This window comes from Euleptes europaea, chromosome 12, assembly GCF_029931775.1.
Source record: "Euleptes europaea isolate rEulEur1 chromosome 12, rEulEur1.hap1, whole genome shotgun sequence".
In the NCBI taxonomy this organism is placed as follows: Eukaryota; Metazoa; Chordata; class Lepidosauria; order Squamata; family Sphaerodactylidae; genus Euleptes; species Euleptes europaea.
This window is the reverse complement of record NC_079323.1, coordinates 32,920,409-33,034,619: the sequence shown is the minus strand read 5'-3', so window position 1 is coordinate 33,034,619 and position 114,211 is coordinate 32,920,409. Positions and strand designations below refer to the sequence as shown.

General features: G+C 43.5%; 2 protein-coding genes across 2 annotated transcripts; one reads left to right on the top strand and one right to left on the bottom strand.

The window, feature by feature from the left end:
• Positions 1–6,873: 6,873 nt before the first annotated feature.
• Positions 6,874–74,978, bottom strand: ST3GAL6 (ST3 beta-galactoside alpha-2,3-sialyltransferase 6). Its single transcript, XM_056858263.1, has 10 exons — positions 74,935–74,978; positions 35,491–35,590; positions 29,148–29,225; positions 26,721–26,824; positions 24,325–24,388; positions 19,331–19,426; positions 15,368–15,557; positions 12,116–12,253; positions 8,660–8,812; positions 6,874–6,985 (listed from the first exon to the last, which is right to left on the bottom strand). Exons 2-10 carry the CDS (start codon positions 35,577–35,579, stop codon positions 6,899–6,901), a joined length of 999 nt encoding a protein of 332 aa, XP_056714241.1. The 5' UTR covers positions 35,580–35,590; positions 74,935–74,978; the 3' UTR covers positions 6,874–6,898.
• Positions 74,979–97,349: 22,371 nt separating this feature from the next.
• Positions 97,350–111,563, top strand: CPOX (coproporphyrinogen oxidase). Its single transcript, XM_056858262.1, has 7 exons — positions 97,350–97,779; positions 101,536–101,679; positions 103,203–103,313; positions 104,614–104,755; positions 106,530–106,748; positions 109,972–110,076; positions 111,437–111,563. Exons 1-7 carry the CDS (start codon positions 97,350–97,352, stop codon positions 111,522–111,524), a joined length of 1,239 nt encoding a protein of 412 aa, XP_056714240.1. The 3' UTR covers positions 111,525–111,563.
• The last annotated feature ends 2,648 nt before the right edge of the window (positions 111,564–114,211 follow it).

Genomic DNA, 114,211 nt, shown 5'->3' with positions numbered 1-114,211 from the left:
AGATTCTTACAATCACAGAATTACAGTCCGAGTCTTAAAACATTTTTAAAACATTTAAAAAAAGAATTACAGCTGGGACACATCTGTCAATTGCGCTGTTCTAAGGTGACAAATTTTCATTGCTGCTAAACAAAATTTCGCAACCTGAAGAGTGGTTGAAGGATTACCCCCTTGTAGGAGCATCTCAGACCTTTCACCTGCCCTGTCAGGTCTCAATCTCGATAAGAGGGGCTCAATAAACTTCGAACAGGGTAATGTATAGAAATTGCAGTTCAGGTGGGCATGCTCAGCAGTTTCTAAGTCCCCTGATTTGCAGGGGCAGAATCTCTCTTCCCAGGGTGTCTTTTTATATTTCCCCTCAAGCAAAGCAGATGGTAAGGACCCTTTAAGGTATTAAACAATTTTACTTGTTACATTGCAAAATTTAAAGCTAATAGATTTATCAGCTTTTCAGCCGGCCTGATCCTGTGCCTTTAAGAGCAGTCTGTCACACTGATATTTAGCAAGTGAAGTATACACAATCACTTTCTATTCATGCCAAAAAAGAGTTTGCCAGCAAAGATCTGTGTATTTGCATCAGATTGCTGTGTATTTGCAATCTGTGTATTTCCATCAGATTGCTGTTAAAGGCATAGAAGCAAGGCCAGAAAAAAACAAAGGCAACCCCTGAATGGGGATAGGGAGATTTCAGCTAGGGACTTGCTCATTTTCAATATAGCTATTTTCTTCAGAGAGCCGGCCTGGCGTAGTGGCTAAGCGTGGCAGACTCTAATCTGGAGTACCAGGCTCAGTTCCCCAGTTCTACACACGAAGCCTGCTGGGTGACTTTGGGCCAGGCACAGTTCTCTCAGAACTCTCTCAGCCCACACGGAGCTCGGCAATGACAAACCGCCTCTGTTAGCCTCTTGCCTTGAAAGCCCCACAGGGCTGCCATAAGTCAATTGTGACTTGGCGGCACTTTCCACCACCATCATTTGTGTACGTGTGTAAAGTACCGTCAATTCACAGCCGACTTATGGCAACCCTTTATGGGGTTTTCAAGGCAAGAGACTAACAGAGATGGTTTGCCGTTGCCTTCCTCTGTACAGCGACCCTGGACTTCCTTGCTGGTCTCCCATCCAAATACTAACCAGGGCTGGCCCTGCTTAGCTTCCAATATCTGATGAGGTCAGGCTATACCATAATGCCTGCCCTCCTCACCACCGTTTAGCTTCAGCTTGTTAAGGGGCAGCCATTTAAGCCATCATATTCATTAGAACAATTTATAATTTCAAATATGTTTCAACACTGTTGTAACACCTCTATCACTTTCCTTACCAAGCCATCCTTGATCTTACTCCTATTTGGAATACATATTGTCATCATGAAGATAGAAATCCCCCCAGCAGCCTGGAGGCACCAGGACTTGGCAAGCATTTATAATGCTTGCACAGAATTCCCCAGATCGTAAACTGCATCTTTTGCATTAATGGTTGCTGTTTTCAGAGTATGATGTGTAAGGTTTCCAGGTCCCTCTTCACCACCGGTGGGAGGTTTTTGAGGCAGCACCTGAGGAGGGTGGGGTTTGGGGAGGGAAGGGACTTCAATGCCATAGAGTCCAATTGCCAAAGCAGCCATTCTCTCCAGGTGAACTGATCTCTATCCGCTGGAGATCAGTTGTAATATCAGATCTCCAGCTAGTACCTGGAGGTTGGGAACCCAAATGACGTCACAGGTGTTGATTTTTAGATTACTAATGGTACCAGGCCTGGAGACCCTGGGTCAGGAGGACGGCAGAGCACAAGAGACCCTGGTTGGAGCTCAAGAGCAGAGTAGAGAAGCTTCGGGGCCTATGAAGAGTCACATCAGAGGGGGAGGAACAATTTGGAAATCCCTCTTCACCCTGAAATTTTCCCCTTCAGGATTATTTCTAACAAATCTGTGGGGGCATAAACGTCCCTGCTTTTGTCCCCGGAGGTCTCAGTGAGGATTGGAGACCCTGGGTCAGGAGGACTTCAGAGCACAAGAGACCCTGGTTGGAGCTCAAGAGGAGAGGAGAGAAGCTTGGGGGCCTACGAAGAGTACCTGGAGGTTGGCAACCCAAATGACGTGACAGATGTTGATTTTTAAAGATTACGAATGCTACCAGTTGATACAAGCAAACTAATAATAATGAAATTGCAGGCTGAAATGCAAATTTGGCTCATAGACAAATAATGCATAACATTTCCTTTTAGCTCTCATGTAATCGAGATCCTAAAATTTTGTACTATTATTGACTGGCTTTGGCTGGTAGGTTTAATTCTATAGTTTGGCTTTAAAAAAAAAACAGAAATGCATTTGCTCTTAGCTTTTTGGTTACTTTGGGATGAGTACTCCATGTGCTGGCCCTGCTTCTGTGTGACGCTAAGCAGCCTGTCTCAATTTCTAATGAACCACGAAGCTAGTAATGTGCCTGGAGAGCTGGCAGCTGAGTGGAGCAGAAAGTGACCCAGCCTCTGGCATTCCTTCTAAACACAAACTTCTTCTGCACTGTCCTCAGCCTTTTCAGTAGCCCACGTGGTGCTAGAGAGACACTTGACCAACTATGATTGTTTTGTTTTCACTGGCGGGCTGCCACTTTCTCTTCTTCCAAGGATAAAGGTGCACTCGATTATAGCACCACCTACTCTGTTCCAATCTACTCCTAAAACTTTTTCTTTTTTGGTCAAGCAACATTGTTGTACCCATCTGGAGATTGTCTTATATGATGCAGAATGACAAGTGGTGTCAATTAAGATCATCATTTCTTTGATAGTGTAACCAGCATTACATGGAGCATCTAAGCTACACAACTGCATGTCATGATGTTATAAGGATGGCACCAAACACACCATTTTTACGTGTTTATTATAGAAAAAATAAGTCTCTAAATTCATAACTTTAAACAAATAATGGGCTCTCAAATTTGGGCCATAGACATCGAACAAAAAAATTGAAGCGCCACAGTTATTTACATTTATTATACATACATTTCCCCCATAAATTTACAGAAAGGGTACACAAACATATAGCATGTTAAATGTCCAGAAAATCAAGATAGCTTTTGGGGACAGAAAATACAAGGTAATAATCACATTATTTCCCCCTCTCTCTAGATTTGGGCTAATGCATTTTAACTGCCGACCATGCTTGCTTGACGTGCACCAATTCAATATTAGCTCAGACCCCAAATCTGAAAACAATCAAAACTGAAAATATGAAAAACAGGGTTTTTTCACATATTCCAGGATTCTCCTAAATTATCAAACCAATTTTGAAAACATACTTCCAAAAAAAATGGCACAGTTCAATCCATCCCTTAAAGACCAAACTTAAAACCGGTGAAGTCCAATGTTACTTATTCAGTTGACTTGAGTGATGGGTGGATTAAAAATAAAACGAGTTTTGGTGCAATACCTCCTTCTTTGCGCCAGGGGCTGGTGCTGCAGCTCACCATGAATCCTAGAAAGCACTGTACTGAAATAGTGCTCAAGATGGGGACTGAAGAAAACTTTCTGAAATGTTTCTGCATCTGGAGGAATGAAAAAACCCAGCAGTGTCATACTAGATATTTCTCCTGAGATTACTTACATAATTGTACTGAAATAGAAAAGCAGAATTCAAGAGAGTGGCTCGGAATACGAAACGGTAACTTTGATGTACACGACAACCGACAGATAAGACTTGAACTGTACATCCAGGCAGTCATCTATGAATAGACATGTCAACAAACTGTCTAAAATCAGTGCTGTGTTTTAATGTAAAGACGTAAATTTGGCTTATAAGCATAGTTATGCGTGTGTGCAAAGTAGGTATGAAACATTGTCACTTTTTATAGATGGGAATGGATATGCTGGTTGTATATCGATCGAGTTTTTTGATAAAATGTGGGTCATTTTCCTTCAGATTTCTCTTTTCTGCCTTCTGCCTTTCTAGCTTTCTCCTGACTGGCAGGGGTATACAAAAAAAAGCAGACCCTCTAGGAAATCGATATAACAAACATGAAAACAAAAAGGATTCTAAACAAAAAAATATATGAAAAAATATACTCTTAACAATCTTCATACAATCACACAGATCAATGTACAACAACCATAATAGTTATATATATTAAATTACAAAAACCGTAAGAATTAAATACACACCAATATACAACAACTGGAATTATACCAAAAGAGGCTGAATGAGTTAGAAGAGAAAAATCTATGGCACAATTTGGATTCCCCACCCCCTTCTTCCTCAGGATTTATGAGGTACTTTTAAGGCGATGCAGCTTTCTGATCTTTACTACTGGTGTACTATTGTTGCATAAATACCTGGGTTCTTCATCAGTGAATCAATGAGATGGTCATCTGAATATAAAGCTACAAAGTCTGATAAAGAATTCAAAACAAGCTTTGAGACCAGGACATTTGTGATATATGGTTCTCGTATATAGATATGTCTTCCTTATTTTTTGTAAATTGATATATATGTATTATTATGGTTGTGTATTGTTCTGTGTAATTATCTGAAGATTGTCCTTTTTAGCCATTACTTTTGTGTGTGTGTGTGTGCGCGCTCCTACCCTGTGTGCCTCCTGAGAGGTACAATCACCATTTTGCATGAACAGGGCAACCCACGTTAAGAATTCCTTATTCACCTAGCTATTCTGTATATGACCCTGTACAGATTGTTTATTTACTGATTTATCCCTGAAAAACAGATACAGGGCAAAGCAGTGATAGGGATGCCACCTTTTTATGGCCCTGCATCTGTGCAGCAATTGACACGCAGAAGGTGAAAACTTGCCCGTAACATTATCTCCAAGACTCAAGTTTTCACCTGTTAAATTTTGGCATATATTCTGGCTGTCACCTCGATTTCTGCATAATACTATCACGTGTGCTTAACCAATTAACTACTTGTATTTGCATATTTCTAGAGCTGTATCCTCTCAACTCCTCTCAACTAATGACAACAATATTCCAACAATGCAAAGAGCCTGCCTCTTGACGCACGGGGCTTTTCTGCCACTTGAAGAGTCTCTAGCATTGGTGGAAGGCTCCTTGGCCCAGAGAGACATGTTGCTCATAGTAGAGTGGAATGTTAGGATGCAACCTCTAATATTTAGACAGCCCTGGAAAATATATTGCAATTATGCTGATCATATTTTATGTTAATTTCCATACAGCTGATAAGCATTGATGAGGATGACCTTCTGTAATACAAATATACACTGTGATACTGAATTAGGTCTGTTGGTCCTTGAACAGCTCTGAAGATTGAAGCCTGGCAAATCCTCCATGCTGTGGTGGCAGTTCTTTGGTTGCCTGGCCTAAGACACCAATCAGATGGGACTCAGAGCAACAAAGAGAGTAGCTTGTACAGCACTGAGGAGGAGCAGGCCAAATTTTCCCCTGCTTTGAAGCTGTTAATGTCTATTTATTAGATTTTATTTATTAGGTGGAGGGTCCACCTGGGGAAACCTCACAGTACAGATTTTATTAATTTTAGATCCTGATTAAAATTTTGAATCAGATCTTGGGTATGGAACTACGAAGACAGATCACACCAATGGTTCAACATCTCAGCATTCCCTGATACTAACTTCAGCCTTGTGCCTAGATATTATTACATCATAGAACTGGGGTGGGGCGCTATCTCTCCACAACCAAAAGCATATCAGATGATAACAGATTATTATAGGTTCTCACAGTGTTATTAACTATCGGCTGCTTGCAATGGACATCCTAGGTACTGCAACCATTGAGAACTAGATGCACTGGGGCCTCCAGCTTATGCTTTCAGCAACCATTGCAGCCTCTTGGAAATATCTGCATTAGCACACTTGTGCAGAAACACAAGGTCAACACTAGGGCCAGTTACTTTCTTTTGACCTAACCTAGCTCAAAGGGATGTTGTGAGGATAAAATGGAGAAGGAGAGAACCATATACACCCCCCTGAGCTCCCTGGAGTAAGGGGAGTAAGCTGTATAAAAGTGAACTACCTAATGATAGCTGACCGGAACAAAAATGGAAAGAAATGTAACAGTTTTAGAGCCATTAGAAAGCGTTCGCAGACCATGATATCCCAATAACTGAATTGCTTTATCTGCCATTTTGTTAATTTAAAGGATATTTGTTTCTGTAATATGAACTTTTAATGATAAAAGATTCAGATTATCAGCATCTGGCCATCAATGTTATTTACATGAGCTTTAGAGCAAGCAACAGAGTTGCTAGCACATATACTTATATCTACTTTTTCTCCCCAATGGGACCCAAGGCAGTTTACTACATCTTTTTCCCTCTTCCATTTTATCCTCATGTCTGGGTATCACTCACAAATCACCCTGTGAGGTAGGTGAGGTTCAAAGAGGCGGACTAGTTCAAGGTCACCTGTGAGCTTCCATGGCAGAGTGGGAATTTGAATCTGGGTCTCCCAGATGATAGCCTGACCACTTCTTCACCCTGGCTCTCTTGACCCATGAGTGCACTGGCTTCTTGGAAAAGTCGCTGCATTTAGCTTTCTTCTAAACAACATGTGGTATCCTGTCTTACAAGACTCACTTCAGTCAGAGACCCCACAAGCTTTACTTTCTCTAACTCTTCTCTTTTCTATCAGTTCTCAGATCCAAACAGTGGGACGGAAAGTTCCCAAAGGCCTGGGTTGCTAACTAATGATCAGATGAGAAACAGTCAGAAAAATAAACTAGCTCCTGAACAGTCTGTTTTCTTAATTCCCATGTATCAGTTAACTGTGCTGGTTCTTGCCATTCAAATGTCAAGGCAGGGACATTCTGCTACAGTTGTCACATCTGGGAGACATGCATAGCATGGCTTCCACATGCTTCTTCTTAAATATCCAAATGGGAAAAAATCAATATTGGCAAAAACAGCGCTTGTGCTTCCATTTTTATTCTTCTGTTAAGTTGATCACAATGTGGTGGTCCATGAGTTCCTTCAAAAGTCGTTGTTCGGCAGCAATATCATGGTACCCATTCTGTGTGAAATAAAAACCATACAAACTTTAGTGATCAAGGAAAAGAGCAAACTGGGGAGGGGTCCCCTAATGCTGGGAGATCCAGAGAAAATTAGCTTTCCCCCCCCAAGCCCACTGTATTCATTAATTAAACTCTTGAAAGCATCAACTTATAACCCTCAGGCTACTTCACAGCATTTTATGGATCCATTCTCCACAAAATGGCCTGCCACAGTGTTTCTGGGATCAACAGAAGGCAATTGAGGACAGTCTATTTTATTAATGGTATATCTGTGGCCTATGCTGCAGAAGCAGTACCAGATAGGGGTAACCTGTCATAATGATTTGTGCAGAGGTTTCTGTAACTAGAAATACAAGCAAATCTGCAGTAGGGTCACGTATGTGACTTGTTCCTCAGTTAACCCTCCAGGTGCAAACTATATTTTGTGCTCTGACAACTAAGTTGGGTGAATGTTCATAATCATTATGCGGGGAATGGTTCAGCAAGTCTGTAAGGTATGCTTGCCTGTATGTAACAGGAGTATTTGTCAGTGTATTTGTCAGCGTGAATTGCCTCTACCATGAACTCAGAACTCGGTGCCTCTGAGCCTCTAAGTCTCAGTCTCTGCATGGCAATTTGAGAAGAGGAATACTGACCTACCTTACAGGGTTATTGTAAAGATTACAAGACGACAATGAACATGAAGTGCTTTGAACACTCCAAAACACTATATAAATGCTTACTGTTATTAAATGTTCCCAAATGACAAAAAGGGGAGCCCAGCTGCAGAGGGTCACCGTTCATACTTTTCTCAAACGGTGCCAGCAGTGTCTATGTTTGCCAGCTGTGCTGAAATAGAGGATATCTTAGTACTGAGAAAACTGCAAAATCTCTGTCTGAGATACTGTGCATTGAAATCTATTTCACAGTGGCAATACATGTCACATGTACACTTCATAGTTTTAGGTGTACAATTTAAAACATCTCTTAAAGGTAAAGGTCCCCTGTGCATGCACCGGGTCATTCCTGACCCATGGGGTGACGTCACATCCTGACGTTTCCAAGGCAGACTTTTGTTTTATGGGGTGGTTTGCCAGTGCCTTCCCCAGTCATCTTCCCTTTACCCCCAGCAAGCTGGGTACTCATTTCACCGACCTCTGAAGGATGGAAGGCTGAGTGAACCTTGAGCCGGCTACCTGAAACCGACTTATGTCGGGATCGAACTCAGGTCGTGAGCAGAGCTTTTGACTGCAGTACTGCAGCTTACCACTCTGCGCCACGGTTAGTTATACTATAATTAATAAAACTGCCTGAAAAGGGAGCAATTTGTTGAAAGTAAAAAGAAAGTAAAAAGAATGTGGCTTAAGTGAGAAGTGATGTAAGATTCCCACATCAGGAACATACCTTCCACCTAGGTTGATTTCTCCCCCTTCTCCCCAATTGTCTAGAAAAAAAAAAAACTTTCGACCTAGCCATTGGGTTGAATCCAATGGAATATTTCCACTAACTTAACGTTTGTTGATTATTCCTTCGGGCTGCAAACCTCTAAACCCCCCCATGCTATCCCTATCCCTCAGGAGCAGTATTGGGGGGGGGGGCATTTAAAACTTCAACAGGAGGTGGAAATCCTTTTCATCAGTGGAGATTTTCTGCAGGAGCCAAGCCATCGCCCAGAAAAGAAAGCAGCACACTACCTGAATCATCAGCGACATGGTGTCATTGCCATAATAGTGTAAGGAGCTGTTTCGGTCACTGAAGTTGTATTTGAAGCCTGCCAGGTGGACTTCATTGCATATATGTAATGCAAAAGTAATAGCAATCAACCCTGTTGTGGGATGCTTTGGTTTCTGAAAACAAACACAAAAGTACAAACCTTATTTAAAAAATGGATTTGTATATACTCCAAAACAGCTAAAATTATTTATCTTATGCAAAGTGTGTCAAGCTGTACTTCTTATATCAAACTATGTATATTTTTTTAAAAGCCCAAACTTGGCTACATAAACACTAAATGCAGAGTTTTAATGCACTTGAAACTCCAAGTGAACTACCCCAGGTGAAAGAAAGGACCACACAGTCACTCTGTTACCAGTTTTACACTTAACAGGACAGTCTACACACAGACCACTACATTCATCTTTAGAGTAATTCCCACATGGTGGATTGGAAACCTCATTGGTAAAAAACTGAATTCTTGGTTTGGGGAAATAATTATTCCAAACAAAAGTGGAAAAATATCGAAAGGTACCTTCCAGATAAAATGTGCAAGGCAGAGGTGGGTCAAACACTGAGAATGTTCCAGCTGTGCCTTAAGAGCACTTATTTTATTTATTTATCTATTGGACTTAAATATGGTGACGGGGGTAAGAATAATATATGCAGCAAAATGGAAAGCAGATAAATGCCCAAGTCTAACTGAACGGAAGAATAAATTAGTTGAGTATGCTGTCATGGCAAAACTATCATCTTGCATACATAATAGACCAATATCGGAATTTCAGAAAAAATGGAATGCTTATTACACATATATGGCTGGAAGCTTAGGCGATAATTAAAGTAAAATGGAAAAGAACTAATGGAGGTGTATTATAAGAAAATTTATGTTAAGTAAATGTAGAGGAAAATAATATTAAGATATATTTTAAAGGTAATATAATGTAACTTACATTTCTAATAATTCACTTCTATACAAATGCATTTATTGGCATCACTTCTATACTATGTTACAAGTTCTATATAAAGATGTTAAACTCATTATTTGTATGTTGCAACACCAATAAAATTATTAAATGTTAAAAAAACATGCAAAATAAACTGCTGGGGTAGAGATATCAACAAGGTCAAATTCAAATATGTGATACTCCATCCCACTGTAGGTCTTGGCAGAGATTTCCAGGGATGTCAGCCATTTTTTTTTTAATAGTAACAGCTGTGATGCATCCCATTTTAAAATTAAAGTTTTGGAAAAGGAGGGGAGGCACTGCAATCAGCCACCCCATCTCCTCACAGCACTGAAGGAAGCGATTTGACTGATTTCCACGTCTAAAACTGCTAGATGGAGGCCTGACAAAAACAAGCCGGTTTTGAACTATCAAATGCTACTGCAAATGCACATGAAACGGTGGAGTTAAAATGTCACATTCCCAGAATTCTTTTAACGCACATAAACTATGGGTGGTCTGTGGAATGCTTTTGCTTATACAGTTCCATGTAGGCAAACACTACCAGTTCCTTCACACAACCAGTTTCTGTCTTGCCTTCAAAAGGCAAGATTTCCAGAAGTGATTAGCAGTTATGGGTTCTCTCAAAGGGTCCTTTTAAAGAAACTACCGGCTTCATACTTTCCTCTTCGCCTTTCACCACAGCTGCCAAAACTGAAGAATACAAGCTTCCTAATCACACCTAAAAATTAAAGACCCTTGTTTAAGAGAGCCAAAGCTGGAGAGACCCAAAACATTAGTTTCCACCCCCCGCCCCAGCCAAGCACAACAGCAACACTTACTGTTTGAATTTTTTCTGAAAGCTTAAATAAGCAGTTCACTTACAGCAAACATACAGGACTCCTTCCTCAACAGCCCTCAGTCCTTTTCTAGGAATTCGGTTGAGCCCAGGTGAGGCAAATTGCCCAATAGCAGCCACTCTTCCCACTTCCAGTTCACCTGGAGAAAATGGCCGCTTTGGCAATTGGACTCTATGGCATTGAAGTCCCCTCCCCAAACCTCGCCCTCCTCAGGCTCCACCCAACAAACCTCCCGCTGGTGGTGAAGAGGGACCTGGCAACCCTACACATTTGTGAAATCTGCTCCCCAGGGAAGGCTGCCATTAGATGAATGCTTAATATCTTCCTGTTTGATGGTGTGTGTGTTTGTGGGGGGGAAACAGTTCTAGCAGTGGTGTGCATCTACACAACATCTGTTGGGACTGCTGGTGGGACTTTTATGAGGGTTGCAAGCTCTAATAAGTATATCAGCTAATCTAAACCAGCAGAAAGGAAGTTAAGGGCACAAGTGAAGAAAATGGCAGACAACAAACGCATCACTGACATTCCACAAACACAATCTTTTTGTGTGTGCTTTTTAAAAGGTCCTATTCATTCTGGCATGTTCCTGTGATAGGGAATTTAAAACAAAATATTCAAAAGGGCCTTTCCAGCTAAAAATTAGCAACTACATGCAATTGAACAAACAAAAGTCATATCATGCTCCCTTCAGTAATTCAGAAAGGTATCTGTGCCAAGGTTGCTTGAAAGGAGAACATGATAGTTAATCCTTCCATGAAAAGGCAATCGATTAATGAATTACAATTGGGGGTGTGGGGGGGGGAGGTAGTTGTTAATTTCTTGCGTTGGGCAGGGGGTTGGACTAGATGACCCTGGTGGCCCCAACTCTATGATTCTATAATTATTGCTGCACTCATGCTCACTGTTATTTGCTTCAGGTGTTTATACTTCTATTTTAATTCATTGCTCACTTCTCTGTGTGTTCTGCTTGATGAAATTTTAAAATAAATTTTAAAAACAAGTTAACTAAACTTAATTGCTCGAAAGCTAAGCAAACCACTGAAAGATCTTTTGTTAGTGAAAAATACTCAAAGGTACTTCCTTGGGTGAACAACTATCTTAGACACATTGTAGTGTTTTTCTTTAGCTTTAGCAGTTGATTTTTGGAGAGCCTTCTCAACAAACACAAACTGTTATGGTGGACAACAGCTTCAAAATGTGAGTGTGGCAGCATAAATTAGAGGTTCAAAGGGCTAGATAACAATCTGTGGTTTTAAAAACAGGGACTGGAGAAGTTCTTTGTAGCATCAACCCAATCTTTTAAAATGAGGACAGTCTCTGCAAAATTGTTAGAACAGCTAACTCATATTTGTACCATTCTCCTAATAGAATGTGCATTTGTCGATTCTTAAGTTCGAGAGGCTGGTGCCTCTCTTAGAAATGTCAAGCATCGTACACATAGCTAAACAACAGGAAGAATAAAGTCATTGTTTTATCCTGGGCCCTTTCCCTTAAATCAGCCTTTCACTTTAATAGGTAACCGGCCACAATTTTCAGCGGGGTAAATCAGTAAGAGGCACGTCAGGGTATGTCACTTGTGAATGATTGTCAGAGGAGTTACTTGGTAGGAGAACTGTAAAAGAATACTTACTTCCAGTTTGGCAAACTTTGTGGGCAAATGAAGCCATTCGTGGGCTGTTCGTCTGGTAATGGCTGGATCAAGTATTCTGATCTGGTTTGATTTATAGATCATTCTCATTGCCGGTTTCTTCCAAAAGCCATTCGTTCTCTGTTGAACACACAGATTTCCATTAAAATTATGAAGCTGCAACATCTTGGGAAGCCACTCTAAGTCATGTAGCTGGGAGGTAAAGTGTTTCTCCCCCTCTCTTTGGTGGTTTTCAAACATGCCAAATAATGCACTTTCCATCCACTTTCAATGCGCGTTACAGCTGGATTTTACTGTGTGAAATGGCAAAATCCACTTGCAAATTATCCTTAAAGTGCATTGGGAGTGGATTGAAAGTGCATTATTCAGCATGTGTGAAAATGCCCTTTGTGTGTATGCACACATACACACATACTCAACAAACTACCTACCTCCTGGAGGAGACATTGCAAAGGAAAGAAATTGCTCCACCTCAAGGTACTTATTCTATTCCCTTCTTTCATTGGGAACAGCACAGCAACAAGACAAAGAACTGAAACATATTCGGATGCTTTTCCAAAAGGGAAATTAATTCAATCTTTGGATGTGAAAATAACAAAGCTTTTTCATGGTCATGTCATAGGAAAGCACTAGAACAAAGATGTCCAGAAAGACAAGGCAACATTACAGAAAGAGTCGAAAGCACCTCAGAACTGCTTAGAAACATAAAAAGTCCCATTTTATATTCACATACCTAGGGGAAAGCTCCTTAAATGTAAACAGAAATGCCCCTGAGTCAACCAAAGAAATATTTTATTACTGTGACACAATTATAGTGATCTAGCACATGTGAGGTAACTTCATCACCTATTTATCTGGGGAGGGGGATTATACTTATACTAAAAGAAGCAAGCTGACCTGTCAGGCCCTTCTGCAAGCATGTGGATGGAAAACACGTTCCTGTTTGCATTTGGTTCAAAGCAGGAAGAAACCAACTTGAGCTTCAGCAATTTACTGATCACCCTATTCAGCTTGATGAAACGCTGATGCGTGCAACCCTACTTCCTCTTTTGAACTGGGCGCAAAAATGCCAAGTGGGCTGGGCAGGAGCATCATGTCCCCCAGGGCCTCAATGTCAGCTGTTGGGATGTGGCTGGCTGAGAGCGTCAGAGTGAGGGCCGTACTCTGCTGTAGTATTTCATCCTCCAGCTCCTGTTGTTGCATCCCAGTACCGGGATCAAGACAGGCAATGTCAGCAGCAGGACCAGTTTCCCACCCAAACAAAACATGGAGGGTGACTTGGTGACCATTGAGGTGACCCTTTTCTCCTCTCCATCTGATCTTCCAACAGGGGGGCCCTGATTGCTTTCCCCCAGTCTCATGGCGGCCCTGTGTGCAGATAATGAGCGCCTACTTGTTTTAATCACAGAAACTACTGGTTTTAAATTAGGATTGAATGTTTCTGTATTTCACTGTTGTTTTATAATGTTTTATTTGTTGTTATCCATTCTGAGCCCAGCTTCAACCGGGGTAGAGGGTGGGATACAAGTCCAAAGATAAAATAAACAAATATAGTCAGCTTTATGGCCCCTATGCTATTCATTTTCCCAGACTGAAGTGGTGGGCTGGGGGCAAAGGGAGATTTCCATATTCAAATCAGGACTGCATGGCCACTTGCAGTCTGCTCTGTGCATCAGAGATAAGCATTTTGATGCCTATCAGCTTTCAGTGGGTAAAAGAGAGCGTGTGGGGGACAAGCGCTCCAAGAATTCAAGATAACATTTCACTGCAAGCAGCATCTGAGGTTCAAAACAATGTGACCAGGGATATGGAAGAACATCTCATGACTGCAAGCGCATGCACCAATGCAGAAAGGAGCCAGACCTAGAAGAGCATAGCGTCATTTGAGATGACGGGCATATACTGAATGATTATCTGGACAAAGATTTTGCTCCAAAGCCATGTGTACATGTAAGTTCTGTTCTTGCAGCAATGTCCAAGGGAGACAGCAAAGATCAGGGTACTGCAGAGGCTTTGATGGATCAAACCACCTATTCCACTATCTCCTTGCTTTCAGGGCCATTTTGCCTCCAAGTGTGGCACCCACAATTTCTACTTTCTCCAAATATGATCTTCCAGGCTCTGCTATAAAATCATGCAGAATGTGTGTGTGAAAAGGATACAAGTACATATGATCTCTCTTGATAGACATACACATATTCACATGCAAAAGTGCTTTCGTGAATACTGCCTTCCCTTCCCTTATCCCTTGCACCACCAAAACAAATCATTCTCACTGCCTATCAGACATTGTAACCAGGGTGGCAGCGAGAAGCACTAGTACAGGACAGTTCTGGCATGCCAAAGAGGGGCAAGATGGGAAAATAGATGATGAAACTACTTATAGCCCCTCAGAGTTATAAACTATTATAAACTGTAGTTGTATACCAAGAAAGAGACGAGGTCTCCTGTCCAAATGAAAAGGACCTGGGGAAACAGTATCTCATGTCAATCCGAAAAATATTGGATGAAGATATAGTTTAGGATATTTTCCTTACACGCTGTACTTAAAATAAAAACTCCATGCCAAGAAATCTGAATGGCTTCTATAACTAGGCAAATGGGCGTATATTTGGTTGTTCGGTACCATTTACTCGATTGCTAGTCATAAGGAAAGACAGCTTGCATAGTGTAATACTATGCTAAATTATATCCTCCTTTGCTTTCATTCATAAGAACCACTCCGCCACAGCTCATGGTCTCTACCAATGCATATGACTCGTGCACACCTGAAGATTAGGTCTACACAACATTGGCCTTTTATGTAGGGATGTTTCCCCATGGTCACCCCCCCCCCACCCCCACTAACTGCTTCAGGGCTTCCTTTTGATTATGCATGCTTTCTCCGCCCATCGGAGGTCACCTCGCTCTCTCCACACATTTTGCCTGCATTTTCCAGATTCTGGCTAAAACAGTATCCAGAAAACACTGGCAAAACACGTGGGGAGTGCGAGGTGACCTCTGACAGGCAGAAAAAGCATGCATAATAAAAAGGAAGCCCCGAAGCAGTCAGCAGGGGTGACCACGGGGAAACGTCCCTATATAAAAGGCCCTTGTTGGAAATGCTAACAGACCTACCAGTCAGTTCCCATCTCATTTGTTACATTTCACACCCCTAATTCCTGCCAAGAAGTTGGTGTATGGTACTGTACATGACCAGGGTAAGCAAAAGCAAGACAAATGAAATTGACTCACAATTAAACGCTGGCCACTTAATAGGTCCCCAAGCCATTTTAAGTCGTGAGGCTTGAAGACAACCAGAACTGCAGTTGTGTTAGGATCATAGTGAACTGGATCTGAAAAAACAGACTCGGGATAAAAAAGCCTGAATGTTGTCCTCCTTCCAACATCTTCCTCATAGCCGATAACAGGGCCATTATTCATTCTGTCGGAACAAATATATATATTTTAAAAGATCGTTATATAATGATCCCATTTTGCTGCAATATAACTTGGTTTAACAAACAACAATGCATGCCTCTATAGTGAATTGTAGTCATAACACTAACAAGCCAGGTTAGAATTTGCTCTTCTACTGCTGACTTAAGTAATGTTTACCTAGTTAACAAAACTCAAGTAACGTGCTTTAATTTTGATTCCATCCTCTGCTTTATTAAAAGCAGTGCTTCACATACAAGGGACTTCTGAAGAGATTATTCAGAAGAACATATCCTACTTTGGTACTGTTCATACATGCTTTAAGTATAGGAGAACATTCTCTACAAGAATGTGTTCTGCAAAAATCACATGAACAGATCCCCAAGTTCTCGTTTCCCTTCTCAAAGACAAAGCAATCATTAATTTTACAGTACAATAAAAGACACTCGCAAAAAGTGAAGGGAGCTTTCAATTGGATACCATCACTTAAAATAAACAGGCCCAAAATAAGGATGTGCACATCGTTCTCTTCCTACTTTACCTCCTTACCTTCTCTCAACAAGAACAGAACAGGGATTAAAGCACTGCAAGGCTTGTTGAATGGAAGTCACTGCTTGGGTAATCATGACAAACATGATACACAGCTGCACACATAGAATAAATTAAATGAAGGGCAGCCAAGTACTGAGGAACTTTACTGTGGTCTGACATGTGACTGGAATGAGGGTGGTGGAAGAAGAGCGCATCCATGAGGGCTAATACAGCTCTGTGAAACCCCCACGAAATCTTGCCATGACCCCCTGAAGAAGGCTCAGGTTTTGACTTATTGCGGGTTGAGCTGAAAACAAAAAGAATCAGCTTGATCGCATGACCTCAGAGAGGCTTGGAATCGAGAGAAGGGGGAAGGAGGAGCCGAAGAAAACATGCCTCCCCTACAGCTGGTGTCCTACTTGTAATAAAAGTAGGAGAGAGTTCATGTGAAGGGTCAGAGAGGAATGCTGCCAATATCAGAAACAAACTGTTTCCTGCAGGAAATGGCTAGTTAAAACTCTGCAAAAATACAATTATAGCATCTATGGTATGCCACCCTGATCAGGGATAAAGGGTACAGAAGTCTGGAGGACCAAAGTCACTTAGCTTCCTCTCCCTCAGCAGTCATCTCAGATGCCTTTGTAACAAGAATTCTTATCCCCTGAGGGCGGGGGGGGGGTTTGTGTGAGTTCTCTAGCTTTCCTCCTTTTCTTCTTTGTAATTTAATTTAAGTTTCTCCCTGCTTTTTTCCTTTTGTTAAAGCCTTGTTCCCTTTCCTCTGGAACGATGGTAGCATTCCCAGACTATTTCATCAAAAATTACAGGACCTGAAACAGAGAGGTGGTGTTGTTTGGAACTCGGTGTAATTTAGAGGGGTTTGCAGTTTTTGACTAGGTAGGCTGGAGGGTAGAATGCTGCAGGGACAAAGCTAAATCTTTGCCACTGTCCACATAATCATGTTAGAGAGCCAGTGTGGTGTAGTGGTTAAGAGCGGCGGACTCTAATCTGGAGAAACAGGTTCAATTCCCCACTCTTCCACATGAAGCCTGCTGGGTGACCCTGGGCCAGCCACAGTTCTTTCAGAACTCTCTCAGCCCACGCTGAGGGAGGCAATGGCAAACCACCTGTGAATGTCTCTTGCCTTTAAAACCCCGCAGGGTTGCTATAAGTCAGCTGTGGCTTGATGGCGCACACACACACACACACACACACATTCCTATGTTTTTATAAAGGTAAAGGTCCCCTGAGCAAGCACCGAGTCATTCCTGACCCATGGGGTGACGTCACATCCCGACATTTACTAGGCAGACTTTGTTTACAGGGTGGTTTGCCAGTGCCTTCCCCAATCATCTTCCCTTTACCCCCAGCAAGCTGGGGATTCATTTTACCGACCTCGGAAGCATGGAAGGCTGAGTCAACCTTGAGCCGGCTACCTGAAACCAACTTCCGTTGGGATCGAACTCAAGTTGTGAGCAGAGCTTGGACTGCAGTACTGCAGCTTACCATTCTTTACTACGGGGCTCTTATGGTTTTATAGCTGTCCCTTATTTGCTTAGCCACTTAATTCATGTACTTTCTATATTGTGATTTAATAAACCAGGATAATCTGTTTCATTTACACTTGTGAGCCTGTGTTTTCTTACTAGTTAAGCCTTACTCACTGGGGTGATAAAGGTCCTAGGGCAGAAAGCACAGGGAAATGAAGCATACTGTTTTCCACTGGGGGTTTATGTATGTCCCCAGGGCAGGGCAAAACAGATGTACAAGTTTACTTTTCCAGCGAAGCATGAAAAACACAAGTCAGTTGACTTGTATTTTCTTCCCAATTGCTGCCATGTGCAAAACAGCTGTTTCAAACAGTTTCCCTTTCCCTCAAGTTCTTCCAGATACTCTGAGGAGAAGCTATGTAATCCATAGTTTATTCCGGCACTACCTCCTGCACCCCATGTTCTACCTTGCCTACCTTCCACTGTTAAGTTGTAGTCACCATATGCTGTGGTCAGGTTCAACCCCGAGCGTTTGCTGTGGTTGGGAGCCCAGCTCTGAGCTCCCTCCATAATTTTTGCCCCAGTTCTCACACCAATGATATTGCCTCCTTACACATTGCCTGTGCTATTCTGCTCTTCCCACCTCCCCAAAGTGTACAAGTAGCCCCTATTTTGCCTGTGAGCTTCCTCCTCCTTCCACAGACACTTACTCATAAGATGCTGCAGCAGTGGGGGATATCTTGCACATGGCTGCTGGTCACCTCCTACCCCCCATCATTTCCAAACACTATTCGAGTAATTGTGCATGTAAAGAGACATCAGCCTTTTCGGCCCTGGCGCTGGCCTGGTGGAATGCTCTGTCTGGTAACATCAGGGCCCTGCGGGACCTTAAAGAGTTCTGCAGGGCCTGCAAGACGGAGCTTTTCTGCCAGGCCTACATCCTCTGCTGGCCTCCCTATCCCCGCCCCCCACATTCTATGTTACTCTCATTATTGTGGGGGGCAACCTACTACTTATTCTGGGCACTATGTGCCAAATTAAGCGCCATCTGGCGTTTTTAAGGGTTTTTAAATAGGGTTTTATTGTTTAATTTTAGAATTGCTACTTTTATTGTTAATATTACATGTTTGATCTTGAGCCTGATCTTGGCCGGGGAGGGCGGGTTACAAATGGAACAAATAATAAAAAATAATAATAAATAAATATGATTTCACTGAAAGATAAGCTGGTCACTCTTTTTTAATGTCAGAACCCAGGACATCTCCCCAGTAGACAGCCAATCTCACCTGGTGTGTGTGTGTGCCGTCAAGTCGCAACTCACTTATGGTGACCCCCATAGGGTTTTCAAGGCAAGAGAAGTTCAGAGGTAGTTTGCCATTGCCTGCCTCTATGTGGGCCAAGAGAGTTCTGAAAGAACTGTGACTGGCCCAAGGTCACCTCAACTACAGGAACTTTTAATGCAATAAGGATGACTTGTAGTAATTGAGTGGCAAAGAAACAATGGATAGCAAATTTCTAGATTTATCTATATATTCATCTCAACCAAATTATATTAAAATAGAAGCATATTTTAAGAACTGGTGTAGCGTAACCATTGCAGGACCTGTCTCCATTCAACTCTGCAGAGCCATGAGCTTGCTTGCCTTTGGCAAATCGCTTTCTGTCAGCCTCAGCCTCTTATCAACAACAGAACGGTAATGATGCTAGCCTACATTAGTTGTTCCACTTACCAAATTTTACTATAAAATGAGAAACTTTTTACCTGATTACTACATCATAGGAGTCAATGGTCTCTCCTAGACTCTTGTTTCGAAGGACACCTCCATTGCCAACAACAACACATTTTTTGCAAAGGGAGCTGCTGAAACAAGGAGATCAGAATTTATTGATGCTTTGAGTGTGGGAGTATATCAACTTGGGGGGGGAAATAAAATCCACTAACAGCATTGCTAGCATGAATATATGAAGCAGACAGGTCAACAAGACAAGCGATGGAAGAGGTGAAATTTTACAGATGGCGACAATAACCAGCCTGTTGCTGGAGATAAGACTGCTAGATACAGACTGTGTTTTTAAGGAATTAAGTTCCCTTGTCAAGGGTTCATTTGGGAGCCAGTTTACACATTACACAAAGCCCTACTGCAGATATTCGATTTCCAAATTGCAATTTCTTAATCTGAATTTTAAGCTTCCAAGAAAGTGTTGAGCCAAAAATCTCTACATGCCTTGCAATTGGAGCCTTATTGTGAGTAGAGTTTTAAAAAAAAACTGTTCTATAATTGGTTTTGAACTATGTTTCACTTTGGGGGCTGGGGACACACAGTTAAGAACTGAGTTATGAACTAACCCTGTGGCCCCTTCATCCTTTAAAGGTAAGGTAAAGGTCCCCTGTGCAAGCACCAGGTCATTCCTGACCCATGGGGTGACATCACATCCCGACGTTTTCTAGGCAGACTTTGTTTACGGGGTGGCTTGCCAGTGCCTTCCCCAGTCATCTTCCTTTTACCCCCAGCAAGCTGGGTACTCATTTGACTGACCTCAGACGGATGGAGGGCTGAGTCAACCTTGAGCCGGCTACCTGAAACCAACTTCCATTGGGATCGAACTCAGGTCGTGAGCAGAGCTTGGGACTTCAGTACTGCAGCTTACCACTCTGCGCCACCAGGCTTCATCCTTTGGGTACTCCAAAATATGCAAGTATTTGTATATTGTGTCCCTCCCAGGCAACAGAGTGAATTTTAGCTAGCCCAGACAGAATGTTTGATCCTTGTAGGGGTCTTTTTGTCAGTCATCTTCTACTCCTGTCTGGATGGGTAGTGGCTGTTGCTCTTAAATAAATATTACGTCCTCTGGATGATAATATAGAGTGGTTTAGATACCTCTTCCTGTATACAACTAGTGATAATATCCACTTCCCCATGCAATGCTGCAGTTCCATATCAGCGGGGAGCAAGTATAAACATCACAACCACAAACTGTAACTCTTTTGTGTTAAATTTTGATTGCTATTTGATGCGATTTTAACATTTGTTGTTAATTGCTTTGGAAATCTTAGCTGAAATATTATTAAATGTTTTAATAAACAGAACAAAACAGAACTGTTTGTGGACAAGCACTGATGTACAGGGAACAAGCAAACCAAGTCAGTCAATTAATCTAGTCCATTTAACGGTTTACCCTAGGAGCCACGAGGTAGGTAGTTTGCCCTAAAGAGCATGTGACCATAGTAGAGCACCTGCTTTGCATGATGAAGGTCCCAGGTTTAAGACTACAGAATGACCAAGAGTCTGACTTAGTATGGATCATAGAATCACAAAGTTGGACGGGGCCATACAGGCCATCTAGTCCAACCCCCTGCTTAATGCAGGATCAGCCTAGAGCATCCCTGACAAGTGCTTTCCAGCCTCTGCTTAAAGACTGCCAGTGAGGGGAAGCTAACCACTTCCCTAGGTAGCTGATTCCACTGTTGAACTCTTACTGTAAAAAAGTTTTTTCCCTAATATCCAGCTGGTACCTTTCCACCTGCTATTTAAACCCATTCTTGTGAGTCCTACCCTCTGCTGCCAACAGGAACAGCTCCCTGCCCTCCTCTAAGTGACGGCCCTTCAGATACTTAAAGAGAGAGATCATGTTCTCCCTCAACCTCCTCTTCTCCAGACTAAACATTCCCAACTCCCTCAGCCTTTCCTCACAGTGCTTGGTTTCCAGGCCCCTGATCATCTTCATGTGTTGTTATGTAGAAGCTAAGCAACTAAACAAAGGTAGAAGCTAGGCTTTTAAAATGCAAGATTTGCACTTGGAAACATGATACCTATCAAGTAACGCATATTCTTTTTTTGAATCCAAGTGTGACCTAGGTGTTAATCTGGTTTTGTCAACTTGCCAAACTTTGAAGAGTCCGTCAGCTGGTTTATTCCAGGTTCAGCCATGATTAACAAAATGGACCCTATATTGTCAAAGACTTTCACGGTCAGAGTTCATTGGTTCTTGTGGGTTATCCAGGCTGTGTAACCGTGGTCTTAGTATTTTCTTTCCTGACGTTTCGCCAGCAGCTGTGGCAGGCATCTTCAGAGGAGTAACACTGAAGGACAGTGTCTCTCAGTGTCAAGTGTGTAGGAAGAGTAATATATAGTCAGAAAGGGGTTGGGTTGAGCTGAATCATTGTCCTGCAAATTACCTTGCAGGACAATGATTCAGCTCAACCCAACCCCTTTCTGACTATATATTACTCTTCCTACACACTTGACACTGAGAGACACTGTCCTTCAGTGTTACTCCTCTGAAGATGCCTGCCACAGCTGCTGGCGAAACATCAGGAAAGAAAATACCAAGACCATGGTTACACAGCCCGGATAACCCACAAGAACCAAAATTGACCCTGTTCAGTGGGGGAAAGTCTGCCTCTGTACCTTCTCAATGCTGCTGCAAAAGCAGCAGAGCCAGGGAGTCTGGATGAAAACATGAATGAGGAGGTTGGGGGCAAGGCTGTGCGTAGCAAAGCCTGAGCTCAGTGATGTGGAGGGCCCTTGATTAAGTGAAAAATACTGGGCACATTGTCCCCTGGGGTGAAAGGGAAAACAGACATGTGGAAAAGTTGTCCCCATGCTTCTGTTCATAGTCTCAGAAAGTACAACAGGTATAGTATAGGCATCGGGGTCTGGCTTCTTCAAGGCAAACAGACTATAAAGTAAATAAATGTCCTTGTTCCACTGGAACAGATCCTGGGGCCAATTCTCTGACAAGTACCTATGGAAACTGCTTCTGAATTTATACATTTTATAGTTGGTAGGCTGGTAGATGGGTAGCTTAAGAGGGCACAGTGCTAGAAACAGAACTGAACATATTTTCCTATTATACCCCCACCACCCTTTGGATGGGACTTTTCCCATTTTTGTAATTCTGTTCTGTATTAAATGCCTTATGTATGTTATCTTTAATATGTTTTCTCTTATACTTATGTTCAAAGAACACCTCCTAATTTCCTTGTGCAGATTAAGCCTTTATTCCCTTGAGATATTGACTAACTAGTCCTGATTCTATCCAAGGCCTAACCATTCCCCTACATGTTCTTAACCTTCCCCAGCCCCTGCAGTGAAGATCTCTTCCTCTGGTCCTCCTACCATGTATGCTGAGGTTCATTACATTCCTCCCACAACCTAGCAGCTCCCCAAAGGCACCTACTGGTGAGATGAGCCATGACCCTGAGGTTCTTTTAGTTCTTCAGATATTTTTAGTTCTTCAGGTATTTGGTATGCCCAGAATGATTCAGAGCCTACCATTCTTTTCAGAAAGAGACAAATGTACAATGTGCAGTATGCACAGACGATTTCTCTGTAAACCTCACCTGGTGTTTCACTTGGCAATATACAAGATGTAACATGCATATTTGTGGTTGAAGCACAAAGTCCACATGTATTGTGGAGAAACAAATATTGTTTGTCTGGGTAGCACTGCCAGTTGCAAAAAGCAAGACAAGCAGACAGCAGCAACTGCTATATGGCAGCTTCTCAAAGACAAATAGTAATGGTTGGGACACAACATGTAACCTTTCTGGGCCACAACCTACACACAAAGACACAACCTTATTCATATCCTTTCTCAATGCTGTGTTGGCTTTTGCAGTGCTCAACCCCTGGCACTTATTGGCTTTTGCAGTGCTCAACCCCTTCGCCTTACTCCAGAGCATTTTGTTCTGCTTTGCTCTGCCAGTAGAATCTGGATATATATTTTCCTCTGAAGCTAGAATTTTAACACAGGTTAACTTTGCCTATATTAGAGATTGAGCCATTTTTCACAGTGAAGTAGTACTTGTAGATGTGTAGACAGCTGTGACATTCAGCTTCTGTGTTCAAAGCCTGCAAGTCAAGAATAGCCTGACAAGTTTTGTTTAAAAAAAATCAATAGGGTCAATTTTTTTCTGCATAAAACTTAACTAGTGAAGTCAGCATCAATTTGCATGTGGAATTCAGCTTGACTCTATGTTGAGAAATTCTGTATCATAAACATGGCATTTTATCAGTGCACTGATCCCAGCTAAAACAGTGGAAGTTGCACCACCCCAAAGATGTTACATACCAATTTGTCCTGGGACGGGCTCCAGCCCTGGCCTCCAGGCCTGAGAGTCCCCACCCCACTCACCGACTCTGCAAAGAGGGACACCCACAGGAGCAAAGTCAGGGCTGGAAGAGAAAGCAGGTGAACCGAGACACCTTCTTTCTTTCCTCCAGGAGCCTCCTGGGCCAAGGGAAGAGCCTCTGAGCCTGGCACCACGGCTGCAGTGCGCGTTGAGCTCCTGGGCCCAAAAGCAGCCCAATCACCACCAGCTACAGAGCCCCACCCCGCCAAATAACTGGTCGTTGGGAGAGTGCGGGCAGAGCCAGGAGAAATCAGGCTGGTGTACAGGTGGTGGCAGGAGGCAGGAGCCTCCCAACCTTTATAGACTTCCGGGGGAGGGTTAAGGGGTGGGGTTGGGGAAGGGCCTCTCTGGCCTGGAGGAGATATAAGGCCAGAGAGGAGCACCAGCCAGGGAGAAAGGCAGCAGGCTAGCTGTGTGGGTCTGTGGACCAAAGGCAACCTGGCTGCATCCGAGGGAGAAGGAAGCTCAAATTCTCCCTCGGACTGGTCTGAGGTGGAGGAAGCTCCCTCGGCCCGGACCCTCCCCAGGGCAGAGACCACTCCAGCAGCAGCAGCAGCAGCACGGGGCGGCTTGACACAATGCATAGAGTGAATATGGATAAATAAGACAAACCACCTCACCCTTCATCTTCACCAAACAGCTCACAGTTCTGCAGTCTTGAAAGAGCCAGTTGAAAATACCTTTCTGTAATATAAATTTTAAAAACTTATAAAAATATCTTTAAATCAGCCCTTTACTGCAAAAAAAAAGTCAACAAAACTTCCTTGACTACAATTATTTGAGTAAAGAGGTTAAAAGGAACTCAGAATCCAGTGTTCGGATTTCTCTTCCTTTTTCATAGCTAACAGGAAAGTCTGCCTGAGGTCACTACTACACTGCACAGAAACAGACCTTGCCAATTCGCTGCATTCCCGGGAGAAAAGAGGGAGAAAGCACCCATGCATTAATGGCCCAAGCCTCATGAGGAAAGGCTGAGGGAGTTGGGAATGTTTAGTCTGGAGGAGGTTGAGGGGGGACATGATGCTCTCTTTAAGTATCAGAAGGGCTGTCACTTGCTGCAAGACTACTTTCTTTTGCTGGACCCTCCTCTTTTTTAAGTTACCAGCTTTTCCTGCAAATTTAGGTGTGCCCTCATCCTGAGTAGCCCAATCTTTCAGGTCAGGGTTGCCCACTTCCAGGTGCTGGCTGGAGATCTCCTGGAATTACAATGGATCTCCAGGACACAGAGATCAGTTCACCTGGAGAAAACGGTCGCTTTGGAAGGTGGACTCTATGACAATATACTCCATTGAAGTCCTTCTCCTCTCCCAACCCACCCTCCTCAGGTCCACCCCCCAAATCTCCAACCCTATTTCAGATGTTTTCTTAATAGTGGCACCTCAGCTCTGCAATGTCCTCCATCCTTGAGGCTTGGCTGGCACTTATCTTCTTCTCTCCTTTATGTTTCAGATCCCAAACATTCCTTTTTACCTAGGCTTTTAAATGAAGAGTTCCATCTTTTAAAAGCTGTTTTTATGATTTACTTCTTCTCTGCAGACTGTTTTCTAAATGCCATTTTAAGCAGAAGGATGTCATTTTTTTGCCTCTGGCTTTTTATGGCTTGCGTTTATGTTGCTGTTTCATTGTTTTATTTTACTGTCTTACTTTGTGAGCTGTCTCAAACAAGCCTCTGGAGAAGCAACATAAATTTTCCAAATAAATTAGCAAATCCATATGGTGGGCCCACCCATAGGAATTAAAATAAGACTAGTGGGAACCAGCAAGGACTTGCAGCGTGAATTTCCTTCTCCCCATTTCCTCTGAAGAAGTGAGCTGTGACTCATGAAAGCTTATACCCTGCCAGAAATTTTGTTAGTCTTTAAGGATGCGACAGGACTCTTGATCTTCTCTATTTCCTTTTCCTCTTCTTTGAAAGTACCCATAGCCTCTCCCCATTTCCTGCCTCCTCTCCTTCCCATCTACCAGCCAACCTATCTATATATCTTCTCCCCATCTTCAGGGTTCTGCCCTACCCTACCCCTTGCACCCTTTACTCAGGGGAAACTGGGCCAAACATTGCTTCCCTCACTGCCTACCATCTCCCTCACATGGGGCTGGCATCAGTGTCAACCTCACCTCACATGAGCTGAACCAGAAGCCACCATCTCCCCCGTCTTGCCCCTCATGTGGGGCTTTGGCACACCAGGCTCTGTCTTCCTTGCCTTGCCTCAGGCTGGCTGAGTGCTGCCTCTCTTAACTTGCCTGGGTTGGGCTTGACCCCTCATTCAGAGGGCTTAGTGGCCCAGGTTGGGGGGGAGGGGGAGGCCACTGGCAGACTGGGAGGTGCCCAGGTGCTCTTAATGTTCATTTGGACCTGCCTGTGGGGATTCAAGGTCCTAGTCTGAAATTCTAACCCCAACACCACAATGGCTTTTGTGGGGTGGCTGCTGCTGAATAGTAGTAAGTAGCCTGACCTAGAGTCATGCAAGTCGTGTGGTATCGGTAGACCCTGCTGGTCTTGACCCTGATAAAACCTCCCTCAAAGATCAAAGCAGTCCTGGAAAGGGCCCCCGTCCCCTCCCCCTGCATTTTACTGACAGAAATGAATCCTGTTGTGGTTGATAAGAAATGGATGCCAACAGCCACTGATGGCATCCATTTCTTATAGCTGCAGGCAGCCCTTTCATCATTTGGGGTCCCCCCAAAAAAAAACATTTTTAAAAAATATTTCAGGTTTTCCTGCAAACTGGGAGTATTTTTCAGGTTTGTAGAAAGATCTGTCTTGTCCATTCACAGGTGCAATATCCAGATTTCTGTCCTCAGATGTGGCTGACGTGGCTATTAGAACATAGGCAAAGCCACTTTCAAATACCACATGTCAAGTGCAGAAATCAGATTCTGTATCCTTTAATTCACCTCCTAAACGTTTGCTTATTTTTGTACCGCACTCATCTCTTAACACTTTTAAAAACTCTGCACACCTTAATAGAAATGAAACATAACTTCATATATAAAGCTGCACATAACCATTACTAACCTGCTCTCTTTATTCCGTAAGGTAGTTCAATCTTGTGACCTCCATGGGACTCTGACACTTTCCAAAAGTTTTTGGCACACAGGAATGGATACAGTTTATTTACACTTACAAGAGAAAGAGGAAAACAAAGTTAGGAAAACAAAGTTAGTCACTATTTTCTTACCAAGCATCTATATGACATATGCAGACAGGTATATCAGTTGGTTAACTATCACAGGGCTTGAATAGTTATCAGCACGCACTGGTTTCACTATACAGAAAGTGAAAAACAGGAACAGCCCATAAGGAATAACAAAGCTGAAACTAGCAGTGCTGGACTGGGCTAATTCACAACAGGAACCTGTCCAAGGTGTCTAAGGATCTAGAGTATAAGTTGCCAAAACTTAGTCCAATAAAAAACAAACAAAGTATTGAATAATTGGAATCTGTAAGGAATTTTCAACATATAAGCTTGTTTCTCTCCACACTGACCGTAACACCTTTGTCTTACTTGGCTTGAAAATCCTCTTTTTGAAAATCCTCTTTTTGCTTTTGCCTTCAAAGAAGGGAATGTTCACAGAAAGATAAAAGTTGTGTAATGGATTTAAACTAAGAGAAAAACAATTCCATCTAAACATTAGGAAGAACTTTCTGATGGTGAGGGCAGTTCGATGGTGGAATGCCTCGGGGGTGTGGGTGAGGGTCCCCATCTTTGGAGGTCTTTAAGCAGAGGATGGATGGCCATCTTTTGGGATTGCTTTGATTGTGGGATCCTGCATGGCAGGGGGTTGGACTGGATGGCCCTTGTGGTCTCTTCCAACCTTGTGTGATTTTGTTATTTTTTGTTTGTTGTATCAAGAGAAACTCAGGCTTAATTTAAACATGATACTAACAGCTGCTAAGCCTCCCTTGGCCCCTTTGCATGAGATCAATCGCATCTAAATTAAGGACCTGCCCATACTCAATTTGCACAGCAGGGATCTGAGGCCCTTGTGGGTAATTGTACTGGTATGCTAAGTAAGCATCTTCAGCTGCCATTCAAAGATCACAGCGCCATTTAAATGAGATGCTGAGGTCATGCAGAGTTGCATGGTGAAGCTCTATGTCTCATCAGTGTCATGTTTAAATTGGGCCCTGGGATTTTCGGATCTGAGGTAGATTACTATATAAGAATAATGCACTCTAAAATGTTCAAGCAATGTTAGGCTAAAGGAAATATGTACTGAGCTTAAGATAGAGGGGCAGATAAAGTTAGGTTGGGAAGGAGATAGGGTTGCCACCTCCAGGTTAGGAAATTCCTAGAGATTGGAGGGATGGAGCTTGGGGAGAGTGGGGTTTGAGGAGGGGAGGGACCTCAGAAGGGCATAATGCCCTAGTCTCCACCCTCCAAAGAAGCCATTTCCTCCAGGGGAACAAGGGTTGCCAAACTGCAGGTGGGGGCAGGAATTAAAACTGCTCTCCAGATGACAGAGATCACTTCCCCTGGAGAAAATGGCTGCTTTGTGGGGTGGCGTTATACCCTGCAGTGGTTGCTCCCTCCCAAGTCATGCCTTGAAAATGGATAGGGAGGCTCTTTCACAGATGCCCTGCCAGCATGCGGCAAGAAGATGCAGAACCTAGCTGTGGAACTCCCTGCTCAAGGAGATTCCCTTGTCTTCCTCCTTGACGAAGTTGTCAGGCTTTTTTATTTAAATTGGTGGAATTTTAATCTGGGGAATACAGGAGTTGTAGGTTAAGAGCCAGCGCAGTGTAGTAGTTAAAGTGTCAGACTAGGATCTGGGAAGCCCAGGTTCGAATCCTCACTGTGCCATGGAAACATGCTGGGTGACCTTGAGCCAGTCGCACACTCTCAACCCTGGCAAATATCTGGTAGGAGACCTCCAAGGAATTCCAGGGCCGTGACGCAGAGGCACACAATGGCAAACTACCTCCGAATGTCTCTTGCCTTGAAAACCCTACAGGGTCGCCTTAGGTCAAGCTGTGGTGTCACGGCAAAAAACAAAAATCCAAAGATACCTTGGGTGAGCAGAAGGCACTCCCACTTGCCCAAGGGTGGGGTCTGCTATCTACCACTCAAGCTGCAGCTGGCACACGGGCCCCCTGGCCCTCAGGAACAGCACTCGGGGTAAGGGTTGGGGAGCTGCAGTAAAGACATATTCTGCAGGTGGAGCTCTTTATCATTTTATGTTTAATTCCGTACTGTTGGCCACTCACACAGCCCAACTATTGGGTAGCAGAGACATTTAATAAATCAATTATTTTAAACAATCAGATACAATTCTTTAACACCCATACATCAGAGCAACCGTTATAGTAAGATGGGTACAGTAAATAATAGGGAACCATTTCAGCAGCTTTCATTAATTTATTTTACAAAATTTACAGCCCACCAAGGTAGATAACAAATTAAAACATACGACATTGGCATCCTTCCGCTTTCCTACTTACTTTAGTAAGGTTGAAACATTGGATTTGAAAGCACAAGTTATTAGTTCTTCCTTTCTTTCTTCCTCTATATGGGGTGACCTAAGGAAAAAAGATAAAGAACAAGAAGAACATATTTACAAAATTAGACAGGACTCCGTGAATTTCAGAAGTTAGTAAAACCTTCCATAAAACTATGGATTTGGCATTCAGTTACCACATGTACACTTTCAATAGACAGATTCTTTCACTAGATATCTGTTTACCGTGTGTGTGTGTGTGTGTGTGTGTGCGTGTGTGTGTGTGTGTAAAGTGCCTTCAAGTCGCAGCCAACTTATGGCGACCCCTTTTGGGGTTTTCATGGCCAAAAGACTAACAGAGGTGGTTTGCCAGTGCCTTCCTCTGCACAGCAACCCTGGACTTCCTTGGTGGTCTCCCATCCAAATACTAACCAGGGCTGATCCTGCTTAGCTTCTGAGATCAGACGAGATCAGGCTAGCCTGGGCCATCCAGCTCAGGGCCTGTTTACCATATAGAACAAATAATATTCGTTTCACTCATATACCATATATATACAGGAAAAATCTAGTACTACAGGGAAAATGTAGTACTATATAATGTTTTATTATGACATACATTACAGTAATTAGATTTTTTAAGAAATACCAAACATATAAAATTGAAAAGAGATTTGCTAATCCTTTTCTTCCCATGGTCAAAACAAAACAGGACACCAGTGGCACTTTAACAAAATGCATTCCAGCATGAGCTCATTTCATGAGTTAAGAGTTGAGTTCATCAGATGCATAAACGTTTAGAATGCATTTATACCAAACAACAGAAAAGTGCTGTGAGGAAAGATATTACAAAGAGACGCCAGTTTAAAACAAGATCCAGTTGAAAGAGTTATCCGTCCTTTCCCAACAGCTGGCAGATAGGCAAAGAAGGATAAACATAAAATCTGATCTAGGAAAGTTCAGGGTATAACATGATAAGCAGGTACAATCAGTAAGTTGTGGATGTATGGCTGAACTAATTAACGCCTGTAAAGGATGGACTATGCAAGATGTCAACCTCTATCGTGAGTGACATATATGAAGCCCTCGTTAAGACCTGGGGAGCAGACACTATCGAACCTGGAGAACTGTTGGTCTCTAAGATGTCACTGGGCCCTCGCTTTATTCTGCTAGTAAAGATCAACACAGCTACCCATCGGGATAGTTTTAGCTGGGTAGCTGCATTAGGATGTAGTAGTAGAACAAAATTCGAGCCCCAATAGCACCTTAAAGACCAACGGAATTTTACAGCTCACTTCCCTTTGACTCACAAAAGCTTACACCCTGGAAAATGTTGTTGGTCTCTAAGGTGCCACTGGACTTGAATTTTGTTCTACCCATCTGGAACTCCTACCGTGGGCAAGCACACACCCCTACCGAAATGTAAAATTGCCTATTTATTTTGTGTTGGATGCAAAAGCCCTCTTCCACGTATGGCAGTGTACTTCTGTTTGCACAAGAGGGAGAGGTGTTGGGGGGGGGAGATACCCCAACTCCCCTGACTTACTTTTCAGAAAGTGTAAGCAACTGCTGCAAGAAGGGGGTGGTGGGAAAGACCAGTTTCATGAGCAGAGAGGAACTTTAAATTTCCATAAGAGTTGTATGCTTCCTTTTTGCATTAACTTTTAATTATTTCTTTTATATTCCCTGTTGAGAAATGTCTCTTTTACGTATTCACAAAATTATCCCCAGCCTTTTTACCCCGATCAGGGCCACAAGATGGCTAACAGAGTAATAAAAACTTTTTAAAAACCATTAAAGCCAAACAAAAACACATAGTTTAAACACTTAAAACAAAGCTAAAATACACATTTTTTTAAAAAAAGGTAAAGGTCCCCTGTGCAAGCACCGAGCCATTCCTGACCCATGGGGTGATGTCACATCCTGACATTTACTAGGCAGACTTTGTTTATGGGGTGGTTTGCCAGTGCCTTCCCCAGTCATCTTCCCTTTACCCCCAGCAAGCTGGGTACTCATTTCACCGACCTCGGAAGGATGGAAGGCTGAGTCAACCTTAAGCCAGCTACCTGCAACCGACTTCCGTTGGGATCGAACTCAGGTTGTGAGCAGAGCTTGGACTGCAGTAATGCAGCTTACCACTCTGCGCCACGGGGGTCCTCACAAAAAATGCACATACAGTACAATAAAATGCACAAACATAAAAACAACAATTAAAACAAAGGGCAGGAAGGTGGGATGATTTCGGGAACACCAGACAAAACAAAGAAATCTTCACCTGCTAGCAGAAGATGGCAATAAAAAGGAACAGGCAAAACTCTCTGGGGACAGAATTCCAGAGTTTTGGTCCCACAGATGAGAAGGCCTTCTCCTGGGTTGTTATCCACCTAATCATATTTCTATTTTTCTATTAGTATTTTACTGCTAGGATTATATCATCTGTTTTATTGACTGATGTCTGTAAACTGCCTCCATTTAAAAAAGATGGCATATAAATAAACAAAAATAAAACAAATAATTATCTGATATGTATAATAAATATCCAGAACAAGTTCAGAACAGCTCAACCTATTTCAGGTTTGATGTTCCTCTACATATGCCTCCTATCTACTTCAAAGCCCTCTATTATTCTGTGTTAAAACAGAAACTGTTTTTGAATACTCAGCCAATTTTCAATCTTAAACTTAAGAAATATCTCTAAAAGAAAAGGGTTTGCCTTATCAACAACAGGTTAGGCATTTCATTTGCTTTTCTAAATGGCTTTCTTCATTGTATTCATTCCTAAATACCGGTACCCCTTTCAATTATTGGATGAACAACAATATAGCTCTCTCCCTTTCTTTCTATTTACTGCCCTATGGTCAGGAGGCCGAGAAAACCCAAAGGGCTTATGTGGTTCCACCACTCCCACATCTTGCATTCAAATTCCAGCCCTCATATACACATACTGGAGCTAACCTGTGGTTTTGCTTACCACTGTTAGCTCAAACTAAATTTAGAAAGTCCTTTCTAACCACAACTGAAAACTTGACATTAACCATGATGAAGACAAAAATACCACATAACTGTAAAGAATTCAGCTGCACAATTATAAGCTCAAAAAATAGCAAGGACAAATTTGCACATGAGAAGGGAGGGGGAAAGGGGGGAGGAACACCTTGACCTGGATCCAACATGGCCTGAAAGTATATGTGCCTGGCCTCTGGATCTGTATCAAAATGGGAGAACACTTGCATGCTGCTTTAAGTCAGTGAAATGAATAATCAATTCAGTGGCATCAGGTCTGAACCAGCTTTAATGATTCTTAAACAGTGATCAGAAAGACTGCGATGAAAAAACTTGAGTCAATCTTGTACAACTCTGGTCAGAGTAGCTAATAAACAAGAAGACAAGATAATTAGGAATATGTGTGTGTTAAGTGCTGTCAAGTTGCTTCTGACTCATGGCGACCCTATGAATCAATGTCCTCCAAAACATCCTATCTTTAACAGCCTTGCTCAGGTCTTGCAAATTGAGGGCTGTGGCTTTCTTTATAAAGTCAATCTATCTCTTGTTGGGTCTTCCTCTTTTCCTGCTGCCTTCAACTTTTCCTAACATGATTGTCTTTTCCAGTGACTCTGCTCATAATGCAACTGAAGTACAATAGCCTCAGTTTAGTCATTTTAGCTTCTAGGGTCAGTTCAGGCTTGATTTGATCTATAACTCACTGATTGATTTTTTTGTGGGGGGGGGCAGTCCATGGTATCCGTAACACTCTCCTCCAACATCACATTTCAAAGGAATCTACTTTTTTCCTATCATCTTTCATTGTCCAGAATTAAAACAATTAAGAATAAAGACAAGAATATAGTCAGCCGAAATCACACACACACACACACACAATTCAGGGTAGGGTAAGATGCTCTCTCTTCCTCAGAGCAGAAGGAACCTTCACAGTAAGTTCAATGTTCCTTTCTCACTCCAAGGGGAAGGGCATCTCAGCGAGGGTGAACAAGAGCAGTTGCTCCCATCTTGGGTGGGAGTGGCTGACATATTTAGTTTGAATGACTAGTAGGAAGACCTATCTGCCAAGGTAAGAGTATTTTAGCTCAGAAGTCTTTCATAGGGCTTTGCATTCAGGAAGTGAAGTCTTGCAAAGTGTTGTGGTTTCAAAAAAAAAAAACCCAAAAAAAATCCCACCCAAACAAAAACACTATGCCTCACTGCCACAAAGCTATGAACTGCTGCTGCTAAATTATTTTTAAAAATGGACCATGTATTCTCAGGACAGCCTGAGTGACAAAAATATAAAATGTATAGGGGCAAGAAAGACAAAGAACCCTGGAGGAAATTTTACTTATGCAAGCACATTCCTGTATGAGATACATTTAGCTTAATGAGAGCAAACGCTGGGAAAACTCTTTGCTGGATCACAACCATAATCCGCGCTTTGTTAAAAGCTTACTGAAATTGCGTGGTTATGAGCTCTCATCAAAAGCTGAATGATTCATGAGAACGCCCTAGATGTCGTCCTGCATCCAAGTAAGGGTGACGCAAGGCATGCCTTCTTTAATATATCCTTAAAACACAGAATTTAAACAAAATGAATCTGTGGCCAAAAACGCATGGTCTCTTAACCCACTTTATTCCCCGTTTCAGCCAGGATCAAATTTACCCAGGCTGGGGGGGAAACTGTACGCATTATCTTGAAAAGCAGGGACGAAACTGTGCCAATCAATCCATGTAAACAGAAAATGCAGGAGACATAAAGTTCCTGTTTAGTTTGGCACACACCCCACGCCCCCGGTGATTGGTCATTTCAAATTGACCAATGAGGGCCTTCCCTGCCCCGGGAAACGACCAATCACCGGGGGCAGGGGTGTTGCAAGCTAAACAGGAACTGTGCATGTCTCCCGAATTTCTGTTTACATGGATGGATTTGCACACAGTTTCATCCCTGCTTTTCAAGGTAATGCGTACAGTTTTCCCCCAGCCTGCGTCAATTTGATCCTGGCTGAAACAGGGAATAAAGTGGGTTACGGGACCATGTGTTTTTGGCCTGTGTGCATATGTGAGAATGTATACATAGATAACAGATTGTTGTATGTCAAAACACTGTAAAATCATCTCCCAGCGTAGATAAGTAAATGAAAAACTTTCCAAATCACCCTTTAAGATAGCTATAACAACAGAGAAGATCAAACAAATCACAGCCAAAGGTCAAGAACAAGGGGAATAAAGCAGAACTGACAGTAGAGAAAAATTAGTCATGCTCACATTGTAAATAGCTGCATTTGTAACTACCGCTGCCTACTCAGTATACAATAAGAAATCTTTTTTAGAAAACCCACAGACTTCATTCTATGGGCTTTATTGAACTACTGTACCTGCCAGCGAATAACTGAAAGCACTGGCAGCAGAACTTTACAGAATGTATTAGTTTGATCAACTCCCTGACTTAGATCTAATGTCCTCATTCAACTGTTCATACCATGAAAACCATCCAGCTAAAACAGGGATGACACTACAAAACCAGAAAAAGAGCCCATAAACGGAATGTGGGACAGATTCCTTTAAAAAAATGTGGACAGGGCAAAGGTTATAGATTAAACCGCACCAACTACCCAGAGGAAAAACCCTGCCTGTTCTGTAAAATCATGATTGCATTCAGGCAACGGGGCTAGACTATAAGTACCAGCCATGGTTTCAGCCTGTAGCCAAGATCCCCACTCAGCGAAGTGGCAGTGGCTTCTTCCGGCGCTAAGGCCACACACTTCCAGCCACTGCTGTCTCCACCCAGCAAATGCAACCCAGTATGTTTCAGCTGGAAGCATGAGGCGCTGGAAGGAGCCGCTGCTTCGCTGACTGTGGGGAAACCGCCTACATGCTGCAGGCTGATGTAAGGCTGAGGGCTGAAACCACGGCTGGTGCTGGGGGGGAGGGGAGGAGGGCGCGGGGGCAGGGGGAGTGGGAGAGAGGCATGGGTCCAGGGGTGAGGTGGGGGAAAGGAGCTGCCATTGCCACTGCTGCTGCTGTCGGGGGGGGTAGAGGATATGGGGGGAGGATCTGCTGCTGCCCCTCATTCATTTGTTTATCTTTGACCCGTCCCCATGAGTTCAATTTTTTTAACGCGACATTCAATGACGTGGGATAGGACAGGGACAAACAAATGTGAAGGCAGCCATGCGTTAATGGCCAAAGTCTCCTCTTAAAATGACTGCAGAAGAAAGCATAAGGTTTTGTTTGACAGTATGTGAACAAAAGTGCTTCCCAGCTTCAAAATACAATATACAATTGGAAGCATATTTCATACAGACATATTTCTAGGAAAACTCTGCAGTGACAATATATAGTTAACAAGATGCTGAAATTACCAGTCGCCGTTTGCCCTCCAAAGATTGCAGTGCAGTATAACATACATCACACCAGCAGCCAGGATAATCACTAGTAAGAGCCGTCTCATGGCTGACAGGCCTGAAACACAAGTTTAAAATGAAACACTGATTTAGTTATCTCTATACGCTTCATTTGGATACACGCATAGTGAAAACGATCCAGAGAATTTGTCGTTTATTGAGTTGCCACGGTCTTTTCTGGACCTTCAAGATACAAACAAGTTGCCTCAATTCCTTTTGGCTTTTTTTTTTTTTACAGCTAAAGGTGATTACCATTCATATAATATGGCTTGCTTTCTATTTGTTTGTTGCTTTTATGGTTTGTTTTACTACTGGTATTGTATTTGTGAGGCACGTCGAGCAGGTCTTTAGAGGAGCTGCATGTGAACATTCAGTATAAATTTTTCTAAATAAATATGAAGTAAATTGTGACTGGACAATAGGGGGGTTTTAAAGTCAAAAACAAGTGCTTCCATAAAAAGGCCATTGTAGCAAAATAAATTTTTAACGAGGCGGCATTCAGATGTAATGATAAATCATGGCGCGTCACAATTTCTGAACCACAGCCTATGACTTCCTGCCTATAAATCAAGATTCATAACCAGATTGGTTCAGAACCCTGATCTGTAAGCAGTTTGCAGCTGAGATGCAACCAAACAAAAGTGGTTTGTTGCAAACTAGGATGCCTTTATTTTTCAAGTTGCACATGCGGGGAGGAAGTAGAAGGAAGAAGGAGCAAACCCAAGATATCCAAAGCCTGATCCCAAAACAACCAATTGCCACTCTATGCTGCATCTCCAGGCAACCTGTCTTTCTTGCTATGAACCTGGACAAATCCTTAATCTTTTATGACTGTTTCACTTAGGGTTGCCAACTCAGGGTAGGAGATTGGTGGAGATTTGGCAATGAAGCCTGTGGAAAGCAGATTGGGAGGGGGGCTCAGCTGGTATAGTGCCATGGAGTCCAGCCTCCAAAGCAGCCATTTTCTTCAAGGAAACTGATCTCTGTAGTCAGGAGGTCAGTTGAAATTCTGGGAGAGCTCCAGGCCCTACCTGGAGGTTGGCAACCCTTGCATGACTAGCCTGGCTACATACATCAAGTATTGGAATAAAATAGCCCAAATACAAGGGCCTAGAACTTTAGAGAACCTGCTTCTCAATTTACTATCTGGCTCAATTTTCAATGGCCCATCCCCATCCAGGTTGTATTTTCTTTGCTAAAACACACATTTCCCTGGCTTTTCCTGTGGCTTTGTTAAAACACTACTCAGCACATTCTCTCTTAGGGTGTTGTCTATTTTCTGTGCCACGTACCCGCTTCAGCTGAAAGGGTTGGAACTTCATAACAAATATGGAATATAGATTTATTGGGCAGGGGGAACGCTAGCAAACAAGCTAAAATCAATTTAAATGCCAGAGAACAAAGACAATGCAAAAACCCAGCATTTCCTTTCTCAGAGGATAAAACGGCAGTCAACTCCTGCTTCTCCACTGTGACACTGAGATGTAAAAAGGACCAGAGATCTCTTGAGCCAGTTTAATACAGCACTCATTAGTTCAACACAAATGATTGGATAAAATTATGTCTTAAAAGCCTTTCCCAAATAGTAATTACATATGACTAAGCTGGATTACTGTCCCTTTCTGCACATTTCTCACAGTTGTTCAGTCAACGTACACTCTTAAATCCATTCCAAATTATGCAAAAAGTTAAAACCATTTTAGAAAGATACTCAGGCACTGAAGACGAAGAATACCTAGCATTTTGTAGCGCTGTTGAGGGTTCAGAGCTCTTCATCTTCCTTGTGTCAGTAACTGAAGAAACGAACAGGAAGCCCTGCAAAACCACATGGTTTCTGTAACTACAATAGGAGGGGCTATCAATTTGATAGGACATCGACTTGGACAGAGTCAAGACTCTTCAAGCTAGAAAGTACTATTCATTCTTGGCAAAGACCTAGGAGGATATTAATTATATTCTAATCTATAGACATCTTCTAGCAAGCTAGTTTCTTCCTGTTCCTCCCTTGCTGCCGGTCACTTTTTACTAAACAAGAACTCTGTGCCAGCTTACTGTGACATAAGCTTCCACTGGCTAGAGCTCATTTCATCAGATGCAACTCAAGTTAGCTGCCCACTATGCAGGGTTGCCCACCTCCAAGTATTAGCTGGAGATCTCCTGCTATTACAACTGATCTCCAGCCGATAGAGATCAGTTCACCTGGAGAAAATGGCCACTTTGGCCATTGGACTCTATGGCATTGAAGTCCCTCCCCTCCCCAAACCCTGCCCTCCTCAGGCTCCACCCCAAAAATCTCCAGGTATTTCTCAACCTGGAGCTGGCAACCCTAGCACTATGACAACACCATACATGATGAATGGCCCTAGTACAGGGGCCTTTTCAAGTCTAAGTAGGTTACCAGGTCCAAGTCTAAGTACGGTTATCGGTCGGAGATTTTTGGGGCGGAGCCTGAGGAGGGCAGGGCTTGGGGAGGGGAGGGACTTCAATGCCATAGACTCCAATTGCCAAAGCAGCCATGTTCTCCAGCTGAACTGATCTCTATCGGCTGGAGATCAGTTGTAATAGCAGGAGATCTTCTGCTATTACCTGGAGGTTGGTAACCCTAAGTCTAAGGCATATTTGCACTGCTGAGGCTTTTCATGACTTGCTGAAAAGAGAATTTAAACTGTAGCTCCACACACCACTTAATACAATTTCCTTTGTTTCTATTCAATCCCTCTTCAAAGGACCTCAAATACATTGTATCACCTTCCAATTTTAGCCCACATCTACCCTGTGAAATAACATTTGAGACAGTGCTGGCTAGGGTTGCCAACCTCCAGGTGGGGCCTGTTGATCTCCCACCATTGCAACGGATCTCCAGACAATAGAGATCATTTCCCCCTGGGGGAAATGGCTGCTTTGGAGGGTGGACTCTGTGGCACTATACCCTGCAGAGGTCCCTCCCATTCTCAAACCCCATCCTTCCCAGGCTCCACCCTCAAAATCTCCAGATATTTCCCAACCCAGAGCAGGCAACACTATGGCTGGCCCAAGTTCACCCAGTGGATTCATGGTTCAGTGGGGATTTCAGCCTGGGTCTCCATGGTTTGAATCCACCACCCTAACCATTACTACACAGTGGTTTTCAAATGCAGCCATTGTGATGTGTAGTGGTGACACTGATGCACTAGGATATGGGGAAACTAGGTTTAAATTCCCATACAACCATGGAAGCTTCCTGGGTAAACCCGGGCAAGTCACACACACTCAGATTAATCTATCCCACATGGTTGTTGTGAGGATACAATGGAGGAGAGGAGATGACATAATCTGCCCCGGGCCCCCAATGGAAAGAAGGGTGGGGTACACTACAAATGAAGTCATGAATAAAATATATAATGCTGTATTCCCTCTATTCCCTATAACCATAATTCAACAATACCGGCCAACATGACCAAGATTTTGATTCAGATGTCAGAGACCCACAATGGTATACTGGTTGAAGGGTCAGACAAGGATCTAGGACTCAGCTTTGAATTCCCACTCTCCCATGGAAGTTTGCTGGGTGACCTTAGGCCTCACACACACACTCAGCCTAATATTGGCCTCTTCCTGCAGTTCTTTCGAATACACACAGCCTCTTTTTCTGATCAAACAATGCCTTATTGTTCTCTTGTGCCAAGGAAAGCTCATTCTACGACATACACATTGTTCCATGATGTTACTTCTTTTTAGTAGCATTATAAGCTATTTGTTTTCTTAGGCGGGTAGGACACTTGACAACAGTGATCTATAAAAACAATGTTAAATTATTTATGACCACAGCAAGTTTTGTTTTTACTTCCTCAGCATTTAAAATGCAGATCCTAGAAAAGACAGCAGGAGATTTGAGAGGGGTTAAAAAAGGAGTTTCAGGTATTGGAATGCCATCTATATGACACTAAGAGACAACTTAATAAAACCTTTAATTCCGAATTCCTTCTCAAACAACAGGAAAACACTCCAAAAACTACTAGCTGATCAGGACCCAGAAATTACAGAAAGTGTGGCGAAATTCCTGATGACAGCAATCAACCAATGGGAACTTAGCCAGAAAGAAGATCTCAACATTACAAGAATAAACTGTATCCAAACTAGCTTTTAACATTCAAATTTTTAATTTCAGCTTTTGTATATTTTTTTAAACATGTTATGCCAATAAAGGTATTTGTATTTTATTTGAGTTTCAGGTAGATGACCCAAGGGGACCTTCTCGCTCATTCTATGAAAAATGGCAGTGCACCAATTCAACAGACAAATAACACTGCCATGCAAGTGAGTTCTACAGGTGATTCTAAACCTATTGTGATACCTGAAATGGCAGGTCCTCACATCCCCATCATGTGTGAAGTTCTGGCTAACAATTTAGGGGGAGGGGTAAGTTACATAATTTTGACGAATTACTATTATTATATCTGAGGAGAAGATCAGAAATGGCACAAACAGGTTTGAGGCCAACTGGGAATTTCTATTTATTTTTTAAGATACCTTTTTTACTAGAGAACCCCAATTCATTAGAAGGCAAAATTCTTGTGCTAAGTGTGTGTGTGTGGGGGGGGGGGGATCGCCATGGAAACAACCTGTGCATAAAAGGCCTTTCTCTTTCTCTCTCTCTCTTTCTCTTTTCCTTCCTTCCTTCCTTCGTGCCATACTTATCAGGCTCTTAAAAAATATACAGCCATAATTTTTCAGTGTATCTGCAGAGACAGCAAGTGGATAGAAATCCGTGCTTTGGAGTTTTACTGCTTATGCTATTTGCACAATCCACTGCATGCCTTGAACCAAGAGGAAAGGTGGGATATAAATGTTTAAATAAATAATTTTGCCATTATACTGATGATAAACAAGTAGCATTGATAGCTGTTACTTGACTAAACGTGCAATCCTAAACAAAGTTATACCCTTCTATGTCAGTGGAATGCTAAGGTATAATTCTTCGTAGGATCACACTATTACACCCTTCTAGCCCTTTTTTCTTCAACAGACATAGACGAGCATAACCCTGTTTAGGATTGCATTTTTAGGACATTTAGTTTGACCCATCATTTCATCCCTATGACAGGGGAAACATCACTGGCTAAATCTCTGCCTGCTCTGCTAGATATTCTGCCAGAAAAGAACATGTAGCCCCAGTGGCTTCTGCACTGAGTGGGAAGCCTGTTTCCACCACTTCTCCTTTTGTTGGTGACCACTGTTCTTGGCTCTGGGGACAGGTGTGATACACAACTGTGTAGGCACCCTAGGAAAGCAAGGTGGTCACAGTGGGATCCAAGTTCTTGCAACATTTGGGTGGGAGAGGATTGCCAAACGTGAAATGTTGTGGTGCATCCACATTTACAAGTACTCTGTGCAGTTCTGGCCCTCTCGGCTTCAAAAAGGGATACTGTACAGCTATGCAAGATTATGAGACGTTATTATATGGGTACAGCAAGCCACACAAAGCAATACAGTGACCAGGTGTTAAGAGCTTTTCTGTTACGCAAAAAGGCTTGAAGTGTTGAAGCTTTCCAGTTTATAAAACAGTACTAGGGGGATCCCATTCATTGCCTCATCAGTGGCAACTCCCCTTCCCCTGGCCACTCTCTTGCAGAGCTGCCGCATCCGCTTCCCTGGTGCACTCAATGGTGGCAGCTCCTCCTCCTCCTCTTGCCTGCCTGCAGTCCCACAGCGGATCCGGCTCACTCAGCCATAGTGGTCCCTCCACCCCCCAGCCTGCAGCTCCATGGACTCTGACTCGCTGGATGACATGTCTGCTCCCACTCCTTCTCCTCCACCTGCTGCCTCCCCGCCAGCTAGGGTTGCCAGCTCCGGGTTTGACAATACCTAGAGATTTTGGGGGTGAAGCCTGAGGAAGGCAGGGTTTGGAGAGTGGAGGGACTTCAATGCCATAGAGTCCAATTGCCAAAGTGGCCATTTTCTCCAGGTGAACTGATCTCTGTCGGCAGGAGAAAAGTTGTAATAGTGGGAGATCTCCAGCCACCACTTGGAAGTTGGCAACCCTACCTCCAGCAGCTTTAATAGAGCAGTTTTTCAGATGCGATATGGCAGTTTCCCATCCCATTTGCATGAAGAGGGGAGGGTTTATTTATTCATTAAAACAATCATATTCCTTCTTTCCCTGTGGTTCAAGGTGGCTTAAGGCTTTTTTATTATTTCTAATTCTCATGCAATTATTACAATTTTATTGTACTGTTTATAATTTATGAGCTGTAGTAGCTAGGTCTCTGGAGAGGCAACAGATAAATGTACTAAAGAAAATAATTTTAGCTGTCACAGTATTTCCAAGGCTGGCTAACTGCAAACAGTCTTTGGTATTTCCCTCTTTACAAAGATGCTAAACAAGATATGGAAGTAAGTACAGACTGCTTTTCCCCCCAGGAATGATTGAGACAACATGAAAGAAATATGTTCTCCAGCTGTCTCAAATGGCCAGCTAGAGAGAGAAACTAATTAGAACTCAGGCTGCCATATGCATATCTTCGGTTTTCTCCTCCATTAAAAACACAGAAATGTAATTAAGCCAGCATCTGACATTCTTGGTATCAGTTGTGTATTACCTATTCTTAAGTAGTGTTTTTTTCTTTCTTTTTCTTTTCCCCCCCAACTGGCATTTGTAAACGGAGAACCATGGGAACACTTTAACAGGAGTCTGTTCCAATTTACTTCTGATTGTGTATAAAGCTATTAAGCAAACTCTAATAAAGCACTATAAACCAGCCCCAGTTGCTAAGTGAAGAAGGGGAATGGGGCATTAGGTCAGTCACAATATAAAGAACTGAAGGGTCACTAGGAAGCTAGGAGATGCTTTACATTTATAGTTTTTGCACCAATATACAACCACCCAGAACAGGAAATTTTAAAAAGTACCTAAAAGTCAGCCAACAAAGCAAGTAGCCAACAATCTTTTTACTTCTTAAAGTTGCTGGGGCTTTTGTATGCAGTTTGAAGGAAGCCAAGTTTGGCAGTGCCAAATTTCTATGCGTAATATCATGGACAATCTTTTTTCAAAGGCCAGTCCATAACTTTGGGGTGTTCCTAGATCTGCTACTGATCCTAGGTGGCCAGTCACCGACTGCACTTTTAACCAGGGCCACTTTGTGGATCAGAGGGATCGGCTCATGGCTATTCATACATTAGTCACATCTAGACTAGAATGCCCTACACAAGTAAAGGTAAAGGTCCCCTGTGCAAGCACCGGGTCATTCTTGACCCATGGGGTGATGTCACATCCCAACATTTTCTAGGCAGACTTTGTTTACGGGGTGGTTTGCCAGTGCCTTCCCCAGTCATGTTCTCTTTACCCCCAGCAAGCTGGGTACTCATTTCACCGACCTCGGAAGGATGGAAGGCTGAGTCAACCTTGAGCCGGCTACCTGAAACCGACTTCCGTCGGGATCGAACTCTCAGGTCGTGAGCAGAGCTTTGGACTGCAGTGCTGCAGCTTAACACTCTGCGCCACGGGGCTCCTCCTACACAAGTAGCTTCCTGAAAAGTATTCATAAACTGCAACTAGTTCAGAGTGCAGCAGGCAGACATCTGAGAGAAGCAGGCTGCAAAGAGCACATTGTGTGTGCTGGGGTTTGCATCATCAAGTTGCAGCCAACTCATGGCAACCCCGTAGGGTTTCCAAGGCAAGAGAAATTCAGAGGTGGTTTGCCATTGCCTTCCTCTGCATGGGCTGAGAAAAGTTCTGACAGAACTATGACTAGCCCAAGGTCACCCAGCAGGCTTCACATGGAGGAGTGGGGAATCAAACCCGGTTTTCCAGACTAGAGTACCACCGCTCCTAACCACTACACCATGCTGGCTCCCATTAAGAGCATCTTTCACCTATTTTATATCTTTTTCACTGCTTGCCTGTTAAGTTTCCATGCCTAATTGAAAGTTCTAGGCACTATCTTGACAGTGCAATCCTAAGAACACTTTCCTGAGAGTAAGCAAGGAGTTTGAGTGGACCTGTTTAAGATTGTACCGCTAAAGCCCTAAATGGTCTGAAAAAACAGCATCTCGAGAATTTTCTTCTGCCATACAAATATGTCCGGCCATGGAGGTAATTCTCAAAGATTTTCATCCATATACCCCCATTATCCAAAGTATGAGAGGTTGAACCTTCTTGGCAGCAGCCCCAGGATTATGAAATGCTTTTTTTTTTTTTGCCTTTTCTGGCACTTTGCCATCATCTAAAGATGGGCCTCTTTTAAAGGGCCTTTGATCTAATGAAGTTGAAGAACTTGTTACTGATTATGCTCTGGAACTATTGCTTTGAGCAGAAGCTCGTGAGACCTGCAAAACAGCTTTTAATTTATTAGTCTGGCTGGTTTTCTATAACTGGATAATTTACTTTGGGGGTATGGTACGTGCATTATTGGGTTTTATATCGATTTAAGTTAACTCAGTTTGAGGCTCTGGTTACATACCATCACGGGCTATAAATGTTGTCAATAAATCAACCAAAGTCCTTCAGAAGCTAGTGTACAGTATTCAGGGTTGAACTGAAGGACACTTTCACACAGCCCAAATAATGCACTTTCAATACACTTTGAAAGTGGATTTTACTGTGTGAACTGGCAAAATCTACTTGCAAACGATCGTTAGGGTGCAGTGAAAGTGGATTGAAAGTGTATTATTTGGGCTGTGTGAAAGTGCCCATAGTGTTTGGGGGGAGGAAATCTTAATTTTCTTTTCTTTTTTGAAAAAAAATTATTATATTTTTAGGGTACAAAATAAAACAGGAGGGGATAGGGAGGGAGAAGTGAAAATAAGTATATAAACATATATTCTTGTGACAATCCACCACATCTGATACTTGACGCATTAGCACATTATACTTCTAAATTAAAATCAAAATGTTCATTACAATTCTTCTAAAATTTATATTCATGATAACCCCCATATTTGTCTAAAATGTTAATCACTATATTTTTTTCTTGTCTTCTATTACAAAATTCTATAATACTGTATTTTATATTATAATTAGACTGCATTAAATTTCATTATCAACCATTATCAATTACTTTTCTAATAATGCAAGAGTCTCATACTGGCCTCCAATGTCAGGCCAGGCTATCTCCCAGAATTACAATTGATCTCCAGGCTACTTGGATCACTTCCTCTGGAGGAAACGAGTTTCAGAGAAAGGACTCTTATGGAAGTACCTCCCTGCTGGAATTACCTACCCCCCTCTCCCCAAACTCTGCCCTCCCTGGGAACCACCCCCAAATTTCCAGGAAAGCCAGAGCTGGCAACTCTACACTGGCCCTACCCATAGCAGCCACATTTATCCAGCCCACATCATCTGCATGTTCAGCCAAATGTCTGCAGAAAACCCTTATTATATACAAGTGAATTTGTATACGCTCTTTCACACAATGCATATCTTGAAAATCCTATGGGGCCACTGTACATTGGCTGTGACTTAAATTATATGGATAGCATTCCAACTAGCTCTAAATACAACAGTGGTTACCATGACCTTTCCTTCATCCTCCAACCACAGACTACTTACAATCAGGAGTCCATTAGATAAGGAACTTCTGGCCTTTAATTCTTTCTCTTTTGTCTCTACTGTCACTTATATTTTTAGGGGACATGGATAACTACCTAGAGTTCACAGAAAAAACCATCCAAGGCCAATCAATACAGGAAAAAACCTGAGTTGAAACACATGCATGTGTATGTTGTTGGGTTTTCCTGCCTTTTTTTCTAAGATATTTGGACATCTGCCTCTTTCTTGTTGAGATTTACCACATTCTAAGCAGTGTTTCTATCAGATCCAGGAAGTGTGTAGTATTCAAGTTCTGCACCAAAAGCTTGTCCTTTAAATGTATCTTACTTGAGTCATACCAAATCATACTTTCTCGAGTCATACCTCATCATACTTTCTCAGTTGTCTATCTTTCTTACTATCCTGTGACAAAAAAAAGCTCAATATGAATAGTATTCAGCTGTTGCATCAAACACAGAACAGCTATTTGTTGCTAACTAATGGTTTTAAAGGGAGGGAAGGGCAGCATGGTATAACCTGCTCACACATCAGATCTCAGCTGCTAAGCAGGGTCAGTGCTTGGAAGGGAGACCTCCAAGTAAGACTCTGCAGAGGAAGCCAAAGGCAAACCACCTCTGCTTCTCACTTGCCTTGAAAGCCCCTTGCTGGGGTTGCCATAAGTCAGCTGTGATTTGATGGCACTTTACACACACACACACAATAATTTCAGGAGGGGCAGATTTTTTCTGCGCTCAAAATTTCCAGTACATATTAATGCTTAGGTAAAGATAGGACATTGTTATCTTTAATTGGAGGGTACAGCTATCCTTTCAATGAAATTTTAGATGCACAGAGGAGAGAGCTGCAATGGTAAAATCTGCGCTCTTATTGCAGGCAAATACTTGGAGCAAGAGAAGCTTTGACAGGAAAATATCCTACATATTTTTATACTACACTGTTCCAAACAAATAAGAATTAAATAACATTAAAACTATAAATGTCTAGCTGCAAAATACGATGTGCCCACTATATCCTACGTTAGGAAACATTTAATTTTTAGTATTTAATGAACTCAATTTCTTGTGAAAAGATATCTCTCTTTAAAAAAGACATCCCCCCCAACAAAAAAAACAACCCAAAGCAGGAAACTGTCTTACAATGAGAAGCTGTGGGAAAAGGAAGAAATTCTAAAATAGAATGCTAAAATGAAACTAGAACACTCAACTCTACCAAACCAAGCTTATGATGGGTTTCTTCCTGACGAAGAAAAAATAACTGCAAAACTCTGCAATGTGTTTTCAAGAGTAGTAAAGGAGGAGGGGAGAAGAAGTCTGAGTTCTCAGTTCGGTTGACTAATCAACTAAGAATCTTTCCCAGTGCAAAATAGTCCGTAAGCACTCTCAGATGAGAAAGGCTTAATTCAGAACTACTCTAGCACAGACCCCACTGATACCATAATGGTGTAAACCTGACACCACTGTGCCAGTGTAAGGACCACAAATGAGCTTGGGGAGAATCAGGACTTAGCCTCCTAAATCCCCTCAACCCACATCCCACTGCTAGCACTGGCATGATGTTACACTGCCCCAAATGGTGGTGTAATGTATAAAACACCACCACTGGAAATGAAAAATAATGTGTCCCTCCCCAATCTGCCTGCCTCTCACTATGCCTTTGGGCAGTTTAGGACATTGACTAAATCTGCAGCCAACCACAGCTTGCCTAAGCATTATATAAAGCCCAGCTAGGGCACCTGGTAATGAATTATGTTTTTCTGCCTATATGGTGTAGTGATTACAATGTCCATCTGGGAGACCCAGGTTCAAACCCGTACTCTGCCATGGATGCTCACTGGGTGACCTTGGGCCAGTGATTCGTTCTCAGCCTAATCTACCTCACAAGGTTGCTGTGAGGATAAAATGAAGGAGAGAGGAATGGTGTTCTAAGCTTCTGTAGGTCTCCACTGATGAGAAAAGTAGGATATAAATATAAGTAAATAATAAATTAGAACACGCACACACACAGGGAGACTTCAATGGGAATTCCAGGGATCAGGAACCTTCAATTTATAAAAGCATTGTTTTATTTATATTGTTCATCCTCATATAGGCACTCCACTTCAGGACACAAACACATATTGGGATGTTCCAGTCCTCCAACTGGGATGCAAGAACAATGCACCCCACAAAGGTAAACAAAGGAGTGTTGTTTACCAAACGTGGACAGCAGCAAATGTTCCCTCCCCTCACTGTGTATTAGCTCAATAACCCTTTCTCCCTCGAATAATTCTAGCTGTGTCTTCCACACAGGGGGCTCAGGCAAGTAAGTACCCTGCAGAAAGGAGATATGCTACAATGCATCACTACAGGGGGGGCTGGCACGTCATAGTGGTGTAACCCCACATGAAGGTGGAGAGAAAAAAGGGACCACTCATACATTTCAGGTTATCTGCCACCACCCTGAACCATTGCTGGCCAAACATTCATGATCCCTTTCGCACTACAGGATCTCAGCACAAGGAAAACAAAAACCACAGATTGGCATTCCAGTGCAAGGAAATGACACACTATGTCTTCCAGCAGGAAGAAGAAGAAGAGTTGGTTTTTATATGCCGACTTTCTCTGTCACTTAAGGCAGAATCAAACCTGCTTACAGTCACCTTCCCTTTCCCACAACAGACACCCTGTGAGGTAGGTGGGGCTGAGAGAGCTGAGACTAGCCCAAGGTCACCCAGCTGGCTTCGTGTGTAGGAGTGGGGAAACAAATCCAGTTCACCAGATTAGCATCTGCCGCTTATGTGGGGAATCAAACCTGGTTCTCCAGATCAGAGTCCTCTGCTCCAAACCACCACTCTTAACCACGCTGGTGAATCCTACAATGTGGTAATTCTCAAGAAGGAGGGTGAAGCATAAGAGCTCCTAGAGCCCCACTCTTTCAAATCCACAACTCACTTCATGTGCAGATTGCTTGAGCCCCAGGTACTCCATCTTGGTACTGCAGAAGAGTACTCATTACTGTCCTTGTCTGTTTTACAGATGGGTAGAGACTTAGAACCCATTCTCAGTGCAATGCCAACAACCTGCTGAGCTACAATACGACAAGCAGCTGCAGAGGCCAGAGAGCCTCTAGCTACTTTGGTGAACGATTGCCAACTCTGTTGTTCTAGCCTGGTTCCCACACCGTTGTAAGCTGCTTAACAAGCACTTGCTTGACCAGCATAGTTGTATCTAACACAAGCATGCAAATGGTAGGAGCTTTCACAGGCACAGGAGACTTGCTAGAATAAGAGAGTTACCAACCTAATTTACCTATGGAAATTGACACCTCTGTGTATACAGTAAATAATGCAATACAATTACACAGAGACTGGCAATATGCAGCAGTTCAAGTATATATTGAACACAAAATCACAAAAACTAGTCTGAGTATGCAAAACAAAGAATTGATACTCTAATATCACATCAAAGAGTCCATACAAATCCTCTATGGGAATAATGTTTCTTCCTTACAGGAGAGTATGCACGTCGCCTAGGAAGATGATGTCTTTTCTCGAGAAATCGTTGTTTCGAATGTCCAATATTCTTCCTCAGTTCCTCACCTGGAAACTCTTCTAACATATAACAAGCAGCATTGTAATGCTAGCCTAATGTACCAGTAAAATAAAATGAAATACCATTTACCAAAATAAACAACTCACCAGCGTACTTTCACAAATCATGCAGTTCTAGCAGTTTACAGACCTATTGCCATGTTCCACCACGGGATACAAAATTGCAACAGTAAATCCCAATCTGGTTCTACCACATTTAACACTGAAATGAATCGGCAGAATTCAGGATTCCATTCCTGATATTGTTCAATAAATCTTTGTATTGTTTTACAGCTATGCCTCTGCATTAATGGAGTTTGGTAAACAAGGGTCTATACTCACCACCTGCTTGTCATCACCCTCAGCGGTCGTATGTATGGGACTCACACACTGGGGTCACCGCTGATGTGTGGTAAACCACGCATGATGGAGAGGGACAAAGGAGAAACAGCAGCTAGGACCTGACCTTCTGGAAGAGGCCATGGGCTTTGCACTGATGTTTTGTCTGCTAAGTAAGCTGTGGAGGTGTCTGTGTGGAGTGTTCCACCTAATGAAAGAAGGATACGAGGATTCAACCCCCTACATCAGAGTTCCCAGGTGTTACAGGACTCCTGTTGAACACACCAGAGTCCTTCGTATAGTAAAAGGTGCCATTTTGCCATTGTTCCTTGTTGTGTTCTGTTGTTGTTGTGTTCTGTGCATGGGTGGTGTTACAGTGACATCAGGGAGGAATGCTGGCATTGCCATGCACTGATTGGCTGCTTCCTCCCATGGCTAACATGGGGGTGTTACTGACAAGCTGCTCTGTGATTGGTGGATGTTGGGGGTATTGCTATGGAGTCTCCTTTGCAGCTGTTATGTTTTCATCTCCTTGGAGTTAGTTGAGTTTGGGGAGGGGGATTTTACTCTACTGTGGCAGCATTCTTATTTCTATGGCAACACCACACCAGCATCAGTGTCACAATAGTATCTAGGGCTCAGCTCAGTGCTCTTAACTACTTATAACAACCACCACCACCACCTTTGAAACATGGCATTGAATACAATAAATTGTGTAGGAACACAATAAAACACCTAATCCCATCCCATCCTTATTCCACCTTCTCAACTGGTCACTCTTTCACCAGTATTAGCATAAAGGCCCCATCTGGACTTTTTATACTGTTAAAATCTATTTTTTACAATTCTAAAAATTTAAGTATTTTATTGTATTATTAGGATGTATTGTTATCTTAGTGTGATATTGTTGGTACTGTTATCCTAGTTATGAGCCGTCCTGAACCTGACTTCAATGGGGAGTGGGCAGGATAAAAATATAATAAATAAATAAATACAAACCCAGCCTGACAGACAGCCATACAAATTACTTCCTGCTTGCCTGAGACAATAAGGTTTAGTGCCATGCATCAAACATCAATTAAGAGTATTTTTAATAGACTGATAAACCAAAATATGTATACCATACCTCCAACTAATTAAACATTATACATGGATTTCAACTGAGCCCTAGGCTTTACTGATGACCTTATACAGATCACATGCTCACTGACTTGTTGTTACCAAGTTTGTAAAATGGGAAAACCAGAAGGACCTATTTCAGAGTTGAAGTGAAATGACACATGAATTGTAAAGCAATTGCTGACCCCCTCAAAATTGCTATATAAATAGAATTCCAGCAGTATGTTGTAACATAAGTTGTCTGAAGTTGACACCCATTTTGGCATAATATTTCCACTTCACTGCAAATATACTAAGCAGCACAGTCAACGCCTGAATAGCATGAATTTTGCATTGAATTCTTTTAACAGCATTGACTCCCCTTCTATACTGAACACACCATATCGCCACATCTTTTGCTTTTGGCTTCCTTCGTTGTGTTCTTACCCAAGCACTGGAACCAACTTTGAAAAGGCCCATTTACCACTTAGCTCCAGTAAATAAAATTAGAAGATCATAGATGACACCCAGGAGAAAATTGTTTGAGCTATTTTCAAGATAGTGATATAATGCTAAAGGTGTTCTTTGCTACTCAATTTGCTACTGCATGAGCAGCTACAAAAGAGGTACCAAGTTATCCCCTGTCCCTGGGGATGCCTTATAAACAGAGACTCAATGAGAGATGCAACATGTAAATGTGGATGCACCCCATTTTAAAACAAATTTATTTTCCTTGCAAGTGCCACTGTGGGGACATCTGGGGACACTACGAGTTGGTATGGTGTGGTAGTTAGTGGTCACCCAGGATCAGGAAGACCCAGGCTGAAATCCACCCCCCAGTCACACTCTCTCGCAGACTAACCTACCTCACAAGGTGGTTGTTGTGAAGATAAAATTTAAGAGGGGATAATGATGCTGCAAACTGTTTTGAGCTCCCACCAGGAAGAAACACGGGATATCTAATTCAATACCACACACTGACTGAAATTTTTTAGTGCAACTTGAGCTTAAGTAAAATTGCTTTGTGGTCTGTAACCAGTCTAATGGTCTACCAGTTGCCCATACTTTAGTTACAAGTTTAATGAGGCAGGACTTTATAACACATGGAACAATATTGTCTGAGGTATGAGATGCCCATTATGAAAAAAGAGAAAGTGATGTAATGGGAAATGTATTAAAAGATTACTACAAAGGCCAGTATCAAACAGTGCATAGACAGATCTCCTCTCCAGAAATCAGAGCCATTATTTAATGCTTAAAGTAAAAAGAGAAAAGTTATGTTGACAAGCCAAAGCACACGGCTTCTGAAGGACTTCTGTATATTAAAATGAGCTGCTGAAAATAAAGCAACATTCTGCCAAAATTAAAGCTATATTGCAGGTAAGCAAGTCAGCTGACTTTTCAGAAAGGTAATGTTTATTTGTTACGGCCAATGGTCAGCGTAATTCAGAAAGATAACGATATCTCGAAGGATGAATAAGTAAAAAATATATACCCTTACTTTCAAGATGAGCAAAGCAGTGAGATCTTGTGTACTCTGTATAAAATTAGCTTTTTTTGCGACATGCTTATTCTCATTTGTTCATATTTACTTTGGAAGGTCATGATGCTAAAGCCGTGCTGCAGTCACATCCCATATTATTCAACAACAAATCCAAGGTTCATCTATCTTTATACAATGAGGCACCCTCTGAGTCTTAAGCAGGTCACATGTTACAAAATTCCAGCACTCCCCTACAATGTGCAACTTGCCTGCAGATGTTCTATTTTGTACACAAGGTAGGAAATGGTGATTGGCCACCAATTTCCATACCATTAGGCAATTACTCCATGTAGCTTAAACAGGCTTGGGATACTTCTCTCACTGGAAAAGCAAACAATGAAAAAAATCCTTGATTTAATAAAAATTCTGCTGCTGCCCCCTTCCAAACAAAGAACGTTCTATATTTTTTAGAAGGGCAGGAAGCTGTTCTCAAAGTCATATCTTAGCAGTGGCTTATTAATTCCTATAATCTTTATGACTTTCTCACAAAGAACCTACTTTTAAGCCTTAGGCATTTTGAAAGGGGGAGAAAAAAACACAATCCTAAAAAAAAAAGTTTGCAAATGAGTTGTATGAACTTATGTCTAGGGTTGCCAGCTCCAGGTTGGGAAACACCTGGAGATTTAGGGGTGGAGCGTGGGAAGAGAGGGGTTTGGGGTGGGGTGACTTCAATGAGATATAATGCCTCAGGGCCCACCTTCCAAAGTGGCCATTTTCTCCAGGTCAACTAATCTCAGTCGCCTGGAGATCTGTTGTAATAGCGGGAGACCTCCAGCCACCACCTGATAACTGTTTTTCAGGCCTTCCCAATTATCTGACAGCTCTTCCTTCTAGCTTTCATATCCAGGTACAAGAACCACCAGTGGGTACTAGATGGGGAGGGGCAGGTTCCTTCTAGGGTTGCCACCCTACAGGTGGTGGCTGGAGATCTCCCGCTATTACAACTGATCTCCACGCAATAGAAATCAGTTCCCCTGGAGAAAATGGCTGCTTTGGCAAATGGACTCTATGGCATTGAAGTCCCTCCCCTCTCCAAACTCCACCCTCCTCAGACTCCACCCCCAAAACCTACAAGTATTTCTCAACCCAGAACTGGAAGCCCTAGTTCCTTTCCTTCCAAATGATGAAGATCATCTGTTCCAGGGCAAATGTCAGAATACCATCAGAGGGTCCTATAAACTATCCTGGATCCACCAATATAATGGGGCAACTTGTGAGTAGTTTGAGAGAGATAGAAGCAGACACAGTTTTGGCATTCACTGCATCTTCTATGCAATTTGACACAGGAACAACAAGCAGGCAGTTGACAGATTTCTCATTCTCCTTAGCTACTCTTTCTGTTACAGCTACAGTAGCTGCTTTCACAAAGTGTAGCAGTTGCTGGCATGTATTAAATCTGTTACCTAGTACTGAAGTTTATCTTCCAGGAGTATCTAAATCTGGCTCATAGAATGCTAGCTATCCCAATAATGAAAATTTGGGCCCATTTAATTGCAAAATTAAACGACTGAGAAAAAGCTAGGTACAACACAATTAAAAAAAAAAAACCCAATACAAATCTGGATCTGTGGCAAGATTTAGGAAATTGATTACTTAAAGGCAACATTTTAAAGTGTTTTGTAAACCAGCCACTGAACTTCACAGAGGCTACTTTTCCATGTTGCTGATTCCAAATGTACTATGAGAAGTTAGAGTACTGCATGTAAAGAGGTAACATATCTATTTCAATTGGCAAATGGTGAAGGTTACATAAAGTTAAAAGAAAGTCATAACTCCAGTGAGAGGGACAATGCAGAAATTAATGGTGTAATGTTAGCAGCATGGCTTATATTTTGGTGTCCATACAAAAGAGAACAAAACAGAAGCGGAATTACTATGAACATGAAAGTTGCAAGGAAAATAAAGCTGATTAAGCTGCAGCACCAGTATGCCATTGTGCGAGTATACTAAAAGCTAAATGCTCCTCTGTCACATTAGACAGTGTACTTATTACATACACGAGCATTTTAAAAAATAAGGAATAATTACTGAAAACATGCAAAATAGGTTTTTTTAAAACAGCTCTTCTTTCCCACTCATATGCTCTCACCCTCTTTCTGTAAACCAAACAGACTTCCATACGCAAACCTTGCTTAAAACAAATAGTCACAACGACGACTCCCCAAACACCACCTATTCCACACTATTCCCCACCACTAGGAGCAGTTGGGGTGTTTAAGAAGATGATGCAACATCCTCCTGCAACCATGGGTAGAAGCCAGAAGCTTAGGCAAAGTTTCTCAGTGCAGCAGATCTACATCAGTGGTTGCAAGTTCTTACTTGGTATCAAAGTGCCCACGCACTGCCAAATACACAGAATATTTTATTATTATTTTGCATAAAGAACCTCTCCTCACCTCCAAAATAACTACATGTTGTAGGCTGTCCCTTTAAGCATCTGTAACGACTATAGTCTACATATTCTCTTCAGACACATTCCATCTTAACCCCACAATTTCAAATCAGGATACGGTTCATATGCTGGCGCAGTTAATTATGAAGTTTTCCTTTTAATGACAGGTTTAGCATCTTACAAGGAATCTGTTGAGAAGCTAGGCCTATTATGCTAGTGTTGTATAAATACGGAGCCCTTCCCTGAACAGAAAGGCATGCATGGAAATTGAGATGTGTTTGAGGTTAAATTAAATGTAGCAGGATGATTCGTCTAGCACACAGAAGGTCTGATATGTGTCAAGGTAATACAATGGTATTAAGGTCAGAAATCTCAATAAGTAAGCAAAACAAAATAATTCTGATACGTATGTGCTGTGATATGCTCAGGAAACAAGAGCTACCCTGAAATAGCAGCAGAATTTGGTTTGTGGTTGGGTGAAGTTCCAGAAACTATCCTGCCTGACCTTGAGGAGGCATTCATAATCTGTGGGAACACTGGACGTGGTCATCTCCTCCTCTGAACAGTCTCAACATTTGGAAATTGCTTTGAATGAAAATTGCTTTGGTTACAGGGCAATTCACACAGCTCATATGACACATATGCCCTTTAGATTTCATGGGAAAAGCCATATTGAAAGTCTCATTGCTGTACAAGGTATGAATTTAGCAGAATGCGACAGATGTTGTTCTGTGGTCATCTCAAGTCTTGGAAGGCTATTCTAGATGAGCATATGACTATAAAGGTCATCTTATCTGTATTCATTACTGCAAAACCATATCTCTTGTTAGTCTTAATTGCATTTTTTAACATTTTGTATTTCAAATGGTTTTATATTTTTAGTATTGAACACCATCTTGAACATTGGAAGGGATGTCAGAAAAATAGGAAAGGGATGTCAGAAAAACATTTGAAGTCCGGCAATGGTCAAATTAGGATCTGGGAATTCCAGTCTGCCATGAAACTTACTGGGTGACCTTGGGGGACAGTGACTCTCCTTCAGCCTAACCTACCTCACAGGGTTGCTGTGAGAACAAAATGGAGGAAGGGAGAACAATGTGTGCCACCCTGAAATCCCTGGAGGAAAAGCAGAGTGAACATGCACTAAATGAGTCAACAAAATGAGCCCATGGTGATTAGGGATAGCTTTTGCTGAAGAAATGTGTCTCCAGGAAAGACAGGACCATAATGGTAAGAGAAAAAGATAATCCTAGCATGGCTATTCTAGATAAGGAAGACAAAGACTTCAGCAATTTAGATGAACAAAGCATGAGCAAAGGCTTTGGCAAGAACAATAGAGAGGAAAAGGGCAATGCTAGGGCAAATAAATGGAATATCACCCTTGTCTTCCATTGACCATCCTAAACGTCTACTTTTGAGGACCATCTGCAGCTTTGAATGAAAGCTCCAAAGCAAAACAACCACAGCAGGCTACGTTTTTATGTTAAGAGTCAGCAGCATGGTTCACATGATCACATTTCACTCTGCTCTGGTGAAGTCTGACCCCTGGAGATCCCATGGGTGCACCTAAGGTGATTATTTCCCAAGCCAGTATTCCCACTGACTCAGCCATCTGGGATTCAATAGGCTGTATGCTGTGACCCCAACAAGCAAGGATGCTTGGCAATCCGCTTTAGGACAAAATGTCAAACAAAAAAGTGATCCAAGTCAATTTATGGATTTTCTGTTTATTCAATCTCTTATAGCTGACAAACACAAGCAGAAAAGTTAAAGACAATACAGCATGTACTTCCATTACGTTGTTTAAGAAAAAACAAACAAAATGCACTGAAAACTGTTGACATGCTTACTTAAGAATACCCAAAGAACTGTACATGATAAGCCATTAACTAATCTATTTCAACAGAATTTAACTTTCTTCCCCGAAGGTCACCCTCCACCACAATCAAATCACACATGTAGTCTCTCAACAACTCCCAGAGATAATCACCTGAAAAATATTAATTATAACTTTGAAACTGTAAGTTTGCTTAATATTGTATTAGCAATGGCATCCATTCATAGTTTATTAATTTTATTAAACAATGAATCTTTAGATAATGGACAGTTTTCCACCCCACATCTCTTATCACAAGCCAAAAACACCGTAAAATAAATATACCATTGACAACCACTACATTTACTACAGAGAAAAAACCTGCACATTGAATAGTACCTAAAAGCCTTCCCTGGATCTTACCATAAAATGTAATGTACAGCAGCAGCACAAAATTAAGCATGCTTAAGACCACAGCTTTGTGGGTTTCTGTCCATGTTTGATTATGACGACCTACATACAAACAATATATATGTACTTCTTTGTTGTCAATCCACCTATTCAGACACATGACCATAATCTAAGGGTTTTATATTTATTGTTGGAGTCTCTTTAAAAAAACAAAGAACTTCCTACCGTTGAATTCATTTTGTTTACATTTCACACCTTTCTGAATAAGAAGGAAATGTTAAGAAATTGCTTTTAAAAAAAAGTAAATGTAGAGAGTAATCCTAAACAGGAATTTGGAATCCTACTCAGGTGTATTCTATGGGGTTTGCTCCAGGAAAGATTTCTTAGGATTGCACCATAACCTTTCTAAATCATCACATCCCTCTTAACCAGCACTGAAACTGTATGAGAGACAGTAAATTGGGGTGCTTTAAGACATAAGAATGGCTGTTACCGCACTAGGTATTCCCAGCGATGTATCAAGAGTTTGGAAATGTTATAAAAAACATCGCTTTAAAAGGGTTTTGGGATGCCACGGTGTGAGCTCCAGGCCTGGGAGCGCAGCTGGCCTCCAAGGTTGTGTTGCTCAGAAGTTTGTTATGACTGCTTACTCTCCATTTGTGTGATAACTGTAATCCTGGTATCCAACTGTGCCTTTGGTTTTCTATATATGTTCCAACCTGCTCTTTTCCCCTCCATTAGAGTCCTCGTACCTTTCCCTGTAAGTTTCTGCTACTCACCTCATGCTTCCTGAATAAACTAGCTTCTTAGAATACCCTGTCTGGACTTTTGGTGATTGGGATTCAACAGGAGAACTCAGACCTTACATTAGGACTCTAATCGCTCCTTTATTCTCTTTTAGTTTATTTTTTCTCTGTTTTGGGCTTTTGGGGGAAATGAGGCTGAAGCCTCTTTCCTAAGTTCTGCATGATGGCAGTGGTGGAGTATGTGGGTTAAGGACACTGAATTGTACGTGCCTAAAGCCTTGCGGGCGGAAGTGTTGGGACTTGCTCATGGAGCGAAAGCCGCTGGACATTTTGGTTTCGTTAAAACATTACATTTGCTTCGTCGTCAGTTTTGGTGGGCGGGTATGCGTTCAGACCTGGACTTCTTCATCCGCAGCTGTCCAGTATGTGCCACCGCAAAACGCCGTACCAGCAAGCCGAACGGTTTACTAAAACCTTTGGAGGTGCCTCAGGGACCTTGGGAAGTCATTGCCATGGATTTCATGACTGATTTGCCGTGAGTCGGGGAGAAACAGTGTTGTGGGTGGTTAATGATCTTTTTTCCAAACAGGTACATCTCATCCCTTGCGTTGGCATGCCCTCTGCTCACAGACTGGCTCATTTGTTGGTGACACGTTTTCAAATATCATTCGTTCCCGCGCAAGATAATTTCCGATCACGGATCGGTGTTCGTAGCCAAGTTTTGGAAAGCATTCCTCAAATTGGTTGGAGTGGAACAAGGGCTGTCAAGTGCGCTCCAACCCCAAACGGATGGGCAAACCGAAAGACTTAATGCTGTCCTAGAATGTTACCTCCGTTATGTGAATTATCACCAAGATGATTGGGTTGACCTGTTACCTTTTGCAGAGTATGCGTATAATAATTCTGTTCATCACTCTACTGGTTTCAGCCCCTTTCACATTGTCCATGGCAAGGAATTTGGACCTGTCGGTCAGGTGGATGTGTCGGGGGAGGAGGGGGGCGCTGAAATATCGTACTGGATTCAAACCATACAGTCTACATGGCCTTGGTTGACTAAAAACTTAGAGCGGGCCAAAAGACAATACAAAGCCCAGGCGGACAACATCGGGCTCCTTCAGGGTGGGTGACCTGGTGTATCTTTCTACCAAGAATCTGTGGTCTCTAAGACCCTCTAGAAAAACGGAGTGAGAAGTACATTGGGCCTTTCCCTATTTCTCGAATCATTAACGAGGTAACGGTGGAGTTGCAACTCCCTAAAACGTTAAAGAGAATTCATCCAGTGTTTCATGTCAGTTTACTGAAACTGTATGTGCCAGCACCTCAGTGGCATCCAGAAGATCCCCCAGAGGTTCCCAAAATGGTGGTGGGGGGAGGAATACTGCGAGGTTTCCAAGATTCTTGACTCCCGTATCCATGGGGGGGGCTGGAGTACCTAGTCCGTTGGAAGCATTTCAGCCCCACCCATGACAAATGGGTTAAGCATCGTCATATCTCCGCCCTCGCCTACTACGTCAGTTCCATGCCTCGTATCCAGATAAACCCGCCCCATCGAACGAGGAGGGGAGGGGGGGCCTAGGGGGGGCAGAATGTGAGCTCCAGGCCTGTCTGGACTACCCTGTAGTCCCAGAATACCGTCTGGACTTTTGGTGATTGGAATTCAACAGGTGAACTCAGACCTTACACACGGCTAAAAAATGGTTGGAAGACGTCTTCACAGCTAAAGGGGCCAAACAACGTGCGAACAGTATTTTTTATAACAGTTTCAAACTCTTAATACATCAGTGGGAATACATAGAAAGTGCGAACAGTATTTTTTATAACATTTCCAAACTCTTAATACATCGCTGGGAATACCTAGTGCGGTTAACAGCTAATGTGGCAGCATGGATAGGGTTGCCAATCTCCAGGTACTAAGCAAAAATAATCAACACTAGGCTCAATTCTACACGTATATTCTAAGTGAGAAGTCAATACAAAAAGTAGTGCAAACAATATCTACGGGTGAGCGATAGTCAAACAAGAGAACATAGTACAACAATCAATGAACAAGGTCAAGGAACATGTATACAAAACATCTATGTCTAATGTTTCTCTCTGAGTCTAAAGACTTTCCAGTTATAATATCCCCAAAGGCTGCTCCCTACAGCCGTGGCGTGCAGGAACCCTGTGGCACATTGTAAGCCCCTCTTGCTGCCTGTCGGCTGTTGAGTAGCCGGGGGGCGGGGAGACCAGCGGCTCCCGGCGGCAGAGCATGCATGTGGGAGCCGATCGGGCTTTGGGGGGGGGGCTTTTATGGACTCTCGGGGGGAGGGCATGGAGACTGAGGATGGCCACCTTCTTCCCGACAAGTTAGTTCTCTGCGTTTGGGGAAACTGTATGAAGGAGTATTCAGTCAGGTGGTGGGAAAGATCTCCACCTGAGACCCTCAAAGGTACCACGTTCCAGTGGCCAAAACGGCTCCAGGTAGGTTCAACAATCACTAAGTACCTTTGAGGATGCTATCCCTGTGCAATTATTAGTCATTGGAGTGATAATGTCCAGCTGATGAAGCCTCTGGCGAAACGTGGATAATCTAGACAACACATCCTTATATTCCCTTCTCAGCTGTCAAGCGTGGACTATAATCACTTACCTGTAGCATTGCAATACTGTAGAATATTAAGGATACTTACCTGAATAGAAGAACCAATTGGATTGTGTACTTTTGTACTCTGGACTTTGCTTTTTGTAAATATTGTATATTTGTTCGTTCTTATATGCTTAGTATTCACTTATCACCTTGCACTTTATTATAGTTGTATTGCATTGATATTGTGTGCTGGTTTTGTTTTCCCAACAATACCCCACAGCACAGAGCCCTTTTGTTTCTTGGTTTAACTTCCAGGGGGTGGCTGGAGACCTGGCAACCCTAGCCTCTCCCCCCCCCCACTGGGAGATCTATACCTGGTATAGCCCCCGAAAGATGTTATAAATTTGCAAATGGCCCCTGGCAGGAAAAAGGTTCCCCACCCCTGACCTACAGTGTTAATACTGAGCACCAAATATTCAATTCATTGACACACAAATAAGTCCTGCTTCTCTGCAAGACACACCAGAAAAAGTCTAGCCACAAAGGCAGTCATGCACTGGACCCCACTTCTTGTGCTGTCCTTTGCATCCACTGGCAGGCCAGTTTGTAGTTACAAAATGGCTTCACCCTCTGCAGCAGCCATGGCCTGGCAGGCATTTTGCAGCTGCACCCACCACAATGTGTCAGATGTCCAAATGTGCCCACAGGCTCAGACAGGTTGGGTACTCCTGGGCTAACCAATCAGAAAAACAACATAAGAGGACAATCAATATGATTAAAGTGCTGGAGCACCTCTCTTAGGAGGAAAGGCTTTAGTCTCCGAGAGGTTGGAGACGATTGGGGGGAATGATAGAGGTTTACAAAGTATGGAGAAAGTGGATAGAGAGAACTTTTTCTCAGACTCCGGTAATACTAACACTCTCGGGGGCACCCAGTGAAGTTGATAGGCAACCGGTTCAGGGCTGGCGAAAGGAAATATTCCTTTATTCACCAAGAAATTAAATGGTGGAATTCACTGTCGGTGAATGTAGTAACGGACACAAGCATAGATGGCTTTAAAATGGTGTTCGATTCATGGAGGAAAGGTCTATCGAAGACTACTACACAGTAACTAAAGGCAACCTCCATATTTAGAGGCAATAAACCTCTGAAAACCAGTGCTGGGAGGCAACATCAGGGAAGGCCTTAGCTTCTATGCGGATTTGTTGACTCTCCAGGGTAACTAGTTGGCCACTGGGTGAAACAGGTGGCTGGACTAGATGGACCGCAGGTCTGACCCATCAGGGCTCCTCTTATATAATCAGAGAAAAACAAAATATAAAATGGATTCTATATTGAAATGTTGCAAGTTATAGACACAGCTTAAGAGCCTTGTTTAAAATATTCCCCATTTGTAATGATAAGTGCAGTATTCTAGTCTAGCAGACACTTTAACCCAAAGGTCTAAAACAAAAGATAAGTGCCAAAAGGGCTACATTTATAAACCTCCTTCCCCCTCAGATGCACTTGCAGGAAAGCTTCCTGGGAAGTTATCGAATTGTCACAAATTCCAGTGGAGTAGGCGAGCTAGTTTATGGCGGGGGGTGGGGGGAGAAGAGTTATTTTATATATAAGCTTTCAGGGACTCAAGTCCACTTTCAAGTGCCACAGGCTTGTTCTTTCGTTGTCAGCTGTTGTCCTTTCTCCAACAGAAGTTGGATAAGCAGTTGTTAGCAAGTGATAATGATCACAAGAATGCTTATCCCCGTACAAATAATGCTTCAGCTGCTGATTCATCCACGTCTATCTCCTGTTATCAGCACACAAGCAGGCCGTGACAGTTTTCCCCCCGGCTTTTCCATAAGTAAGTGGCTACCTATCAGTCAGTTCAAACTGAAACATGGTCAATCTATGGTAAAACAGAATTCTCCACCCGGGGCCTCTGTCAAGGGGGGCGCCCTGAATAGCAGAATTCTGGCAAGTAGCAAGCTTTGACTCAGATTAGTTATTGGGTACCTCAGGGCTTCATCCAAACTCGTTTAGCAAACACCATTTATTGGATTAACATTTAATGTTGAAAGAACGTGCAATTTGTGGATGGTGCAGACCTTGACATAATAAAAATACCTGTATAATTTGAAAACTTGCTTCTTTTTAGCTTGGGGAGAAAAGAGGTTGTTCGTTCTCACCTTAATCTTCAGTCAACAGGACAAAACTCTCGTTTCCACAGCATCTCAGATGTAGACATGTGATATACAAATGTCAGCTTTTGGAAAGCAGGAAAGTACAAGCTTCCTTCCTACAATGCTGGCGGTACAAGGTTTCTCTCATCTCATTGTTGCAGAAGTAACTATCAGAAAGGGTGTTACACTACACTATCTTTTACACATTGGACAGAACTGGGGGTACTCTATGCTGGGGTAAAAATCAGAATTCTGCATTAAAAATCCAGACTCCATAATGTGTTTAAATTAAGCAAATGTACATACAGATTTGCTGGTCAAGTACGAGATAACCTCTTTCAAAAGCTATAGGGGAAAGAATAGACACCTGACCCTTGACCACTGGAAACCCTACTCTGACTTCAGAGATGTACACCAAAGATTCAAAAAAATTAAAGGTCTATCTTGATTCTCGTGAGGGCTAGAATCTTGGGATTTAGCAATGAAAACTGAAATTCTCCAAATGCGCATGTCTGTGTTTGGAAATTTTGCTTATTCTTCCATGAATGCCCAGTTTGTCAACAGTTAACAACATCTGTATTTATAGTGAGAGAGTTAGATGGTTGATCAAGTATTCAGACTATTTTATGTATAAATGTGTGTGTGCATGTGCTTTTGGTATCATTTGATCTATGAATACATTTTCAGATTTCAGGGCATTTAGTATAGACAGAGAGGAGTCATACTAAAAACTCTGATCTATAGGAAGACACCAATTCTACAGTCAGTATATTATTTATTTAATTTTAATGAATTTAATTGTAGGTTTTTTTTAAAAAATGTATTTAATTCTTTGCAAATTTGTTTGTATTTATTTTTCAGGAGGTACACTGAAGTCCAGGATACTTATGTTTATATGGTCATTTTATACGATTGTGCACATAATTCTTTTGAGAATTTTTTTTCCACTGATGAGATCAATTTTTTGCCAAAAGATTTTTGGTGGTCAGTGGTACAATGGTTTAGTGTACTGTTAATTGGTTAGGGAGGTTTTGTTAAGATATTTAATTCTTCTGTTTTATGGTAGTGGCAATTATTAAATTTATATTCTCCCTCACTGGTTCATTACTTGACCAACATTTATTTAGTAGATTTTTATCTCACCCTTAAGAAAGATATTAAAATCAAGGCACACAGCTCTATGGCAGTAGAATGCAATAATAAAGCTGATTAGCTATACTACTTACTGGAATCCTAACACAGTGAAGTCGGCTCTTAAGGCAAAGAGTTTCCAGAGCATAATACAAGTGTCTTCCTGGCAGTAAGGAAGGGTGAGGGAGAAAGACAAAGGGATAACAGGTTCTTCTCTCTAGCTACACTTATATAAAAAAGCAGACAATAACCTCCTGACCTCTTCAACCAATCACCGGGCAGAATCCATAGAACTTTCCAGGATATAACTGAGTTTCCCGCCCCCCCTACCAGATTCACAGCTGAATCACATGAACGAATTTAGCAGGCCGGTGAACCTGTCCTTGGAAAGAAGCTGCTGTGTGGGAGGGTACCTAGCATCTGCAAGAAGTCAACTTGAGCTGGGAAATTCTTTCAAGATAGATTCCCTCTTGGTCCTGTCCTTTATTTCTTCATCAATCTATTTTCACTCTCATCTCAGTATTTCCAGTATGTTATTCATAGTGCAGACAAAGGCCATGCCTCTCTGTTGATCTTACAGGATTTATCTACAGAAACTCCAACTGGTCCAGAATGCCATAATTCGGCTATTATCAGGAGCTAAATGGAGTAGGCATTATTACTCCCATTCTGCAAATACTCCATTGGCTGCCAATTTGTTAGCAGGCTCAATTTGAGGTATTGGCCATCATAGACAAAGCCCATCATGGCTTTGTTCTCTCTTATCAAAATCCCCCCCCCCCGCTCTACCACAACAGCTTCGCTCTTCTGAACGGACCCTTCTGCAAGTGCCAACCTGCAATGGGTAAAACCAACTACTGCCCATTCATGTGCTTTCCCCAATGCGGCTCCCACCTTAAAGAATGGCCTGCCCGAGGAGGGCAGGAAGGCTCCACTCTCCTGATTTCCATAAACTATGCAAAACTGAATTATTCAAGAGGGCCTTTCTACACAAGTAACAGGGTTGCACTGTACAAAATGGTTTACAAATAGCATTGCCAGGTCCCTCTTTGCCATTGGCAGGAGGTTTTTGGGGTGGAGACTGAGGAGGGCGGGGTTTGCGGAGGGGAGGGACTTCAATGCCATAGAGTCCAATGGCCGAAGCGGCCATTTTCTCCAGGTGAACTGATCTCTATCGGCTGGAGATCAGTTGTAATAGCAGGAGATCTCCAGCTAGTACCTGGAGGTTAAATAAAACTCACTCTACTGTAACAAGTATTGATACAAAATGAACAGTAGTAGGCAAAAAATAAATCATGCAATGAACAACGAATAGCAAATGACAAACCAGCCAAAGCTGTAGTTATATTGTATGACAATAGAAATATATTACACGACAGGCTAAGCAACCGAGGTTACAAAGCTGAAACGTAACAACGCAAAAAGGAAAGCGACCAGCTAAAAAGCTGTTAAAGTGTAACTGAGTTCATGCAAAACGTGAAGTCACATAAATGAATCTTCGGGCCACGGAGATGCAGAAGGTAACGCGACTCCGGATGTATTCCAGCGTTTTCGCTACTAAAGTAGCTTCATCAGCCTGATACAAAATAAATACACAATAATACAAAACAACCTCTATAGTGAACTACAAAAATAGCAATAAGAACATGCATAAATATCTTGCTTACCAAAGGGCTTAAAATACTATTCCTAGGATAAATATGGAGCTCCCAAAAGGGCTGCTAGCTTAATCAATCGTATGTGAGAATGACTGTGAAATCGTCTGACTCAAATAGAAACAGCTGCTAAGCAAGACATGGCTCTTAAAGATATACTCAAATGAAACAAGACAAATCAAAATCTGTATTTAAACCGTTAGGGGTAAGAGTATTAAACAAAAAAATGAAGCGCATTTCATTTTGCAAAAGGATCTTCTGAACATTGTCAGCATTGTGGGGGTGGTCCTTATAAACCCACAGGACAAAAAAACGCAGGTCATTTTCGTAATGTTTTTTAGTCACAAAATGATTTGTGAGAGGCGCCTCAAAATTTCGCGCCCTAATCCGGGACCTATGCTCACCGATACGAAGGCGAATTTGTCTCATTGTGGAGCCAATGTAAAGTAAAGAGCACCCACATGAGACTGCGTATACGACCCGACTTGTGGAAAAATTGGAGAAATGCCTGAGCTGAAAATGAAAATTGGAAGAAGGAGAGTGAAATTCTTTAACAGGTAAAGAAAGAGGGCAAACAGAACAACCACTACATTTGTAATGTCCATACACTGTAGAACAGAGACAAGGAGGATTATCAAAAGAACAGGGTGTACAATTGGGAGTGGAAAGATTACACTAACTTTAACAGTAATAGAACCAGAAGACAATTTGAATCTCGCACTGATTCTGCAGGATCGGACCAAGACAGTATTGGGTCCTATGGTTCCAAATAAGTCTCTCCAACTTATTAGCAGAAAACTGTAAGGCCTGAGCAGCCCTGGGCACATCTGTGATACAGCCTTGCTGCTAGCTAATCTTTGAACATGAGCAACAATTCCTACCAGGAAAGCAGTTTACCAGGACCATTATTTAAATTGCCCATATAACATTATGCAATTGGCAAACTAGCTAGGCCACTGTGATATGCAGCAGCAACTGGGTGGGTCACATAAAAATAAACAAGAGTCTAAAAGCAAACTGTTTTTTCTTGGTTAGATTTGAAATTTTGCCTAGTTGCATTTCATCCTGAACTTCCTGCATTTCATGGCCCCTTGACCCTGCTGTTTATTTTGTTCATATCTCCTACGTAAAAAGGCATACCTAATGAGAAGGCAATTTATTGCATCTGAAAAGTCCTTTGGGTTCTGTCCACTAATTGCAGTGTGTGGATTCCTACTTGCTTTAGTTGCTAAAGGAGTTGCTTTTGGATTTGCTAGGCAGCCATCTATATGGACATCCTGCCATTGCTCTCTCTAGGAAGAGGAAGAGTTGGTTTTTATATGCCGACTTTCTCTACCATTTAAGAAAGAATTAAACCGGCTTACAGTCACCTTCCCTTTCCCTCCCCACAACAGACACCTTGTGAGGTAGGTGGAGCTGAGAGAGCTGTGACTAGCCCACGGTCACCCAGCTAGCTTCATGTGTAGGAGTGGGGAAACCAACCCAGTTTACCAGATTAGCATCCGCCGCTCATGTGGAGGAGTGGGGAATCAAACCCGGTTCTCCAGATCAGAGTCCACCACTCCAAACCACCGCTCTTAATCACTACACCACGCTGGCTCTCTTCACAGGTTACTGTAGCCTGCATGAATATACAGAACATCAACTCTAGATTGGTGGGCTACTCAAGGATCTTGGGGCCAGCACTATCCCTCTCCCTCCCACCCTCTCTCTCTGGGGGATGTCAAGTTTCACATGGAGAGGCAGTACAGAAGCAAGTTCCCAGGATGGGAAAGGATAGCTTCCGTTTCTGCACCTCTAGCAGTCTCTTAGTTTCTGGAGAAAGCAATAGACCCAAACCAGGAACTCTGACAGTGTCACTCATCCCTCATTGATTTCAGCGGATCTAATAATCACACAGAAAGCCAGTGAACACGTCCTAACACCCTCTTGCCCATGTAGCTGCCAAGCAACTTAAGGGTGATTTCCAACCATCAAGTCATCGTTGTTACAGAGTAAAATTATAGCTAAGACCTGCACAGTCTTCTAAAAGATGGGGTTCCACCAGCGTGCCTGCAAACATCTGTGCCATGTGGCTGCTTTTCATGGGTCCTTTACTTTCAGGGTCAAATGAGACACTCTAAGGAATTCTGTGCATTTTTTCTTTATGTATTTTTAACAGCCAAAAGCAGCTTGGACAGGCTGTAAATAGGAACAGGGAAAGAACAAGTGAGCAGACAGTGCTGAACTCTTTTCGCTCTGGTCATTTTTACAGCTCAAAATCAGCCTCCTTATACGGCTTTTCTCCCAGTGATGCAAAAGGCATGAGAATCTTTGATGATTTCCTCTACAGGTGGAAAAATAGCCTGGAGGATAATGATTTTGTACTGGTAAAAAAAAAAACACCATTGTTCCCTCTATGCACTTCTGAACTCACCGAACGCTGGCTTCCCCTTCCCTGACTCCATTAAGAGTATTTCCAAAGAGCTTTGCTTTATGCTTACCAAGGAAATCAAAGCCTGGGGCAGCCACTGAATAATGCAGTTCAAACCTTGCTTTGAAAAAAAGTACGAGATATTTCTTTGACATTCTAACCATATGATGGGCATCACCCTGACAGACATCCTTACAAATATACATACTGCTAGAGTGTTGCCATGAGGACATGCATTCATAATATAAAATGTTGTCATATTGAGAAATTTGAGCTCTAGTAATCTGAGAGGGGGATGTGGAATGGTACAGTACAACCTGATCTTGTCAGATCTCAGAAGCTAAGCTGGGTCAGTACTTGGAAGGGAGTCCTCCAAGGAAGATCTCTGCAGAGGAAGGCAATGGCAAACCACCTCTGCTTAATCATTTGCCTTGAAAACCAGACCTGAAGTCACTATAAGCTGGCTGCGACTTGATGGTACACAGACAATCTGAGAGAGAACACAAATAAATCACTAATTGTTTTAAGTTTCCTTCACAAATTACTCTTCAGCTCAGTGATTTTTTGGCTATATAAAAATGTCAGCATTAATTTTTGCAAGCTTTATAGACTATGGTCTAAACTTCCGTCCAGATCCTATCCTAATTACAAAAAGCCAACTGGAAACAATGCAGAAAACCTTCTGAGGAAGTAATCTGCTGGATCACGACAGGGCAATTCAGGCAGCCCCCCCTTTTTTTTTCATTTACAAGCACAGAGTTATTCTGTTTTGCCCCCTGCCCACACATTGCTCTGCCAGTTTTTGTGCTTGGCTTTTTCAAACACCAGATACAGCTCTTCAAAAAAAGAAAAGAAAAAAGTAACCTACACATCCTGTTTGCTTCTGCTAGGAATATATAAAGTAACTGTGGATCGGCTTTGAAAGGTTCTTGCCAAAGACCACCATGACAGCAAGAAAGACTTATAGTGCAATCCTAAGAAGAGTTATCCCCTTCTAAATCCATTCAAACTGAATGGACTTAGAAGAATCCCACTTTCTCTGAGCACAGAGAACTTGCACAGCACACAGATGTGGGGTATGAGCCTCACCAGTTTTGAATAATCTAAGGAATTCTACAAACCTTTTACGAAATCACCAACAATATCAGGAGCAATGTATACAGCTGCTTTTCCTCAGATGTGTGTCAACACACAAGCACAACAGTAAAGCTTACCATAGGTGAGGATGGTAGGATGCATACTGCAGACATTCACATAGCTGACTTTGATGTTTCTCTAGTACAGCTTCACTGTGATATACTTCTAGGAAGCTAAAACTTTCTGTTATGCAGGAGGTGCTAATCCGGGGGGTGGCGGGGAGGTAATCTTCTGTAACTGTCATCAGAAATGACAAAGGAGATTGTAAAAAGCTTTCTCATACATCAGAAAAATTATTTCTGTGTCTCAATCCCACAAATGGGAATGTGGAATGGTATGAGACAGCCCGTCATCAGATCTTGGAAGCTAAGCAGGGTTGGTATGGGGAACCATCAAGGAAGTCTCTGCAGAAGAAGACAATGGCAAACCACCTTTGCTTTTCACTTGCCTTGAAAGCCCCTTGCTGCGGTCACAATAAGTCAGTTGCAAGTTGACAGAGCATATGTACGTCTCCTACAAAGATCTCTCTACAGTCAAACATGATGTAAGCCATGCTCAGTCAGTGGGATCTTCTCTTGGGAGATGGATACTAACATTACAGCCAATGAGCTCATTCAGACAGCCCTAATTAGAAGAAATACATTCCACATGGAAGAAGTCTACCAATGTACATATTGTTACTTCTAATTAGAGGCATTTCTTCTAATTTGTTTTGGATTTATAATTTATGTAATAAAGATCTGTTTTTCTTTATCATTTTTCAGGTCTTTTGTTAAATCTTGGGCATTGGACCTCTGTTTGGGGTTCGGAAAATCCGATACAGAGCTGCCAAGTATTTCTCAGGTTTGGCCAAGCTCCAGCCCTCTATTCCAGAAATAGAAAAGTCAACATCCTTAATCTAAGATTTCAGGTGCTGTTTTTTTAAAGCAGGGGTGGGGAACCTTTTTCCTGCCAAGGGCCATTTGCACAGTTATAACATCATTCGGGGGCCATACCAGGTGTAGATCTCCCGGTGGGGGGGAGAGGCTAGGGTTGCCAGGTCTCCGGCCACCACCTGGAGGTTGGCAACCCCAGGGGAGGCCACGCAAGGAAGGCCTGGAGGGCACCCCGCTCCCCCCCCCCAGGCGGGAGGGCAGCCAGCGGTGGGCCCGAGCAAACGAGGTGCCAGGGGGGCGCAGCCTGCAGTCGATCAGCAAGGGAGGAAGGAAGGAAAACAGAGAAAGAAGAAAAGGGAAAAAGAAATGGAAAGAGGGGGAGAAAGAAAAGGACGGAGGGAGACACACAAAGAAAGAGACAGAAAGTGAAGGAGAAAAGCCTCCCACACACACACACACGCCAGCCCCACGCGACCTGGCCACAGGCTCCATGCCCTCCCACCCCCAGAGTCCACAAAAGGCCCCCCGAAGCCTGATCGGCTCCTGCGCACATGCTCTGCCGCCGGGAGCCACGGGCCTCTTTCCCCCCTCCCTCTTGCTGCTCAACAGCCGACAGGCAGCAAGAGGGGCTTACAGTGTGCCCCAGCGTTCCTGCATGCTGCGGCTATAGGGGGCAGCCCTGAGGGAAGCATCCCTCCCCCTCCTCTCGGCGACCAACAGCCGTCAGTCAGCGAGAGGAGGTCCAAAGGGCACCGCAGTGCCCCTGCAAGCCGTGGCCCCAGGAACACCCTCAGGGAGGGCCGCCCTGTGCTGTGCCTCCGTGGCAGGGCCCTGGAGCTCCCGAGGGCACAAAAAATGTCCTCGGGGGCCACATACGGCCCCCAGGTCTGAGGTTCCTTATCCCTGTTTTAAAGCAATACATATTCCTGTTTGATACTACATACTTACACCGGGGGGGGGGAGGGGAGTCTGAAAATGTTTTAATAATTTTCCAAAAACATAGATATATCACTAGGAATTTCAGCTACTCGTGGGGTAGGTTTCTAGTACATAAACACATAAGAAAAGCCATGCTGGATCAGACCAAGGCCCATCAAGTCCAGCAGTCTGTTCATAAAGTGACCAACCAGGTGCCTCCAAGCCCACAAACAAGACGACTGCAGCAGCATTATCTTGCCTATGTTCCACAGCACCTAGTATAATAGGCATGCTCCTCTGATCCTGGAGAGAACAGGTATGCATCATGACTAGTATCCATTTTTATTAGTACACATGAATAGCCCTATCCTTCATGTACATGTCTACTCCCCTCTTAAAGCCTTCCAAGTTGGCAGCCATCACCACATCCACATCCTGGGGCAGGGAGTTCCACAATTTAACTATGCGTTGTGTGAAGAAATACTTTCTTCTATCTGTTTTGAATCTTTCATCCTCCAGCTTCAGCAGATGACTCTGTTTTTTAGTATTATGAGAGAGGGAGAAAAGCTTCTCTCTGTCTACTCTCTCCATACCATGCAGAATTTTAGACCTTTATCATGTCTCCTCTTAACTGCCTTCTTTCCAAGCTAAACAGCCCTAAGCATTTTAACCACTCCTCATGGGGAAGTTGCTCTAGTCCCCTGATCATTTTGGTTGCTCTTTTCTGCACCTTCTCAAGCTCTGAAATATCCTTTTTTAGGTGTGGTGACGAGAACTGTACACAGTATTCCAAGTATGGTCTCACCATAGATTTGTACAAGGGCAATATGATAGCAGTTTTAATCTCTGTTCCTTGTCTAATTATGGCTACCATGGAATTTGCCTTTTCCACAGCAGCCGCACACTGGATCGACATCTTCATCAAGCTACCTACTACCACCCCAAGATCCCTTTCTTGGTCTGTCACTGCCAGCACAGATCCCATCAGTGTACATGTGAAGCTGGGATTTTTTGCCCCAATATGCATCACTTTACACTTACTCACATTGAATCTCATTTGCCATTTTAATGCCCATCTCTCCAGTTTGAAGAGATCCTTTTAAAGCAGTGATGGCGAACCTTTTAGAGACCGAGTGCCCAAACTGCAACCCAAAACCCACTTATTTATCATGGAGTGCCAACACAGCTAGAAGTCCACATGGGGCTAGGGGTTGCCAGATCCCTCTTTGCCACCTGTGGGAGGTTTTGGGGGCGGAGCCTGAGGAGGGTGGGGTTTGGGAAGGAATGTCAATGCCATAGAGTCCAATTGCCAAAGCGGCCATTTTCTCCAGGTGAACTGAAATAGCAGATCTCCTGCTACTACCTGGAGGTTGGCCACCCTGCATGGGTGGCCAAGCGGGGGAAGGAAAGCAGCTAGCGCATAGCCCCCACCCCTTCAGTTTGGTTCTTTTTCCAACTTATCTTCATACAAATTTAAAAGGCTGTTATGCGGGGGGGGGGCTGATGGTGGGGACAGCCCTCTGCACACGCTCAGAGGCACTTTCAGTTGCATGAACGAGTAGAGTGGAAACCCGAGCAAAGCGAAGGGCTCAGCTCCAGCACAAACGCCAGGTGGGCCCCATTCAGCCCTCACCGCCAATCCCCTGTGTAGCAGTCACCAACCAGCCTGCGGCAGATGGCCGCCCAGGCATCCCACTCCCGGTCCAGCCCCGTCCTGGCTCCGCCTCTTCCAGTCCTCAGCAGAAGGCTTGTCGTTGTCTTCACTTCCGGAGGGCGTAGCCGGCGACTGCGGAGAAGGCGCTGGGAAGAAGCCCGGCACTTCCCAGAGGAGCCGGGAAGGCACCGCTGGTCCCCAGCCTCTTCAGCTGGGGGAATGAACTCAGCCGAACTTTGTGCTGGGGCGACGGTGCGTGTGCCCACAGAGAGGGCTCTGAGTGCCACCTCTGGCATGTGTGCCATAGGTTCGCCACCACTGTTTTAGAGCTCTTCACAGTCTGATTTTGTTTTAACCATCCTAAATATTTTGGTGTCATTTGCAAACTTGGCCACCTCGCTGTTCACCCCCAGCTCCAGGTCAGTGATGAACAGATTGAAAAGCACCGGTCCCAACACAGATCCTTGAGAGACCCCACTGCTCACATCCCTCCATTGGGAGAACTGACCATTGATTCCTACTTTCTGCTTCCTGTTTTTCAGCCAGCTCTCAACCCATAAGAGGACTTGTCCTCTTATCCCATGACTTTGAAGTTTGCTTAGCAGTCTTGGGGGGGGGGGGCTTTGTCAAAAGCCTTTTGGAAATCCAAATACACAATGTCCACAGGCTCATTCCTGTCTGCATGCTCACTGACACTTTCAAAAAACTCTAAAAGGTTAGTGAGACAGAACCGACCTTTACAGAAGCCACACTGGTTTTTGCTTAGCAGGGCTTGCCCTTCTATATGCTTGACAATTCTATCTTTAATAATGCTTTCCATTAATTTGCCTGGAACAGACGTTAAGATAACAGGCCTGTAATTTCCTGGGTCCCCCCTGGAACATTTTTTTATAATGGGTGTTACACTGGCCATTATCCAGTCCTCTGATACACTTCGCTGTTCACAGTTTCCTAACCCATGTCTTCCAGCCAGCATAGTGTATCGTCCACTTTTCTCATTGGGACTGAAGGATTACACATGGCAAGTCAATGCAATCAACAGGGTGGGATATTCAATAAGCAGTGCAATAGGATAAATTGTGAAATTACCAGGCTTGGACCAGGAAGACCCTGGTTCAAATCCCCACTCGACCATGCAAGCTTGCTGGGTGATTCTGGGCTAGTCACACACTTTCAGCCTAACCTACCTCACAGGGAATGTGTGTGGAAGAAGATAACTGATTTAAGTTATAATAAGGGGGCTCCAAAAACCAAACCAGACATACAAATCATAATGGGAAATTTACAAGGCTGATTTTTTTTAGCAGCAATTAAAATGACATTGATCTTGAATTTACTATGGAAAATCAATCCCTCCCCCAATTTAAAGCTATCTACATGGCCTTCAGATCAAAAGTGAGGAAATGTTTATCAGCTTTAGGGTGAAGAAAAAAAACTTGTGGTGAACAACCTAGGTTCACATCTGGATAGGTAAATGTGCTGACATCCCTGGATCAACATTAGGGGTGAGTTTGGGGTTCCTCCCTTTCTGGCTGGCCATCTCAACCTTTTCTGGGACAGGCGAGCCTGACCTCATCAGATCTCAGAAGCTAAGCAGGGCTGGTCCTGGCTAGTACCTGGATAGGAGACCACCAAGCAATACCATGCAGAAGCAGGCAATGGAAAACCACCTCTGTTAGTCTCTTGCCTTGAAAACCCTACTAGGTTGCCATAAGTCGGCTGTGACTTAATGGCACTTTAAACAGACAAAAGAGCCACCTGGGCAGGTTGGCCTTTTTCACTCAGCTCCTAGAAGGGAGAAGTCGCGTCTCTCCTGGATTGCATTTCACTCCGAGAAGTTTTTTTTGGATTGATGCAAATAAAAGGTATAACACAGATTTTGTTCTTAAAGTAAAAAGGAATTAAAAAGAAAGGGGGGAAATGAGCTGTAAGAACAGGGACAGGTTTTCTTCCCTAGCTTTAAGCTTGGGACAAAGGAGAAAAAGCACTGAGGTCTGAGATTACTGTCCGCATGACTGCCTTCACTGCCAGGAGAGAGCGAACAGACGCCATCGGCCATCGAAGTGTGGTGAAGTTTGAAGCCAGGAAAAAGCTGGCGCTGGCCGGCTATCTCACTCTCCTCAGCAAGGTCTAACCAGACAAAGGCACACAGGAACCCATTTCCTTCCAATTGCTCTTGTTTCTGCTCCAAGAAGCCTCGCTCAGGAGACCAGGGCTTCCCTCTCTGCCGAAACCAGCTGCTCCAACTCCTAAACGCTCCCCATTTGAGAGCCTCTCGTTGCAATCTTCAGAGTTATGCCTTTCTAAGCCTATTGACCTTAAAGGACTCTGAAGGGAGTAACACTACTAAGGACAGCACCTTAATGCCCTCTGAACGGCGTACCTTCGTGTAGGGCTGAATCGTTCAACAGCATCCCACGGTTTACAGGATGTTTTTGCGCCCTAAGGAGAAGATACAGGTCCTGCTTCTAAGAAAAGGGCCTCTGGTCCAGGGCAGCTGACATCTTAAAAGACATCACGTGCAGGGCCAGTGCTACCATTTGGCGAACTAGGGCAGTCGCCTAGGGCGCAGACCTCAGAGGGGCGCAGAGCTGGGCACGGTTTTTAAACACATTAGTTTCTTGCGGGGGAAATGCAACTGGCAATTTACATTTTTTTATTTTAAGATAAGTACCACAACAGTGCTATGGAACAGGGCAGAATTCTGAATATACCATACTCAGACAGGATCTACCCTTGCTCTTCTGGCTCTATTGACTCATTAGCCCATGCCCTTTTGGAATGCCGCTTTTATGAGGAACTTCGATCGCACTATATTTCCCCCCTTTTAACATACAAATCCAATGCCTCTGTGACTGACATAATGCCTTTTTTACTAAGCGACAGGGACCCCGAGGCTACACTGTCAATGGCAAGATTTGTTTCAGTCCTTATATCCCTCCAAAACTAGATATATGCTGCTCAAGATCAACTGATCAAGGAGCTTCTAAGGCATAAAAGGAAAGGAAGAATTAAGTCTAACCTCTTATAAAACATTTGTTTTTCAAAACTGGTTAGCCATGGGCGGGGGCACAAGTAGTTAACCTTGCCCAGGGCGCAAAAATGACCGGCCCCGTGATCACCCCCCCTTTTATGCAACAGGCGAAGCACGACCACCCCCTTCGGAAGCGCCCCCCGAGGGCCAACCTCCCGCTTTGCCCCCCGCCGCCTACAGCGCCACCCAGCGACCGCAGCTGGATCCCCGGGGGGGGGGGCTGAGAGAAGCGGGCAAGAGCGCTCCCTTTGACCTGCCCGCTTGGCCTCGGGAAGGACTCAGGGGTGGGTGGGTGGTGGGTGGGTAGGGGTCTCTGAAGCCAGGGGGTGGGGGTTGTTGGGGGTCTCTGAAGCCAAGGCGGCGTCGGAGCGCAGGCGGGACCCAGCAGCCCTCCCTCGGCCTCCCCCCGGCTTACCGTGCCCGGCGGGCGGCGGCTCTTTCGCGGACCTCCAGCGTGGCTGCCGCGTCCTCAGCAGCGCCCGCCCCCTCCTCCCTCCAGGACAAGAAGCGGAGACTGGGGGGGGGGGAGGCGGGCTTTGCGCCTAGGCTGGGGCCCGGGGAGGCGGTGGGAGATTGCAAAAGCGGGAAGCTCCGCCTGCTGCAGCCGCCCAGGTCCTGCCCAGTAGGCAAGAGGGAGTCCCTCCAACTGGTGAGGAGCTCCCCCCGCGCGCTCCGGCCAAAGTGCCCGAAAGGCGGGGTCAGGCGCTTCCCTCAGCTCAGCCCCTTGCAGAAAAAGGCAAGAGTCCAGTAGCACCTTAAAGACTAACCCAAAAAAAGTAGTTCCCAGCGGGTCGCCGTGTTAGTCTGTCTGCAGCAGTGGAAAAGGGCAAGAGTCCAGTAGCACCTTAAAGACTAACAAGAATATTTTTTGGCAGGGTAGGAGCTTTCGTGAGCCACAGCTCACTTCTTTAGATACCTGAGGAAGTGGTATCTGAAGAAGTGTACCTGAAGAAGGGAGCTGTGGCTCACGAAAGCTCCTACCCTGCCAGAAAATATTTTTGTTCGTCTTTAAGGTGCTACCGGACTCTTGCCCTTTTCTACTACTACAAAAAAGTAGCGCCTTAAAGACTAACAAGAATACTACTTTTTTGTGGTAGTAGAAAAGGGCAAGAGTCCGGTAGGACCTTAAAGACTAACAAGAATATTTTCTGGCAGGGTAGGAGCTTTCGTGAGCCACATATCACTTCTGAAGAAGTGAGCTGCGGCTCACGAAAGCTCATCCCCTACCAGAAAATATTTTTGTTCGTCTTTAAGAAGTATCTGAAGAAGTGAGCTGCGGCTCACAAAAGCTCATCCCCTACCAGAAAATATTCTTGCTAGTCTTTAAGACGTATCTGAAGAAGCGAGCTGTGGCTCACGAACGCTCCTACCCTACCAGAAAATATTCTTGTTCGTCTTTAAGGTGCTCCTGGACTCTTGCCCTTTTCTACTGCTGCAGACAGACTAACACGGAGACCCACTGCGACTCAGCCCCTTGGGCACTTACAGCGGCGGAGGTGCCCTTTCCGAGCCCGGCTAGTCCAAACCCGCCACCCCTCCCGCTCCATGTTGCAGCTGGAGTCCCCGGCGGGGCGAAGGGCAGCTTCCAGCGCCGGGTGCTTTATTTTGAGGGGGGGGGGAGCGCGAGGGGGCTTGGCGCCGTCCGCCCGGATCCCTCCTCTGGCGGCTAGCCCGCACTTCTCCTCTCCCCCGCTTTCCCAGCGAGGGAGGACGGGCGGGCGCGCGCCTGGCCCCGGGGCGGAGCGGAGAGCGGCGCCTGCACGGCTCGGGAGCGCTCGGCGGGGACCCGCTCGCCTCGTGGGGAGAGGCGCTGCCTCCCCCTTCCTTTGGCGTGCTCATGGACGAGACCGTGGCCGGGAGGGAAGCGCCTGCACGATCCCTCGAGTTGTAGAAAAGAGCAAGAGTCCAGTAGCGCCTTAAAGACGAACACAAATATTTTCTGGCAGGGTGTGAGCTTTTGGTATCTGAAGAAGCGAGCTGTGGCTCACGAAAGCTCCTACCCTGCCAGAAAATATTTTTGTTCGTCTTTAAGGCGCTACTGGACTCTTGCTCTTTTCTATTTCTACAAATATTTTCTGGCAGGGTGTGAGCTTTTGGTATCTGAAGAAGCGAGCTGTGGCTCACGAAAGCTCCTACCCTGCCAGAAAATATTTTTGTTCGTCTTTAAGGCGCTACTGGACTCTTGCTCTTTTCTATTTCTACAAATATTTTCTGGCAGGGTGTGAGCTTTTGGTATCTGAAGAAGTGAGCTGTGGCTCACAAAAGCTCATACCCTGCCAGGAAATATTTTTGTTAGTCTTTAAGGTGCTACTGAACTCTTGCTCTTTTCTACTACTGCAGACAGGCTCACCAAAGCTCCTACCCTGCCAGAAAATATTTTTGTTCGTCTTTAAGGCGCTACTGGATTCTTCCCCTTTTCTACTACAGCAGGCTGACTAACACGGCGACCCACTGGGAATAATCTGTCGAGTTGACATAACTGGGGGGGGGGGGTTTCAAGCTTTTTGAATGCAACCGGCGGATGGATTCGAGCCAGCGGCGTGAAAAGTGGGCCGAGTCGAGAGTCAGTCTCAGACGAGACCATTAAGGGCACCCTTGTTCTGCCCCTCCCGGAGCTGCCGCATGGGAAGAATTTGCCCCTTCGGGCCACATGACTGTCCGCGGGAGGGGCTTAGGACCTATAAAAAACATCAACTTGGTGCAAGAGTTTTTTGGGTGTTTTTTTTTTAACCCACAAAACTTCAGTAAACTAAATCAGATTATTCACAGTGGGCCGCCATGTTAGTCTGTCTGCAGTAGTAGAAAAGAGCAAGAGTCCAGTAGCACCTTAAAGACTAACACGAATATTTTCTGGTAGGGTATGAGCTTTTGGTATCTGAAGAAGTGAGCTGTGGCTCACGAAAGCTCCTACCCTGCCAGAAAATATTCTTGTTAGTCTTTAAGGTGCTACTGGACTCTTGCTCTTTTCTACTAAATCAGATTGTTGATCCTTCCAGACCAGGGTTGTCTTTCCTAACCGGCAGTGTTTTCCAACCCTGTTGCTTTACACAACAGAGATTCTGGGAATGAAGCCGGGAATCTTCATGCAAAAAAAGCAGGCATTGAGCTATAGGCCTTCCTTAAAGGAAATGTACAACCTGGAAAACATCCCCCATACCCCTGGGCAAGTAATGTAAATCTCTCCGTTTTTTAATTCAGAGCAGCTGTCAGGGAGGCTGCGGGATGGTGCTGCTTTCCCGGCTGAAACTGTTCTTTGCTTTTGGGGAAAGGGGAAAAAAATATACCAGACATCTCGAGATCATAATAAAAGGAATTAACTCTGCTGCTACTTTTGGATTCTTCTACGTGGGCTAACATGGCAACTTGCAATTCTTGTATGATGACTAAAGAGAGGCGATTTTAGCTGTTCTTGCAGAGGCTCCTGAGAAGGGGAAAAGGTCAAAGATTAAGAGTTTTCCTAAGGTCAAAGATTAAAAGTAAAGTTGTTGGAAAGCAATGTGAAATTGAACCATTCCCATAATGCTATTGGTTGAAAAAAATGAGCATGTAGGAAATAGCTTGCTGAACTGAAGTTTAAATTAGGTGAATGGATATTCTATCTACATTGGACAAAACAAGCTGTATACATCAGTTACTTACCTGCTGCTCTGCTATTTTGGAACCCAAATAGATCTTGAAATTTGCTTTCTGTTCATTGTGAAGAAATATGTGAGAAGCATGTTTAACTAAAAAGAAGTTACCCTGACCTGGATGGCCCAGGCTAGGCTGAACTCTTCAGATCTCAGAAGCTAAGCAGGGGCGGCACTTGGCTGGGAGGCCACCAAGGAAGTCCAGGTATGCTATGCAGAGGCAGGCAATGGTAAATCACCTGTGTACATCGCTTGCCTTGAAACCCTCTGGGGTCATCATGAGACAGCTGCATCTTGATGTTACTTTCAACCACCACAAAGAAGGTAAACCATTGCAGTTTCACTGCATTGACTTGTTGTTACCCCCAGCCTTCCCCGCTCCGGGGTTCTGTTCATATGCTGAAATATATTATAGTCCCCTGAATTGTACTGGAGGCGCTCTCTCTTTCAAGGCTCATTCCCTTTAAATATAAGGGAGATGGGCCCTAAAAGCACTATCCTATGTACACACTCAGATAGTTATACTCCATTTTTCTCCCCAGTGGGGGATCCAAATCAGCTTACAATGACATTCTCCCCTATTCCATTTTAGTCTTACAACTGTGAGATATGTTAGGCACTGAGATAGTGGTTGGCCCAGGGTCATCCCCCACAAGCTTCTAGGGCAGAATAGAGATTTGAACCTGGTCCTCCCAGATTCTAGTTCAACACTCAAGCCACTACATCACATTGGCTCTTTACCCTTAGTTACAGGATTGGATCTAGTGTAAAAACTTGCAGAAGGAGCTGATGGAGCAGATTTTCCCCCACCTTCCCCTGAAACCTGCTTCTTGTCCCAGGAATCCTCTCTGGGGGAATTTCTTCTACTTGTGTGTGTGTGTAAAGTGCCGTCAAGTCGCAGCCGACTTATGGCGACCCCTTTTGGGGGTTTTCATGGCAAGAGACTATCAGAGGTGGTTTGCCAGTGCCTTCCTCTGCACAGCAACTCTGGTCTTCCTTGGTGGTCTCCCATCCAAATACTAACCAGGGCTGACCCTGCTTAGCTTCTGAGATCTGACGAGATCAGGCTAGCCTGGGCCATCCAGGTCAGGGCTTCTTCTACTTGTAGAGGAAAGGAAAAGGAGGCAATCTCACCCGTTTTTTCCTCCTCACTGCAATCTCCCATATTGTGAGACATTTTGGTCACAAATGTCCTTGGACTATTAGAAACAATTTTTAGAACACGTAACAGCCTGCTGGGAACATAAGAAAAGCCCTGCTGGATCAGACCAAGGCCCATCAAGTCCAGCCGTCTGCTCACACAGTGGCCAACCAGGTGCCCCCAAACAAGACGACTGCAGCAGCACCATCCTGCCCGTGTTCCACAGCAATGGAGAAGTGGAAGATAGGGAATGATGTGGTCTCCCAGATCCTAGCCTGGCAATCTAACCACAGCACAACCTAGGGAAAAATCCCAGTGGCATTTTCTTCTGGGCGAACACAAATAGAATTGACTGGTGAGTCTACCCTCCACTTTTTGTGAACAGAAACCAGTGTGCTATTTAAGGGAATGTCTTCACTAGTCTTTTGTGATGCCTGGAATCTGGCTGAATGCAACTCAAGGTGTGTCTGACCTACATACCATTTGGTCAGCACCCAAATTCATCCTGTGTTGCCCTTGGCCAATCTGTGTATCTGATTTTTATGGCCACCCTTCCTCTGAGGAGCTCAAGGTGGCATAATATGTTTTCCTTTCCTCCATTTTATCCTCACAACAGCTTTGCACCAGAGTCACCCAGTGAGCATCATGCCTGAGTGGGGCTTTGAACCTCACAGCACATTCCTGAGAATCGGTGTAGGGGAACGGCGGGGAGAAGGCGCAGTCGTGCTGCCTCCTAAAACCGTTCCACCTATGCCGGGGGGGAAAAAGCCTTTTCACCGCTTTTTGTTGTTGTTGTTGTTAAACAGGGCCTTTTTGCCCCATAGAGAACAGCGAGACTGAGCCTGCTAACAGCAATGCTGTTCTTGGTGCTGGTGTTACGAGGCAAAAGGAGACAGGAAGCCGTCTAACGGTGGCTCCTCCCCCTGCCCCACCCAGGAATGCCCCACCCACGCCAGCGCCACAAGTCTCCGCTGTGATCTGTGCCATTGGGAAGACCGCGGCACCTAAAGGTGACTCCTCCCCCAGCCCGGCACCGGAACGCTCCAGGAACACTCTCTGTGGGCATAGCGCACAGAAGTGTGCCATCCAGACGCCGGCGTGAGGCTGTGCCGGCGTCCCTGGGCTGCTCTGCGTGGCGTAAGTGGGACACCCTCCCTCATCAGACCCATACCCACCTCACAACTTTGCACTGGAGGTAGGGTTGCCAACCTCCAGGTACTAGCTGGAGATCTGCTGTTACAGTGCTAAAATAGAGCCATACCAGTTTTCCATTATTCCAGATGTGTGTGTGTGTAAAATACCATCAAGTCGCAGCCGACTTATGGCAACCCCTTATGGGGTTTTGAAGGCAAGAGATGAACAGAGGTGGTTTTCCAGTGCCTTCCTCTGCATATCAGCCCTGGTATTCTTTGGTGGTCTCCCATCCAAATACTAACCAGGGCTGACCCTGCTTAGCTTGCGAGATCTGACAAGATCAGGCTATACCATGCTACCTTCTGTCCCATTATTCCAGATAACAAAGCTTTATGTGTTTTTTAAAAATCTTGCTAATTTCCTAGGGTTGCCAGGTCCCTCTTTGCCCCGTGGAAGGTTTTTGGGGCAGCGCCTGAGAAGGGCAGGGTTTGGGGAGGGACTTCTATGCCATAGAGTCCAATTGCCAGAGCGGCCATTTTTTCCAGGGGGAACTGATCTCTATCAGCTGGAGATCAGTTGTAATAGCAGGAGATCTCCAGCTAGTAGCTGAAGGTTGGCAACCCTATAATTTCCCCATAATCCAGGCCTCAAAGCATGTTCATTTGTCAGCCAGTCAGAGTGCTGATATTAAACTATTCTTGGAGTTCAGTATATTTTGTGCTGTACGTCTGATAGCCTCAGGGTGCAATTGTTAAATGTAGTGCCATAAAGAAACGTAGCTTTCATCAAGAATGTACTCAGGAATTTGACTTTTAAATGGTTTCCTTTCCTTCAGTCATTTGCTTAACTTGTACGGTAAATGGTTTTTTTTAATCCAGCAACTGGAACAATGCTGTGAAACAGATTGGCTGGCAAGTTTTGCAGAAGCTGGCGGGGAGGGCAGGGGGAAACCCCTGCAAAATCATATGCTCAGTTTATAAAACACTGGTGTTAATGCTTTACATTATACAACCTGTTCTTGTACACTTAACAGACGTTTTTGCAGTTCTTAAAAAATTATGTAGCCCTAAGGTAAGAAGGAAGTACAGAAATTTACTAGTGTGTAACAAAGGTTCAGGATCCAGACACATTGTTGGCAGGTTTTCCAAAAGTCAAGTGACAGTTTTCAGCATACTGCAAAGATGTGTTTCTTTTAATGCTGCTGTCTTCTGTTAGTCCACTGCCCATCTAAATAAACATTTAAAAAAAATTTAAATTGTGAAACCCTGAAAACACACACACACCAGAAAGCTGGGGGATGACATATCTGCAATACCTACGTACTTGGCCACTTAAAAAACTTAAAATGCATCATTTACAACTTACTATAACCTACTTACATGGCTACTTAAAAAACCTAAAATGCATAATTTACAACTTACTATAAATGCATAATTTACAATTTACTATGTTTTTATGTGAAGAAGAGTTGGTTTTTATATGCCAACTTTCTCTACCACTTAAGGGAGATTCAAACCGGCTTACAATCACCTCCCCTTCCCCTCCCCACAACAGACACCCTGTGAGGTAGGTGAGGCTGAGTGAGCTGTAACTTGCCCAAGGTCACCCAGCTGGTTTTGTGTGTAGGAGTGGGAAAACAAATCAGCATATTAACATAAAATACAAATGCCTTCAGGTTCCATAAACAAAAAAGGAAATGAACCCAATACCAAAAATAGAGAAAGCTGCAAACTGCAATGCCCTGTGCTACTTTAGCACATGTAATGAAGGACTAAACTACATGTCACAATGTACGTAAGTTCACCGTAGGTATTCATAGCCATATTGCAGTTGCGATTACCTGGTGGGAACTCCATTTAAAAGTTTTCCTCCAGCGCTTCCCAAAATTTCCAATTTCGCTGTTGGAATTATTTAAAAATAGTATTTAGGAACCCACCACCACCACCACCTTCTGTAATTTTTCTGGATTTCCCCCTCCCCCCCCCCGGCTTTTCATGGCTCTACATTTGACTGTGATCACAGTGTCATTCTCTGTTCATTATCTCCTGTGATGCTTGCTTCCTTTCTAAAATAACTTCCTGACTAGCCGAGAACCATAATTTTGGCAGGAGAACAAATGATTAATATATGTTGGCACAGGGATTAGGAGGGTTGTTTTTTCCTTCCTCTCAGCATAGAGCAGGGGTCACTGGGGGAGTGGGGGGGAAAGTAGGGTTGCCAGGTCCCTCTTCGCCAGGGACACGAAGAAAGCCAGTCAGAGGCTGCTTCATATAATGATAGAACATATGTAGAAGCTGAGGCTCCTTTCAACACGGCTGCAAAAAGAAAAGAAGTGGACAATAGTCTATTATTTATTGTGGGTGGCTGATGAAGACTGGGAAACAGGAGTTTTCACCGGGATCCTGTTCCACCCCCTCTGATTGTTTTTGTATCCACTTACTGCCTAATATGGATTTGATACATGTGAAAAGAACTCTCCTGTATAATTTAGCAGCAACTATAGATTTTGGAAGCACTTGATGCATGTGAAGAGAACTCTCTGTATAAATTAGCAGCAACTATAGAATTTGGAAGTGCATTTATTTTTGTTTGTGTTTGAACTTATAAGTATAAAAATTGTTATACTAAAGGCAACAGCACCTTGTTTGGTTTTGTATGGATATAACACTTTATTGTAACACATAGCCATAAAAAGGTAAAGGTCCCCTGTGCAAGCACCGGGTCGTTCCTGACCCATGGGGTGACGTCACATCCCGACCTTTCCTAGGCAGACTTTTGTTTATGGGGTGGTTTGCCAGTGCCTTCCCCAGTTGTCTTCCCTTTACCCCTAGCAAGCTGGGTACTCATTTTACCAACCTCGGAAGGATGGAAGGCTGAGTCGACCTCGAGCCGGCTACCTGAAACCGACTTCCGTCAGGATCGAACTCAGGTCGTGAGCAGAGCTTTTGACTGCAGTACTGCAGCTTAACACTCTGCGCCACGGGGCTCCTGACATATAGTCACAGCAGCTGTATATTTTTAATTACCTGGAGGTTGGCAACCCTAAATCCACCTGAAACATTTAGCATTCTTTAGCTAGCAATAAGATAGCAGTTGGTCAGAAGAAAAATGGCAGGGGTGGGGTTTAGAGGTGCTGCTGTTTTGTTAACAGCCAGCTCAAAAATGATTCAACGAGCAAAATAATGTCATAAGTGTTCACCTCTGCTTGAACCTTTATGTGGCAACCGGCAGGGTAGAAACGTTTGTTGTTTTCCGAGTTTTATATTTTTGCCACTTTCATGCACCCTTCCACAATGACTCTGCAAAATCATATTGATTTTAATTTGGGCTTTTTATGCTATAAAGGCTTGGGTCAAGTCCCAGAATATTTTAAAAAGAAAGTAGACTCTATTAAGGTGACCTATAAATCATCGCAGTAAAACAACAACACACTCTCCATTCCAATATATTAAAATGGGAGATGATAACCCCGCAGTCAGCTGGCAAAAGGTTCCTGAGTAAATTTTTCCACAGACAGAGCGGGATTTTGGCGCCTGCCCTCATGGGTAGTTATGAAAACAGAGGAATTTCCCTGCTCAAAGCAACATCCCATTCTGAATCATCTGCTATAAGATCTGCTATAAGAACACCCTGCCTTCAGTGTCAGAGCAGGAGCGATGACTGCTGACTTCTAATTTAGTTTTACAAGCCATTACATTAGAGATTACAAGCCATTTGCCGTCTATGTTATAGGAAAATGTTGTTTGTGGAGCTATAAAACACAGGCTGTAATCTCTGTCATAGAACAATCACATCTAAGAATACATAAATAAATATTATACTGAGATAGGGTTGTTTTAACCTTGCAAAAGTAAACATCACTCTCGGCGTGACCAGAATAACAGAAAGCAAACAGCCCTGCACTGGCCGCTATTGCCTATTGCATCTTGTGCAAAGTTCATAAAGTGGAAAGAAACTCCCTGCTAGCCACTCTATTTTTATCATCATACCAGGGTTCGTTCTATTGTCAGACATAAATTAATCATTATCATACCAGGGTTCATTCTATTATCAGACATAAATTAATTTCATCCTTAAACTTTCCCCCATACTTTCTGGTACCAGTTTATAATTGAGGGTGGATTTTATTTCTTCCAATGTATAATTTTGCTGATTCAATTAGAATGAAATCATCCCAGCACCAGACTCCTCAACCAACCGTTTTACGTAACAGATTAAAATGGTCTTAGGGTCTCTGACTGTCATTCCATCATCCCATTTACTTTTCTTTTAAATTGCTTTTAAACGGTTTTAGGGTCTCTGACTGTCATTCCATCATCCCATTTTCTTTTAAATTGCTTTTAGTCGGATTTAAAAATAGAAAATATATACACCACATACATACTCACTGTTCAAATGGTTAAAACTGAATAAAAATATATGGGGGAGAGGTGTTAGTGGTGGCAGCAAGCTTTGACCTACCTGCATGTTTTCATTTGAATGTATGCAAAGATCATATGGGTGTAAAGATGTGCATGAGTAAAGCCCTCAATAAAGCCCTCAATATAATGTTTTGTGTATGTGAATATAGGCTCAAATGAACATCTGCAGGTTAGGGTGAAGCTTGTCACCAAGATAAGAACATAAGAAAAGCCATACTGGATCAGACCAAGGCCCATCAAGCCCAGCAGTCTGTACACACAGTGGCCAACCAGGTGCCTCTAGGAAGCCCACAAACAGGACGACTGCAGCAGCATTATCCTGCCTGTATTCCACAGTACCTAATATAATAGGCATGCTCCCCTGATACTAGAGATAATAGGTATGCATCATGACTAGTGTTCATTTTGACTAGTAGAAATGGAAAGCCCTATCCTCCATGAGCATGTCCACTCCCCTCTTAAAGCCTTCCAAGTTGGCAGCCATCACCACATCCTGGGGCAGGGAGTTCTACAATTCAACTATACTGCTCCCACCTTCTTTGCATTTGTTCTACCTGTTCAAATACCCAAAGATGGCTAAGTAAATAAATATTAAAATTATTATTATATTAAAAATATTAAAAAGTGACACTATGTGATTAAGAAAGAAAAATGTTTTTAAAGATAAAATAAGTATACAACAGAAATTATAGTCTATAGAAAAATGTGGATGAATATTGTCTTTATTGCCAGCAGGGTGTAGAGGTTAAAAGTGGTGGACTCTAATCTGGAGAACTGGGTTTGATTCCCCACTCCTCCACATGAGCGGTGGAGGCTAATCTGGTGAACTGGATTTGTTTCCCCACTCCTACACACGAAGCCAGCTGGGTGACCTTGGGCTAGTCACACTCTCTCAGCCCCACCTACCTCACAGGGTGTCTGTTGTGGGGAGGGGAAGGGAAAGTGATTGTAAGCCGGTTTGCTTCTTCCTTAAGTGGTAGAGAAAGTCAGCATATAAAGACCAACTGGGATAGGAATCTATTCCAGACTACATAGTCCAGTTAAACATGCAAACGTCTGTGAACTTGAAACATTTGAAACAGCATTTGAGGACTACTAGGACTAGATGAAAGAGGTGATTGGTTTAAAGGTAGACAGTGGAGAAACACTGGGCTACTAATTGGTTCTAAAATGGATAAGAAGAGAAAAGAAACAAATAACATGCGCTGGTGAAAGATATGCTGTACTAAGCAAGCGTTATAATAGATTCCATGTGTACATAAACGCATCTTCTTATCTCTCCCTTCCAGACATTGTGCACTCATAATTCATAGGACACATGCAACATCCTGTCTTCTTGAAATAGCTGTTCAAAACAAGACTTTTTACACAGCGTTCTGCGCATATTATATGGCCTTAGACAAAACGTTATTGCTCTGTTTTTAAACAAATTATATTCAGCAATGGTGCAGAGGGGATTTTGTAGGATGTTCTCAGAGGCAGAGGAAACTCCCTCATTCTATGAAAACGGAACAGTTGTTTTAGCTGATATTTAGCTGCATTGAAAGTGGCTCGCATTCTGACTTGGCCTGCCAGGAAAACAAGAGCTTGTGCTGTAATGTACCAGCCGCTGTGTTCATAACCATGCAGTGTTCTGCAGTGACTTGAATGCTCTTAAGCTTTTATTTCCCTAATGCCAAATATTGGCCTGGCTACGGCTCACCCTGACCCACCCATCCTTCGAAGGCAACAGGAATGCTTACAGTGGCGAGACGCCATGGCTCCATGCAGCCTGCCCATAGCTGAAGAGGCTGTGGGAAACCGCCCTTCCTTCTGCAGACAAGTCCAGCGAACAAGGATAACTCCCTAGACAGCAGTTAAAGACTGATTGTCCCTTTAACTGTGTAGGGAATTTCCACCTCCTTGCAAAGAGGACTGCTTCCTCTTCTTCCTCATCACCAGAAGCTACTACTTTACTCACAGAGGGAGCAGCAGCCATGAGGAGGGAACAGGATTTGCTGTCACAGCTTCTTTGCCTCAACAACCGCAGCACCAGCCTCATCACAGTCAGCCCAGCAGGATTACAAAGCCAACATGGAAGTGACGCAGGATGAGAAGTGGCATGGGTATTTCCTAGGGCCATTTTAAGTTCTTAATCTCCCCTAGAGGGAATGCAGGTCTGGGAACCATTGATCGAAGAAGATGGGAGGCATTGTTCCTGTGCTGTTGGGTGAATATTTCCTTGAAGTGATAACAGATCACAAGATTAGTTAATGGATGGACAAATACTAGGGTTGCCAACCTCCAGGTACTAGCTGGAAATCTCCTGCTATTACAACTGATCTCCAGCCGATAGAGATCAGTTCACCTGGAGAAAATGGCCACTTTGGCAATTGACTGCTATGGCATGAAAGTCCCTCCCCTCCTCAAACCCTGCCCTCCTCAGGCTCCAGCCGCTGTGGGCGAGGAGGGACCTGGCAACCCTAACAAACACTGAAGGCACACAGAGACATCTACATAGTAAGTTTCAACTGTGTGTATTTGTCAAAGAGCTCCCCAACCTGTCTCCACCAGTTGGAGGCTGCTTTGGTTTGGTCAAAAGTTTTCCAAAAGACAAAACCTTGAACTCCAGGCTTTCGCCCCAAGTCCAAGGAGTAGCTGCCACCAGCCCTTTCAAAAGGTTGAGCTCCAGGGGGAAGATAAGGGCAATCCTCTCCCAACTCACTCCAAAATTGAGTGTAACGCTTACCCTGCAAGGTAGAGACCTGCCAGGGAAAGATTACACTCCCAAAATGTCTTAGGTTTTTGGTAGGTGGTTTTTACACTCACACAAAGACACTTAGAATTTAGGCTTGGAATCCCAAAATCATAGACACAAGCCATTTAAAGGCTAACAATTTATTTATAAGATTCAAGCTGGTTTACAGGAAAGAAAAGTCATGAAGTGTTAAGCAAGAAAACAATAAACTATTTAGCATAACTAGCTAATACATTCAAAAACCTTTTTGGTTCAAAAGGATTGGCAAAGGTTTCTTGCATCAGGTTTATAGTTACCAACTTCCAAGGATGCTTCCAGCATTCAAGAGTTTCAAAAGGTTGTCCAAAGGTTTCTCCAAGCAGGTCAGCTTGACCAGAGTTTCCCCGTGGGGCCAAAATCAAATGGGTTGTGATGCAGCCAGCACAGCTCTCCTGCTGTACCCCAAAGCATGCATAGTTTTCTCAAGGATTGGTTTGTCCTTATATTCGTTTTCTCAGTGGCATGAGCTCATAGAGGCCAATTGAGAAAACGCAAGCACTTAGCTGTTAATTAATCGCTTGGTCAGAATTGCTGACTCACTCAGAGATGTGTTCAGGTGAGGAAGCCTGCAGAACTACCAGCACCTGGACATTGTCATGATGGCTGACCATTTAATTACCATGGCAATGCACGGCCTTGCATTCCAAAAAGGGGAAAGGTTAACTAGCACCAGCTGGGGCTTACTCCCTCCACAGAAGCAGTTTTCAAAAGGAAACTTATTTTTCTGGTCTAAAATCCTAATAACACAAAACTCATAGGCCTCCCAGGCCTGAACCAAAGAAATAACACTCTCCAAGAAATTGAGAGGCCTCAACTTCTTGACAGTATTAAGTGTCATCAAATCACTTCCAAGTACTCATGGTGACCCTGTGAATCAGTGTCCTCCAAAATGTCCTATTGTTAACAGCCTTGCTCAGGTCTTGCAAACTGAGGGCTGTGGCTTCCTTCATGCAGTCAATCCATCTAATCTTGGATTTTCCTCTTTTCCTGCTGCCTTCAACTTTTCTTTGTAGTATTGTCTTTTCCAGTGGCTCTTGTCTTCTTATATTATCCCTACCAATGTGGGGATGGAGAACAGCCCTCTGGCTGCAGAGCCACGGCCAGGCTCGGGGGACCATGTGCCAGGCTCAAGGCTAGACTGAATGTGGTGAAGTGGGGGGTTATCCTGAAGGCCACCAGTCCTGCCCATGCTGGGTCTGGAAGACACTGGGGTGGTGCTGGGGTGGATGAAGAAATCCTTAGTGGTTACAGTGTGGTGTAGTGATTAAGAGCGGTAGTTTGGAGCAGTGGACTCTAATCTGGAGAACTGGGTTTGATTCCCCACTCCTCCAAATGAGCGGTGGACACTAATCTAGTGAACCGGGTTGGTTTCCCCACTCCTACACATGAAGCCAGCTGGGTGACCTTAGGCTAGTCACAGCTCTCTCAGCCCCACCTACCTGACAGGGTGTCTGTTGTGAGGAGGGGAAGGGAAAGTGATTGTAAGCTGGTTTGATTCTTCCTTAAGTGGTAGAGAAAGTTGGCATATAAAAACCAACTCTTCTTCTTCTTAGTTTCCTCTTTCATAGACCAGTTCATTTTGTTCTTATCTTTTCTTTTCTTTTTGGTACTTTTGGGCTACTGCTATCTTAGGTAATTTAGCTACAAGTTAAAATAAATAAATAAAAAGTTTCAGCCTTTACAGTAAGTATGGGCACTTTAACTGTGCCATCCTGAAGGGGGAGCAAAACGCCATGGGAGCTGGCATAGCCCCATGCCGGCATCTGTGCCACTTTGTGCCATGATAAAGTGGCATGGATGCCAACACGGGGGCACTTACACCGGCACCCCTGAGCAATACAGCAGCGTGGGCCTTGGCGACTGCTGCTGCTGCACGGACAGCCAAAATGGGTGCCCACACTAGCATCGGGGTGTGTGTGTCCTGGGGCATTCCCAGGGGCGGAGCTAACATTAGTCAACTTCAAAACCCCTTTCGGCTTGGGAACGCCCCTCTATGCAGCAGAGTTGCTACGCCAGCAAAATAGCTGGTTTACCCTGTGAAACTCCATGGAGGACTTTCATGGGTTTCTATTTGTAAATACTTTATTTTGTGTAAATACTTTATTTTGTGTAAATACTTAATTTTCTGGCCGGGAAGCCATCGACTAACTATCCCCCCCTTTCAGGAATGGGCTGTAAATCTGGAAGTGTAGCCTTCATTTAATCAAACTTTCTTGCCTATGGAGAAAAATTGCAATGTTTATTAAAAACCATGAAGCCAAAATGCAAACAACAGTATATGTTTAGATTTAGTGAGCATACATAGCATAAATTGTTTTTTGTTTTTTTTACTGTTTGAGGATAAAAAAGTTGCATTTTCTAATATCTTCAGAGTCATAATCCCAATCTCACTAATTTCTTTCATTCTGTTTGGAATTATTTGGTTTTCTGCTCTACGTATCCTGCAACCATACTTGCCAAATACATCACTTAGCCAAATGATAATTTGTGGCCCAGTTTGGGTTGCACTAAAATATTTATTACAAAATTGAAGCCATGTGTGCAAAGGTGTCCAAATCTCCATGGTTTTCCTATGCAAAAGAATTAGCAGAGTTACTGTATTGAACAATTTTGCCTGAGAGGTGCCCTCTTGTGACTTTGTCTCTCATGACACTGAATTAAACAAGCGTTTCCAGTAACGCAGCTCATTTAATATTTGTATACAATACAGTTTATACATGAGGACAGAAATGTAGCAATTGAATGACAGCCTCCTAAACTTCTGAAATGGCTAGGCACTAGTCGGCTAAACACTAGCTAAGGATGGACCGCTGTGTTTATGATGCCAAACACAGGTTGCTGTCATATACCGGAGTCCAGATTGGCTGAAGTGCCTTCCCTTGGCCTCGGATGGAAATGGGTGGGGGTTGAGTATTTATTCTATTCTTTCCCTCTCACGCTACTCCCTCCTGAGCTTGTCCTGAAGGGCCTCCTCCCTCGAGCCTTCCTATGTGGGCGGCTGGGAAGAATGGGGTCTGGTGTTGTCTCCACCCCCACCTGACAGGAGTCCCACAGATAGGGTGGCATGGTGATCAGGTGAAAGGTTAAGCAATCCTCCTCCAGCTGTTTCTCATAAAGCTACTGCCCTTTTTTGAGAGCCAGCATGGTGTAGTGGTTAGGAGCGGGGGACTCTAATTTGTCGAACCGGGTTGGTTTCCCCACTCCTACACATGAAGCCTGCTGGATGACCTTGGGCTAGTCACAGTTCGCTCCGACCTCTCTCAGCCCCACCTCTCTTACAAGGTGACTGTTGTGGGGAAAGGAGGAGAAGGAGATTGAATCTCCTTTTTAAAAAAAGGTAGGGAAAATCTGCATAGAAAAACCAACTCTTCTTAACTTATTGCCTAAGAAAAACTGCAATATGGTTCTATTTAAACATTTGTGTGTAATGTCTACCTTATCCCCTTATTTCCATTCCATTTACAGTTTCTCCCCCAGTTTCTCCATCTCATTGGCTCTTTGTGATGTTTTAAGAATAGTTGTCCAGGGACCAGTAACAACAGTGCTGTCACGGACAGAACATGAGTATTGCACAAATACCTTCACCTAGCAGTTAGAAGAATGTGCAAGTAGTTTCAAAATACACCGTATTTTTCGCTCCATAAGACACACTTTTTTCCTCCTCAAAAGTGAGGGGAAATGTCCGTGCGTCTTACGGAGCGAATGCCGGCTGGGCACGTGTGCGTCGGGACGGCGCGAGCCAGCGTTCCCCGCCCCGACGGCCAGCTGGGAGGCAGGTGGGGCTCACAGAGCCGGCTGGGCGCGTGCGTGTCGGGACGGCACGAGCCGGCATTCCCCGCCCCGACGGCCAGCTGGGAGGCGGGCGGGGCCGCACAGAGCCCGCCTTCCAGCTGGCTGTCGGGGCGGATAATGCCGGCTCGCGCCGTCCCGACACGCACGCGCCCAGCCGGCATTCGCTCCATAAGACAAGTTTTTAGAGGAGGAAAACAAGATTTTTTCTTGTTTTCCTCCTCTAAAAACTAGGTGCGTCTTATGGAAAGGTGTGTCCTATGGAGCGAAAAATGCGGTACTTCCCATTAGCCCCTGCAAATCAGGGGACTTAGAAACTGTTGAGCATGCCCTCCTGAACTGCAATTTCTATACATTACCCCGTTCGAAGTTTATTGAGCCCCTCTTATTGAGATTGAGACCTGACAGGGCAGGTGAAAGGTTTGAGATGCTCCTACAAGGGGGTAATCCTTCAACCACTCTTCAGGTTGCGAAATTTTGTTTAGCAGCAATGAAAATTCGTCGCCTTAGAACAGTGCAATTGACAGATGTGACCCAGCTGTAATTCTTTTTTAAAATGTTTTAAAAATGTTTTAAGACTCGGACTGTAATTCTGTGATTGTAAGAATCTATTAGTCCATGCTTTCAGTTTTATCATGTTTTGACTGGCTGCCGCAAATAAATTATTTAATCTAATCTATACTTCCCATTACATGTATGCCTATGGCAATTAAGAGACTATAAACCCATTGGCCAACTGATGTATTTTGTACTGCTTCTAAAAGGTTTTTTTAAAGGCATTTCACAATTTATTTTAATTGTTTGCATGGCTACAAAAATAGGTTAATTTATAACTCTGTGTAAATATCCAGAATAATCTCAATTCACAATGCACCAATCATGCGCCAGCAGCTGTTTGCAGTCATGGGCTTGAATTTCATAGGTTACAGAAGTGAAAGCTCCATTAGAAGCCCTTTCAAGTCCATTGTATTTTTTATAGAACTAACCTGGACATAATTACAAAAGTATATTCAGCTCCGTAAAATAGACCAAAAACCATTATCTAATTGTTTGTCCTCGTTTTCCTCCTTTTATCTCCCAAGCCACTCAGTCTTGTTGCTTTCTATCATGTTCACTAATAAAATAAAGACATTTCATTCTAGTAGTATTTTATAAATATAAGATTCCATACATGATGAATGGAGAGATTCAAAGAAATTCAGTTGATGACTACTAAGAACATAAGAAGAGCCTTAATTGGATCAGACTAGTCCAGAATCCTGTCTCACATGGTGGCCAACGAGTTACTCTGGAAACCCAACAATAGGGCATAGATAGGGTTGCCAGGTCCCTCTTTGCCACTGGCAGGAGGTTTTTGGGGCAGAGCCTGAGGAAGGAAGTGCTTGGTGAGGGGCTTCAATGCCATAGAGTCCAATTGCCAAATCAGCCACTTTCTCCAGGTGAACTGATCTCTATCAGCTGGAGATCAGTTGTAACAGCAGGAGATCTCCAGCTAGTACCTGGAGGTTGGCAACCTTAACAATAGGGCATAGAGGCCAAGGCCTTCCCCTGATGTTGACTCCTGGCACTGGAATGTAGACTGTACTTCCTCTGAATGTGGAGGATCCCTTTAGTCTCCATAGCTAGTAGCCACTGATTGGCCTATCCTCCATGAATCTTTCTAATCCTATTTTAAAGTGGTCTATGCCTGTGGCCATCACTACATCCTCTGGCAGCAAAGATGTGTAAAGAAATATTTTCTTTTGTCCATCTTGAATCTGCTGCCCAACGACTTCATTGGATGCCCTCAAGATCTAGTTTTTTCGGAGGGGGATAAAAAGCTCTATCTGTCCACTCTCTCTATCCCATGCATAACTCTATAAACCTCTATCATGTCTCCTCTTAGTCATCTCTTTTCTAAACTGAAAGGTCCCAGACTCTTCACCCTTTCCTCATAGGAAAGGCGCTCCAACTCCCTAATCATCTTGGTTGCCCTCTTCTGCACTTTTTCGAGCTCTGCAATGTCTAGGGTTGCCAGGTCCCTCTTCGCCACCAGTGGGAGGTTTTTGGGGCAGAGCCTGAGGAGGGCGGGGTTTGTGGAGGGGAGGGACTTCAATGCCATAGAGTCCAATTGCCAGAGCTGCCATTTTCTCTAGGTGAACTGATCTCTATCGGCTGGAGATCAGTTGTAATAGCAAGAGATCTCCAGCTAGTAGCTGGAGGTGGGCAACCCTAGCAAATTCCTTTTTAAGACATGATAACCAGAACTGCACATACTATTCCAAATGAGATCATACCATAGAGCAGGGGTCCTCAAACTAAGGCCCGCGGGCCGGATCCGGCCCATCAGGGTCCTGAACCCGGCCCCCTCCTCCCTCCGGAGCCGCCGCGCCCGTCCCTTCCCCAAATTAAGGCGGCCATTCACCGTATAAAGCGTCGGCGGCAGCAGCGGAGCGGCAACACCCATGCCGACCCGGGAGCCGCCACCGCCGCCTCTGCGCCTTCCCCGCCGCGGCTGCCCTGAAGAGCCGCCTCCGCCTTCCTTTCCCCAGCCGCACACGTGGCTCGGGGCCGGGAGGCGCTGCCTCGGACTGCAATGTGCCCCTCGCCACCACTGCTCCTCTTGCTGCAGCAGCTGCCGCAGCCCTGAAGGAGCCATGTCGGGCTGGAAGAAGAACACCCCTGTCTGCCTGCAAGCCGAGCAGGAGCGAGGCAAGCGGGCGAGCGAGCGCCGGGGCCCCCGTGCGGGGGGCTTGGGTGGCGGTGCCTCCGGGGAGGGGAGGGCTGAGAGACTGTCTCCCGCCGGCCTCCTCCCACGCCCTTCCCCCTTCCCCTCAGGTGGTCTTTGCCAAGCAGGGGGCCAGCCCAGCCCACCTCCCACTCCAGGAGGCGGGAAAGGAGGGCGTGCGGCGGCGGGGGGGAGTGTCTCTCAGCCCAGTGAAGGGGGGAGTGTCGGCCATGGAGAGGCACCTGGGGGAGGGGCGGCACGTCCTCCTGCCGCAAGTTAACTTTTCTTTGCCTGGGTGCCTGGCTGCCTTCCCGTTTTGGGGGGGGGGGCAGCCGGCCCCCAACAGTGTTTGAGGGACAGTGAACTGGCCCCCTGTTTAAAAAGTTTGAGGACCCCTACCATAGAGCCACACAGGGGCATTACAGTATTGGCAGTTGCATTTTCAGTCCCTTTCCTAATAATCCCCAGCACAGAGTTTACCTTTTTGCTGTGGGGCACTGGGTTGACATTTTAATTGAGCTATCCGCTATGACCTCAAGGTCTCTTTTCCTCTCAGCCTCAGCAAGTTCAGACCCCATTAGCACATATTTAAAGCTGGAATTTTTGTGTTCCAATCTGTTTCACCTTACACTTACCTACACTGAACTTCATTTGCCACACTGTGGCCCAGTTACCCAATTAGTGGAGATCCGCCTGGAGCTCTTAACAGTCAACCTTGGTTTTCACCATCCTGAATAATTTTGTGTCATCTGTAAACTGGGCCACTGCACTGCTCATCCCCAGTTCCAGATCATTTATGAACAAATTAAATAGCACCAGACCCTTGTGGGACCCTACTGCTTACTCCCCTCCATTGCAAGAACAGTCCATTTATTCCTACTCTCCACTTCCTGTCATTTAACCAATTTTTAATCCATAACAGGAAACATTCTTTTATCCCTCTGACTCCTAAGCTTACTCAGGAGTCTTTGATGAGGTACCTTGTCAAAAGCCTTTTGAAATCCCAAGTATATAATGTCTACTGGGTCACCATTATCTACATACTTGTTCACTTTCTTAAAAAACTCCCTTTGCAGAAGCCATGCTGATTTTCCCTCAGCAGCCTTTCTTCCTCTATGTACCTAATAATTTTATATTTGATTACAATTCCTACTAATTTACCTGGGACAGATATTAGGCTAACTGGCCTATAACTGATTCGCCTCTGGGCCCCCTTTTAAAAATCCTGAAACATTTGCCACTCTCCAGTCTTCTGGTTAGTACATCAACAAACTCACGATTGAGTCTCTGAACAACCCTGGAGTGTACTGAGATGGGAAAATGGCTAAGCCAGCCCTAAGCGACTCTGTGTTTGTTCACTAGTTGGAACTCTCCATGTATGCTGTATGCTAGCTGAATTGTAATTGCTATTACTGAGGTGAGCTTTACCTGGTAAGAAAGGAACGTTAATGAGCTGTTAGCAAAGAGACTGTTCATCACAGCAAGGCCATACCTAACAGCCTGGCAATCCCCGACAAGAAGCATCTGGGTAGTTCTCAGACTAGGGAAGGTTATCAGAAACATAGAACGAAGCTAATGAAATATTGCTTGAAAAGCTGACGTATGTAATCCTGCTATGCACGCAGGTTCAAAAAGCACAAGGGGGGGGGGCTTGTTAGAGCACAGACAGTTCGGGATTGCCTGCTGGCATGGTGCATGACAACCCTTTGTTCAAGCAAATAATTTTTTAAAAGTCTCTTACCCCGCTGTCTCATTATTTGGAATGTAAGCTAGACAACGGACCGTCAGGATTTTCACGACAGTATGCCATCAGCACCTGGTTTTGAATTTCCCCAACAGGTCTAGAAGTTCATCTCTTGTCACGTCAGGGTATGAGCTTCCGTGAGCCACAACTCACTTCTTCAGATACCGCTTCTTCAGTACCTGAAGTATCTTCTTCAGAATCTGAAGTATCTTGAAGAAGTGAGCTGTGGCTCACGGAAGCTCATACCCTGCCAGAAATTTTGTTAGTCTTTAAAGTGCTACTTTAAAGACCGCCAAAAAAACCCCAAATCATTGGGTTATAGATCAAATCAAGCCTGAACTGACCCTAGAAGCTAAAATGACTAAACTGAGGCTATCGTATTTTGGTCACATCATGAGATGACAAGTCACTGGAAAAGACAGTCATGCTAGGAAAAGTTGAGGGCAGCAGGAAAAGAGGAAGACCCAACAAGAGATGGATTGACTCAATAAAGGAAGCCACAGCCTTCAGTTTGCAAGATCTGAGCAAGGCTGTCAAAGAGGACATTTTGGAGGACTTTCATTCATAATTCACAGTGGGTAGCCGTGTTAGTCTGTCTGCAGTAGTAGAAAAGAGCAAGAGTCCAGTAGCACCTTAAAGACTAACAAAAATATTTTCTGGCAGGGTATGAGCTTTTGTGAGCCACAGCTCACTTCTTCAGATACCAAGAAGTGAGCTGTGGCTCATGAAAGCTCATACCCTGCCAGAAAATATTTTTGTTAGTCTTTAAGGTGCTACTGGACTCTTGCTCTTGTCATTCATAGGGTCACCATGAGTCGGAAGCGACTTGACGGCACTTCACACACACACACACACAAAGTGCTACTGGACTCTTGCTTTTTTTTTTTTTTTAAATAAAGTTTTGATTGTTTTCTCATTTCATACATCATAAATCAGTTTTCATTAATGCTTTAACAACATAAAGTAGAATCTATAAAAATTTCTAGTCTATCAAAATCTCTAGTCTAAAAAAGAAAAGTTGACTTCCCCTACATTCTCCTGTCCAAAATTAAATTGTACATACTTTTGCTAACAGTATAATCCCCCTCTACTTAGTGACTTTACACGAATCTTATTTTATCTAGTTAATATTCATGTAATCATCCTAACTCTCTTGCTTTTTTCTACGAATAAACTTGCGCGTGGCTCTTGCGGCTCCCACACCTTCCCACACCCCCTCCCACTCCCTACGCGCCTGAACTCCAAACTCGACGTGTTGCGTAACTGACGCTGTCTACATTCGCGCAAGGAAGCTTCCTGCTTCTTTCCCCCTTAAGTTCTGCTGGGAGTTGTAGTCCGGGCGTGTTCCGTCGGCCGCGACCACGGTCGGCTGCAGAACTACATTTCCCAAGAAGCCACGCCGGGGCCTCCCCGCGCCCGGCCAGCAACCGCTCGGGGAGAGAGGGCGCTTTGCAGACAGACCGCGCGCCGCCGGCCAGCGGATCCCGCGATGGCGCGTCTGCTGCGCGGGGTTTGCGCGCTGGGCGCCCGAAGGATGGCGCCGGGATCCGAGCTGCGCCGCGGCCGGGGTTTCTCCTCCGGCGGTTGGCGGCCGTTGGCGCTGGCCTGGGCTGCTGGCGCGGCGGCGGCGGCGGCGGGGCTGGCCGGGCTGGGGCTGGCCCGGCGGGCGGAGATGGCGCGCCGGCAGCCCCGGGAGGAGGCGGGCGGCGGCGGCGGCGGGGAGGACGAGCTGGCGCGCCGCTTCGAGTGCTTCATGGCCCCGCCGGTGAGCGGGATGCGCGAGCTGCGGAGCCGGCGCGGGGAGATGCGCAGCCGCGTGGAGATGGTCGTCATGGAGACGCAGGGCCAGGTGTGCCGCGCCTTGGCCCAGCTCGACCGCGGCGCCTCCTTCACCGTCGACCGCTGGGAGAGGAAGGAAGGTGACCGGCTCGCCCGCCCGCCCTCTTGCACTCCGGAGTAACTAATCTGGAGCAGCCACCAAGGCCATTGATGCACGGGAGGTTTTACCTTGGCTTGGCCACTCTTTGGCCATTTATTCATGGGAGGTTTTGCCTTGGATTTGCCACTCTCTAGAGCAGTGGTTCCCAACCTTTTTTTGACCAGGGACCACTAGGACTTTTTTGTTCGGTGCAGGGACCCCAAGGTTCCAAATAAAAATTCCGGGAATTTGAAAATAAACTTTAATCATAACTGTTAGTTAAACATTAAACTTAGAATAATATTTAAACATATATTTTTATAATAGAAAACTTTTAATTGAAAATATTAACTTATTATGGGTTTATAACTTTGTCTCGCGGACCTTAATTTAGTTCTCGCGGACCCCAGGGGGTCCATGGACCCCTGGTTGGGAACCAGTGCTCTAGAGGCACATTTCCCCCATCCGAATTCCCAAAACTCTGCCTGGAGGCTTATTGTTGAGTTTCGAGAATATGAATGGGGGGAAAGTGCATCTAAAGAGTGGCCACTCCAAGGCAAAACCTTCCATGAATAAATGGCCTCTGTGTGTGTGTGAAGTGCCGTCAAGTCGCTTCCGACTCGTGGCGACCCTATGAATGAAAGTCCTCCAAAATGTCCGGTCTTCGACAGCCTTGCTCATATCTTGCAAACTGAAGGCTGTGGTTGGTTCTTGTAGGTTATCCGGGCTGTGTGACCGTGGTCTTGGTGTTTTCTTTCCTGACGTTTCGCCAGCAGCTGTGGCCGGCATCTTCAGAGGAGTAACACTGAAGGACAGTGTCTCTCAGTGTCAATGATTAGCACATTACCTTTGATACTTTTTGCAGGACAATGATTCAGCTCAACCCAACCCCCTTCTGACTCTTACTACTCTTCCTACACACTTGACACTGAGAGAAACTGTCCTTCAGTGTTACTCCTCTGAAGATGCCTGCCACAGCTGCTGAAAGAAAATACCAAGACCACGGTCACACAGCCCGGATAACCTACAAGAACCAATGAACTCTGGCCGTGAAAGCCTTCGACAATATTTTGAAGGCTGTGGCTTCCTTTATTGAGCCAATCCATCTCTTGTTGGGTCTGCCTCTTTTCTGCTGCCCTCAACTTTTCCTAGCATGGCTGTCTTTTCCAGTGACTCTTGTCGTCTCGTGACGTGACCAAAATACGACAGCCTCAATTTAGTCATTTTAGCTTCTAGGGTCAGTTCAGGCTTGATTTGATCTATAACCCACTGGTTTGTTTTTTTGGCAGTCCATGGAATCCGTAACACTCTCTTCCAACACCACATTTCAAAGGAATCTATTTTCTTCCTATCAGCTTTCTTCACTGTCCAGCTTTCACACCCATACATAGTAATAGGGAATACGATGGCATGAATTAATCTAGTCTTGGTGCCACTCTTGAGATGCACATTTTCCCCATCCAAATTCTTATAACTCAACAATAAGCCCCCATGCAGAATTCTGAGAATTCGGATTGGGGAAATGTGCATCTAAAGAGTGGCAAAGCCAAGGTAAAACCTCCCTTGCATAAATGGCCCATGCATAAATGGCTATACTCAGGGGCTGGATTCAAGTAGTCTTGTCACCTGGTTTGGTGTTTAACAATTAATAATCAAACCTGCCTCAAACACTGTAGCATGGGGAGTTCGTCATTCAGATGCCTTAAGTAAATGCTTGCAAGTCAGCCCCACTGATTTCCATGGGGCTTACTTTGAGGTCAACGTATGGAGGATTGAAGCCACAGGGTATTTTTTTAAAAAATATTAAGTTTTAGGAATTACATAGCCCATCTGTCATAACAAAGCTATAAATTGCCAACCTGTATTGCAATTCCTTCTTTGCTCACAAATAAATGCTGAGTGGGTCAAAGTGGTTTTATGATGGGGCAAGGGTGTTAAAGGAGTCTGTGTGTAATCTGCAGTGAATAACCCTATATAAAATATTCCTGGTTATGCATTTATGTAGCTGGGAGAGCTGATGCTGTGTGGCTGTCCCATGTTATAGCTGCTACAGTCATGAGAAGAAAGGTATTTCAGACTGTGGATTAGTTAACATCCTATAGTTGTCCAGTTATGTGAACAATTTATGTGGGTATAGCAGCTTTGATATCACCCGTTTTGGTTATGGGAGAATGAATTCATATGAATTGTGACCACTGAGGCAAGATGCATTAGTTATTATGGAGTACAAGAATGTTGGCTGTGGGTGATGAAAAATCTCAAAGATAAGGAGATCACAGGTTTAGGGGAGATTTACAATAACACTGATGTAGTACCCTGACCTGGATGGCCCAGGCTAGCCTGATCTCGTCAGATCTCAGAAGCTAAGCAGGGTCAGCCCTGGTTAGTATTTGGATGGGAGACCACCAAGGAAGTCCATGGTTGCTGTGCAGAGGAAGGCACTGGCAAACTACCTCTGATAGTCTCTTGCCATGAAAACCCCCAAAAGGGGTCGCCATAAGTCGGCTGCGACTTGACCGCACTTTACACACACACAAAGTACCTTTCTAGTGTATGAGATCTCTGGGTGGGATCATGGTTGGATGGTTAGATGGCTTGATTCTTATGAGGCAGAATCACTCTCCCATTGGCCTGTGTGCTCATGGAGCATTTCCATGAGACTTTGTGCTCACACAGGTATGACGGAGGTGCTTTTGATTTAATGTTGCTTGACAGTAATACAGAAAACTATTAACACTGTAAAGCAAAATACCCCCGGGGTAGCAAATGAACAAAGGGGGAATAGGATGCTTTGTCCAATGGAGGTGTATTCAAATTTTTACTGAGCATTGTACATTATTGAATGGTATCTGGCAACTGTCTGCGTCAAATGGATATGTAGTACAAAATGAAATCTTTCGCTTTTTAAAATACATAACTAACATTAGGATACCAAAACTATGAGTAAACATCAGCTACTACCACTTTGGTTCGTTGAGGCCATAAGTGTTGTCAATTAACATTTCTATGCATCTCCTAGTTAACTACATTGTGAACAAACCATAGGAATATGGGTAGTATGAAGGTCAAGAATACATGAATTGAGACAGTTTTTATAAGCAACATTCTTAAATGGCTTTACATTGCTTATTTGGGTGATTTTGTCGGTAGGCATTTCTTAATGTGTAATTGAGACATGTGCCCCGACCTGGATGGCCCAGACTAGCCTGATCTCATCAAATCTCAGAAACTAAGCAGAGTCAGCCCTGGTTAGTACTTGTATGGGAGACCACCAAGGAATACTAGGAAATGTCAAACCCTCTCTATTAGTCTCTTGCCTTGAAAACCCCATTGGATTGCCATAAATTGGCTGCGACTTAATGGCACTTTACCCACACAATTGAGACATGTACTTCATTCAGGGTGTGTGAGGTTGGGAGAATAAGAAAGGAGGGGCCAACTTTCATGTTTTATCTAATCTTAACAAATGTCACAAAGCCCCACATCTTTAAAAAACTGATAAGGAGGGGTTTTTTTGGTCATATATTAATTATGAGTGAAAGGTTTTAACATGTAAATATATTTTAACAAACAGTTATGGATAGGCTAATAATCAAATCCTTACTCCTCATTCCACTGCAATGCTACCAGATGGCAGGGGTTTGTTTTGAAGGCAAAGGGTTATATCTTTACAAGCAGGTAGTCATTTGAATAGTATAAGCTGGTTCATTAAAATTGGTTGACAGCACAAGGAAATGCTTGTTCTTGTATTGGATAGGTGGTGGAGGCATCAGCTGCGTTCTTCAGAATGGTGAAATCTTTGAGAAAGCTGGAGTCAACGTATCTGTAGTGTTTGGCCACCTTTCTGAAGAAGCCGCACAACAGATGAGAAGCAGGGGGAAAACACTGAAGGCCAAGGATGGTAAAGCATGTTTTTGTTTAAAAATGCTTGAATTAAGTCCTACTAAATGTATGTTTCAAAAGCAAGTGCCTAGACTTCCACTTTTTTCTGTATATGTTTTCTGTGTGGAGAGTTTTGCATTGTTTTAAAGAATTTATGCTTTTGGAAAAATTATTTCTGCTTCTCATTCTTGGTGTATACATGCAGCAGTATGAGGTGAACTGTGTACCACTTCCTAGTGCATGCGATGGGTACCATTTTAAAATGATATCCTCATGTGAAGAACCAGTACATCAGGGTTCTCCCAGCCTTCTCCCTCCATTCAGATTTGTTCTTCGTGTAGGAAACGCTTAAAAAATATGAGCTCCCCATTGTTGGCCTGGTCCATTCTGCCATTGCGGAACAGATTCCACCTCATTCTAACTTCAGTTTGTAGTATATGTAAACCAGACATTCTACTGCTTTCGAAACTTGGGATTTTTTGGACAGTTCCCTCTGAGATAGCTCAGGCCAGGTAGAGAGTTTATATCTTCCAGTCACACAGTGAAATAAGTCTTAAACGCCTGAAAACATGGTAGTGGCAGTAGTTCAGCTTTGGCTGTATGATTACACCTGCCACAATATGAGCATATCAACTTTTATCCTGTGCTGGTGAAGACATTGTTCCCAGTTCTATGGACAACTAGCTGTTTCCTGTTGCTACCACCAAAAATGCAATATGTTGTCATGTGCTCTTTGAACACCAATGCTTCGCTTACTGTTACTACTTACTGTTACTAAAAAGAAGAGGTATAATCCAAAATTCTTGTGTTCTTGAGCCCAGTTTTCTTTTTTGTATGTCAGTACCTTTACATACCCATATCGGAAATTGCTTTAGGTCAAATCTTTATGAAATGTGTTTGTTTGGTATTAAATAAACCAGTCTCACATTAATGGGTAATACCAGGAAAATGAAGTTACTTGAAAAAATTTCCTCGAGATGTTTCCTAGATGTTAATGAATTATGAATAATGGGAGTGACAGTAATTTGGAAACTGAATTTTTACAAAGTATTTCTCTGTTTTTTTTAATGCATAGGAAAAACCCAAATATCACATTAATTCCTAATCAAATTATATGTAATACAGGACCAGTATTGTCTGTATGTGCCATAGCTTAATTCCAGTCTTCTATGGCAGTAAAGCTTTTAGCTTTCAGAAGGTAAGTCAGTCTGACCATTCAGTAATAACCTTTACATGTTGTCCAGCCATTCTCGTGTATTTGGAGAAGATTCCAACCCCCCCCCCCAATAATGAGCAAAAATAATAATACATGCATATTCGTATAATAAAAATTCTCTGTTTTTACTTGGAATTTTTCTTACATAATTCAGAAGAAACTTCTCTGGGGAAAGGATTTATATGTTAATTGTGTTTTAAAGAGATAGATTCTATGCATTGCTTATGGGATGAAACCAGAACAGCAGCTAGAAAACTTTTAGCATTAAAATATGCCGTATAATATTTATGTTGTTGTCTATCCTCTTTGTTTGTGTTGCTGTCTAGGAAAACTGCCTTTTTGTGCCATGGGGGTAAGCTCCGTTATTCACCCAAAGAATCCTTATGTTCCCACTATACACTTCAACTACAGATACTTTGAAATTGAGGAGGCGGATGGTAAGATCTGTGATAATCTAGAATGAATGTAAAGAATGATGAAGGCCAACTTTAGAGAGACCTTGTACTGTATCAGGGGCTTAGGAATCCCCTTAAAATTATTTTCAGAGCCATACTAAAAACTTTCATATAGTATTGAATTAGATGAATTGTTTGTGAATCTTTGGAATGGATGTTTTGCTCTCATACTTCAGAAATCTGGGAGAGGCTAAGATGCCATTTGGAGAGGCAATAGGAGGAACCAAACAGCTGTAAAGTATCTTAAGGAAAATTGAGGAAACATCAGTTAGGAACAGGGCTATGGTTGTTAAAATACAAAACCTGAAGGCTGGAAGATGAGTCTGTTTCCTGAATTTTGAGGCTGACTCCTAGAGCCAAAGATAATTTGTCAAGGCCTGCTCTAACCAATAAGAGCACAGCTGAAGCAGCAAACCTGTTATGAGGGAAAGGAAGGAGGAGAAAATCAGGATCAAACAAACCACTTGAAGGTTTTGTTTTATCACCATTCTTTAATATCGTTTAACATTATTATTGTGGTTATCAAGTATCGTATAGTGGATTTTGTGGATTTTTTTCTTTATTAAAATGGCCTATGTCTTTATTTTCTATTTCTTTTGTAATTAATAATTTTAAAAAACCCACAATCAGTTTAGTACCTGGGTGAACAAAACTCGGCACCTGAAATTGAGACAGTCAGGCAGATCACTTCTCATAAGCGGAAAGCCATTACAGAGAGGCACTGCCTTCTTTCTCGTAGCCCCCCACCTTACTTCTGCAGGCCATGACCCGCATAGGCCTTAGCAGATGACTGACCTTGTCTGACACTTTTCACATATGAAAAATGACTTAAATATTTCTGAGCATTTTTCTGTGCAGCTGTCTTCTTGATTTATCCGAACTATTGTGGGAAATGTTGTGGTCCTTTACTGCCTGGTTTTCCTTGGTCTTGTATAATATATTACGTGCATACGCCAGAAAATGCGGGACCTAGAGACCAGCCTGGCAACCTTCCTTTTGTTTGTTTGATTTTGCCGGCATGTTTTTTTTTAGTCTTGCTTTATCCAGACTTTAAGCATGTCGAAGGCTACAAATTAAAGTAGGGGTATTATATAAGCAGTCTTCTCCTACTGCCTATGCCCTCCAGAGATCCATAATATGTATTGGCGAGTCTATGTAAAGTGGGTAATTTAATTATTATAGTTGTTAAAAATGCATATCGTGATTCTGAAATTGGTAGAGTAAACATGAAAAAGCAATGGGTTCAAAGGTGAAATATATGGCAGTGTTTTTTTTTCTGTAGGTTCAAAACAGTGGTGGTTTGGTGGTGGAACAGACCTTACTCCGACTTACTTGAATGAAGAAGATGCTGTTCATTTTCATAAAACCCTGAAGGAAGCCTGTGATCAGCACAATCCGGAATTCTACCCTAAATTTAAGAAATGGTATGTAAGTAGCTTTGCTCTCCCCCCCGCCCCAGATGTTGTTATAAAGCATCATGGGCAGTATCCTTTAATTTTTAAGTCTGTTTTGACTTTTTCCCATAAACCGGTTGCCTTTTCTGAATAAGTGAGGACTACAGAACTAATTTTCCTGTGGAAGATTTCCATGACCATCAGCTATTCTCTACCTGAACCAGTGAAGAAATCTGCCTTCTTTAGAAAGTTTTTCATTTTATTTCTTAAGTATGCCACTTTTGGTTTAGGTTATTCTAAATTAGGCTTCTAGTGCTCAAACCCTGTATTACCATCTTGGAGAGGAATGCATGTTATATCATCCCCCCCCAAAAAAAGAAAGGAGCAGGAATCCTATTTTCTACTGCCCAGGACAGCTGGAAAGTACTCATCGCCTTGCCTGGCACTGCTTAGCTGCTTTTGACCCAGCTTATTCTCTCAGTACTGTTCATTTCTCATTCACTATGGAAGCAGCTACTCTCCCAAGCCAGTGTGTGAGTTCTCCTGCCAGCTTGTGAGAAGCTGGTCATTAAGAACAGTTTCTGTTATTGAGAGGCAGCCAAGTTAGTCTGTAGCAAATCATCTGCTAAATGGGGTCTGGTCCACAAAATCTTGTGCTGAAGCAAAAATGCAATGGTTTGGATGAAGTAGGGTTGCCAACTTCCAGGTGGTGGCTGGAGATCTGCTATTACAACTGATCTCCAGGCAATTGGCTGCTTTGGCAATTGGACTCTATAGCATTGAAGTCCCTCTCCTTTCCAAACCTTGCCCTTCTCAGACTCCACTCCTAAAATCTCCAGGTATTTCCCAGCCTGGAGCTGGCAACCCTAGGGTGAAGGTTTATTTAATTCTCAAGCCTGACATGGCTGGACCCAGATAATTGAGGTATGGCAGCTGTTGATTTTTGGAAGACTGTGTTCCTAAAGTGTTTGATCTGTAACAAAGCTTATCATTATCTATCGTACTGTTATATTTTAGATAAAATTCTTAATCTCTAGAGAGGAGCAACTTTCCTTGTAGTAGAAACTTATGCTATTGAACAGCTAAAGCTTATACTGAGAAATATATTTAAATCTTTATTTCTCAGCTTGTTCCTTATATATACCCACCGTGACTGAACACATGAAGCTGCCTTGGTCCATCAAAGTCAGTATTGTCTACTCTGACCAGCAGCGGCTCTCCAGGATCTCGGGCAGAGGTCTTTCACATCACCTACTTGCCGTGTCCCTTTAACTGGAGGTGCCGGGGGTTGAACCTGGGAACTTCTGCATGCCAAGCAGATGCTCGACCACCAAGCCATGGCCCTTCCCATCTGAATGGTTTTAGTTCATATTCAGCTAATAAAACTGAAAACCCTCTATGTGTAGTTTCTGTGCTGAAATTGAACGAAGCAAGAGGGTTGTGATTATTTCACCACCCACAAAGGAGGTGAAGGTTATGGTCGGCGTACTTAAAGGCTGGTTTTGGAGTACATAGCAATGCATTTCAGCAAAGGCTTACTGCCAATACAGTTCTTTTTGGGGACTTGTTTGTGACTCTTACCAAAGGAGAAAATATCTGCTGCTTGATTGTCTGTTCACATTTCACTAGCTCAATGTATGCTGTTATATTTATTATATTTATTTGGGAAATGTATGGTTTGAGGATTCTTGTGTACTGTCTATGCTATAGTTCCGAGAATAGGCCAATAAAGGTCGATTGATTGATTGTATGTTGTTGGGATTTTATATTTGCGTGCTGTCCTTGACGTGCTTGTCGGTTCCAGGTGCGACGACTACTTCTACATCAAGCACCGCGGGGAACGAAGAGGGATCGGGGGCATATTTTTTGACGATCTGGACTGGCCCTCGCAAGAGGAAGCCTTTCAGTTTGTTCAGAGCTGTGCCAAAGCCGTCGTGCCTTGCTATGCTCCCATCGTCAAGAAGCACTGTCACGACCCATTCACTCCAGAGGAGAAATTGTGGCAACAGATTCGTAGAGGGAGGTATGTGATGGATGACCTTGTGGGCTGACCAGGAAAAAATGGTGCCCGGCCCCTCAGTTAATGTATCCATTGAGGTTTCTAATGCACCTAGAATCATAGAGGTGGAAATGACCTCCAGGGTCATCTAGTCCAACCCCCTGCAAAATGCAGGAAACTCACAACTACCTTCCCCTAACCCCCAGTGACCCCCTACTCCATGCCCAGAAGATGGCCAAGATGCCCTCCCTCCTGTGAACTGCCCAAGGTCACAGAATCAGCATTGCTGACTGATGGCCATCTAGCCTCTTCCTAAAAACCTCCAGGGAAGGATATCTTTCAGCTCTGCTGTTAGTCAGACATAATGTAATTTATTGGAAGGGGTGAAGAAACATTTTAGTTAAGGGGGCATCCACTCAAAGCTCACTAGAGTCAAGTATGGCGTAGCAGTTAGAGTGTCTCACAGGATATCTGAAAGACCCCAAGGTCTTTCAGCCATGGAAGCTTGCTTGGGCCCATCATACACTCTCAGCTTAACCTACTGCACAGAGTTATTGTGAGGATAAAATGGAGAAGGGAAGAATGTTGTAAGCCGCTTTGTGTTCACATTGGAGAAAAATTGGGGCATAATGAAGTTAAATAAATAAATAGCGCACCAGTTGCTTGTTGCTGAAAATCCACTTGGGTAGCTGATTTCTTACACTGTTTGTGAGTCAATGTGTTAGCAAGTTCTGATTCTCTTTTAGAAGGTTGACTGTTCAGTAAATTACCAAGTTTATTTTCTTCCCTAGCACCATGGCCCATTGCTGATGTGAGCAGTTATTTTTTAGAAGGTGGAGTCTTATAGCAGAGCAATATTTTTTGCAAGATTAAGGCATTGTTCATGGGAAAAAAGCATGTCACTGTACTTTGCACCTCCTGATAAACTGTATCTTCTGGGATTAGTCTAGTTGTGGGAGCTCAGTTGATTCTGCTTTTCCTTGCTCTAAGATAAGGAGCTCTGGGCTAACCCCTCCTCTCTCTATCCCTGCCTTCACTGTGAATGGTCCTAAAGATAGTGTATGCTGTGAAGATCATAAAATTAAGTGTCATGCTTTGCAGCAGCTAAAAATGTCACTGTATCTCATAGTCTTCAGTTTTCTAATTAGAATGGATGCAAAGTATCATTGTAAAGCAGGAGCCAGCACAGGTTGGGAACTTGAAAGTCCAAATGGGCATACCTGGAAGCTTAAACTTCTGTTCCTTCTTTTCATTTCTTCCTACTTTGCATTCCCCCCCCCCATTATAAACTGCTCATTAATTAGTAAGTCTGTAGAGGGCAGATGTCTTTTCTTTTTTATCTGAACTCTTGATCCTCTGTGATATTGAGGAAATGGTTAATTCCCCACTTAACCTATTACTGCATAGGTTTCCCGTCGTATTAACAATGCTGGATTAAAGCATTTGTAAAAGTTAATATGGATTTTAACCACTTGCTGGGTTTGACCAAACATCTGCGGCTGATGAGTGTTTGTGACAGTTGCCGAAACCACACTTCCTCCATTGTTTGAATCTCTGACAGTCATGTCTCAAATTGTGGGTTCAATCTGAAAATGCTCCTTCCCATACCATCATTACTCATTCCTCCTCCTCTCACTTCACCCCATCTTTCTTTGAATGCTGTTGTAGTGACTGCAGTATAAATGTAGAATTCTGTGGGTCTCGTGTTGTCTGAGCCCCGAACTCATTCAATAGCCTTAGGCAAGCCAACTGATACTCACTCTCGGTTCCCCCATCTGCAGTAGGGGGGAAATACTGACCTAATTTGAAGGATGGATATCACAGACTGTGAAGTGAGCAGAAAATTAAAGTGAGACAAATGGTGGCAAATGTTATTATTTGTCTTCTGGCAAGAGAAGGAAGAACATACTGGGTGCTGTCCATATTTGATGGAAAGTTTAATGTTACCCAAAGAATGTGAAACTAAACCACAGGAGCTATTTTTAGCTCCATTCAACTGGCTGTCTTCTCAGTACTTTGTAAATGGCACCTATGCAGATTTGCAAAGGGAATTTTGTTTTTTAAGAACGCTTATTTCCTTTTTAATTAAAAAGGAAATATCTTGTACCCACTGAGAAGCTCTAATAGTTCTTCTACCATCATTTGGAACTTGGTGGCATACAGGAAGTATTTCAGTAAATCATCATTTGTTTCAATTAGAGTTAAGTACACCTGATTCCTCTGTATTGCATTCATATCTGTACAGATCGGTCCCGGTCATATTATGTGTGCATGATGCAATAGCCACAACAGCATGGCATGCTTTCTATGTAGAACAGATTAGGATGGGAACATGAGAAGTAAAACAACTGTAGCGGGTGTGGTTGTGCTAAATAGTAAGTTGATTAATGCAGGACAGGAGGTGCAGTGAACCTTCAGAATTTCTGGAAGTGGGGACCAAAGGATAGTCTAAGGATATAAAAGACAGGGGGAATGCTGGGAGAACTGCAGTTAGTGAAGGCCTCCTTTGTTGTGATGGTAAGCAGGAAAAGAGGCCTAGTTTAAATGGTAGGTTGTACCAAGAGAAAACAAAGCTGCTGTAATGTAGAGGGAGCCTTCTTTGGTTGGCTCTGGTGTAGAAATGAGAAAACCATGCCAAGGGCTTAAGATAATTGCCAGTCTGTTGTGTTTGGGCTTTAAGTGCATGCTTATTTGATAGCCCATTCATACTGTCTATTTGGTAATGTTCCTCCTCTGGCAAGATATCTGTTTATTCTTCATGTTGCTTCAAGGAGACAATGCTGAGCGTTCATTGTTGCCTAGATGCTGAAGTAGTTCCCAAACTGATGCCCTTTGTTTCTAAGCCAAGCACGAAGCTGGGGTTTGTTCCCTTTGCTCACAGTTGTTAAAATGATATGTAGGACTGTGGAAGATCCATTCCAAGCATGTAAATCCGGTATTGGGTAGCTCACAATTCTTTTTTCACATTTAAAGTGGGGAGACTTCAAAATGAGTGGGCCGTGTGTAGCGAAATCTCAAAAGCCAGAGAAGAGGCTGAATAGAATTTGAATGGTCAGGAGGAAGGACTTTGTAGCTCCATACCTTTGACCATTAGTAAAACTAGACTCAATTATGTGCAAACACAAAAGTTGGCATATGAATGATAGAAGTCAACTTTACTTTTGGATAGTGCTTTGGCTTCTGAGGCATAATGGCTCCCTAATGACATCCTCCTGTGACAGCATCTCTTTCTTGTCTTTTCTAACAGGTATGTCGAATTCAATCTGGTGTATGACAGAGGTACAAAATTTGGTCTTGCAACACCGGGATCTAGGATTGAAAGTATACTTATGTCGCTGCCACTCACTGCCAGGTAAGAGCATGATCACGCTTAGTCAAACTTACTAAGCATTCCTTGAGGGAAAGTTAACCAGATCTGTTCTTCTCTTTATTGTAAATAAGAGACCACTGCAGTAGGCTTAAAACTATCAGCCAGATCCAGCTCTGTTCTTGTTGTATCTAATGTTGTGCATTGAGGCTAGTTGCATAACATCCCTCTTTATGCTAAAGGGTGCTTTGAGCCAGTTCAGTGTGGCCCAGTCAGAGTGCACATCCTGTTAAACAACTCCAAGAGCCTACTTCTGCATTTGGACTTCTATTGCTGGATGGTGTTGCTGCCGTGCTTGTTAGATGTGGAGGCAGATGGCGGTAGCCTGCTGCCATGTTGTGTTAGCTGTGCTCCCTTGCTGAGCCTTCTATACACCTGACACTGCACCATTACTGGCTGCAGAGTTAGCCTGAATCTTCTCTGGTGTGACGCAGAGAGAGACGCAGGCATCTGGACCTCTTCGTTGACTCTGGCAGGAATGTTTACACTTATATCCCTTCTTTCATAGGCAGAATGTTACACTGGGGGATGGGAGTGAGCCCTGATCAAGCATAAGACTCCAGCTAAGGCTTGCTCTTCCCCTGCCTTTTTTCATGTTGAACTGTGGGGGTTACTGCACTTGTATTCCCAGCGATGTATTAAGAGTTTGAAAACGTTATAAAAAATACTGTTCGCACTTTGTTTGGCCCCTTTACCTGTGAAGACGTTTTCCAACCATTTATAAGCCGTGGTATCCAAAAACCCTTTTAAAGCTTTTCATAACCCTTTTCATAACATTTTCCAATTCTTAATACATCGCTGGGAATACAAAGTGTGGTAACCCCCTGTGTCATTCACAATAATAATGCACTTCCAATCCACTTTCATTGCACTTTCCTGATCATCTGCAAGTGGACTTTGCTGTTTCACGCAGTAAAATCCAGTTGCAAATTGCATTGAAAGTGGATTGAAAGTGTGCATTTATTCAGCGTACGTGAAAAGCACCTCTGGTTCATTTTGCTAGCCTACCATTTTGCTGTGCCAGAACAAAGGGATTTTGAAACTAGCCTAAACCACCCAACAGGCATAACTTGACTGTAGGATCTCTCTCTAAACTGTCTAAATGAATACTTATTTGTATAAAAGAAAGCAAAGAAAGAGGGATTTAATTGCAAAATAGATTGTTTTGGAATGTGAAATAGTAACAGAACATTAACACTAGTATGTTGTTATCAAAACCACACCTTCCCTGCTTGTTACATGGAAGTAGAGAGAGATAAATAGTTTATAGTGATACAAGATGGAGTGGGGGAAGACTAACGCCTGTATTGTTTTTTTTTCCTCCTCCCGCTCTTCCTGTATGCAGGTGGGAATATATGCACTCGCCTCCAGAGAATTCCAGGGAAGCAGAAATTGTAGAAGTTTTGCGTCAGCCCAAAGACTGGGTGCACTGACCAGCTGCCTGGGCTGTGTGTGGTCAACCATGAAAAAGGAGACAACCTCCTGCTGGCTGGCTTGGTCTTCAGACCGCCACTGTGCGGCAGTCAATCTTTGTCTACTCGTTCTCTTATCATGTGCCTTAGAAATCGCAAACGATCGCACATCAGTGTTCTTTTGAAAAGCTACTAGCTGCTCCAGTCAAAGTGTCTTTTGGAGGTTCACTGACATTTGTACTGGTGTGAAGCGCAGGGAACAAAAGGGCTCACCGAGGTGCACTCAAAATGTCATCAGCCCGGAGTGATATCAAATGCTCTGAGCGGCTCAGTTTTTCCAGACTTTAGGGACCATCTGTAATTTACACTTCTAACTGATGCTGCTTACAAAATGTTACTAGCTCACTTCAGTGGGTTACATGTATTGCCTGACGGTGCCTGTTTGTTAAATCATGTATTTTAAAGAGAGTGTACTTGACCTGCATTCACTCGACCTGTGCTAACTTGTTGGAAGTGTCCTGCGGCAAGGAAACCTCTGCCACAGAGAGTGCAACAGAACTTGTAAACCGTGAGCAAAAGACATCAGCATATAGCATAGTGGTTTTCTGTCATTAAATAAAGCATGAACTATGATAGGAGCAGGATCCATCAGCACTTTTCATGTTTTGCCATTGTCCACTAGAAAAGGCATCAATTTCAGGTTCCTGTGTCCAACACCGTTACCACAATCAATTCATATATAAACTGTGTGTGCACACAATCTTAATCTTATAAACATCTAGGTCTTGAAAACCACCAAAGCCTGGATGATCCGGAGGAAGATTTTTTGGCACTTTTACTCAAGCATCTTTAATCTAGTCCAGGGTTGTCCAAAGTAGCATGTCTCTTTGCCTCTGAGGCTTGATAATATCACTTGCGGAAACCAGTTGCTTCAGGAGCAGAAGCTTGGAATAAGCAGTGATAATTTAAACCAGTTTCAAGGATGTGTTTAATTTGTTGTTGTATTTTCCACAACTATAAATAAAATGAAAAATTTGTACATGCAGTTTTTAATGGCTCTTTTCCACGGTCTGTCCTACATTAACACTATTTACAAGTGTCTCCATTCCAAACCAAATGTTTTTATTGTCATTTTTTGAAAATACTTCAGAATTGAGAGTTAGCGAAAGCACGCTAATGCTGGCTGGGTTGACAAAATTCACTGAGAACATGTGTGCTGGATCTCCATCTAGTGGAAAGCAACTTGGAAAGCAGAGTGCTGCACAGGCATTTGGGGATTTCTAGTGCAAGGGCAAGAGATACCTCTAACATTACAACTTAGGGTGCTATGAGGAAAGGTTGAAGGACTTGGGTATGTTTAGTCTGAAGAGGAGAAGACAGAGGGGATATGATAACCATCTTCAAGTACTTAAAGGGCTTGTCATATAGAGGAGGGTGCCGAGTTGTTTTCTGTTGCCCCAGAAAGTCGGACCACAAACAACTGGTTGAAATCAAATCAAAAAAGTTTCTGTCTAGACATTAGGAAGAATTTTCGAACAGAGAGGTTCCTCAGTGGAACAGGCTTCCTCGGGAGGTGGTGAGCTCTCCTTCCCTGGAGGTTTTTAAGAGGTTAGATGGCCATCTGTCAGCAATGCTGATTCTATAACCTTAAGCAGATAATGAGAGGGAATGCATCTTGGCCATCTTCTGGGCATGTAGTGGGGGTCACTGGGGGTGTGTGGGGGGAGGTAGTTGTGAATTTCTGCATTGTGCAGGGGTACTAGATGACCCTGGTGGTCCCTTCCAACTCTATGATTCTCTGGCCATATTTCAGAGTAATTGAATTAACATACTGGTTACATCTTTTGAATGGAATGACTAAGCTTTTCTGGCCCTGATCTGGATAGCCCAGGCTAGCCTGATTTTGTCAGATCTGAGAAGCTAAGCAGGGTTGACCTGGCAAGTATTTGGATGGGAGACCTCCAAGAAATACCAGGGTCTTGACGTGGAGGCAGGCAATAGCAAAAACCACCTCTGAACGTCTCTTGCCTTGAAAATTCTACCAGGGGTTGCCATAAGTCAAGTGTGACTTGATTGCAAATTTAAAAAAAAAAAAGCTGCTCTAGGTTCCCACTGGGGAGAAAGGTGGGGTACAAATGAATTAAATGCATTTCAAACCTTGATTCTGCACATGGGAATAATGTTCCTTGATTTTCATGTTTTATTTTCATTTCATACAGAAGTGTTATGTGAGGGAAGTGAATAGAAAGAGTAGTCAAAGGATATGATACATAAAAATATATTGGCTTAGTGTTATAGGAGCAATATGTTTAGTAGAATTCCCTATTGCACTTTGGTACCAGTATCTGAATATTCTGTATTCTGTGATATTTGAGTGTACTTTTACTGTGTATCTTGTATCACCTTTGCTTGTTGGATCTAAAGAAATTGGAGCAGCAATTAATTTTAAAGTACTGCTTTAAAAGTGTTTCATATTTTGGGAGGGGGACTTCTGAAGTGGTCCCCCAAAATTGCCATTTCCCCCACTATAGGTCTCAGAAAATAAATGGGGGAAGGGATCCCCTCCTATTGGGCCTTCACGTCTCTGGGCCAAATTCTGCAAACCCAAATTTTTTTTATCACAATATGCTGTTGCTTGATATATTCTATTCGCTGTCAGGGTTTGTGGAGCACTTCTGTGAAGAAACCAAATAAAATTGGCACTATGA

Coding starts and splice junctions, on each gene's coding strand:
- ST3GAL6 (XM_056858263.1), bottom strand. CDS start 35,579: ATGAGACGGCTCTTACTAGTGATTATCCTGGCTGCTGGTGTGATGTAT. Junction 19,427..24,324: donor CTGTTTGGTGAAGATGAAGG/GTGAGGTGGTTT, acceptor TTGTTTCAGCAG/CTCCCTTTGCAAAAAATGTG. Junction 6,986..8,659: donor CCATGTCGCTGATGATTCAG/GTAGTGTGCTGC, acceptor TATTTCACACAG/AATGGGTACCATGATATTGC.
- CPOX (XM_056858262.1), top strand. CDS start 97,350: ATGGCGCGTCTGCTGCGCGGGGTTTGCGCGCTGGGCGCCCGAAGGATG. Junction 97,780..101,535: donor CCGCTGGGAGAGGAAGGAAG/GTGACCGGCTCG, acceptor TGTATTGGATAG/GTGGTGGAGGCATCAGCTGC. Junction 110,077..111,436: donor TCGCTGCCACTCACTGCCAG/GTAAGAGCATGA, acceptor TCCTGTATGCAG/GTGGGAATATATGCACTCGC.